A 134,685-nucleotide genomic window follows, 5' to 3' on the forward strand; every position below is an offset into this window, starting at 1 on the left:
TTTCTAATAAGCAGTTACGGTACCTTGAAGAAGTACAACCAGGCAGGCTAAGGAGCGACAAGTATTCTGCACTGACTTCAATAACAATGATAAAAGCTCAATGCACTAGTTACGGGTATGAGACACCGGATTCAACTCTTCATTATCGATATGCTTCGTCCAGACAAGCAAACTAATCGAGGTCCAAACCCGTTATTTCCTATGAAGCGAGACAGGCACACACTGCACCAACCAACGAAGCTTGCCGCTAGGCAGCATCGCCAACACTATTATACGTTCGTCTAAGAATTTGAAAATATTCAGTCCTCATGGCAGTCCACAAATTCTTGTTCACATCCATCGCATGGTAGTTGTCCTTATAACCGCAGTCATCGAACTGACTGTCCAGAAAGCTAGAGAGACACGCGGGGTTTTCAGTCCTACACATGTTGCCAACCCAATAAAGCATTCCAATGTATAAGCGCTTGGATATATTAAGAGTCTCAATGTCCAGGATATGAGGTCGAAGTCTAGTCGATGGTGGATAGGCTAACATGACTTGGGTGTTCTTCGCATCCGGCGACCTACAAGTAAAAAGGATGTTGAGGCACTGATGAGGCGATTGGAGTACGAGCTTGACTTTCCAGCGCTCTTAACCTTACCGTCGCTGAACAAACTGCCAACGCTAAGCCGGTGAAGTGTTTCGCACACATCCACCCGTAGGGACAGGCGCACGCCCCAATCGGGGAACCCATGAGCCCGCCAAAAATCTCGCAAAGTCTCGTTCACGGACTCGCCTGGTAGGCAACACGTCTCTTCCCGGACACCATAGCGGATTGTCCATCCAAGCTGTCTCTCGCGTGGCCTGTAGGCTGTGTCTGAATATGACAGTAAGGCGACGACCGCCTCGTTCTGCCTTTCTTCAGCCCCTTGTGAAGGGATGAGTGGTTGAAATTGCACCCAGTCGACGTCTGGCCTTTCAAATACCCATGCATGCTCTTCGTTGTTCAGAAGCCAACTATAGCCATCTTTGTTGTCAGGAGAGTTATTCAATCCTTCGATGTGTTAGCTGCTGCAGATTATGCCAGAGCGCAGTGAAAGTCATCCAAGTGGTACTACGAAGATCTCATAAGCAAACAGAGTAGCTCATCCCATGTCCGTACACATCGACTGTTGATGCTCGGAGATGGCCACATATCATCAAATAAGTCCAATATGAGCTGATTGACCCGCACCATGTCATCAGGGCGATAGTGACGCAATTCCAGTAGAAAAAGTGGAAGGTCTCTTTCCAATTATAAACCACTGGCGGTGCCATTTCAACCTCGCTAGCGTTTGCCTCGTGACGTAGAAGAGCAGAGATGGAGTTAAACCATAGCCGTAAGGGCAGTGTATGTGGAAGAAGAGCCAGATTCAGTTCGATGGCATAATTTATAGGCATTGCTGGTGTCACGAGCAGGTCACAACAGTTGGCTGTGACTGGTGTTGGGGGTATCTGATGCAAGCAAGTGCGGGGAGCGATTTCGCCCCAACATCCCAACCTGGAATGTTTAGATTGACACACGTTCGTTTCGGTTGGGAAGTCTGTGAAGCAGTTCTTATACTTCAACAATTCCAGTAAGCACGGTTCAGGAAGTATGTAATGCCTAATTGTTGATACTCGTTACTAACCAGCACCACGAGATACCCGCGTCTGGGTCATGGAGCCCCTGGTCGTGAGTGAGTACTTCGAAACAGCGATAATCGATAAACCTCCACTGAAAAGGGGCTGTTTGAAGGCAAATCATTCTTCGAGCAGTCCAAATCCGCAAAGATACGCTCTCCGAAACATGCGACCGCCAACTTTTCTGACTTCAGGCAGACAGGTTTATTATCGAGACATTCCGGTCGAACTAGAGTTCGTTTCAGCGATTGGTGGCTTCTAGAGTTTAGCAGCAAGTATCTATTGCCAAGCTAACACTTTTCGAACACTTCCGGTTTCTTTTCGCTGTGGTCTGAAGACAACACTGGTTCGACAGCGTTTAACTAAAAGTTAGGTGGCCAAAAGGCTATTTACTCCAGTCTTATTACCTTGGCATCACAAGATTTCATCGCAACAACTAATGACAACAGCCCGCCCCGGCTTGACTAATAAATGTATTCCTTATCGCCCTTCCTACGAACATCCACTTCTTAGGTTCGATCGCCGTTCTTGTGCAGTCATAATGCCCAGAAAGAAACCCGTCAAGCCCAAGGCAACAACAAGGACCTCCTTCAAGTATCCGTGTCTCCATAAAGATGTATCGAAAGCTGTGTCTGACGATCTTTCCTCAACGTGGTTCAACAACAAGGGCACCAAGGAAAGCTCCATCAATGAGTACTTGACCAAGGTGAAGGGCAGATTCGAAAGCATCAATCCGAATTGTTCCAACACCGCCTGGACGAGCAAGACGGTAGCAATCGTGATCAGGGGGTATCGCAAGAATGGTTATGACGCTGTTGTATTCAACCAGCGCTGCATATCCTGCAAGGAGCTCGGCGTCTTTACTCTTGATAAGCAATCCTACGTTGAACGAATCGCATACCGGCTTAAGAGGTGGGCAGGCGTAGAGACGGATCAGCCGGTCTACGCTGGAAAAGACGGTCCCCCACACCAGGTCGATCTCTGTGAGGGTTGCAAACGGGGTTACTGTCAGAAGGGAAACCGTTTCGAGTTTGGAACTTGATTCGTGCAGGTTGAGAATGGAAAGTTCTGTGAGGTCAGATGGTATTGCAGAAGTACTAGAGGCTAATCCGGCCAAGCGTAGAGTGGGAAGGACGTATTCACCGCATCTCGCTGTGATGTACTGTTCGTGTTAAGACAAACCGCGGCGTATCAGTCAAAAAAGTATAAGTGCCTGTGGTTTGGTCCATTGTGATTGGTGACTCCCGCCCGAATTGAAAGGCGACCATGCTGCCAGGGTCAAAGGTTCGCTTCGAGTCTCCTCGACAGCCTTGAAGCGTATGATGTTGCAGCTCTCGCTCTCCAAGTGATTTAAGATTTGGATTGAAATATTGAGGCGTGCGAAGCGACTCCCGCAAAGGGAACAATCGAAAATTTTGGTATCGACATTCCAGGATTTCGATGTGGCCTCAAAACTGGCCAACATAGACCGCTCCACGTTTTGTCAACACGTCATTCGGACCACTGCGCTTGACCGCTTCGTAGACTTTTATCCGGTCTAGGGGCGCTTTCGAACGTGCACCTCTTTCAGGATGATGAAAACGCCGGCTGCAATCACGAATGAACCGAGACAGAAACGACAAGATGCGTTCTTACCCCAATCTGACACAAATGGCCGAGATGGCTCCATAGACGGGGAAGCCCCAGAGTTGAGGCTATTATACTATTTGATTGGCACAAGTGCTGGGCCGTGGTTCTGTCGCCACAGAAGTGGTTTTTGATGACGTTTCCAATACCGAACCCTTTTCAAACCGATGATTAACCTCTCTTCTGGATTCCAGACGTCAATGTCTTGTTCCTAGCCATTCTCCATGCCATCAAAGTGTGCAAGTCTTTGCATCGCCCGCTCAGATATCGGCCTAAGGACATGTTTCACCAAGAGAATGAGGATCGCCATGTCTGAAAACACGGCGTCTAGTATGGATTTCAGAAACGCGACGCAGTCATCATCATGCTGCAGTCGTCTTGTTGCTCATCTATTGGGAAGGATTACACATTGTATTGGAGGCGGGTCCCATTGATACACAGGCGGAAATAGCAGCTGTAGTGAATCGTGTCGCAAAAGTAAACAAGCTCTGAAAACTATTCACTTGCAATGACTATCTTTATCGACATGAAACCACTGTTTGGCAATAAAACCTCCTGCTCAAGGAAGCTGCGACATCTTGTTGGTTCTTTGACCGACAGCGACAGATCCCGCATAGGCTGGGACGGTTTCGTTGAACTTTGAACATCTAGACTCTGGTTCATTGACGGCTTGTCTGAAGCTTAGCAGGCGACTTCTCTGCGAGTCGCGGCGGCGACGACGACGACGACGTTGGTACCGGCTCACGCTCTCTCTTCGGCCACGGAATCTGTGGCAACCCAAGCATCGGAGGAGCAGTGTTCAGATAAGGATACTTACTGGATTGACAGTGAACAGTAAAAGTGAGAAGCAGCCCCACCTCAATACAGAAACCAGCATACCGCACATCCAGCGAAGCAAACCTCGTCCCTGCTAAAAATCTTGGGTGTCACTAAGAAAAATCGTGTCACGAATGGGAGGAAAAATACACTATTCGATGGCAAAAAGCGCTAGGACGTCTTGGCGGCGGCTCTACTGCCACTCTTGTAACTCGGAAGTGCTCTCGATAACAAGACGTCCGGTTCACCCGCAGGTGAGGCACCATCAATCAAGTATTTGTGGTATGCACTGCTGGGGTGTCTACTATCCAACGTAAGTCTGAAAAGTGTGCCATGTGCGAATAGATATGGCGATTCTCCCTGCATTGACTTGGCATGCTGTTTGCGCGCACATTTTCAGCCAAAACCATCCCTGAAACCTTCGTACAGCACCCTCCTCCCGGAGAGCACAGTTTCCATATTAAACCCGCAGCATCGCGCTAAGGATAGCTTACCTATGTCCGCTCGGTACTTCAATCTCGCATCAACCTTGTGGTTCCCTTGAACGTTTTTTTCTCGGTGTTAAACTGAGTTCGAGGTGCTGCATCACACCCCTTTGATCATGAAGCTTTAGTATTGGAGGTGATGTTGAAGACGGTAAAGGCTAGGACTAGGGCTGTCTCAATCGCCTCTTAACCATTGGGCGAGAAGGAAAGAACACAAAAGAACAGGAGTTTGACGGTCAAGGTTATACATATGTGTCTGATTGAGATACATGTCTATCCATTTCAAATTCTTGCGTTTACCATCGAAAAACTAACACCAGACCACGCAATCTAGTTGCAATGGCTCTCACTCCCCGAATGAATCCTTATGTGCGGCTGCTCTTCCGCTTATACGAGGCCCTTATTCTACTTTCGATTCTGCGGCCAGTGAACGGGTCACATCGTATCACACAGCTCAGCAACTACACCATTCAGGACGCCAGGAGGCGATTTCTCCGAAATTTGTGCTTCCTTTGCGACTACAAAAAAGGCGGCAGTAGCACCACTGCCATAGCTGTTGAGGAGCGTGAAGACTGCTACATCTTCTGGGTTTCCTCAAATGAGGGGCATGAGACCGGTGTCACTCGTCACCTCAGTGATGTCCTTGCTCATGTACAGCGTTTTGCCAGGCACGCTGAGGATCGCATCACATTCGAAGGGACCTTGATGATCATGTGCACTGCGTTTGCTAAGTTGCGGCTCAGGCAGCTGATCAGAATTTTGCGCAATGCGGCTAAAAAGTGCCGAGTGTTTTTGGAAGGCGTTCAAGAGGAGCATTGTGGGTTCGAACCTCCAACTCTCATGCTAAGTTCCCGTAGACCACCTAACACGATCAGACAACGGCGTTATAGACTGGCTTCGAAGCTTCGAGAACGAAACTTCCTCTGAGTTGTCTTTATGTCAGGCAGCATATCACGCCCGAAATGACGAAGAACTACGCCAGATCGAGCAACTTGGCCAGGAATCTGAAGACGACGCCGATGTGAGGCAGACTGCCCCTGCCTTCCGCGCAGTCAAACATACAATCGGTCGTTTGGCAGCTTATTCCCGCGCTGTGTCTCAGCTTCTCGACGACGGAAGCCGTTTACGAAAACTTCTAATGGAAAATTGCGTCGTGGACAGTATCCAATGCCCAGCCAGCGCCCCGGTCCCAGAAGCTGATTCACATACGTCTTTGAGCGGTGTACTCAAACGCTTGCTCCCTGATCGAGACATTAGATATGAGCAGTATCTTGATGTTCTCACGCGCCTAGACAGTCAAGTTCGTATCGAGTCTAAGCTCCACGACAAGTTTGAACAAGGCGGCCTGAAGCCTACCGTACATGCCGAGGTTCAGTTGCTGCAGCACTTCTACAGCGGAGGACGCCAGTACGTTGCTAAGGACAGATACATCGCGTGTAGCAAACCTGCATGCATCTGCTGCGAGCTGTACTTTCGGCATCATCCCGCAAAAGTCTGCCTGCTCGACTCTCACCGAAAAGCGTACCCGAATTGGGGAGTCTCAAGCCTTCTAGGAGGTGCGGAGAACCCAGGTTGGACTATGCAACGCAACATAATCAATAGTGTAATAAGAGACCTGAAGACCATGGTCCTTGACCAGATTGCGGAGTTACAGATTTTGAGCCAAGATCACCATGATACACTGACCCAGGTAACGGAATCCCAGATCAGCATAGATGATGATTCAGATCCGGAATTAGAGACATTTAGAGTCATCGAAAAGGTCGACTTGGCTGGCAATCGTAAGCAAATGCCCTACGCTATCCAGGCAAAGCCATTTGTTGATTGGACTATGGCTGACCACAATAATCATAGGTCTGAGCTCAGACAATTTTGTTGGCCTACGAAGTCAGTCAATGGGTTTAGAAGACACCTCGGACGGTGAGGTGGAAACAGGAGATGGAGTTTCGCTGTTGTGAGGCTTCAAACGATTGGATTTGCTATGTAAACGAATGTATATAGTTGTTATTATCCATCGTTTGTTTTTATTGTTCTTGATCCGCCCATTCCGACTTTTTTGACTACGGAGAATACGAGAAGTACTATCTCAAATTCAAAAAGACAGTGAAAAGATTGTCAGTCTCTTTTTGTCCTTTTCTTTCTTTTTCTTTTCTTTTTCTTGGTTTTCTTGTCTTGTAAAAATTGTATCCCGTGCTAATCTTCTTCGAACGTGCCGGTTGAGGTTATACATTCTTGTGAAGGATATTCCGCATCTGCACACGAACCGAGGTTGTCTGAAATGCGTCCCGTAATGCTTTCTCATGTCCCTTTGGCATGCTGATCTAGTGGGACATACAGGACACAAAACGGGCTTATAGTGGGTTCTAAGATGTTTTCTGTTTACAAGTTCAGTACACCTTAGTTATCCCATGATAGACTATACGCAGTTCAACTTACCTCTGGTGGCTCCAGGTCGAAAATTTCCTTGTGCAACCAGGCCACGTACAATTTTGGATTCCATTTTGACATTTTTCGGCGTCACGTGGAGGTAATTCCTCTTCTTCAAAAGTTATTCGAATGTTTTCACCGGCTTCATTTCGTCCTAAAAGAAGAAGCACAAGTGGTGCGTCTGGGCTTCTCATTCCAACGAAAGAGTGTTCTGCCGTGCCTCTGACGTTACCCCCTCCTGGCTCGTTCACACCTGGCCCAACGGGCGGGTTCTGGGTGAGTCCCGAGTGCTCACTCTAAAGAGTATCCGAAGCATCGGTAAACCCAGAGCTTTCCCATAGAACAGAAAAACTGTCCATGGCTAGTCTCGTCGTTCCATCTGCAAACATGTCTGTATTGGAGCTCATAGGCGAGGCGGTTTTGGAAAAGACTGTAGGTGCGTGTTTTCCGCTGACTGTCTGACTTAAAACCTGTAGCTAAGACGTTTTCTCCTTTCTACCGAGTGCGTGCGGGTCATGCGGTACTATAAAGGATCAACCAGAGTCTTTTGCGGTAAAGGTTTCCTACAGTTTTGGTCCATCACCTGAAGAATCTCGCAATGTGAATCTCTTCGATTCCTCTATCCTACGCATAGGCTCTTTAACGCCGAGATGACGTGGCTTAGCTCTTCTATTGGTTATTCCTTTAAACTCTAAGTCCCGAGTGGAAGGTTGGAAGTTGAGTTCAGTAGCGGGGTCATTGTTTATTTAAGGTTTTTTGAGGTTGTTAAACGTTAATATCAGGCGGGAGGCCGTTCTTCAACATATGCGGGCGTGATGCCAATCGGGCCAGTATCCATCCCAAAACGATTGAAAACTGCCCATCCTACTCTGAAGACCACATCTAGCCCTCCACGATAGAAGAGTTAAAATCTGAAGCAATTACGCGCAATTGAAGCACGACCATGTTATTAACCGTCAAAGAACTCAAAACTATAAAGTTCTGGGAATTAAGAGAAGCTTTGTATCATTCCATACCGGCACAAAGTGTGCCCTCAGCTCATTATACCCCCAACCTTTGCATAAGAGCAGGGCCATAAATAAGCTCCCGAACCAACCAACTCTAGCCCCAACCGTTACCCAGAGTAAACAATCTTTGTTTGCAGCACACTGAATGGTGTGACAGGACAGACGATGAAGCCTTAAGTTATCTCTGTACGGATCTTAGGCAGGAGGCCATCATCGCATGATATATTAGGTTTGACATCAGACAAAGGCAAGCAGTTCAGCAAGAGAGTGATTACATATCAGACTTGAAGTGATTGCCTTTGAGGTCAGAGACCAGTACCGCAGTTATCCAACAATTGTTATCTCCCGATAATTCTCACTCCACTTTAGACTTCCTATAAACCTGACTCAATCTGGCCGAACGAGGAGCTTGCTATTGCCGCCACATAGAGATTACCTCTGTTTCGTCACCCCATTCAAGCATGCATACACACTTCGCACTCAGTTTTAACTGGAACCACAAACAACTCGTTATTTATCTCGCAAACTTTTAGGTCTCACATTATATACCTCTTTGAATCTTCTCACCACTCACAAATGGTGTGTTACGATGCCAACAACGAAACGTCCTGTCTTTTAATCCAACTGCAGCTCAAGAACCTGGACAGGAGGAAAAGAGCCAGCAAGGGAAAAAATAGGCAAGACGAAATTTCCGACGAAGGCCTTACTGCTGAGACTTACGAGTCTGAGCTAAAATCCCGTGTCCTCGTTGTCTCGGACACATGCATGTGTAAAAGCATGGCAAAGGCCAAGGAGCTCGACGGGTGTCTTATTTCCACTCTCGTAAATCAGGAGAAGCAGGCTGCACAAGACAGAGAAGTCGCCCTTCGTCTCAGCCGTGGAGGACAGGTCGATGAGGATTCCTCTACTGAAGCCGCTCAGGAAAAGGCATCTGCAGATGCAGATGAAGAGTTATTGAGCACATTCAAATCCTTCTATGTATCTACAGATGGCTATGATGATTCCTCAGACCAGACCGAGTCATCGACATGGCCGGCATCCACAGGGCAAATAACGGAAACGGCCAAAGCAGTAAAGAGAGACAAGAGGAAATGTAGCAGTTGCTTTAGTAATTATGTTTCCACCGAAGTGGCACGCTGTCCCTGCAGCCACGAGTATTGTCGACACTGCCTACAAACTTTCTTTGAAACGTCACTCACAGATGAGTTTCTGTTCCCTCCAAGGTGCTGTGGAAAGCGCATTCCTGCCAACGATAACCAGCAGTTTCTCCCCTCAAAGTTGATTGAGGAATTCCAAGCTAAAGCGCTTGAACTCTCGACGCCCAACCGGACGTACTGTCATAAGCCAACGTGCTCGACATTCATACCGAAAGATTTCATTAAAGCCGATATCGCGTTTTGTCAACGATGTATGAACAGTACCTGTGTCATGTGCAAGGGCGCCGAGCATAAGGACCAAGACTGTGCCCAGGACATCTTGACTCAGGACCTACTCCAGATTGCCGCGGCAAACGGCTGGCAGCGATGCTTCTCTTGCCGAAGAATCGTAGAGCTAGAGCACGGATGCAATCACATAAGTAAGTCACATCACCCAGCATCTCTTGGTACACAAGGTAAGCTTACATTACTACATAGCCTGCCGGTGCAGAGCGCAGTTCTGCTACTTATGTGGCGACCGATGGAAGACTTGCGCCTGCCCGCAGTGGAACGAGAAGCGACTCTACGCTTGCGCTAATTCCACTATGAATCGAGATGCCAACACTCCTGTTATGAATCACGAGGGGAGGGTTCGAAGGGCAGGAAGAGAGGCGCACAGGCTGATCATCGACAGCCAGAACACGCACGATATACCGAGAAGCCACGGTGGCCCCTCGCACTGTAGAGAGTGCCACGACACGATGCCTCTATACATTAACGAATGCCCTAGATGCCATATTCGGTCTTGTCAGCGTCGTCAGTTCAATCAACTTTGAGCTACTCCGGTGGTTTTTGGTGTATCTGTGCTTTGAACATTTGATAGTCATATCGACGAAAGGCCAGTCGGATGCGCATGTTCCAAGAAGATGTACATGACACGCAACGCAATGCTTCGGATCAGTAGTTAGACAAGCTGTAGTGCAGTAAACACAAAGACGTACGCTGTTGTTGTGGGCTTCGGAACTAAATCAGAATATGCTTACGTCACCTGTGGGCCTCAAAGCAAAGTTTCGGTAATAATACCGCGTGGCTTATAACACATATAAAGCTATTGTGATAGCATAGGAAGCAGATACAATCAGTTGAGTCGCCGAACTCGACATCCTCATCGACAGGTGTTCTTTCATCTGATACGTCGGTTCATTGGCGCAGACTTGGACGGGGTGAAACCTAACTATTGCCAACCAACGTCGGACTTGCCTTTCTGGTGGTAGTACATAACAAGATCATAAGTAAGCGAGCCTAGTTTTCTAAGCAGTACTTTAACTTGTTCCCGGTCCAGCAGCTCTTCGTGTCAGCAAAGACCTTCAGGACAATGTCCCGCAAACCCCTATCGCTGTCTAGTGTGGAGGTATATGCTTCGTCAATAGCATCAAGGAAGTCATCGGTATCCCAGGATCGTTGAGCAGTCGTCTCGAACTTGGTGCGAGCGAGACTCTTGAGATCATCAATGGCATACTTCTCGGCAATTGTATATACTTTGGCGTGAAGGAGAATGTCAGAGATATCTCCCGCATTTGAGTGCTCTTCGGTTGTTTGACAAAGATCATCGTGACTAGGGAGAAAGCTAGGAACAAGAGCCAGCTGGTAGAAATATCACAGGGCAGGTCCTGAAATATACTGTCAGGTTGAATATCGTCGAGCGCTACGGCGGTTTCTTAGATCCTGATGCAGTTGCGCATAGTCGCTGCTGCAATGTAACTCTAGCTTCGTGGCGGGGCGGATGGTATGCTGGCAAACATTCGAGTTATAAACACTTGGCTAGTATCCTAGTGGGTGTGAATCAGTGACGTTGCGCGGCGAAGGCCGCGTCTTGTGCGGGGCCACATGCGAGGCCGCAAAAAAAAAAACCAGGCGATGAGGAACCAGTGCGTCCTGCCCAGATGAGCTGTGGCAGATCAGCTGGCTCGAGGAGACGAGCCCGCAGTGCAGCTTGGCCTGCGACGTCACCCTTCTAGCCGCTGTCCAAAACAATTGATCATCTAAGTTGCCTTGGATAGGGACACGGACGAGCACAGCGATAAGCTGTATTTTTTTTAGGGTGGGGTCATCACCAAAGTGGGTACATGCCGGAACACGTGCGGGGGAGCAAAGTCAAAGGAGCGGTTTGTTGGCAGGTCTCCGTCCGAAGCAGTTGGTCCGCCTCGAAAACTGGGGTATTGCCGTGGGCTTCAACGATGGAAACCATGCAACCAACATCACCCGGCCCTTGAAAAAGAGGAGATTCGCAGGGCAACCGTCGATATCTTCCATCTCGTTAAAGACATCTTCAGTACCGCGGACGCGCGCATGTAACGGTCGCTCCGCTCCACGCCGGGAGACACGGGCTCAGGCTCAGAGCATCTACTCAAGCTTCTGGGAATGCTAGGCGAATTGAGGGGCGCAAAAGTAGTCTGGGCCACGGAAGTCAGATTCAAAAGCACAAAGTAGGTATAACTATTGAAAAACCAAGTGAATATCGCCTTGTACGACTTAGTACCGTCAAACCCTGCGCAGGTTACGTGGGTGTTACTCCCTATGGTCACGTGAGTCAACACGCTCGGACCAGGGGCAGGTATTGAGATGGATCTTGAGGATGTCACGTCCATCATTATTACTGAGCAGACAGAATCGTATCAACTACATTCTCAGCTTGAAGATACGGGGAGCCTTTGCCACTTGGTCCGAAACGTCTCTTCGCGACCAGGGTTAGCCAAATGCGGCGAGACCTGCACGCGTGGCTATGCAGCCCCGATGAGCGGTACGATGACTCCGTGCAAATGCGTTGTCTTGCGGGCACCTGTCGTTCACGTTCCTAGAATGGATTTGTCCAGGTTTTCCCGCCGGCACCAAGGTGCTCTGGACCCACGGCCCTGCGGGTATTGGCAAACACATTTTCTGCGCAAACATCATTGAGCATGTCACGAATACAATACAAACGCCCGTCGCCCGCGTCCTCTTCCTCTCGTCAGACTGACAGGCGTGAGGGTCCCTTCTTGGCTGTGCGGTCATGGACCTCCTACGTCGTGACGCATCATCACCAATAGCCTTGTGTACCCCCCATACCAACATGTTTTGTCTCAACTCCCTTGGTCGACTGATCATTGGGGTAAGTCGAAACGTACTGTTACGGGACATTATTTGTTTGATCCAGATGATGATTCTGTTGCCTTGATGTTGGTTTTCTCCCTCGCAGTTTTCCAACATCGGTTTTGCAAATGCGGAGGCAGAGTCTGCGGCCAAGTTATAAAGCAACTAGGCATCCTTCACCGGAGACCCGTGAGTGCTGGCGATAATGAGTAAGACCAACATGTCACACTAACAAAATTGTACGAGTCCAACATCTGGGTCACTCAAACTGAATCCCTCCTTACTCCGGTTGATGCCTGGGTAGAGACGCCCTTCAACCATTTGCATGAGGTTGCAGGAGCATCTTTGACGATAGCCTGAGTAGAGTACACCAGACGAGCGAAAACTTTGCACCCACTCCTCAACTGCGGCTAGCTCATAGCCAAGGTAGGGTTCTTGTGGTGTCGGATCCAGGAGCTTGTAGTTGCACATATTCTTGGTAAGGCTGCCAAGAAGAAAGGCAGAACAGTCAAAACCGCACCCCGCTGATCCTCTACACAACGACGCCAACAGGTTGCCAAGCACCTTGCACACAGCGTTGATCGCGTCCTGTCGGCGCCAGTCAATGGCTTCTGCTGAAGTTAGCAACGGAAGTTGTGGCAAAGAAGTCGCTTACCAATGAGACTTGGCGGGATGGGCAACTCGAGCGTTGGGACAGGGCCCTTGCTCTTTTGCACGGCTGTCTTGGTGACGGCCTTGAACACAGTGTCCTGCCGGAGAATGACAGAGATCGAGAGCCAAAGCACCAGCTCACGGTTGCACTCAGATGGAAGCTGTTTCTCCAGGGCTTCGACCCACATGTTTGAGAAGAACGCAATTGCGTCGTGACACTCGTAGTAGTCGATCATGACTGCAATCTTTGCTAGAGTCTCGAGATCTATGCGGCGGGGAATGTCTTTTGTTTTTGCGTGAATGATCTGCATCAAAAGAAGAAGAGCATCGACGTCCCAGTCCGACGCATCCAATTGGTAACGGCCATCTGGTCCGAGGGTTATAGCCTCCCTCCAAGGGCTATTGAACTGAGTATTGAAGTAGCGCGACGCCAGGGAAAGGTGCCGGGAGGAGAGAAGGAATGTAATCTCCGGTACCAATTCGACGTCGTCCTGGAGTGGTGTTGTATGTTTCGAGTGCCCGTCTGCGGAGGCATCAAATCCTGGGGGTACTGGCATCGTCGTTTGCTCCGAAGCGCCGACTAAAGGGGGTCCATTTGCAAGGGCCTCCGAATCCGTGACGGGTTCCGTGACGGTGGAGATGCCAGCGTCTAGACTTTGGTTTCTCTCCTGTGTCGCCATTTTCTTCATTTTTTCGTCTTCTTTTTCTCTTTCTCTTTCTTCTTCATCTTTTTCCTTGCTTTCTTTTCTATTTTCTTGAACTTTTTTTCGTCTTCCAGCCATCTCTCGTTCTTCTTTGAAGTAGAAATAGCGGCCCAAAAATTTTCATCTCCTTCGGGCTCTTGCTCGGCAGGGACGGAAAACACGGGCTGGTTACAAGTCGGCCAAGGAACCCCTATTCTATGATGGCATTAGAGATCAAAACCCCGTCTCTTCAGGTCATGGGGCAAAAGTCAAAACCGCATATTCAGTCTGTGTATGCTGTTTCTCACAGACTCATCCCAATCAGCGAACGGCGCGTTTGGGTTCCGTAAAGTGAGCACAACGTCGCCATCTGAATCAAGCTTGTGGAAAGTCTCGTCGGGCATGGTGCTGTATTGCGCAAAGGCTTGTTGTTTGATTGCTTCGTCGATAGTTGGGCCTGTCAATGTCGAGTCTTCTCCTATTTATCTGCGGCGCAGCCTGCATGTTCCCAGTGGCGGGGTTGTTGGTCTCCCGCAGTCGTGGTGGCGGCTCAGCACTTTCCCCTGATCCCTTGTGTTCTTTGTGGGATAGGTCTGACCTGCTGGTAGTGAAGGGCTGCGTACAGTACCTACTAGGTCAGAAGTCTTTGCACATCAATAAGGATAAGCCAATGAAAAGCTACAGTGGGGTGGTGAGCCACAGGACCTCTGGTGGTGCACTGTGAAGTGACCCCAAGCTAACGGGTTCCCTCTGTGCCGTTGATTGGGTTAGGTATTCTTATTGCTGTGCAAACACTTCTGACCTAGTACTGTACGTAGACGGGGAGCAAACGCAGCTGAGTACAGCATGCGTCGCAATCTTCTCGCTTGTGGTACTTGGCCGCAGGATGGCACAGGTGCGATGGAACAGCAAAAGAAAGGTGGCGCCAACAAGCTCGGACCAACCACTGTGAGCAACTGAACTTGGACAAGCGGCAAAAACGGTGGAACCTGCTCATGAAGTACATGATGGTAGGGATGTGTCCATGCAGTGGTGCCTGAAAGACCTCTCTGATAGCCACCGATGGTGGAGCAGTGAAGGCCGTACATGCCGAGTTGCGACCAGACCAACGGCAGCCTGTGCTCGGCTGAGGGCGACATCTTGTTGGTAGTGGATGCGCTTGTAGCCTGCAGCAGCCGTGCAGCCGCGACGGGCTCCATTCCCCAAGTGTTTCCCTAGGCGCTAAGCTTACTGGGCCGAAGGAGCTGCTTCGCAAGCTTGACTCATAAGCTTCGTCTGGGTCAGGGAGGTTCCCAAACGGTTTATCGAATCAGAGGGGAGTATCGCCAGGTTCGGCTCCAGACCAGACAGATACACCATGATTATTGCGGAGGTTCGAAGTCGTGTGGCCAGGTAAGAGACCGCTGCAAGCACGGCGGCATCGTTTCATGTCTCGTCCGAACCTGTAAGCAGGCCGGGAAGTGGTCGACTTTGGGCCCGACGTCCTGGAACGACGCTGTCGGTTGTGTCACGTACTCGCGACAGCGTGACGCCTCTGCGGGACATCACGTCGGCCTTCAGGCAAATAGAGACGCTGATAGTGTTATCCGCCACCAATCCATTCGAGACCGCGCAGTTGGCAATGGTCCTTGACAGATAGCGAGCTTACGACTGCCCCAAGCGGCTCGCGTTCCCCGTCGATGCTGCCCTTCCACCGCCTTTGCTCAGGCGGTCTGCTTCAGCGACATCCAATTCAAAACACCGGAGCCCAATCTATTGAGGTGTCACCATCGGCAGCGAAACTTCAAGCGACTTTGAGACGTGGGCTGCCGTTATAGGCCACTTATGAAAATTGCAGTTTCATGCGATTCCACTCCTCACACGCTGTCACCGTAACAGTCGCTGCGACAGCACCCGCTTATCCTTTATTTCTGGCGGCTTCAGCAGCGCTAACATCATCCACCACTATCTTTCGCATCAACGAAGGCTCCTCATCAGGCGCAATCTCAACTGCTTCACCATCAGGTAGGCCTTCCTCTCTCTAGCCGACTTCGTTGATTTCCTTGATCTTGGCTTCCACTGTGGCCCGGAGATCTCGCGAGAAGTTCTTGATTTGGTCACGACTCTCTCTGTCATGGCGTCAGAAAAAGCAGCACATAGAAGTTGCATTCTTACCTCAAAAGCGCCTGGTTTTTCGTTAGGCGGGCCACATCAGAAGTGTCTGAGAGCCTGTTCTTTGCAAATAATCTACTCATATCCTCCTTCCCTGCGGCTTCTCTGGCATCATCTGTCATGCACCAGTCTGCTACAGCGACGACCACGTCCAGTAAATAGAGGATCACAGTAATCGCTTCGACTGTGCATCCATGCTTCTGGTTTGACGGCAGACTACTCTTAGCTTCATCGAGGCGTACGCGGATATAGTTACTGAGGTTGACTTTCGTAGCGTCTGAGTCCATGGTATGGTCCGTGTAATGAATACAACCAACCGCTTGGAAAGCTTCGGTGTTGCGTCACGAAATGGCGGGGGTGGACAGACGGGCGATAGAAGACCAACATCTATTTATACCACCAATCTAGCAATTGCATTTCTCGTTGCTTGCACCAAGAATCAGCTTTCAGGTGATGCGGCCAAGAGCAAGCACCCAGACCGACCAACACTCTTGGAGACGGAACTCTCCGCTATTGGCCAAAGAACGAGCCTTCCCAGTCGCACTCCCCGCACCGGTGGAGGTCGATCTTGGGCTATGCATGATAGGCACAAATGGAGCTGGCCGTCACAAAAGCAAGGTTCTCAATTGGAAGGTGGGTTGCTGCCTGTTCAGTGGGTAATGAGATTCGCCTACCTTCCTAGCGCCTTGGCTACATGAGTCACTGAGGCCACTTGGTCAGGTAAGGAAGTTGAGACGACCTCCCGCAACTTCAAGGGTTCTTCAAAACACATTGCTTCTTGTCTCGGTCGACCTGACGTGAGACCCCAACAGGATGCAACAATGAGCAATTGTTTTATCTCATGACACTGACTCACGAACCCTGTCTGCCCTGCTTCGTATGTGATGACTGTTAGCATGCATATGCAAGAGTGCGATAACAGCGTTCAAGGCTACAAACCCCGCGCACTTCGATTCGCCCTGCGAGGCGCCACGCGGCGATCTGCAGGCCTTTCGACCGCCTACTCCAGGAAGAAAAGCCGCTGAAGGGAACAAAAAAAGCAACCCTTCACCGGCTTAACTTGTCACAGCAACCCACAACAATGGAGCCTGCTAGTTTCGCCGTGGCGTCCCCGGGCTCGCTGGCCTCTTCAGCTCCTGTCTAGAGGCCGTTGACAATTTGCAATCGTAACGTTCAGCCCGGGCTGATGCAAAAAAATTCCATATAATAAGTCAAGATACCTGAGAATAAGTAAATCTCATCAGCAGAGATCTGCCGCCGTCCATATACCTTTGGTGTCCTACGCTGAGAGTAGTTCTTCAACCCGTGCTACCGATTCGTCCAATAAGCAACAAGGCCTCCGGGGATAATTCGGCCAAGTGGGGCTGCTGGCAGCTTCCGCATCTCCCCGTCCCGGTGCGGCACATAGAATGGCTTATAGGAGCCCGGAGGTCCGGGCTTGGCTGGAGGCTCATGGGGCCAGATCGTGCTCTCATTATCGCAACATTCGGCGCACAGTCAGTAGTATAGGCGACGGCACAGTCTTACGCTCCGATCTGAACGAATGGCACCGCGGTATATCAGGCACACTGGCGATACCACGGTTGAGGGCGGCCCAGGTACGACCTGAGAACGCAGCTCACCCGCTTCCTTTTGGTTACGACCATGGGGCTACGGCCCACCGGAAACCCGCACACAAACCCAGGTCCAGCTTCCCGTTACTGCGACTCGTCTCCGATTCACAGCCGACCATGTCTTGCAGATCAGAAGCGCAGAGTTACAGCTAAACCGGCACGGCTGCTCGCACTCTGTCCACTAACCTAACCCATGTCCGCTGTATGATGTTTGATTGCGGTGCGCTGTGTCTTTGAAATCGGTCTGACCACTTGTTCTATGCTCAAAGCTTATCTGCTGACACTATATGGACCCGATACAACGTCAGCAGGATACGATATCTTCCTTGCTCAATACGAAGGACTTAACTCACTGAGCGACAATGGTGATGACGAAGATATCCGTCAATACACCTAGACAACCCTTTTTTCCACCAAGGATGATGATGTGGCGGAGGACATTGACAACGACGGAGCGTTCTATGTAAGTACTGCTTTCTTCGGCAAAAGCAACTTCAATGGTAAGACTATGACATCGTATCTTGTTGACCGGTCGATCTATCACTAATTTTAAGGTGTACCCGGGGACGGAGTAAGAGATGACAACAGATACCCTGTATGTTTACAGAGGGCTATCAAGAGGACGATCACGATAATACAAACAAGCTGTATGACAAAGACCACGGTTCCAATTATGGTTCCGATCACGTGGCCATCGAAAGGGAGCTTGATGTGAGCGTATGGCAAGAATAGCATAGGTCCAGGCTTCGCTTCGGAAACGCACTTTGAAAGGATATGAGGCGGTGGTACAGACTGCCACTATTGTAACTATCCACTTTCCATACACTGAGCTGATGCCAATGGTGGACGGCCATATGCGAGCTAGCAGCCCATGCACTAACGTGCAGCTCACATCGATACGCCAAGGCCGTGAGGGCCGAATTGGGATACTGTAAATTCACTGACTAGAACTTCCAACCCAATGAAGAACTCAGAAAAGAACAATTTTGGAGTAAAACTGGATACTAAAGTGGAGATCCTCATTCTTGGCAAGAATCAGGTCCATTCGCATCTGGTGGGATAGATAGATACACTCGATGAAAGCAGGCAAAATTACATCGTATAGCTCGCGGTCGAGATCAGGAAACGAAAACATGACTCGATTTGATGTCGGCGATGGCAGAACCCATCGTGTGCCTGACTCAGTTAGCCGTCATGACAAATGTCCGGGAGGAAGCCCCGGCTGGGATGTCCTTGCGGGCCGAAGCCGCTCGCTGACGGGCGAACGGGGCAGACGCCCCGCCGCCGAATTGGTGGGGTCCGCGAAGCAGGAGCCCGCGTTCTCCTCCCCTCACCTGCTGATCGTGCTGCATGATGGATAAATGTCGCGCCAACACTCGAGAGCTACGTTGGGACAGTCTCCAGTTCTGGATTTCGAACCAACAGCGAGAAACTTGAGTGACGTCAGGGGTGATGGGGCCTGGCAGGGATGTTGACTCCCTGAGAGCCTTGCCCGTGAAGCTCCAATTCTGGCTGTGGACAAGTATGTTAAGGGGTGTGGACGAACTTATTGGTGCAAGAACGGGCTGCAACGGAAATAGAGCCATTTCGGCCTCCCCATGTTCACAATGGGGCACTCTGCGATGGGCGAGTCAGAAACGGCTTTGAAGTCATGTAGAGATAACTGGAGCGGCGAGCTGGCGAACTTCATTCCAGCCGAGGCAAATGGCAAAGACGAAAGAATCCAATACATCTAGTACAGTACTCACTCACTCACTGAGTTTATTACGCCCTGGCTAAGCCATAAAGGGCTCTAACGTCTATGTATCTTACATGCTTCCCTTGTTGAGTTTTTACCCTAGTCTCAAAATAAGCCCCGTGTATGAAATCCACTTCCGTCTGCGTCATCTTTGATTACGCCTTCCGATGATTGCACTTTCTCGTGAGGTTAGTAGCAGGCCATCTTGGAGCACTTCCTCCAAGTGTTCAGGTCCCTATCTTCGGCGGCTGAAGCGAGCCCTGCTGTCGGTGGCACGAGGGTGCGTATGGGGTTAGTCGGTGGTTAATGTTAGTGATGTGATGTTGTGCTGTTCCTGTCCTATGTTTGCTTGACCTGCATATCGAGTCGTCCTGTTGCCATGGCAAACTTCACTGTTTCTCTTACGACATCCATGCATGGTGACCAGTCGTCAGGGTCTGATGCGGCCTTCCCGCCTAAGTATAATGACAGGTTACCTCTGTGCGTATCAGTCCGTTGGATCATCGGTGCGCGTTGTGCTGTCCATTGGGTGCAACGGAAGAGAAAATGCTCGACCGTCTCTATTGCTTGTCCGCATGCACATTGATCCGAGGCGGCCGCCCTGATCTGGTGCAGGTACCAGTTGAGCCTTGCCATCCCCGTCCGCAGCTGGGCCAGTATGCTGGCCTGCTTCCATGAAAATGAATCGTACAGTTGCCGTGTGTGTTTTCCTGGCAGAGCCGAGTCGACTCTCTTTGAGAACTTTCCCACCCACTCTGGTATTCCGGGGTTCGTCTCCTGTACCCTCTGTAACGCGTTCCTAAGCGTGGTTGAGAAAGCCCTGGCTGGCTTCTTCCTAGGTGTTTTCCCTTGTTGGGTGCTCTCCTTTGCCGCTGCCTTGGCCTCCTTGACGAGCTTCGACTTTACCCCAGCCGGGAGCCAGAATAGTGACACTCTGTTGCCTCTGTTTTGTAGGACACTGATAGCCTCGTAGATACGACGGATCTCTTGCTGGTCTGATTGCTGTCGGGGTCTGCTTACTGCTAGCACGGCGGCTTTGCTGCTGGCAAACAAGTATATGACGAGGTGACGGATCCTCTCCGAGAGGGACTCTAACGCCGTCGCCATCGCCTGAAGCTCTGCCGTGAACGGGTTCTGCTCCGTCCTGAGACCGACTGTGCATGACTCCGTTGTCGTAAAGCCGCCTCCCGTGTGTGACCTAGGGAGATGCAGTGCTCTCCCGAAGCCCACGACTCCATTTCTTGCCGAACTAGCCGTCGCGACCCTTGCGGCCCAGCCTGTCTTAGTCGCTGCGCTTGCCTTGTCTCCATCGTCTTCAACCACCGTCTGCACTCGGTTTTCCCATGGTGACAGCGAAAACGCGTTGATGGTCTCCAGTCTGTCCAGGGGCAAGTCACGGTAGGCCGCAGCCATCGTCTGGAAAGGCGAGATGTGCCTCTTGAAGGTATTGACTCTGATATGTCGCAGCGGATGATTGTTCGGTAATGTCCGGAGACGCACCCAGAATTTGATCGCTTTCCTTTCGAATCGTTCCTGGGCTGACTGTATGCTTGCTTCTGCTTCGGCAACCGCTGTAGCCACCGAGTTACAGGTTCCCACAATTGCTTGAGCCCCGATCCTCTGCACCCTGTTGATGACCTTCATCTGGGCTGCGTTACACGTGTGTTTCCAGACGGTCGATGCGTAGTCCATCGTGGGTGCCACCGCCGCCACGAAGAGCTGTCTCGCCGTTGACGGTGGCAAGCCCTTGAGTCGTCTGAGCTCCAGCACGGCTTCGAGGCCCTTCGATGCCGCTTCTGCCACGTGTTGCTTGAAGCGGAGCTTGGTGTCCATGATCACGCCTAGAATCTTTACCTGGTCTTTGGGCCGGACGATATCCCCTTTGACACTGAAAGGGGACCAGTCCTCCGGCTGACGCCAGTTCCGTGTGAAGTGTATGATGGCTGTCTTGTCTGTCTCGAAGGTCGCTCCGCTTCGTCGTTCCCAGTCGAGGGCTCGGTCAATGATGGCCTGGACCCCCTGTCGGTTCGCCTCTCGTGACGGTCCGGTGACCCATGCCGTATAGTCGTCTACGAATGCTAGTGCACCTCCATTTTCGTTGATTTGGTGCTGGACCAAGTCGGCGTTGAAGAAAAGGAATAGGACAGGCGACAGCGGTGAGCCCTGAGGTAGCCCAGCTTGAGGCAGGGAGCGGACCTCCGAGTCCTGGCCGTTGACCTGGATGCTTGCTGTCCGGTGCGAACAGAACGCATCCACCCACGCCACCAGCTTTTCCGGGATCCCTCTCGCCTTGAGTCTCTGAAGCAGTCTCTCCTTATACACTCCGTTGTACGCGCCTTTGACGTCGAAGCTGACCAGACTGAGGATTTTCCTCCTCCTCCATGCTCTGTAGATGTAGTCCTGAAGCAGGACCAGCGCCTGCTCTGCCGATCGCTGCTTCCGAGCCCCGAAGTGACTCGTGGGCAGGAGCCCGTATGTTTCGACAGCGTGCGATATCCTCTCGGCTATCACCGATTCCAGCACTTTCCCCAGAGTCGACAACAGCGAGATCGGTCGCCAGGCCTTCGCAATGGTGTAGTCGTTCTTGTTCGGTTTCTTCAGCGGGATGATCTTCGCATGTCTCCATTGCCTAGGCAGTTCTCCCTCGTTCATCGAGGCTCGGAACAGAGTGAGAACCCGATGCTTCACTGCGGGCCACGTCTGCTTCCACACGGCTACTGGCAACCCGTCCTCTCCGGGCGCCTTCCACGATTTCGCTGCAAACAGCTGTCTCTCCACCTCTTCTAACGTAATCTCGGGGAAGGGCACGGGCGGCCGTTGTGGACGCAGCCCCTCGTCGTCGATCCTATCCGGAGGCGGAGGGAAGAACGCAGTCAACAGTCCCTCCGCCTGTTCCCCGGTCTCTTCCGTCTTAGAACCGTCTGCTCTGGTAAGCTGGGGGATCTTGTCGAATGAGGCACCTTTGTCGGCGCATAGATACTTGGCTGCCTTCCAGATGTTCGTATCGTCGGCCAGGAACTCATGCCAGTGGTGCTTCTTCTGTTGTCGGATTGCGTCGTGGTACTGCTTCGCCGCTGCCCGTGCCCGCTCCTCAAGATCCGGCGGACAGCGGCCGGCCCGTCTCTCTGCCCTCGCTCGGTTCCTCCAGAATGTGTGGATCCGGCGCAGCTGAGTGAGGTCGTCCGTCCACCACCTCTTTGCATACCTAGACGGTTTAGCCGTGGGCGTCAACGCCTCTACTGCTTCCACTACTGCCGACATGAGCCTGTCCGTCTGCTGCTGCACGGTACCTCCCGAAGGAACACGTTGTAGTGTGGTTTCAATCCTGGCATTGATCGCCTTCCATGGAGCGTTCTTGAACAGAAGTCGGGCCTTGCTGTCAGTGTTCGGCGTCACAGTTTCATTCCGCTGTCTCAATCGCTCGATGGTCTGAGCCATGGTCTGTCTCGTGCACCGCGCATCGTATCATCATCCGCGCCAACTCCTCCGACGCGATGGACAGATCAATGGTCGTTGCTGCGTCGTTCTTCTGCCACGTCTTCGTCCCTCTTGGCAGAAGGCTACTGAGGGCGAAGTCACTCATCAAGTCGATGATCGGGTCTGCCTCTCCCTGCCTGCTCGCCGAGATATCGTCCCCTCCCCATAGTTGGTCGTGTCGGTTGAAGTCTCCCACGAAGACCACATCCACCACTTCGCCCGCGTTACTCCTGACGCCCGTGATTGCTTGCCGTAACATGGAACATGTGCGACGAAGCATCTCGGGCTCCCGTACCGGAACGTACACCGACACAACAAGCACTCGACGACCCGAGAGTCGAAGAATGGCTCCGGTCATGTCGGGTGACGGTATCGGCACTTGCTCTGCCTCAACATCCCTGTTCACCCACAGCATACTTCTGATCCCCCACCGTCCTTCCTCTCTCCACGCCGTTGGGACCATCCTCGTCCACCTGCTGTGCCGCATCGGCACCGTCAAGATCTTGCCTTCTCTCTTCCACACCCATGGTTCCTGCACTGCTATGACCATGAAGTCTCGCAGTTGCTCATCGTTCATCAGGCTTTTGTGCACTGCATCCTGTTTCCTTACGTTCAGTTGAAGGATCTGAAGGTTTCTACTCATGGAGAGATGGGTAGAGCTTCGGACACTTCTTGCTGAAGGATTCGTGCGGTCCACCGCAGGGAACACACTTCAGTACTGTTTCGCGGCACTCCTTGTGGTGATGGCCCTCCTGGGCGCACCGCCCACATACTAGGCTGTTCTCGCATTTCTCTGCCTTATGCCGGACGATCTGCTGGCATTTGAAGTACTGATGTGTCCGAGACTGGGGCTTGAACACTCCCGTATTTCCAGACTCTCCACCGGCGTGGAAATAGCCCTCTGAGATGAGCCTTCTGGCGTCACTAGCCTTGGTCAAGTAGACCGCCATCGATCCGTACTGTTTCGGGGTTTCTTGGTGGCTTAGCCATACGATTTTGGCGACGGTGGTGTCGTTTTCCTTGCTGAACTCCTCTGCCGCTTCACTTCTGTACTTTCCTTTCTCCTCCCACACCGCCGATCATCGCACAAAGTCTACCTTGATCGGATACAGGTCGTCGTCCCGGACGCGCATGCCCGGGGCAATCTTCGTCTCCGCGATTTGCTTGACCATTTGGTGTTCCGCGTCGTCTCGGCAGACGATTCTGATGAGATCCTCGTTTCTTGGGTTCACGGTGACGGCCTGACACCGCCATCCCGTATGCCCGTCCGCTCGCATCTCCATTTCCACTGCCGCCCTGATCGCGCCCGCGTTGGGCTTGTTGTCATCTTCTGCTTCAACTCGTGAGGTATCGATCGTGCAGTACAGAGTGTCAGCCACGTTGGTCGGGTTCACGCCGGACGTACGGGTCCGTGCATCGCTGGTTTGGTTGGTTGAGGGGATTCGGGTGACGGCGGCGTAGGACGGACTGGGGCCGCTTTGCGCCGAAGCCTGAGTCGCAAAAGCCTCGATCTTTTCGCGTGTCTTCGTGTTATCGTCTTCCACTTGCTGCTTTAACGCCTGCAGGTCGTCGCGGACCGTCTGCAACTCGTCTTTGATTGACCCGAGTTCCTCGTTCGCCGTCCGAAGTTCGCCCGTGACGTGTCGAAGTTCGGCCTGGATATCCTTGTTTCGCAGTTCCGATTTCTTCCATGCGTTGAAAACCACCTGGAGGGATGCGTGAAGCTCCTTCATCTGCTTTCCCATGTCCAGCAGCAGGGTTCTGTCGTGGTCCTCGGTCGCCTTGGTCCTTCCTCTCGCGGCTGACGCGCCCCTGGTGGTAGTCCTCCGCACCCCGTTTCCTCCGAGATCGCTCGGCTCTGCGCTTCCATTGTCGGCAATCTCTTTGTTTCCTTCGTTCAGTCGGACTTTGGTCGTCGGTTTGCGTATCCGTCGCGGTGGCCGCTCCGTTCCGCTGGCCTCCCCCGAGTCGGACGCGACGTTGATTGTGTCCGACTCCGCCTGCATGTTTCACGACGGGACGCGCCGAAAGTGGGTCCACTAGTGCCGCGCCACGCGTCTCGATACCACCCCTTTCGCAAAACACCCAACTGACTCTCAACAGCAACAACAAAAGATGATGATAAGCTGAAAATGCCTCCGTCTGTTGGTATACAGTCACACTCGACTTCATGCACAGTGCGCGTGTACATGCATAATCGAGAGGGTGGTGCCGGGGATGTTTGTCCGTGTGTTTCCTGTCAGAAAGCTTTACTTTCCCACTTGCAGCGAAGGTGTTGAGGCTCCAGTACGACTTGCCCCGGCCGGCATACATGCCATCCAACCAACCCAGACCCGAAGCTTATTAATTCGCGTTTCCGAACATTATTCAGGGCTGACTAAGTATCGTTTGTTCAGAGGCGTCCGGCGAACTTGATGTCCAAGCGTAAATGCTGTGTTCAAGTTACGCCTTACTAACACGACTTCACTAAAAAACCATATATAGGAGAGCATATACGAACGATGTAATTTCTGTAGATTGGATTATGTATTATGCATAGACGGCCGCGATAATCAAAAAACTATTGACCGCTGTACGCTATTGTAAAGTCTGTGTTACGGCCCAACCAGTTGGGGTGCTGGCCGGCGTAACTATATAGTGCAGAACAGGGGATGATGATGCAGGCGCATCATTACCGAAGCTTTTGCTTTGTGGTGCAGTTGTTCGCCCTGACATGCTCGTAACAACTACCCTCTACTACCCTTTAGCGGCCTGGTTAGGTCGTAGGGACTTTAATACTATTATTAACGCTTTAATTACACGAAATCCCTGCTTACTTGCTCTTGTAGGGAGGCAAAGGAAGTAGGTTATCTAGTCTACTGTTAAGCAGCCTTGGCGAGGAGGTAGCAGTGGCCTACTCTCTACCTTCCTAGTGTGCTTAATCTTAAAGGACCTGTGGGATATTTTGAGCGGTACTTTAAAGGACTAATCACTAACCTAAAAGGCTTTAAAGCCTTCTTCTGCAAGATCTGCCTATGCTACTAGGGGACGGGCTCCGGCATGGGCCCTAGATAGCTAACGTAACCGCTAAAGGGACTAGATGGGAAACAATGAATTTGGGGAATTAGCGGGAACTAGTGATAGATAGAACGCATAGTAGCCATCAGGCAGGATTTGGAGGACGGAAGGAAGGGTGATGCACTGTAGAGTATGCAGCCCTAGCCTGCGGCCCTCCACGCCACATAACCCTTGGGAGGTCTGCCGCAAGGGCCCCACCCTTTCCGCCATGGCGTTAAATACAACATCAATAACATCAACAACAACAACAACAACAACAACAACAACAACAACAACAACAACAACAACAACAACAACAACGACATATTTACGTAATCCACTCTTACACGTGTATTTCTAAAATCTTTAGAGCTGGTAGAAACCTGATATGCTACAGTGTATAAAATTAAAGAATAGCCATGGATGTTACTGGCTGTCTGGGATGCTTCGGCGTCTCAGTCACTGCGTAATGGGATCAGCGATACAATATTGGTCTAGAAGGTGGCGGGATAATTGTAGCCAATGGCAACGCCGTCGTGAGCCCATGACCGAGCTTGGTAAAACTAGTGGCAACATCAGCGACAGAACTCAGATACAGAAAATACGGGGTACCTGCTAGAACTAAACTAGAGCAAGACCGAATGGACTCGATGGAAGCCTAAAGACGCCGTATCAGGATGTTGTGTGCGCTTTGGTCAATGGAACCATCGCGCCAGCTGGGGGAAAGCTCTCGAATCTGAAGGGCCTTGTCGTTTCTTCCATTTGAGTGTCGTTATCGTGCCCAGTTGGTAGGGTAATAGCTCGATCCAAAGCGTAGGGCAGCCCGCGGTGACGGCCCCGGACCATCATGAGACAGATGACCATCTTGCTGAAGACGGAATAATGTCCGGACATGGACGTGTTACCAAGTGGACCGCCGAGTGATAGACCAACGTTGCCGCTAGACTGTTCGTTAATTCAACGCTGCAGAGTCTCCTAACGGATGAGCTCTGTGTGCGGGTAGACGAACTAGGCTGAAATGACTTCAAATAGAACAGGAAACACGGAAAAAGACTGTTGAAAAAGTTAGCTCATAAGGCACCGTGTTATGGCATACCATACGAACACGGGATATTCGTAGGGCGACACTCACCGGTTCACTCAAATCTGTAATGCGCCGCGCTTCGGCGATGCAAACAAGAAAGGTTCCGAGGAAGATATACCAGAGATCGAAGCTAAGCTGGTTCCGCATATGATCCATGACGTACGACACGCCATTATTCTCGTCGAGGCCGGTAGCATCAGGCGCCCAGATGCCTAATGCTCGCTCCTCATACGTGTTGGAGGCGCGGACGCTGATGGCAATCGGGAAGACAGCGATGTACATCATCGTTAGTAGGCTAAACTGAACTGCAGGATTAACCTCTGCAAGATTCAGCGTAGAGGTGCCGGTGTGACGAGCAGATGCGGCCTGGAACAGTGCCGAGAGGATACGGGGGCCCATAGGAAGGTCTGTAACAGCTGGATTATCCAGGTCCAGTACGATAATGAGTAGAACGTCGACAAAGTTCAGTATGAACACAGTACCGAACAGAAGCCAGGTGGGGCGGCTAGGGAAGAGGAGCGTATAACATCTCCGCGGGTGGTCAAGAAGGAACTGCAGCGTCTCCTTCGTCTGGGACTGTTTTGGTACCAGCTGCGACGTGGTCCAGATGCAAAGTCGCAGGAAGACCGGATAGCAAGTATTTCCGGCAAAGGCCATAAAGGTCATGACCAGCATTGGCCAAGCGGCGTCCCTGAACGTCGCCATGGAATCTGGCGTGAGGGTGAAGCCGAGGTTGTTGGCCATGGTCTGCGCAGTGTAAACAGCCCTATATACATCTCTAGTCAGTTGTACGGTTCACGTCGCGGCACCCAGGGCAAGTGGCTTACGGTTACTGCCACGAGCCATGATCCGCAGGGATGAGATAACACATACCACCAAGTCTTTCCGACGCCGGACTCAGCCAGCCAATCGCTGTATATAGACGGTGCATTATGGACCCACGGCAGCAGGAATATGACACCAAACAGATGAAGCCCGATAAAATAACCTGCAGGTCAAAGTATAAGCGATGCTGCAATGATATGTTTCGTAAAATCTCGTGCTAGCAGGTGACGCTACCAATGACAAACTTGAATAGCAGCTTCAGAGCGCGATATTCGACGCCGCCGAGAATCTCGCGATCATCCTCAGTCATGTTGCTGAACCTGGAGTTTCGACCAACCGTGGCTTGGCGGGAGAGCTTAGGAAATTGAGGGGCGCGAGGCTGAGATTCAGGGCGGGATTGAGCGCGATCGCCAGAATGATTGTTGACCGTAGGTCGAGTGGTACTCAACACGAACATAGAAGTGGCCGCCTTCTCGATAGATTTGGCCGCCTTGAGGACAGAACCCTCGGAACGGCTTGTGTTTACACGTTGAGCCGGTTTGATGGTATCTGGATCAGGATAAGGACCGTCAGCACCGCCGCGGGACACTGCACCCGGACCCACCCAGATATAACACGATTTTGTGGGTTGGGTTCCTGGAAATATGGCCGCGGGGAGGGGGTTGGCCACCTTCGTCAGGGTCGTCATCAAGGCCACAGCCACTGGCGATTTTGCAGACCACAATGGGTTGTCCTGGAAGGGCTGTCATTAATAACAAGGCCACCGAAGCGATACAGTAAGACTGGTGAATCGGACAGTGATGTTCACTAACCATTGTCAGACTCCTGCGGCGACGGGATGCGCAGTGTAGTCTTGTCCTCCAAACGCAAGCGCTGTTCCTTGGGGTCTTCGTTGTCAAACGTGATCGTAGGCGGTCTCGCTGATCTGTTAACCCTGTGGGCGACTGTAGATTGGTTGGAGTGCAAGGCGGGGGTGCTTTTTGTTTCCGTGTCATCGTCCCTACCTGCGTTCCTGGCGTTCACGTCACCCAGAGACCGATCCACGGCGCCTTCGACATCATCGCGGGCACGGTGCGCGGCCCGCTTCAGGCCTGGGGAAACAACCCGATTCAGTTGCTGATAAAAGGGCAGAGATATGTACAGGATTTGGGAGCGACGCACCGACTTCCTTTAAGTACCGGCGGAACCAGTATATTCTTATGGGGACGACCATGGCGTTGATGAACATGAGGTTCGTGATGATGGGAATCACGTAGAGGAAAACCTGTTGGTACGTCTCAAGATCTTTGACGTCGACACTGTACCAGCCGCCGGCCTTAGCTCGGGAAGATCCGGTGTCCTAAGCAAGGTGAAGACACTCACGTGTTCAGACCGGACTCAGTCGAGCCGCTGCAACCGAAGAAGATGGCATCCACAGCAGTCAAATTGCCATAGGGATACAGGATGGGAAAAGCAAGAAGACTGCAGAAGATAATCCAGGCATCTATAACCCTCCATGCGTCAGTCGACATCCATGTGCGGCACGTCTGCCAACCTCAAGGAGTTGGAAGTAGCAGGCCGACAACTCACAGTGAAGCTGGATAAAACTCAATTGTGGCAGCCGCATGCCAGCGAACGGGGAGGCACATCTTGTGAGTGGGACGAAGCGTCGAGTCATCGGAGCAGAGGCAACGAAGAAGACAACCAAAGTCCAAGCGAAACGGCTTACTGTTCCTGTTTTGGCCTTTGAGAGGAAACACAGTACCGGCGGACGAAGTCACAATCGGTGAAGATGATACTAGTGAACCCTTTTGTACGTGGGATTAGGGCCGCATCGAATTACGTGAGCTAAGAAAAGCCCTGCGTCAACGGCTTCAGGAAAGGAACGCTCAACATTGAGTTGGAATGCGTGGCTGAGCGAGTTGCCAGGCCTTGTCGGAACGTCTGGGCGTCGTCTGTTCAATGCGGTTATCTACGTATACAATGCGAACAGTGCGTTCCATCCCGCCACCACACCAAGTACCTTCAATTTCCTGCCTCAAACTTGAGGAATTTCTGAGGCAAGCAGCGCACACTCTTTTGGATATTGGCAGCAGAAGGCCTTGGGGTTCGACAACTAAGGCAAGGTAAGTAAGGTCTTGGCCCCATTCGCCAAGATGGAGGTCTTGCCGGTGCCAAGCGTGAAAGGAGGAAAAACTCGGAAGCGAGAGAAGAAGATGACGAGGAAATCAAGAAAAGAGGCTGGGTTTGCCCCATGTCCGAATAAAAACACTACCCACAAAGCGCTCAGCGCCTGGGAGGGAGTTGTGGGGCGAGGAGAGCTTGACACAGTGCAAAGCTGGCCGAGCCAACAAACGTACGCGTCCTACTACTCGTGCTACGCACCCCCTACCACTTGATTTCGGAAACCTCCACCCGCGCTAGCGGGTTGTTACGACCCAACAAACATAACGTAACCAGGGCCGCCCCAGGGGCGCCTAGCGGTTACAGGCAAGGTTATATGCAGGGCAACACGGGAACACGTCAATCCCCTCTCGGAACGGAAGAACTAGGGAAGGTCACGTGAAGATAAGAAGGACCGACATACGATAAGCGGTCCATGAACCAGGACCGACATCTCAAGGATCGGTCCTCGTCAGGACCGACTTTGAGACATCGGTCCCAACATGACACACATTGGATATAAGGACATTCATTCCACTTAGATAGAAACCTTCCATAGCTCTTCAGCAATCAACTTCGTGATTCACTCTACCATAAGTGACTCTTAGATTATCCTTCTGTTGTGAAGCTATACGAGCTACCTACGCCTTGACCGACTGATTGATCACCAGACGACCACGACCTAGCCAGATTACCTACGAGACCTGACTTACTGTTACCGAGTATCGACCTCAGCTATCTATTAGCAGAAAACACCACTGTCGGATATCTGACCGTAACAGATATCACCTCTTAACCTAGTACACTAAATCTAGTTTTCTACACGACTAGGTTATTAGAACGTCCTAAAACGGATGGATAATAAACGAAAGAGGCCTAGATTAGTTTTAGCGCTTTGGTCAGCATATAAAACCACGTTTGAGAGGCCTATATTGCCTCTTTGTCGTCAATGGGCACGAAAAGAAATTGGTCGCCTCCATCCATTCGCACAGAAGAGAGGCTCCCTGCGTAGAACCTAGCAGAAAATCTATGCTTGCCTTCGCCATACGTCGGCGGAGATGCCGCGGGGTGGCTTTATGGCCACGCTTATAGAAGTAGAAGTGTACTGGCGTTTTGCGTCTTCCGCAACTGCAGTGAAGCAGTGCGTCTTGGTGGGCAAATCTCTCGTGGTACGCTGCAAAGTCTCCATGATGCGATCTTGCCGCATACAGCCTTCCCAGCAGATGCCAAGGAAGGCGTTACGTGGAAGGGTTGGCGCCGAGACCTTAGCGATCTTGGCCATGTTCGAGTTAAGTCGCGTGACCAACCATTCAAATGGTATAAGAACGAGCACTGGCCAACTGGGGGTGACGGGCAGTTTGTGGTTACGTAATTCAACCGCAGGGTGTCGTAGCGGAGTACCTAGAATTATTGCCTGGACGAAGATTCAATCCGAAATACAGCCAATCACTAGAATTTCTCCCACTTCTCAGGGTGCAGGAGTCTAGGCAGCACATACGTTGTTTAGATTAGGCATCGGCCATGCCCATGTTGATCAGGGTAGAATAATCGTAACGAGGCGCACCGCGAGACTGAACACCGGCTGTGAGTCAGTCGCTATCGCCTGAGCGTGCCACTCAGCCCTGTTTTGACTCCTCGCTGCCCTGCTTTACTAGGTAGCCATCTTCTCCCTTGATCTTTGTTCTCGTTGTTTAAAAACACGCTAGCCTGGCAGGGATACAGCCCGCCACACCAAAATCTGCTTTCGTCGCGGTGTTGCAGTATTTTTGCCCGCAAAAATCATCCCCTCATCTCTCTTTCTACCTAGTTACTCCGAGCGTTCCTGACTTCGTACCAACATAATTCTCCCTCACTCAAACAACAAGTTCATCCCATTGACTAGCTTTAGTAGAGCTGTAACAACATATCTGCCTTTAGCACACAAACTCAGCAAAGCCAGACAGACTGGTTTCGCACTTTGAGAGCAAAATCTCTCCGCATTATTGTCTAGAATCCTGCCCTTGCAGCGCATGGGCCTTCAACAGTATAGTACAAGGATTTGTTTTTTTCAGAATGAACACGAGATCCCCAGCAGTTATTGCCATGGTCGGCTTTCCAAGATACGCATCTGTCCCTGAAGCGCCAGGTGGTCATACACATTGTTTACAGCCCTGCCATAAACATAAAAGGTCCTCTATGTCCAATGGCTGGCGTGCCCTATTTGGCAAGAACGGCGGGAATGATATCGGTTCCTTCCGCCTTTCTAGCTGGATTGATAGCCTTAAAGGCGACCGAGACAGCTACAGGAACATGGACTTGGAGCAGAGCCAGATTGAAACACTTGCCGTAAAGTATGGTACGTGTCGAGAAGTCATAGGACGTGGTGCATTTGGGTGGTAAGATTATCACACAAGACTGTCAAGGCCGGTAGAGAAAAGTTATTCGCGGTCAAGACGTCTATCCGCCGGTCTGAGGAATTGCAAGAAAGGTATCACAAGCATGCGACAACAGAATTCCTTGTCTCTTCTTCCTTCTAGCACCAGAACATTGTCTCTGTTCTGGACCTGATGTGGGACGAAAAGGGAGACTACTGCGAAGTCATAGAATTCTGCGCAGGTGGAAACTTGTTCTCGCTCATCAAATCCACCGGAAAGCTCATGCCCGGTGAGGCCGACTGTTTCTTCCAACAATTGATGCGCGGCGTCAAGTACCTACCCGAAATAGGGGTCGCGCACCGGGACATCAAACCAGAAAACATACTTCTGACCATCGACGGTGTAATAGAGATAACGGATTTCGGTTCCTGCGACTGTTTCAGGATGGCATGGGAATATGATGCCCGGATGATCTCTGGCGTACGTGGCTCTGAGCCTTATATCGCTCCTGAGGAGTACACCGAGACAGAATTCGACGTCCGAGCCGTTGACATGTGGGCTTGTGGCGTCGTCTTTGTGGTCATGCGTACCGGCCGCTACTTCTGGGAAATGGCAAGCAAGGCCGAGGATGAGCTGTATGCTTGCTATTTGGAAGATCGCCGGCTTGAAAGCGGCTTTGCCCCTATCGAGGCTTTTCATAAGGTTGGCAATTCCTCATTGCGGATAGATCTTGTCGGTTTAGTAATAACTTTGAACTACTAGGTACAATGCAGGAACGCAACTTATTGCATTCTAGACCCCCTTCCCAAGCGACGCATTACTGCGTCACAGGTTCTTAAATCCGAATGGATGCGGGAAGTAGCGCTTTGCAGCAATGGCATAGAATCATAGTTAGCATTTAAAGGGCATTTTCTATGGAGTAGGTAATCAATCTTCACACCATTGGAATGCTGGAAGCAGTACGATGCCTACGAGATAAAGCAGCCGAAGCCGATACTAATGGAAAAAAAGATCTGGCCAAAAGGATCTGTTTTTAAATATACAGGGTATCCGTAGATATGGCGATGTGAAGCAACGAAGACTCGTAATATTGGTCTACTTATGTTATTGCTCAATGAAGGGAAAGAAAAAAGAGGTTGTCGCCACGGCCGTTGGAGGCCGTTATACGACCTCCTGGGCGCACGAGTCATCCGGCTGGCAGCCGGATAACCAGTGTTCCGACATCTACCAACAAAAGAGATTGACGATTAAAGGCAAGCCTACTCTCTCAAGCCGAAACAAGCGGGCACGAATCCGGCAGGTTGAACAGAAGGCCTCTGATGTCCTTGATGAGGCCAGTCTAAGCGCCTCTCAGAACAGCACACAGCAGCTCGGGGATCCCTATCTCTCCGAGAAGGATCGGCAACCCGGCTCCAAGCGGTCACACACAACAACACCTTCTAAGAACTCGATGGTATGCCTCGGCGATGGGGACACTGATGTTACGGCCCACCCAGTTGGGGTACTGGCCGGTGTAACTATATAATGCAAAACAGGGGATAATGATGCAGGTGCATCATTACCGAAGCTTTTGCTTTGTGCCAGAGTTGGTCGCCCTGACCTGCTCGTGAGAACTGCTAGTAGCAGTATGAATGAAGACGAGCCTGAACGGTAACGTGGGTGACGAAGGGGATAATACTGTTGTTGTTATTATCCTTATTCTGCGTGAAGAGGGGAGGAAGCTATCTAGGGGCTGGCAGCTGAGGTGAGATAGATAAGGTACAGGTCCTCCCTTGCGGCTGTGGTTAATCCGGGCCCGATTGGCCCGATCAGCCGGGCCGCGCTGGATAACGGATATTCAGTGATATTCATTAACATCCTATTCCGACACGAAGAAGGGAACATCGTTATAATTACTGATATTGTGCCTCTGGGACTTCTGGCCGAAGACGAGTCTATTGATTTACCGAAAGCGAGATGCGAGTCTATCACAATGGATAATAGGGGGTTGGTGAGGCTGTATTTAGTCCCTTGTATTGATTGAAGTAGTTGACTGTTCTGACGCCGAGTCAAACCATGACAACCGCAAACCAAGCAAGGCCTAAAACAGCACCCATAACGATAACAACCGGAGGGCTCACGCTAAAAGAGTAGCCAAAAACGAAGCTCGACGCCGTCACAACAACCCACCATGGCTCCTGAGCAAGACTCGTGCCTTGCTGGAAGCTTTCGTCAATGTATCCAATCTGCCATAGGCGGTAGACTGCAGTGTAGATGAGTCCGACAGCACCAGCATTAACGCCCCTAAGAAGGGACTTCACCCATCTTAGGCCACGGATAGCATTCCATATGCCCATCGTGCCATGTATCGTAATAAGACCCGGGGCAAAGATGCCAATGAATCCGAGTGCTGCCCCGGCTGCCGATTTGTAACCGCTGTTGATCGCAGTCAGGGAGCCGAGGTACACGGCGAAGTTGAAATTAGGGCCTGGGAAGCTCTGCTGGATGGCGAGACCAATAAGAAAGTCCCTTGGGCTTACCCAACGTTCGGCGACGACGTATTCGCGAAGCAGGGGGATAACAACAGGTCCTCCGCCGAATATAATAGTTCCTGCAAGGTACATGTTTGCAAAGAAACTGAAAAGGAGCGACTTGGCAGGCAACACGCCACGGAGAACCATAACGACAACAAAAGAGAGGAGAAAACTCCCGATTATGCCGAGGCCAAAAGTCCACGAGAAATCGAGAGTACGTTCATCTGGGACCATGCGTGGTCCTGGCTCAGGGCATGGACCCTCGTTCTCAGCCACTGGGAGGGTTTCCGTATCGTTTCCCCGGCTCGGCCGGGTCTTCGCTCTATTTCGCTCTTTAGCAGGAGTTGAAGTACCAGTGGCAGTGGCAGTGTCAGTGTTCTGGGGCATAGACTGCGCCCGTGAAAGCTGGATAGATTCCATCTCCTCTGTCGGGGGCCGTCTCCTGGAGTTCTTTATAGCGGTCAATACGGCTTTGATGGGGCCGTGAAGCCAACGATAGTCATGGATGATGGTAATAACGCCGGCCAGGAACATTAGAAGAGGAAAGTACCATAGTGCATTGTAGAGGATACCAGCTGCACCGCTAAGCAAGACGAGTACATGGGTTGTTTTGTCGTTGATGGCCTTTTCTGATAATTGAACAGCGGCGACCGCAATGATGCCGACAGTCGAGGCGTTCAGACCGGAAAGTAGGGCATACACAGGGCCGGGGAGAGTATCCCCAATGTTCGAGACGCCAATGGAGAGGCTATACATTCCGAGGGCACCGGGGAGACTGAGGGGATGCGTTAGCCCTGCTGATACGATGTTTTGACGGGACATGGTTACTAACCTCCAGATTAAAAAGCCTAGGAACGCAGGGAGGAAGCCGTCATGGATGAGGTTAATGCAATAATGCAGCTTGGTGCTACCAGGACCAGAAAAGGCCTGACATACACTGAAAAGCTCTTGATACTGTGTAATTGTAAGCGATGTTGCATTTCAACGCCATTCGCCGAACACATGTGCTCACTACTTGCTCGTCGATCCATAGCAACTTCAGGACGAATTTGTCGTGAAACTAAAGGTGGTGAGGGGGGCATTGTCAGCGGTTGTCCTGTACAAGAATGAAGTTCACCTCACAATGGAAAGGAACCAGAAGTACGATGACCTAACTCACTATTTTGAAATGCACTGGAGGCCCTCCGAATGAGGTGAACCCAAGATGATAATTAGTTCTGACGGTGTTCCATAACTTGCTCCCAAGGTCAACAGGTTGCCAGTCTCTCAAGTGTCGAATAATCATGCTGGCAGCGGTGTGGGACCACAGTCGGCGCTTTTTTCAATGACAGTGGAATACGATGACACGAGAACTAACATCAAGGGTTCTTTGGGCAGTCGCGTCTTTGCGCGTATTTGTAGGAAATGAAAGAGACAATATTCGCTTGACTAGCTTATTCACCCATCCATGGTACCTGCTCCGCATGGCGCAGCTACTCCAATCATTTCTCTCCTACCATGCACGTGGGATTAGCTATGCATCGACGCTCCCAATATCGATTTGTCGTAAGCCAATCAATGTGAGGTAATGACATTGAGCTGAACAGAAGACTCACGCAGTAAGAAGCTTAGTTATCCGTTTTAGGATTCTTTAGTAATCTATCCTTTCCAACTGCGCATCACGACCTCGATGGACTTAGAGTGAAGTATGGGGGAGTTCTGGCAATAAGTCCTTGTGAACAGGTTATCCAGTGGCTGCGTTTCTCATAATCAACTGATGGAACGGGATTCTACAAGTCCCAGCGCAGCCACACAGACTCAAGGGCCTCATTGTTCACCATTACAATCAAGTCTTCGCAGATAACAAAATGATAGTATCAATCTGCTAGTTGCAGGATACAAAGGGGTATTGTCGATATTTTCCTACCGCCGGGGATGTCGTCGTGTTGCTAAACTTATGTGTCTCGCTCGGCGCCCCTAGTTACCAATCACTGACCTAGCTGCCTCTATCTGAATTGCTGAATAGAACTGACTATGATTGCTAGGCAAGACCTCTATAAAACCGTCACTAGCTGTTAGTCGCCTTGAGAGCCTCGGCCAGGCGCTAAAGCGCCGAGGGAACCCTTCTTTTCCTAGTTTGCCGTCAAATTTTCACGAACGTCATCGACAGCGATCGTTGCAATATTTTGCGGCACAATTTTGACATTTCCTGGCGCCCTATTCAATCCCCTTCTCGAAAATGAGATTTTGGTGACGAAAATAAGTTCGTGAAAAAGGCGTCTAGTGAGGGTTCGGGTTGCCGGAATGCAAGCAACTATCATGCCCACACACAGCTCAACGTGTGACCAGAGTGCAAGGCCAAAGAAGTCATCTAGGAGTTCCATGAGCCAAGCTTCATACATGAGCATAAACATTTGTACTTACATGTCGGGTTCCATGATTTGTTAAAGACCGACACGCTTCTCAAACGCACAGCGCTGACGATTGTGATACTGACGTTTGTTAGGCTCTTCGAGAAGGTTGAAGGGAACTTAGACCTGTACTCACAAGATTCCTACGCCAAACATCGAAATGATCCCCGCCTTTTGTCTCTTATGCAAATTAAGCTTGTAAATTTGCGTGGCTGGGAGAAACAGCATCCATACGTCGATCGCGATATTCAGGGAAGCGTGCCAAAGCGTCGTGGCCGATAGGTCGGTACAATATCCAGGATACTTTCCATTCCATCCGTACCACAGGTAACTGAGAGGCTTGCACTGATTGAAATTCACAATGATGAACGTGATGCATACGGCTATGTTGAAGATGTGTGTGCCCCAGAGAACCTGCCGGAATACCTCCGTGGTCGAGCCGAAAATTCGAAGGTAGAAGAACAGGATTGAAGCTTTGATGACTGCGAGAGTCACGAAATACATAATCTCAAAGGCGAAGAAGCCCTGCAATTCGGTATCAGCAGTAATCAGTGAACAAATATTCACTATACAAACGGAAGCGGATGTGACGCTTTCTTACCTTGATGATGGCAGTGATTTGATCCCCGGTGAGCATCCAGATGTCTTTCCCAAATTCTTCCAGTTTCATTGCAATCATCGCAACTAAAAACGCAATCATCAGACCCTTTCCAAATAATCGTTAGCTGTCTAATCACAACTAAAAGGAAACCTCAACGTACATATGCAAACACAATGGTCCAATCATCCCAGCCCCATGTCGAGAGCCCCATCAATTTCGTCGCCAACCGGGATGCAAAGAATACTGTGACAAGGCCGAAGAGGAATAATGGAACCCAGAAGATTGCAGCGCTTCCATCATGATATTCGAATCCGCAGTCTTGCCAGGTTTGGTTCTTCGTAACTATCCAGGCTTCATTAGTCTAGATCATCCTTCAGAGTAGTTGAAGTGTAACCTACGCAAAGCTTGTTGTACACTACATTGTACTCGGACGCAATGGATCACGGCCATATTGTAGTTCATGTCTCCGCACAGACATGTCGAATTCGAGAACTCACAGGGCGTGTAGTCAAGTGGTTCGAAGAGACATGGTAACTAGACAATGATCGTTAAAATCGGGCCGTGTGACTCAGTACCAGCAGAAGAAGGATCAGGTGAGCTCACAGCGCAGTCTGGGACGTTATCGTAGAGGCCCAACACGAGTGATAAACAGGATAAAAACGAAATGGTCCACAGATGGAGCTTCATTGCAGATGAGTTCGCTAGGGTATCAATGTTTGATGATCAAAACATGACGGAAAGAGCATTACATACGAGGGTGAGATCCGGGGAAAGGTAAAAAAAAATATGGGCAGACTGATGCACGCTTCGGATCAGCCGTCGCAAACGAGGCGGCTTCGTGTAAGCCACGGAAGTAAATGGAGAAATGGCTTGCCGGGTGCAGAAGACCCGGCCCAGACCACTTAGGCTTTCATGACTGGGTTCGCGCCACCACCTATGACAGATAGAGCCTCGGCAACTTTAAAGAGCCCATCGTCCCTTGTTCTATTATCAAAGAACCCGCGAGGTTCCTTTGTGCCTTCCGTTAGGAAAGGTTCTCTCTGCCCGCGAGAAAAACTGCCCCTTGGACCCCCCCGGTCCCGCGCCCGCTCATTAGTCGAGTGCCTCTGCCCTCTGATTGGCTGCGGGAAGGCGATCCTGGCGTTTTGATTCGTAGTTCAAAAATCCATATCTATTGGATCCATCGTCATGGTTCTATGGGTCCTTCACCATCTATTCTTAGGATTGTGTAACGCGTGCTACCTCTTGCCCTGATACCACCCGGTCGACGGCCTTTGCCAGCTGGTCGCGTCGCTGGGTCTTGTCTAGCCAATTTCAATTCCAATTCAAACCCCCCCACCTGCGAGTCGTTCTTCCTTAGTCCCTACTCCCCATCCGTCCCGATCTGTCCGCCCCTCTCCGCCGACGCCGGAAGTTAGTTAACGATGCCGCCTCCGCCGTCTCCGCCCGAGCCCGAGCCCGGGTCCGTTCCCGAACCCCGGCCTGCCGCCCCTTCGAGTGTTTTGTGCGATAGTGAGTCCGTTACCTGGGCCCGGCGTTATCGTCTTCCTCTTGCTGCCGCATTCGACCTACTGATTCATATCCGTAACAGGGGGTGCCCTCCTGGACCGCCTCGGCGTCGGGGCGTCGTTCCGTAATCACAGGGTCGTGGCCGTGTTGTCCTGCTCTCCCGTCAAGCGTGACCTTGTCCCTCGAAGGAAAGGTAGAGCGTTACCCGTCACCTACAGCCATCGCACGATCGCTGTCCTGGTTCAGTCCACCGGCTTTAAGCGTCGTCCTTGTTGCGATCGATACGCGCGTGGTAACGGGCCCTGGGTGCAATGCGTCGTTACTCACACCTCTGAGGGCATCCAGCCGACCAGAGGCGCGTGTGCGAATTGCGTCTGGAATAACCAGGGTTCTCTCTGCAGCTTGCGTGCGTGTTTCTTGATACGCCTTGTCTACCTGTCCGTCGCTCCGGCTCTCATGCTGACTTGCTTAGACCGCGCGTTTGCCGGCCGAACCGCTGTAGAGATGGGTTCCCTGGACCACCCCCCGGTCACGACGTTTTCAGACTGTTTCCCTGCTTACGAGAGGTGGCAGTCGGAGGTCAGCGTCCTTGGGAAACCGGCCGTCGTCGCCCGTACCTCCGCCTTTAGCAGGATGACTGCTGCTGAGTTGTGTGCCACGTATGAACAGATTGCCAAGCAGTCGGAGTTCCTCCTCGCCAGCATCACCAACCTGTCCGAGGAACATCGGGTTTTGGGCCAGAAAATGTCCGAGATTACTCTGCTGCTCTCTCTCACGCGCACGTACGACGTACGGAGGCAGCAGCAGCAGTTGCCGCAGCCGCCTCCCCAACCGGGCGCTGGCGCTGCGCTCGGAAGCCCTGTCCTCGCCGTTCTCACAACGGGGGACGCCCTGCGTGATGGGGAAAGGCGGCAGTTGGACGCGTGAGTGGCCTGCTTACGTCTTGTATGCCCTGTTCTCGCGCGTTGTCTACCTCCTCGGCCGCGCGTTCGTGCGGCGCCACGGAGTTGCCACCGTGTCTCTCGTCGAAGAATGCGAGCGTCGCCTCCGCGAGCCTCTCGAGCCTTCCGATCCCCCTGACCAGCTCCTCCGGCATGCGTGCCTCCAGGAAGTGCTCGACGTTCAGGGGCTGGATGAGATCGATGTCGTCGAAGCGACGGACACGCGAGAGCTGCACGTAGAGGCTTACAGTGTCGCACCTCTCGACATCCTTACCTGACCTGCCCATGCCCCTACCGTACAGGCCAAGGAGAGTCTTGCCCAGCGTCCGTCCCTGGGTTTTGTAGTCCGTCAGCGCGAAGCCCGGTGTGCACGGCAGGCCCCTCCGCACTAGCCCCAGCTTGAACTTGGGCCGCGCGAGCTCGGAGCATAGCGTTCTGGCGTGCTTGTCGGGGACCCTGACGTTGACCGACGGTAGTAGTACGGTGTCCGGCGGGAAGTGCGGGAACGTCAGGCCTCGGGTCTCATTGTTCTGCAAGAGGATCCCGCTCGGCGGCCCGAGGAAGATGGACACCTTCTCGTTCGCGACGATCTCTTCCAACCCTGGTGGGTGGACGACCCCTGTCGCCGTGTATTCAGCCCCGTTCACCACCTTGAGGCCTATGTACTTGTTCTCGTTAACGACCACCGGCATGCCTTTGATGTAGGGGAATATGCCGGCTGCCGCCAGCCCGTTTTCGTCCCCCAGCAGCATCGCTGCCATCCTCTCCGCGGCCATGGGCACCCGTGACTCCCACTTATGCTTGGCCAGGTATAGCGACACCCGCCGGCCTGTCTCTGCGCCGTACGTGATCGCAGCGTGCAGTGTCAGGTCCCACCTGTGCCGGTTTAGCGGGATGATGGCGCACCTGCCTTCGGAGAAGTCGAGCCTTGCGTTGGGTTTGTATTTTGCCTCGAGCTAGGCAGCGTCTTCCCTCGTCTGCCTGCCGTCGCGGAGTCGCTCTAGAAACCCAAGCAGGTATAGGTCGTCCTAGGCGCGCTTCTGTTCCCTCAGGATGACGACGTTCGTGAACCTCTACCAGAGCTTCTTGGCCTCCGCCTCCCTCCAGCGCCTCTCGGCGGCACTGCCGCTTGGCGGTGGTCTTGTGCCGTCCGGGCCGGTCGCGATGCGCTCTATGTCGGCAAGCAGGCTCTTCTGCAGTACCGGCGTGAACTGGAGGAAGTTGCTTGTGAATATGACGACCGGTAGGCCCCTGAACGCCTCCTCCAGGAACCCTCTCAGCATCGGGAGCTTTTGGTTGACCTCGTAGAGCGTCAACAGGCCTAGCATGCTCACCTTGTCGACAACAAAGGCACTCCGCCTCCGCCATCGCTCCTTGGCCTTCTCAATGTTGCCCGCTGCGATAAGGTTGACCATCGCGCCCTCGGCGTTACGGAACGTGAGCCCCACAGCCGAGTGTAGGGTGGTTCCCTCGATCCCAGCGGCGGCCGTCCTGGACATTGCGGTGATGACGAGTTGATTGGAGACGTCCTTCGCGGCGAAGACCTGCTTCACCGAGTCGATGAGCCACGATTTCCCCGTTCCGCCTCCGCCCCCAATGTACTGCAGGTGCTGCCTCTCTTCGCCGTCTACACGCGCATCGAGCGCCTCGCACACCAGCGTCAGTGCCATGTGCTGCATGCGGTTTAACGTCCTTGCCGCGCTGACGGCCGCTGCCGCGCGTGTGAACGTGGCGCCGGGCGCGATGTCTATCCACGTCTGGGCGGGCAGTGGCACCGCCACCGCGGTTATCGTGGGTAGTGCTGAGAACCCTTGGTCGGCCCCGTCGTCACCGAAACCCGTTTCGGCCCCGGTATGTCTGCGGTCGGTCTCGGGCTCGTCCCCCTCGATAGCGAGCATCCTCTCCCGATGCAGCCGATCCTGCGCTGCTTTGACGGCTTTCAGGGTACGCTTGACGATCGTCGTCTGTGTTTGTCCCGTTCCATCGTGGTGCGCGCTCCCGCCATCCATGACTCTGGCTTAGAAGTCACTGTTATTTAGTGTGCTAAGCAGCGCCCCGAGTCCTGGAGACCCTCTTGTGACTCCGGCCTCGTCGTGGAGGCTAGCGACGACGTTATGGAAGGTATGCCGCAGGTCACTTTCGCCTGGGTTCCACGAGGCCCCGGGGTCCGGTGCTTCCTCGGCCCCGTCAAACTCTACGCCTTCGTCCCCCTCGCTCCGGCTGGCCCATAGCTTGGCGTCTTTCTTGGCGTCTTCGGCGCTCTTGTGAAGCAGCTGGATGTTGTCGACAAACGCGCTCACGCGCTCGGGTAGGTCTTCCTTCAAGTTCGCCCACAGCTCTGGCGGCAGCTGGTCTGATATATGCGTGAACCGCTCCCAGGGGATGAACAGCGCCAGAAGCAACACGGCCGACCTGGTTGGTGTCATCTACTGTGTTTCAGTCGGACTATGGTGTACGGGTATGGTCCACATTACCTTTTATAGAATCCTTCTACAGTCTCTTCCACCGCGTCGTCCAGGTGGCCGGTGATGACTGGTACTGCTTGGTCCCGTGCTTGGAGGATCTTCTGAATCCACCATTGGCGGTCTTCTAGTGCATCATCGAATGAGACGTAATGTGCGTTGCCTGCTTTGCTCCTATGCCCAACCCTCTGGACGCGAATTGTACAGAGGTATTCATAGAAACAAAGGTCCTTCAGCAGCGGGCCCCGGTGCGAGGGCATAAAGCCTAACGCCATGAATTCCAAAACCCACGGTCTCCGGTCCTGCGCGGAGCTGCACCTCCGGCCCCGCGGCCTGCCGGAGTCCGCCCCATCCCCGGAAGACCGCCCAGTAAAGCGAGTTCAGGTGGACGTTGACCCAGTTCTCCTCGCTGCAATAGCTGTTGCGGTAGCCGAGCAGGCTGCTGCATACCTCCACGGCCGACAGCTCACGGCTTGTGAAGATCTGGTTCGCCGTGCGCGCGAGGAACTGCCGCGCCCTATTGTTCCGCTGTGCTGTCGTCTCGTCTGTATCCTCTTCGGCTGCCGCGGCGCCACGCTCGCCCTCCCGCCCCGCCGTGCCTTCTAGCACCATCTTAACCGTTGCCATCCTCTTAAATAATGGCGTCTCAAACTTTGTTGCGTAGGTCGTCGCGTAGAACATCATCGACAGCCCTGCCGAGTTGGTGGGGAGGAACGTGGCGTCGGTGTTATGGCGCATGGCCAGCTGACCGTCGAGTAATCTGATGCCGTCACGGTTTCCTCGACCGATTCACAGTTCTGTCGTTCTGCCCCCCATTAAGTAGAGCTCACTGATTTCGTAGACTTGCTTAGAGAGAACACTGACTTGAACATTTGGTAGCCTCACTCCAACCATTGCTGATAGAGATTACACTCGGTGGCTAACACCTCTAGACTACTGCACCTTGCTAATCATTCTCCTAGCTAGGTCCCACAATGCTTGAATCTCCCACAAATGATGTTGCCGGCAGCGCAGAGCGATAGGACACATCCGCCTAACGCGCCATCTTCGCCGTGCCAGACTACGCTAGGATTCACACCAGATAAGCCTTACAACTCCACACCTCAGAAGAGCAGAAAGGACAAGACCACCGACATCAACTGGCTTACTACTTCCACCGTCTTTAACAAGCCGTTGAATTCCCTGACGACAAGATGTAAAAACCAGGTGTCTACCTGATCCACGAGTACAATCCACGGTTCTCGATGGTATTAATCGAGAGAGAGTCGGAAGCCGACATTTTATCTCTGTTTGGAACGGAGGAAATGACGTCCGAGGACGAGTTTGACGATGATTCCTCGACTTCCAGTATCCCAGGGACATCAGGTTCGTGTCTAATGGCCCCGCTGAGGATGGCGACGTCCAAGCCAGAGCCCGTCTCCACCGGCTTTTCTGCAACAGTGAGAACGCTTGAAGCCATCATGCGGACGTCGCCTGCCTACAACCATGAGCAGTTTTGTCGGACGCTCGACCCCAAGTACCTACAGGTATATGGCTTGACTGTCTTCTTCAACTCACATCGGACTGGTGATTCACCTCCTTTGTGATCCCAGACGCCGAGTATCTTAGATCTAACAGTTCTCCGTGCCATCAACAATTGCAAGTCGTTGCATTGCCTGCTCAGCCAGTGGTTCAGGACTTGCTCTACCAAGAGGATGAGGGTCGCTGCATCTCGGAGTCCGGCGTCCAGCACGGATCTTGGAGACGCGACATAGTCATCATTGCGCCGAACTATCTTGTTTTCTACAGGTCTGCTAGGAAAGACTAGGACTCTATTGAAGGCGGTTCGCATTGCTGATGTACAGACAGATATAGTTGATGTGGCGGATCAAGATATCAAATCATACGAGCTCTAAAACGGTTCGTTTCTATTTACATTAACCCACCTAGAACCACCATTTGATAACAACCGCTCCTGCTCAGGGGAGGTTGATCATGTTAAGGAGTTCATTACCGGGTATCCGTGCTACCTGTCTCGGAAACTTTTTCTCTAACAGACGTAGTGCAAGGAGATTCAGATGAACGGCTCTGGTACATCCGAGACTGCCCTTCACGGGAAAATCCCACTCATTACCACGATGCACTTGGTTTTATCCAGCTTGCGGACTTGCTGAGTGGAGTCCACAGTTGTCTTAACGCTAAACCGTACAAAACACTGTAGATCGTCCTCTGGATCTCAAGCTAGCGACTCATCGCTGTCGTTCGACTCCAGGAGCCGAACCTCCTGAAACTTTCGAAGTAAGACCTCCGCCTGTGCTGCACAAGGATTTGTCACTGCCAAGTCCAAATCCACGATCAGGAAAGCCAGCACTTGGTGAGGGACTTTACGGTGCTTGGCCCGAAGTTCAAGGTCTCTTTTGATTCCCCTGGCCTGCGAAACGTCCAAGACACCCTTTTCTAGAGCCATGGACAACAGGCTCAGCGCTATGTCCTTGGCTAAGAAAAATCCTGTGTACAATGTTTGGTAGCAGGCCATACAAAGGCGGAAATGGAATCGCCATTCCGACGCTTTTCCAGGAATCTTTGCCTCGGCTAGCATCGCATTTGCGAGGTAAAGCAGTCCTGAGTGCCAAAGGAAGCAGTATGCAGACTGCGGATAGCTTTGCCGGTAAAGGAGCACGAGTCTCTTCAACTGGTTCACGGATGATTTGTAGACGGCATCCGGGGTGGAGTCTTTGGAACTGAAGGCGGGAAGTCGCTGTCTAGTAGCGCCGTGTTGCGGAAGAAGAGGCCTAAACAGGTCCATGATGACCAAGTGATAATATATACTAGACACCGCTGTAGCTCCTGAATTTTATTGATCACTTGTGACTTACTGCAAAATCATAGCGTGGTGTGTACACTCATCACCTTGAGCCATTTTGAGCGGCAAGCCATCTGCCCATTCCAAAAGCAGTTGGTAGGTCTCCGCGGCGAAGGGCAGAGTTATGGCATTGGCGCACGGGGCCTGTTCTGTTTGGTACATGACTTGGATCAAGCTGTGGGCTATCGAGGAGAGGCGACAGTGCTCACGAAACAAATTGTCGTCGTGTGTTTGTCTTTCGTGTTCTTCCAACGTGTTCACATCTTCTGCAGCATGTATGCTATTGTCTGGCGGGGGTAAACGGGGTGGGTGCTGGACCAGGCGCTGATGGACGTGCATTGAGAAAAAGCTTTGTCAGATCCATTAGCTTGCACACATCAACGTTACGGACAATGCATAAGTTTGAAATTCAGATCACCGGGATTGAATTAATGTCAGAAAACGACTCTGGACGGACGAATCCTGCTTTGTGGAAAGGGAGGTAGGAAAGGGTTAGGACGGTAATGGGGATGGTCTGTGAGGGGAAATGGAACGGAGCAGCTGGATTCATGAATCCAATGATGACGTACGTAAGATTGTTGAATAGCGCCCACGCAATTCGGGCTCTTGCTCGCTGATATTCGGCGTTGTCGTTAGAATCGCTCTTTGATATTATCTGAGAAGGGTCAATGTCGAAAAGCTCGAGCCTTATGGACATCCCTAAGAGATCGCTAAGTAACTCCACATAATCTGCCCCTGCCCCATGGGAGGTTGCGGTTATTAATAAGTAATACAGGGCAGCCACAGTACAGACATGACCTGTGGCTTGAGCTTCTTCAGTGCTCTTCCACAATGCTTTTGCTTTATTATAAAAGGTATAGCTCAAAACTGTGGCCTCCGGTTCAAAGGCAGCATATGCCTGCTAGTTCAGCATAAGACTACGCATACAATTGAATTATAAACTTATCAATTGTGAAAACACTTACAGAAGCCCAGGCCAATAGCGCATGGATGAGAATTCGAGAACAAAACTCATTTTTACCAAGCAGCCCGTTCAATAATAAGTTAACGTCAATCAGGGGCATCATCGGGTGATCGGTCTCGAGGTAGAGCTGTAGGACCGCGATGAAAAATTCGCTGGTGATAGGCACATCCGTCCATTGAGTTATGTCGACACCGAGCAGTCTATTGTCATACAGTGTGGACGGTCTGAGGGGCTCAACCAGACTTTCTGCGTCTGGGCTTCTCTCTCGACGTTCGTGGCCATATGGTGTAAGGTAGGAACTACCATCGGACGAGCCTGCAGTACTAAATAGATTTTCAAAGTTAGTGAGGATCTAATGATGCGCCGCCGCCAACAATAGCTTTAGGTACAATCGGGAGTTTCCTAGTACATTTCCAAGCCCGTTTCAGGGCTAGCAGAGACGTAACAGCTCCATCTGTGCTGCTTGACAATAGAAAAGCTTACACAATCTGCCCAGCTCCGTCCCATCGAAGTTTTCTTGGGAGCAGCAGGAACTCCAGGTCAATCCTGAGTGGCCGAACCGGCGCCCAGGTAGGGTAAGCAAGAGGATGCCTTGTCATCAGCTCGAATTCCAAAGAAGACTGCTTAGGTGGCAGAATTGCCCTGTTGAGCGCAGCTTGCGACAACCCTACGTTGTACTTCCGCAAAGCTGAGCCCACCTCGGCCGGTTTGTTACCACTTCTTAGAAGCTTGAGTGCCTCTAGGGCCTCGTCATCTGGCACATGCTTCAAGATTTCAAGCAAATCTCCGGCGTCAGCATTGTTTAGAGCTTCTTCCTTGTCCACAAGTTGGGTTCCGGGGGGGATGGCCTTCAGAATGGAGTCGGTAATCACTCTGTATTCACACTTACGACCACGGCGCAAGCATTGTGAGCATTCTGGTTTACCGTCGCACTGTTTAAAGTTGATTGTCAGTACTACTGGCTTGTATACGAGGCACCAATACTTAGCATGGCCAAGTGGGGCATGGTCGGCTGCATTTTGGTTTCTGAAGAGGAAGGAAACCCCGCCGTTTACTTACGGCATTCTTCTTCTCCCGGCAGAAGTTGCATGCTTTCAAAGTATTGGGTCGTTGTCTTTTGCGTCCCTTCCTGTTACTTGCATGATTTTCCATGATCTCTAAATCGTGACGGGGCCCTTGGGCGGGTTGCGGAAGAAGCGGACGAAGCCGCTGACCGTCCAGCGGCATATGAAGACGATAATCGAGTTCTACGCCGATGCGTGCCGGGTGTAAGGTCTGTTTTTGACGATCGAGAACCTCTCAGTCGTAATGTGATAATGACAAAAAGATTCTGAGACTTCAAAGATTTGTTTGCCACCTTGTTGGTCATTTCAAAGGGATGGATGACAAAGGACGAAATGAACCCCGGCCGCTCTTATGACACACTAGGAGTTGGCCTATACCGTCTTTGACCGTGTGGCAAAGCTGCCCACACCAGCCGGCAAAATTCCGACGAGAAGCCGATTAGACTCCGGAGGCCGAGTCACTACACAAGCTGATAGTGACGCACGGTCCAGCAGGCTTCTCCACGCTGTACATAACATGCAATCTGTCGGGTACTAAGATGACAAGCCCGGGTAGGGGGTCAATGTGATTATCAACTTCATAAACCCTTTTATTTACAATCAGGCGCTCAGCTCGTCCAACCTTTATCCAAGCGTCTCCTTTTACTGGCTCCATGCGCTGGGTATCCCATATGTTTTTGGTTATCGTGGGTTAGTCAGTCCTTCTGACTGGGGAACTGTCACAATTACGGAGCCGCCGGAAGTAGCTGGAAGCGATCGCGGGATATATATTGGTTGAATGGACGGGTTAAGTCCTCATTCTGCTGTTGAGTTTACCAGCACCTTAGTAAGTCTGGATTGCCTATGTACTTTCTGTAAATCAAAATATCTAAGAAGAGGTGCTCCTCATCAGCCGAAGTCTGCCACCACGTGTATACTGATGGTTTACGCTGAGATCTATACTTCGACCCTTTCGCGACGCGTCCAGTTGCGAAACTTGGACGCGGATCAGGACATAATCACAGTCATGCGCGATACGAAGGTTGACGGGACCGACCAACCACCATGATGGCGTGTGCAACCCGACGATGAAAGCCCGGCGAGGCCTAGAAAGCGGAAGACTCTTTAGTGATGTGATCGAAAGGCGGAATGATCTGGTCAGAAACGCGGTCGGGTGGTATTTAATAAAGTCATGATTTTATGAGAGATGAAGCTCTAAAGTACTTCAGTGAATTGTAAGACGATGTCCTCATTGTTTAACGGACAGAGCAGATAAAAGGCTCGGTCCAGCTGCCACGAGTCTCGACTCCCCCGGGCAGTCACTTACACAACTCCTACCTCCCACCTTGGAAGGGGGAGTGCAACATGATAAGCTTGGTGCCGCATACTAGCCGGTTTCCATGATTGCGATCCGGATAAGAACCTGACGGCTACTCAATGCGAGGAACAGTAGAAGTGAACTCTGATTGGAAATAGGGGTGATTTGCATTCCCATTCGTGCTCCTCTTCTGTGTGCCCAAAGGTTTGGGAACAAATACTATCGGAAAGGAACAACCTTAAATGGAAGGTTGTTTGACATAATTGGCTTACGGCTTCGATCAGCCTGGAGTTGACGTCCATTACCTCACCGGTCAGCCGGTAACTGACGGCCGCATCAGTCAATGTTTCTTTGTCTGGGTATCCTGGGACTAAACCACCAAACAACATCAATGAATGGAGACTCGGAATTTTCACGCATTAGGTAGTATCAGCGAATCGCAGTGGGCTACTGGAAAGCTATCGAACCCTGCGACTGAGACAAACTTGATAACCATAAAGCCTGTTACGGCCCAACCAGTTGGGGTGCTGGCCGGCGTAACTATATAGTGCAGAACAGGGGATGATGATGCAGGCGCATCATTACCGAAGCTTTTGCTTTGTGGTGCAGTTGGTTGCCCTGACCTGCTCGTAACAAAGCCGTAAGACGGCACTTCTGACCAAAGATCGGTAATCCGATGCGACCTTCCGCTCTTGTACATGCCCAGGATTTTGCGTAAGTTTCAAGCCCATGCAAAGGTGGAGGCAGCATTAATACTATTCAGACATAGATAGCCTGTTCCAAACGGATATCAAGTTACCCAACTGGACTCCGGTGTCGCCTCTGACCCTCAGATCTCCGGACGAAGGTAGCACAAAGCTAATTGGCACGTATTTCAACACATCTTCACTATGGTCTAGTCCCTCAAACCACCGTTTCGCCACCTCTGGTATCCTATTCCCGTTGCCTGACGCCATAGCCATGAGGCCTTGCAATAGAAATCCTGCCAAGGGGAAGTCATGCATTCTTTCCCATATTAGTCGACATGCTCGCGCGAATGGTTCATGGCTTTTTGGGTGATGTAGAAGCCCAGCCAGCGTGACAACAGCGGTGAATAATGGCAAAAAGACCATGCTGGAGCAGTCTTTCGAGGGTACGGCTTGCTTGAGTTCTTCGATACTGCTGACGCTCCGCCCGCAATATTTTATCAGGATATCAGCTACATAGCCGTCTTGCGGGAGACGGATGCCCGGCTCAAGAGGACGAAAGATACTGAGGATGACCTGATACTCGTAGGCTCTTTCTTCACAATCAGTCGTCTGAGATCCCAAAATTGTGATATTGCTGACCTGTAGATTGGATTTCCTCACCTTAGAAATGAAGCTGAGCAATTGAACGGCTCTGCTTCTTTTGTTTCCAGGCTGATGCCTTCCCTCCACGTCTGCACTTCCCCCAAAGAGCAATCCGTTTGCAGACATCCGACTCGTTCCCCAACTCATTGATACCCAATTCTTTATTGTATTCCATTATCTTGTTGAAAATAATCGACAAATCACATGCGGAATTCAGTATCGTATTGGCTTGTGTTATGATACGCGGAAACCCTGGTGAGTTACGAGAATCTGGTATGACAAAAGACCGAGCTATCGAGGGCATCGGGAAAAGCGATGGCCGCAGGTATGTGAAGGCAAAAATGCTGTACATTGTCAGTCCGATCAAAGCATCTCGCCACAATTGGGATCTCCGTCGCTACCAACCTCTCGAAACAGTACATCCCCCACAAACCCTTCGAATAGATCTGCTGCTCTCGTCGACATTCTTTGGAGTCTTTGTGAGCTGGAGCCTCCAGTCGTTGGACCATGTCGCAAGCTGTAAAAAGGTACATCCGTGTAGATCGATCCATCCCCAACGCCGCCGCCGTTAGATGCAGGATGAACAGAGCTTCTGCTGTAGCCAACGACTCTCGCCCACGCTCCAGGTCCAGCTGGCGCCTGGCTTCATCAAAGAAGACGAGTCGCATGTCGCGTCCGCTCGCGCGTCCGAAGGCATTTGCTAGTCCTGAGGTATGCTTCAATCAGCAGTTAGCTATAATGGGTTTCGAGACTGAAGCAGCCAAATGCTTCGGCAGGATCGACGAGGAACCCCGGTACGTACGCTTCGTAACGCACAAATGGCGTTGACTAATAACGGGGAACAGTATCTTGCCGTTTCGAGTGAAGATTGACGCATATCCTCGAGGAAGCTTTTCTGGTCGACAAACGCGAGGAGAGCCGGCTCATCCCACTGAAAGAACCCGGTAATCAGCTCCGACACAATGCTGTCGTTGGCCAGATCGGTCCAAGGTTTTGCAGGGACCTTCAGAAGGCCTGCAGAGCGGTCTGCACCATCGGGATTGGTTAACATGACGTCGCGTGGAGTTGTGTCGAAATTCACTCCCTTCAAGAACGAGTCGCCCCTGCGCACAAAGTCAAGTACTTGGATCGCATCGCCAGATATTCGGAATCTCTTAGAAATCTCGACGGCTTCCCCTTCAGGTCGGAGGTGTAAGGAGTGCAGGAATTCGTGGAGGTCTGTGTTTTCGCGTTCGAGTTCCTCTTTACGTTTACGGATGGATGAGACTCGTGAAGTGTCAGGTTCTGTATCCCATTCGCATTCAATATCTTGGGACGAACAACGTCCACAGTTTGGCCGTCTTCCAGAACACTAGTAAGAGATTTGAATTTGTCAGTTTTGTGACGTTTTCAGCGCATATCAAGTAACTTCTCCATGCTCAAATTGATGATTTAGGTAGAGCAAAGTCACCGGTCGAGATCACAATTTCCTAACCTGATGACACTGCCCAAAGAGGTCCGCCCCAATATATCTTCCACATCGACTATAGAGGAGGCATCCCGTCTAAGGGAGATACATGACTACTGAAAAGTGCTAGGTGCTAACGAATATTGATGGATAACTACAGTCATACCTTTACTTTTCGCCTCCGGCATTGCAGACAGGCAGACAAAACCTGGTGACGACCTGATTTCACAGACCGATCGGTGGACACAATTGATCCCCGGCTTGAACTCGCCTGACTTGTGCCGGAGCCAACAGTTGCAGGCAAAATACGTCGAAAGCTGGTTGTCGAGGCAACATTTGGGTGGTCCCCAACGACAGGCTGACCGTCAGCAGCCGAGCGCTTGTCTCCAAAACTTGAAATCATAGTGGGACTCGATGATCAGAGCCAGGAGAGGCAAGAGGCACAAAGACGTTCCTTCAGGGCTTTCGAGCGGCGCAGGACGAGGTTGATGATGACTTGGGGTTAAGCCTCAGAATATTGTTTAGTTTGATGGAATGGAAGGATTCGGGCATGATTTTTCGCCTGAAAGTTACGTAGGATCCAGTAGGGTCTTGTACGATCCTGGAACGGTCTAGATCAGGTATGTCTCAACAGGGTGGATACAATATGAGGGATCCAAGATGGCTCGACCGCAAGTACTGCCAAGAGACATGCATATGCATGCACACTCAAGGCTAACAGATTGGTCGTCTCCTACCCTCTAGGCAGGTACTACTTCGCGCTACCCGTTCTTTGAACGAGTAAACCATATAGCGTCTCCGTCAATAGTGAGTTGTGCAAATGTTTTAATTCCGTTTTTGTGCATCTTAACTATCACCGCCACGCCAGTCAAGTCAGAGAGAAGAGTTTTGCCTGAGGTGTAATTCGGTCGGGTGCAAGAGCTGGGGATGCGTCACTTGGAGGTCTTTGGTCTTTACGCTCAAATTGGTTGGCGCGTCTTGCAATCTCCTCCCTTCCTTCTGGGTGGCCAATTGCCTACCCATTCCATCAAAGTGTCAATGGACCTCATTCTTGTCAAAAGTGGGATAGAGCCAACCAGGTCTAATGACTGCATTGTGCATTGAGCTATCCAATAGTTTAGAAGTACCTTTAATGCATATAGATTCTGGCCATGCCAGAGGTACCGGCGATCTCCGTCAATACACGACGTCACGTTATAATCCAAGCAGCTCTTTCGCGTTTTGCGCCGCTGTGGCTGAGTGAGGCTATCATCAAATATGTCGCCTAAGGCCTTCCGTGGCTTTAATGCCTTCCTTCTGTCGCGATGGAAGCAACCCTTTTACCTGTAGCCCGCTGCGCTCGCGAACGTCATTGACCTCCCGCCAATGGTCTCAATTACTGATGTAGCCGGACTGCAAGCAGTTGCCGCTATTGCTACTGGGTTTGAAAGATTGCCCCTGTGGCTTGCTCCAACACTGCAACATAATTGTTCACAACAACCACTTCAAACAGGAATTTCTAAGCAATTGACTGGTGGTTTCATCGATGAATATGGCGGCAGTATGGATATTATGATCTAGTCTGGTCATTTATATTAAAGCTGCCCACCTTGCGCTTATATAGGTCAATTGGTATAGGAACCGGCAGGCCCTTCTGGACGTCGGGGCCGAAGACTTTCCAGCCCGGCTGTTTTGCAGCAGTATCTCCGGCCAGCCAGCGCCAGGCCCAGATAACCTGCTCGTCCTTAGTTGCCTAGAAGATTGTAGTAAGGAAAAGCACAAGGGCATTATCTTTCCAGCTAAATTAGTTGGCCTGTGCAGAGAGAACTGATCAGTATAGAGATGTCCTTAGAAAGGCGTTTGCAATACCATATCTCCCCATCAGAAGTAGGGATACAACGGGTCTTCCCACATGAGATCCCCCGGCCTTTGACCTCCTCAGCAACTAGTTTCTCGTCTATCCAGCAAGTGCCGGAATCTCTAAACTGCAGCTTCCGGAGGGCCCGGAAGAGCCGGACAGAGGAAACGAGGTTATCTAGAGAGATATGGTAGCTCGCTACCGGAACCAGGGTAATCAGTGTCGCTACAACCCGTTTCGTTGGCGTTAAGAGGACCTGCTTCGCTACTTCATTGTCCGGCGTCGGCCGGGCCTGTGGGGCCGGTAAGGCCAGCTCGTACAACGGCAATCCCGTCTCTGAACCGACCGACGTGCGCCTCGTCCTCTTGAGCCACTGTATCGTCTCCGTGAGTCTCAAGTGCAGGGGCTACTACGCCGGCGATACCACGTCATGCCAGAGGGATATGGCACCTCGGTATACCAGACACACCGGCGATACCACGCCCAACAACGGCCCAGGTATGAGCTGGGAGCGTGTCCGATATACCGGATTCCCCCCCGCGCCAATCCGTAACAGCTGAAAAACCATTGCAGTATGTTCCGATTACGTACGGCATGCGCTTCGAAAGGCCCCCAATACGTCCGTACACTCACGAGTCTCTAGTTAATCAGCAACGTCCCTTAAGTATTCTTACTCCATCACAGCCATCACCTGATGCAATGGATTTTGGTACCCTTCCACCTCAGCAGTGTTTCTGATCACAAGAGGAATTATGGATCATTCCCCAAAAGATGTACTTCCATTATACGATGGTCGATTGTTGGAAATGGTCAATTTACGATTATATACTCATGGAATTGATTCCGTCCTGGTTGCCAGTTTTCAGTTTTGGGCAAGGAAGAATGGGGTGAGATTTGACTTCACAAACACCTGGATGCCCGACTGCCCGATTCTCCGAAAGCAACTACGATTCCTAGACAGCAACCACGAGCCTCAAGACCAGCTACATGACATGGCGCATGACTAACCGCAAGACGAGCTGGACAGGCCCCCAAATGAGCATCAAGGAATCTTTTGAAAGGTCACAAGGACAGGGAGCAAAACGACTACCAACATGTATCAAGTGTCATAGAAAAGGCCATAGAAGAGGTACAAAATTTTGTCCCTCGAAACGTAGCAGCAGCCCTTACTGAACTGGGACATTGCTGACCAATTGGAGATCCGTAAGTGTACGAATATGTCAACCTATTGGAGGCCGCTTCGAAAGCGACTGGACCCAAACTGGACTGCGTCATTACCAAGGGACTCATTCTCGACGACTTTGTTTCCGGCTTTTGTGGAAACTGTACCATCGCGAGATAGAGACCAGTACAGTGGCTTGATGCGCAGCCCTAACAGGGAACTTTCGCACCTGTGTTGAGAAAGCTCACTTTCGCGTATCTGCCCGCAAAGCGTAAGCCATAATACCGCCTTTCTTTTGTACTACGCTTGAAGCCGCAAGAAAAGGGATTCAAAACGCACAAGCCAGTGATGCACATTTGGGACTAGTGGCGGGGATTTACCTGATTCCAGAACGATTAGGCCCCACAAGTCACATACTTAACTCACATGTTTTGCAACCAGCGATTCTCGTGCTTTTGGGTATGATCCTATTGAAAACGGCAAGAAGCACTTGGCAGTCCTGAGCGGTCGAAAGCTTAATCGGCTCACCTTGACAAATGCGGAAATACATGGTTCCTTTACTAGAAGCTTCAACAAAGAACACCAAATAAAAGTTTTAAGATCATCACATCTCGGAGTTTTATTAGGCATTGCCGTAAAATCCATTCTTTTCCTGATGCTTGAAATTAGCCGTTCCCTGGCATTCAACCATTCCCCCTTTAATCACATCCAAGACCTAGCCTCATAAATCCGACCAGCACTAGAGCCATTCAACGAACCAATTTTATTCACGGTAAATTTTCATTGCGGTATTTATCGTTCACTAAACACATCGTTAAGACGGCATTGGTCCCAGTGCTATCATATCTGGTCGCTGTGCAATATGGGAATCAACAGCAGAGACTTCTTAGTAATCCATCAATGTCTTTGCACACATACAGTATCGGCTATTAACAATCTATTTAGATTGGGGAGTGGATTCTGTTCGCTCTTTGCTTCGTCATCATATCTGCTCGATTGACAGTACGCACGTGGAAGAGGATATGGTCTTTTTGGCTATCCGAGATATTTCTTCTAGCCTCTCTCTTGTTCTTTCTTATCCTTGTCGTCGGTGATACCTATACATTGTCAATAGGTAAAAGCGCGTTCGTCGAGGAATACTACGATGAAGGCTTTGCAAAGGTAGTTATGCGCCTGTTATGTCTGTTACCTTAGTCTATACACTAATCCATTAAGTAGTGGAAATTCGCCAGTTCAGTCGTCTTTGATCTAGGCTTTTACTTCCCACGGTTCAGTCTACTAGCCTTTTACAACGAGATCTTCTCTGAATCCGAAAAGAGATTGCGATTGTGTCTCTACCTAGTTACGGCCTACGCCACTTGTGCGTTTATTACAACCGTGTTCATGGACATGTTCTGGTGTGGCACTCATATATCTAAGAATTGGTTTGTTATTCTCATGAGCTTCCTTGATATTTTTACGCAACTGTGGTTTTCGGATTGTTTCTAACTTCTTTTTAGGTCGGATGCTGATACCACTTGTACATTGGTTAATAGTCCGGAGCCCATGTACGTTGCCTGGTCAATTGGCATCATCTCCGAACTATTTGGTAAGTGTCGAAAATCAGTACTGACATGTAATATTGACGTGGTATTCAAGTCTTCGCACTCCCGTTCCCAATTCTTAAATTAAAAGCTTTGCAAGCAAAACATAGAAGGGCTTTGCTTTGCATCTTCCTCCTTGGGATAGCCACCGTTCTTACTAGCATTGTTAGGTTTATTCTGACTGTGAGATCCATTTGGGACTATTCTACCTGTAAATATGACTTCTTTTCACGGCTTTTATTTTGAGGTAAAATTAATTCATAGTAGATCTCGTTGGGTCAACAGAAATCGCCACCCAGATCACTGTCATTGCGCTACCAGCATTACGCCCATTGCTTGGTTTCTTTTCGCACGGCTGGAGTAGATGCTCTCGATCCTGGTTACAATCCCGCAACAAGCGACCGGTCCATGACATACAACAACAAAATCAACAAGCATTTGACACGGTTGGGTGCGTCAAAGTCAGCGGAGAGGCTGTAATATCTGCCGATAAGCCCCCGGATGATTGCAACACGAGGACAGAGTTGGTGTGAGGATTGAATTTGTAACGAGAAATAAGCTTAGGGCTGCAAAGTATGATAAATCTTCAAGCGACGCCTTCAGATAGCACTACGGGGATCACGAAGAGCCTCGAAGAACAAAAAGTTACAGAATCTAGTAGTATTATCTGCAGGTGAAGGGAGGCAAATGGTGATCCAACAGCAGCTTGGTGACTTTGCCAGACCCGGGCTGTAGTCAAGGCTGCCGATGTGATGTAGAAGAAAGTCATAGAAAGGGCGGAATATGGGCGACCACAGCATTTGTGCAGACAAGAACATAACAGCGGACGGATGACTCCTCGGCCACGGAAGAACTATGGTACAAGTTACGTGAAGATAAGATAAGTTGATCACTTGAAAGACCCACTGATCGATCAACCGAACCGAAAGACTGATCAGCACCCAATAGACTTAGAAGGTCGTGAAGGGACATTGGGAATAAGGACTTGTATACATGATGGACTTGGGCGAACCCAAGGACAGACTCTCATAGCCCTTCAGCAATCAACTTCGTGGTTCACTCTCTAATAAGTGACTCTTAGATCATCCTTCTGTTGTGAAGCTACGCAAGCTACCTACGCCTTGAAGTGCCTGACTGATCATCAGACACCAACAGACCAGCAAGATTGTTATTGAATATCGACCTCAGCTACCTGTTAGCAGAAAACACCACTGTCTGATATCTGACCGTAACACACCAGATGGGTGATGTTGATATAAGTGACTAGATGAGGTTATATTATTAACACTGCTTCCCTATTTGCTGAGGAGGCCGCTAGTTACTTGCTTGGAATTTCCTGCTTGAAGTGGTGATTGTGAATAGCCTTATGTTGCAGAGCTGGGGCAAGCCTAACTGGCAAAAGGCCACAAACCAGTACTAATGGCGGCAACTGCTTCTAACCCAGCCAATTTATCAGTTTGGACCATTAGCAGGAGGTCGCCGACGTTCGCGAGCGCAGAGGGCTTCAGATAAAAGGGATACCTCTATTCCTTAGGAACATCATCGTAAGGGATTAAGAAAGGCCTGCTCACTTTGCTCCTATTGCGGTAGTAGGGAGGTAGTAAAGTCACGGCAGGCCTTAGGCGACATATCTGGGAATAACCTCACACAGCGGCGTAAGACGCGAAAGGGCTGCTTTAACTATGACGTGCCACTGTTAAACATTGCTGGTACCTCTGGTACAACCAGAATTTATACACAATGAAGGTACTTACCTCTAAACCATTGGATAGGCCCATGCGGCCATTAGTCCTGATTGTATCTACACCACCCTGGGCAAAAATGAGGTCCATTGGCACTCGATGGGATTATAACAGCATCAACGACGATATCAACAGAAAAACAACAATAAAGACGTTAACAGTGAGGGGCAACGATTGCCAATTGCCTACGGGCTGCCGCGTTAGCAGCAGGAAGGCGGTGAAACTACGCTTGGGCACAGGGATAACAACGGTACGTGGCCGTGGCTGACTTCAACTTCGCGCTATTTCCGCTGATTATCCAATCAAAATATACAATCCCAGATAACTTTGGGCCTTGATCACTCTGCACAAGCCTCTGCCTCCGGTCTGCATCTCCCCAATTCCTACATCCTTCGCCAGCTTGTCGACGATAACCAATAGGTACCCGATCCCCTCCGGCTGGTAAGTGGTAGATTCGTCATGTAAAGGCAGTTATTGAGTCTCGTCAAAAACATGGGGATTTGTTGCATGCTTCCTACTTTCTCATGCTGGGGAAAAAGGAGAATGGTGTTTATTGGAGAAATGAATCATCTGTAGTGGAGAGTGAAAAAGGACTTGAAAACAAACCACGTGATATTTAATTGAAACTTGCTCCGGCCAGAAGCGATCTGGCCCAACCATTCGCTACTCGAGCGTACACTCGATCAGCGTTGCAACGCCTGCCTATTCATGACGGTATGCTTTGCCTGGACGATCAAGAAGCTCACGTTGGCAACGCCTATTCTCTTAACTTCCATCAAGACATCAAGAGCGATAGACCCAAGCGTCTTCCGCGGATCGACAATAAAAATCTCTCCAGCAGTCCTGTTGCTGGCCTTTCGAGACACGTCGGAACGGCCTAGCAGAAATATTGTATCCCTCTTCTCTCCGGCTTGAAGAGCCAGATACTCGGCAACGATTGCCGATGAAGTGATATCCTTCGTGACGGTACATACAACCTTGTTGAAGGTGATGCGCCTGGCGACGGAACTATGGATGTCGGACGTGATCCGTAGGAACTGCATATTGGCCTCGTCATCGTTATCGGCGGCATCGACGATGTTGACCTCGAGGTTCTCGTTCTGTGCGAGCTGGATTCCGAGTTTCACGGCGTAGATGTCGTCGGCGGCGCCCGTGTAGAGGACGCGAATCAGCTTCTTGCCTCGTCTTTCTGCCGAGAAGAACCTGAAAGCGGAAAGATCTTGAATGTCGGAAACGTTGATGCCAGATCTCTGCCTGGTGGGGTGCTTTGGCTTCTTGGTTCCTGTGCCTGAGCTGTTGATTTTTCCGAGGAGTGTGGAATCGATGTATGTAGCTACCGCCGAGATGTGCTTTGCCTTGTCAAAGACGCTGGCCATGAGGTTGGAGAAGTCGCCGGTGCCAATAGGATCTACTCTCCTTGTGGTTGCGCTGCAGAAAGAAGGGAGCTCAGAGATGGTGCCAGTCTCGCTCCATGGAACGACGATGAGGTCGCTGTTCAGCTTGGTCGCCTGTGTGGCTAATGTATCGGCGAAGGAGTCTTCAGGTACAACGGTAATTTGACCCGAGACGACAACGTCTCTTGTTGTGTTAATGGCTGATGTACTAAAAGCCTTGATGATGGGATCCTGGCCAGCATGTCCTTCGATTTCCGAGACCTTCATGGCTGAAGAGTTGCGCTCGCTAAGCCCGACCAGACGTAGGCCGTGGATTCGAAGAAGTTCCTGCGGAGGTAATTCGTCTTCCGGGATTTGCACAGCATGCTCGACGAGACCTTTTTCTCCACCGTGATAAGTCTTTTCGGGAGACAAGCTGTGGGATAATGCAGCATCCTGGCCGCTGGTGAAAAGGGATATGGTTGATAAAAGACTAGAAAGACCATCCGTGCGAAGATACACCAGCAGTTTAATAGCAGGCTCTCTCTGATCGTCATCTTTCTTGCTATCGGCGCCGTCCTTCTGAGTTGGGGTGCCGTCCCAATTGATCTTGCCCCTCCTCCACAGCTCCAGCTTCTGCTGATAAGACGGAGGATAAAGCCACATGACAAGAGGTGTGGTAATAAAAGTCGTGACAAGCGCCATAACCACAAAAATGGTGAACATCCTTGTGCTGATAATCTTGGCTTGCAGGCCGATGTTTAAAACGATAAGCTCAACATGACCCTTGCAGGACATAAGAGTGCCGATGGTGAGGGATTCACGCCAGACCATGCCGTTCATTCGTGCACCAACAGTACCTCCGAGTAACTTGGAAAAGAACGCCAAGAAAATAACGGCGACAACATATACCCAGACTTTTCCAGTATCAAGCAAGTCCAAGCTGGTGTTGATGCCGGACCAGGCAAAAAACAGAGGTACGAAGAGGGTCGAAACTAGGTCTTCTATCTTCTCTGTCAGCTTGACGGCAAAACCGCCATCGTGGGGGCACATGAGGCCGATCATGAAGGCTCCAAAGATGGCATGAACACCAATAATCTTTGTGAAAGATGCAGATGCCAGGACCATGATTAAAGTCAAGCAGACTATCCCTTGCGAGGGACCATGCTCCAGACTCTTTGTCCGACGAAGCACCCACATGAAAATAGGCCTAAAAACAAAGGCAACCAACAAACTGTATCCAATAGAGACAAGTAAGATCCACATTGTTGTCACCCCGGCGCCAGAATTGACGAGAGTGACACACAGCGCAAGCAAGATCCAGCCGACAACGTCATTGGTGACTCCAGAAGTCAGCACGATGACTCCAACGGCGGTGTTGAGTAACTTCAGGGAGGTCAATATTCGGCAAAGTACGGAGAAAGCTGTGATTGCGAATGCTATACCGATGAAGAGCGCAAATAATCCAAAGGATATGGGTGTGACACCCGGGTCATCGCTGAATTCATTGTACAATCCGTAGGCTAAGGCAACACCGACGCCGAAGGGTATGGCCACATCTAGGGTTGCAACGCAAATTGCAATTCTCCAGTTTCTCAGGAGGTATGAAAGGTCGATTTCGAGGCCGACAAGGAAGAGGAAGAGAACAAGACCGATTTGGGCTACTAGTCGGAAAGGTGCCATGGACTCTTTGGGGAAGATGACTGCAGTAAATCCGGGAATGCGGCCGAAGACAGAAGGTCCGAGAAGGATTCCCTGAGTTTTCCATGTCAGATCTGTTTTGAAATTCATGTCTTGGGCGGCGCTGATGACGTGATGGTAAAAGGTTAAGAGAGTTCATTGCGACTCACGGTGACAACTTCTGCTATAACTCTGGGTTGTCGAATCAGGCTAAGAGACCAGTTCAGTATTCTACCTAAGGCGATCACGATGACAGCCTGAATGATGAACATGACGATTGGGTCCGCGGGGTTGTAGACGGAAGGGTTCAGACCCTCGAAAATGCCACCTTGCGAGGGGGCTCTGCTGCCCGTTAGAGTGGGCGTCGCAACCGTGGACGCTGTAATCAGCATGGTTGATGCTGTTGCAACTTCCATGGTTGCAAAAACGAAGAGGTTGCGCGTTGAAGAAAATTAAGTTGCTGTTTTCGCAATCTCAACGGCTTCTTTAGGCTTTGAATGACAGCTGAAATTGATCAGCGGAGAAAAGAAGTAAAAAATCAAGCAATGACGGATCAGAGGCAGTCAGTGTAGTGGGCTGAGGAGCTATAAGACAACCTCTGTTCAACTCTCTGAATATGATCTGCCTTTGGTCTATCGTCCTCTTAGCCGCAGAGTAGTGGCGTCGCTGTCATAGACAGAATCCGGACTTTTCCTCCCTCCGCTGACTCGAGTGGGTCCATCTGGTGGCTGGCACCGCCATCCCGGAACGGACACTACGGCTTGACGACTGAGTAGCGGCTTGTACCTTCAAGAATTGACTACAGTGTGCGCCGTCTTCGCGTTGGCGCTAGATGTCTTGGGAGGGAGGGAAGGAGGGAGGTAGTATTAAAGGAGGGATCCAAAAGCTTAGCGTCCGACAAGAAGAGGTGCCTTAGATTTCAAGGCACTACACCCGTCATGCAATGACAGCAGGCGCCTAGTTTTTCCGGGTTCGTAATCTATGCATAGCAACTGGCACAGGGAGATATGATGACTGGGTCGTGAAACTCTTCCCGGTCGGCCGCCTGTTTGAAGAATACCGCGCGATTCCGGGGAGAACGAGGGTTAATAATTGTTTCTTGATGGCTTTGGTCAAGCTCCTGGACCACAACAGCGCAGCTTGGACTTGTCATGGACCTCTTTCATGGAGCGCCCTAAACATAACAACCCCGATGGCGCTTACACTAGAGGCTTTACTAGGCCACTTGCGTCAGGTCCAGAGTCCGCCAATAATCACAAACAGAGTGACGCCAGGAGTAAGCTGGCTGTCCGGCGACGATCAGACTCTTGAAACAGCTGCACCTGCTGTTTGTGGGAGACTGCCTTGCCCTTCGCAATTTGCCATTCCGCTATATGAACTTGTCCCAGGGCCAGTCCGTGTCTCCCGACTGATAGTCCGCCGGTAACCCTTCAATGCTTCGCTCTTTGTTACAATCCAAAATTAACCCACGCCGGGGCTTCTTCAACAATCTGGTCGATTCGCTAAATCACAGTACCCACTTTCCGACCACCCAAAAACAAGGGTATCACAACACAGCCACCTATTTTAATTCACTATCGAAGCGGCCCAGATGCAACTATAATACAGCTTTCTGCTTCAATAGGGTAATCAGATGTGACGGATCCGTCCGTATTAATATCAACTTCGGCAGACTCAAGCTGGAATTGCCGTATATCGCTGATATTGGCGAACTTAGTGTTAGAGTCGATTTGAACAGCCTTCCTCTTCCTTGCTGTAGTGTTGCTGACTTTGGCCTGGAGAAGTTGTATTTAGTGCTGGCAGTAGCCAGCTGATAAGGCTTCTCTTGAAAGCATTTTTGACTTTTCTGAATAGTTGGCGTTGGGTGGCGATACTTTGATCTAGCTTTCTGAGTCCAGTCCTCTGATCTCAAACGACCCTGTAGACAGGACCAGTTTGTTCAGTGCCAGAGACAATGAATCCCAAGGGAATTGACCTCCCAGGGCGTTGGGTGGCGATACTTTGATCTAGCTAACTGAATAAGTCTAGTTGACTATAAGTTCCTTGACCTTCTTAGGCGTAGACCGTGCAACAGCAGATGAAGCGGATGCCCATTCCTTTATATCTTGGGTATCCTGGATACCCTGGGTGTCTTGGGTAGCCTTGTTGAGTGGTGTTGACGGTGTCGTTGCATTGGGCAGGAATAGGGAGCTTAAAAGAGGCTTAGACACAGCAATAGGCCACAACCCAGTGTATTTCCAGCCACTCTTAATGTTCTTTGCTGTTAGCCCAGCTGGGCGTGACCGCTGATAAGAATAAAGGAGTTTCTTCTGCCTTTTATAGTTGAATCGTTCCACTGGCTGAGATTGTGAAGCTCTTTGCGATAGGCTGACTTTACTGGGCTAAAGACTGACTGATCAAGTGGCTGCAGGACATGGGAGGTGTGTGGCGGTAAGAATAACAGATAGACGTTATGAGTATAGCACTGCCACATAAATTCGTCGTCGTATGGCTCCCATGCCCATACAGAATAAGCAGCCTGGCCTGATCAAGCTGGCTGGGGACAGTCTGGGGCAGGAAGACCTTTTGCAGCCACTGAACAGTGGCCTTTTCAGTCAATGTTAGCAATCCAACATGGATTGTATGGAGGACAACGATAGAGTTGAAAGATGCAAAGCATGACAACAGACTGGTTGAGATCGATCCGACTGGGCCATTGTTCTACGCCGTGAGGTTTCAACTGATGAACGTAGTCATTTTTCTCATCAGAGAAAAGGGATACGACGTGAATGAAGCCAGCAGTTTGGGATATCAGCTTGAGGTTCTGCTTCTGCTTGTTTGAACTGCGCTTTGAATATTGTAGCTATGCTTCTCGAAAACGGGGCCGATTCCAATGTCAGCAACAAAGATAGATGGGGGCCAATACTTTTGGCATCACATACAGGTCATATCGAGGTGGTTAAGTTACTTCTCGAGAAAGGAGCCGAGGCCACAGATTCATCGCCAGTCTTGGCTGCATAGCAATCCTTCGGGCCTTGCTTGCCGTCAAGTACATACGAAGTACCCTAACCCCTCGACAGCTTACAATCCCCGTCACTCTGCGGTATGGACATTGCTACGCCGTGTTCAGGTATTAGGCTACCTTAGCAGCCCGCCGGGAGGACTATCAGCATGCAATAATTGTGAAGTGGATTCGATTGTGAAAAGGAAGGTTTGTTTTCATGATCTTGCATCTGAATGCCAAATGTTTTTTTTCTGAACCAAATAAAACAATTATCCATCGTTACGCATTAGCCCGTAAAATATTCCTATGCCCGTCCTATGTAGTGGATAAACTCTTGACTTTGAACGCCTTGCTTTGGAAACCAAACCGCGCCACACCCCCCCGTCTTCCGCCAGTAACTCATTTTCCCGTTTGGTAAGCCCAAGTATTTAAGCTTCTATATACGGATTCTCCTATAAATGCATGCGTCCTCTATCGCGGGACATACTGAGAACTCGTATTACCGCAGCATCACCTGTAGGCGGCTCTTTTCCGACCCACTGGGTACGCCGGCGCCGCCATGTCACCCAGCTCATATTGGTCCTTCTGTTCCCTGTCTACTGCAGCACCCTTGTTTAGCACGTATTTAGTCGTCTGGCAGCGTAGCCAGCTGCTTATAGCCGGATGGTTGCACTTGGCGTGGTCCATGAGAGCGTTCTTGGCATCCATGACTTGACTCAACACTTCGGAGTATTCGCCGTGAAGCTCGCAGTTACGGGCTTCGGCAATATTCATCGCTGCTTCGAGGTCTGTAGTCTGTTGCTTTTTTTTTTGCCAGTTACGAGCCGAGGCCTGCCTGTAACGCTCGCGGTCGTGTGATGGAGCTTCCTGAACAGGAGACTTGCTCTGGGCCTTGTAGTCTGTCGAGGTTTTGTGATTCTTTTTATTGTCGTTCCTAGTGCCAGCGGTGATTGAGGAGTCCTGTTCGTTGACCTCAAGCTTTCGTTTCTTCGGGGGTAGAAGAGTCGAGTACAGGCTTTCACCTGCGCTGGCGATGCTTGAGCCATTGCTGCGGTGCGATTGTCCCCATAACGAAGAACGAGATATCAGAGGCGAGCCATTATTTTCGGGGGAATGCATCGGGGACGGCTGTAAGTGACTAGCTTGTGCTTGGCTTGAGATATCAGGTGCTGGGAATTGAGGATACGGCCAAGCGCTGTGATTTGTGGACGAAGAGACGGTATAGCTTGCCAGTACAGGGCCAGAAAGCCCTGGCTCCCACCAGTTGACGTTGCCGACGTCGTCCATAGGATAGGTTTGGCCGGAGTAGTGAGTGTTAGGATGTATCAGCGGAGTTTTATATTCCATGAACGGGCCAAACGGCATTGTCGGCGTATAATCCGTGGTATCATACTCATTCACACCATGCGGGAGAGCCATGTGGCTGAGCATGAACGCCTCGAGGTATGACATCAATCCGTCTGCCTCTACTTTCGTGCCGTCGGATATCGGATTCTGGTTCTCGATAGCGCTCTGGATGTAACTGGTTTCTGACCCGTGTAAGTCCGTCGAGTTTGAGTAGTCTAGGATTGGAGGAGAGCAAAGAGGTGTCTGAGTAAGGGTCGAGAATGGGTCCTCCTTGATATGTGGGGTTCGGCTTAAAGCGTCCGACCCTTGGCCGGTAGTTGGGGATGCCGGGTGGTGCGTTTCAAGTTTCTCGTATATCCTCTCAAACGTTTCGCCGCTCCACAAACGCAGAAGCACATTGTGGGCTTGTCCCGGTGCCGCGAGGGCCCCAAGGACGGCGTCACGTTGACGCTGAAAACTCCTTATCTCTTCGAGTTCGGCCTGCAGACTGCGCTTTGTCTGATGAGATCGGATTTGGTATTCGCATTGCGCTCCCCGAGACCTGCATCGCGAACACGGTTTTTCACCATCGCACTACATACTGTTAGATATTGCTCGAGGGATGAAACGGACTGGAGTACTGTCAAACTCGCTCGTTAACTTACTTTGGCCTTCTTCTCTCGACATACTTCACAAGCCTCGCGTGTGCAGACCCTTGAATTTCGACGGCTTACAGTCTTAGGCAATGGTGTCAATGGGAGCCTGCTTGCCATGGTCTAGAAGGGTGTTGTCAGGATAGTGTCGAAGGGTAGCGCTCCCACTTAGTGCATACTTCGGGTACGTATTCGTCGGGAAGACGTAGTTGTGTTGAAAGAAAGCTTCGTCTGAATGATCTCAGACGGTATCGCATGCGAATTGCTCTTATCCGAAGGTTCAATCGCTCTGGCTGGCGCGATCAATATATAGCCTCGACGGTTTGGCTTTCTGGGTCGATTGATGATGTTAGCCAATCTAGGGCTTTGTTTCGTGTGTAATAACAGTAAAATCAGCCAAAAGCCCGCGAGCTAAATCTCTCCAAATATGGAACGATGTTTTATTCCCAGGAAGTGGACCAGTTTTACAAGTTACAAGCACCAACAGGGACTGATATATAGTTGAGACTGGCTTGTCTGACTTTTCCCGCAGCAACAACTCGAACCAGATGTACGGCCGAAGGCACAGGTTGCGACAAGTGTATATGGGGCAATGCGACACAACGTGGTCAGACTGAACGAGGCATGACGTCTCAGTTGAGCAAGCGCCCCAATGAATTAAAGAGGGCCCAACTGTCCCCTGGACATTTGCAGGAAGCACACCCTGGTAGCCTTAATCAGTTTTGGTATCTATGGTCGACGATGGGGTTCAAAGGCCGAGCTCTTGATGGACTGCAAACTCGCCTTCTCCTGTCAGTCTTCGGAGCTGTTCCTATGGTCATCAGCGAATGGTATGGTCACTTTCCAACTCCGGGAGGGAAAATGGTCTGTGCCATATGACCGCATAATGTGGCTGAAGGGAATTCCCGGCTCAAAGCTTTGTTAGAGGAGACGATTGTCAGAGGGGAGTCAAGAGCCCAATAGGAGAGCTTCGCAGTAGCCCGGAGTTTAGTCCACGTTCCGTTGATTGCGGTGTCTGTGGCGACGTCTTCAGAAAGAAGCTGTCCATCGAGGATCTAGATCCTCGTACCAGCCAAGGGCTGCCGAAGCAAGGTCCTGAATGGATCAGTGCAGCGAGTCATTAAATTGGCGATGGGCTTTCTCTTCCATCCACAGCGAGGTGGTGACAGATCGTTTCTGCCCCGGTATCATGAGGTCTCACCAATACATGTACCAAAGGGGCAAGCTCCGAAGCGGGGCAGAAATGATGTCTGTGCCAGGTAGCCGGAGCTGCTCCGTGGCTGTCGATTCGTCAGACACATGCGAACTGACTTCCGAGTTGTCCTTGCACATTGATGGGCGGGAGCCTCCAAGCTGCCAGGAGAAAAAGATAAGCAGCTGCTGAACCCCCAAAGATCCCTTGACTTTCCCAGTCTAGTAGCGGGGTAATGCCACACCTTTGACAAAGAACCATGATAAAATGGATTGTGGGAAGCACATGCGTAATGATGTCAAGACGGAGTTGCGCTATTCAACGCGATCTGCTTATAAAACCTGTCGTTACTACGGATCTGTTTCTTTCTCGTGCTTTGAGAACTGCGGCACCTGAAGCGATCTTGGTATAGAACCGCAGTAGTTAGATGAACCGAGTGTGTGCAACCGAATGAAAGCTGGTGGAGCACCAAATCTAAGCTGAAAACGCCATTGTTGACTAGGATAACCACCAAAATTTTGTTTACATGAAGTAAAGACTCTCGGGGAACCTCCTAGATAATTTGGCTGTGGTTGAACGTTCATTTTTCTTCTAGGGTCTATCACATCTCACCTAGCTCTTTTGGTAGCAGCCTATTGTCTTGAACGGCGCAGGGTGCAGTTGGGTGTCAATTCACCGACCCTAATTTCCAAAGAGTTTCTCCCATCCAAGAAGATTAGGCCTCTTGGAGGTGTTAATGATAATTGTGGCCCTAACTGCGGCAGGCCGTTCCGTCAGGACTGAGACTGTTGGTGTGTTGAACTAGAGTAGGGCCCGCGTATGTGCAATAGTGTCAACTGGTCTGATCTCATGGTGTTGTTTTGCTCGGCTACGCAATTCAGAGGATAAGGATTTCTTGTATTTCTCTATTAGTGTGACGGTTTGGCCGTGCGAAGGTGCGCTAGCCAACGCATAAGTATGAAACAGCTGCGAGCTATAGCGTTTACCAACCGGGAAGATGGCCACGTGCCAATGAGCCTTGCCGTAAGCAACTGGGACCCTGTTGGAGAGACTTGCACTGCTCTTTGGTTATCTTCAAGCCAAACCAGCATATTGGAGCTGTATGTGCAGATATCCTTTCGGACGCAACCGGCGTGGCACATTGTACAATGTCAGCACCCGTAGCACCCTGGGTACCAGCCTTCACTGCATTTTGGACCCCAACAGAGCCGTTGTAAGCATACTTTGTTAGTTTGTGGGAATAGCAGTCGCTAAGTCACAGTTTTTCCTCTCGGTTTCGGCACACTTGAACATGGCACCGCGCTGTTTTGCATGTGCACCCTGTTTCTCCCAATGGACGACCCACATTAACGGCGCCATACAAACCCTTCGATGTCGACTCGTCGCTCCTCCTACATTTCTTGCAATGCTGCCACCACTCAGCAGGGCAGGCCTTGATTGCACATGGTCCGGCAAGCCATTCAAAAAATAACGCTGTGAAGACGGATGGGCGGAGACAACTATTCACAACATGGATTACGGTGGTGAGGAGACGATTACGGATTTTAGGAATATGGTGATCGATCGATGCAGTGAGGAAATTCCTCAATATCTAGTCATGTACTAGTCGATGTGTGAAGCCATACAAAGGCTGTACTCATTTCTGGAGGAACATAATGCTGTTATCTAGGTTGTGTGGTGTGTTGTTAATAATATTGGTCTACTCTGCCTCGTCATAACTCCCCTGGGCGTGATATGTTGTCGGGAGATCAGCAATGCTCTTGATCGTGTCAGGGTGCCTCTTGCCGATTGTCCATTGTGGAATGAGCGAGAAAGCGGCCACATGTGATGCATCCATCGGTAGTGCAGCAGTTACGGGTGGCAAGTCATATCACTATATTACTCGGACCACTATGATCAATATGTGTTTTACTTTAGCCAAAATTTCCTGTCGCGCCTGTGAGGGGCATGCCCTGCTCATCCGGTGAAGAGGAGTACTAATCAGATGCCCTTGGACAAGACAAAATAAAGCCAAGGATGGTAGTATGTCTCATCGTCCACCGGATCCAAAATGGTTGGGAGATATCTTGTACGCCATTCTTCCTGGGCAGCATCATTGAAACATTTCGGGTTGAGCCTTACCCGCTTCGCCTTGCAATATTCCCAGTACGCGGGAAGCCACCCCGCCTGGCCCCAATCAATGATAGCTGCCACTTTCGGATTCGGCCCTAGCGACAAGATGATGTTGGGTGGGACGAGGTCATCGTGTGTAAACACGATTGGCGCTTCGCCATCAATCTCGATTCCGCAAGCATCGTGGAACTGCTGAACGGCGTTTGAACCTTCGAACGGTCCTCTGAGATTTGGACGGCATGCCAGGAATATCTCGTTCAGTGGCTGCTTGCCAAGACTACCTGAAGAATAGGGCACCCTATTAGAATTGCTTGCAAAGTAGACTCGAGATAATCCACTCACCAACAAATCGATCATGGCTGTCTTGCTCTAATGCTCGCAACTCCTTTACCATTCCTTTAAGTTCTTCACAAATCACACGCTTCTCGTCTTCATTCATATCGCACCATCTTTCTTGTAAAGTCACGCCCTCTATTAAGGACATGTAAATAAACCTCTGCCCATCATCCTCGGTCCAGCCAAAGATCTCGGGCACGGGGACTAAACCTTGCAGCCGCTCGTGCACCATCATCTGAGTCTGAGCCTCGACAATTGTAACATTGCCACCGTACTTGACAAGCAACCCGAGCGATGGGAATGTGACGGGTGGTGGGCGATCAAAGCTTGTAGCACGGATATTGCCCGGCTCCTCGTTGCGGGCTCTGACCTCAGCTGGGGCAGGAAGCGTAGGCGCGCGTCTCTCTTTGAAGAAGCTCGACTCGGAAAAGATTTTCGTCTGACCAGGGACAGAGGATCCATCGAAGCTGATGATTTGAGTCGAAGTATCTGCGGTCGACATCGTATGTAGGTGGTGGCACAAGTGATCAAGGATATCCGCGAGTGGGTTGGAAATGTGTTGTTGGTGAGGTGAGCTTGTGTTCCTGAACACAATTTTGTGGGGTCCTCTACCCCGTCTTATACTTAGGTGCACTGGGATGAATATTGTCAGTGCGTCACGAACGAAGACACGCGCTTTCTATTGGTTAAGGCTAGCAAGCTGACTCCTGAATTGCCCACGAGCTTTCATCGCCAGTACACTTGGCAGTGGCTAGCGAAACCCAGCATCAAGTTGTGGGCCCGTTTGTGTCAGTAAGCGCCGTCGTTAAGGGGCACACTGACCAAGTAATAAGAGTTGGCAGTAGCAAGCCATCAAGAAAGATATCAATTAGTGACGGATAATGGCCTCTCCCCAACTAGGATGTTCACCCCCGTCGTATGTTATGTAGCCGCCGACCGCTGGAAAACAACTATAAGCCCTGCAGCCTTGAGGCTCAGTTATTGGATCGGTGATCTGGCGCGCGCTTTGAGTTGTCTTCGGCAATCCCGAGCATTGGCTTTGGAAGCATCCCAGAGGGCGAAATGCATGCGTATAAAAGTAACGAAAGGGTCGAGAATCAGCCATCGAGATTCGATTTCTCTACAGAAACAAATACTGTGATCTTTAATAGGTTTTACTATTGATCGTGATGCCTTCTTCTTTTTCCAGTACCTCCAAGACTGGCGGCGCTCCGCCGCCTCCTCCGCCTCCACCGGTTGCCAAGAAGGCTCCCACCCCACCTCCAGCCCCAAAGCCGCCAGCTGTGGCCTTGAAAGGTCCTCCTGGAGCCTTTTTGGTCGAACTGCTGGTGTACAACGGTGCGCCCTTCAAAGATCACTGGGCATATTTTGTATGCTCGCACGGAAATCATGACATCGGCGTTTTGATTCACGCGACTGGCGACGTAAGAAACGGCTTTGAATTCGAAATCAAGCGTAGCCATGACTTCGACGCGACCGGAAACTATCCTACGATAAGGATTCCGCTGCAATGGGTAAATGCACAGCATTTTGATGAGAAGGCGATGCTCAACCATGGGAAGCATAAAATCGATACCGTGCCTGTCTGTGGTTTTGAAGCCAGTGTACACAAAGCGAAGGCTCCTGGAAAGACTTTGAATTCGATTGAGGACATGGTAAGAGTTTTGCTTGATTTCTCCACATAATCACGGCGCTTTAAATTAGGGAGTGTCTTGTAACTGCTTTTATCACAGACCACTTGAAGTTGTTTCATTGCAACTACATCTCTCTATCCTGTCCCAGGCACAATTACTAACAGGCTTTCTAGACTACAACAGGCAAAAAAATCACCCAAAAGAACTGCCAGTCATGGCTTGTAGAGTCAGCGGACTTCCTTGTTCAAGATCACATATTCAATCCCGAGGTTGCTGTTTACCTTCACGCGATCCAACAATAACGATCTTCGAGGCAATTTGGCTGCCCCAGCACGTTTCATTGGTTACAGCAATAGTCAGACTATCCCGTCAAGTGCGAATGCACCTCATTCTTGACAAGCCCAAGAATATCCATTTTAGTATCCAGATTTACTCCGAAACCGTTGTTTTATGGGCTCTTTAGTGGATTGAGAGTGCTAGGCAATGAATTCAATTGGTTTACACCGCCCTTGGCAGGAATGAGTCCATTCGCACTTGATGGGCTTGATCATACACGACCATGACTGGGTATTTCTATGGGCCTGTTTAATCGCTGTATGACATAAGGACTGTGCTACTTCATCTATTGTACGGATACTCATTGTGCGAATCTTCTGGTTGTGCATTATCTTCGGCATAAGAAACGCTATCAACTACTTTACAATCCTCCGATACCTTGAAATAGCAGACCTCGAGAGCTACCTGCACAGCTAACACCTAGTCGTCAAAAGACCAGAGGCGGTTCTACCAGTTCGTGAACTGTCCCCATTCCCAATATTTTGGCCTGTGAACTCAGCCCTAACCTCTGCCCTTGTATTGCAAAGAGGGCGTCGTTGATATCTTCACGTCCCGTGAAAAGTAGTCAAACGTAGAGCTAGCTATTCCACCCAGAGTCGGGATTTTTCCCGAGCAGCATCGTCTCGCTGAAAAAGTGGAACTCCGGATGGCGATACTGCTAAACTAATCACGACTTTCAATGGCTTTTGGTCGTCAAGAAACTCAACAGATAGGGAATCCGCTTGAGCAAATGGATGCTTCTCTAACTCCGCAAAAGTCTCAGGGAGACCCTGCCAGATCTTAGCAGTGTTTCCCTGACCATTCCACGGCACAGACTCCGATACCGCGATCAGTACCCTCAGATGGTATTCCTAATGATTAACAATTCGTAGAAGACTTCTAAGATAGGTCGGGACAACCAACCCCGCTACAAAGCAAAAGCTTCGGTAGTGAGAACCCTGTCTCATTATCTCCTGTTTTGCATTATGTAGTAACACCGGCGAGCATCCTAACTGTTTGGGTCGCAACAGTAACAGAATAAAGTGATAGCGCGGTATGGTATGCAATGAGCACAACTGGATTCTAGAGATATCTTGTTCATTCGATTGCGCATGTTTGGAGCTTTGACCTGCGTTTCGTTATCCGGTCACGGAGATATGCGCTTTTGAGTGTGGCGGTGCGAATGATGTAACTTCTGCAGATTATCTTATGTACCAAGTACAGACGGACACGACAACCAGAACTAGGACCGCTGTACGCCAATGTAAAGTCTGCTCTTGTTTCATCGGTCGTGTGCCACAGTTCCAAAAGGAACCTGTGCAGCCATAGCCATTCACCCGGCGATCGGCCTTTTTAGGGCACCGGCAAACTGCTCGGTCAAGCCAGAAGCGCACCAAAAGATTATTCTCTATCGTCTTTATGACCGCAGTCTTCCAGAATTCCTCCTGACTTTTCTTAAGTGTTCTTATCTATAACTAGTGTGATTAACCCTCAAAAGTTTATCTCAATAACCGGATCTTCTAATCGTCCATTTCCAGTGCTTCCTAACTAGAGTCGTAATGTCGCGAGGCAAGGAGCGCGCTATTCAAAACACGCCAGTGTTGGATGGCATCAATCAAGGCGTTCAAAGTACACGATTTGCAGTTATGACTATCGATGCAGACCGAATAAAAACGCGGTATTGTGTCGCAGCAGCCGCCTCTTCGTAGATTACACTTGCTGGTTTTGTCACTCTACCTAATACCTTTACATCGCTGCAGGCCTGTGACAACACACTGCATCAGAGTAGTAGTGGTCAGCCTTTTCAGGAAACAGTCAGCCATATCCAGCTATTACCACTGGCTGGGGCTCTCTGTTTCATTGGTTTATCAGGCATCTGCTTCTTATGGGCCAAGTTTCGAGTCAACTATATCTGGCTTCTAAGACATTTATTCATGTAAGTATATTTACCCTCACTACATCTACCTACTTATAGATTGCATTAGGCCAGTTCTGTCAACGTCACTTATAGGGCTGCTATCTACCTTCGTGAATATCCTCACAACACAGGATGGTCACATGTCTGTGACTGCCAAAATCACTAATGGTGTCATCTCAGGCATATGTGTGGCCATGCTGTGTCTGTGCATCTTATATAACTGGCTATTAAACAAAATTGCCAGCCGCTATGACCAGAACCGAAACAATGCGGCATGGAGTTGATCCATAGCCACTAACAATGTCTTGTCTTAAGTTCAATGCTTGCAGTAGCTTGGTTAAAATGCTAGATATTGCTGGTCCTGTGCTGCATTGGTCAATTTCATATTGTTATTTTTAAATCCCAACGAGACTTGAATTGTGGCGTTTTGCCTTCAAGAAACCAGAGCAAGCGTGGTACCGATTTGGGGACTTGCGAAAGTAGTCCATCCACCAAGGGCGCTGGGCCCAGAAAACGGACTTGGTAGCCTAACCATATAAATGAGAGCTTCCTGCTAAGAAATCATTCCATTAAACAAATCTTGAAACCCAAAAAAAAGCGAAAACATGTGCGTCAAACATTTGATGACACTCCTTTTGGTGCTTACATTTACCTGTGCATTAATGCTAGGTATAATGGCACTGTCGAGCGAACAGAGGGTAAAGTCGGGTATAGTGACTCTTGACGTAGGCGCCCCGATTGTGCTAGCCAGTAATGGTTAAAATCTAACCCATTCAGTTCAACCTTTCTACGCTTTCTAACCATCACGTCCTTGGAAAGCGCGCACAAAGCCTCAGGGGTCGCAGCCTGTCCTGTCAATTCTTCTTTTTCCAGCATGACGATCAACGAAAACAATCTGCTGTCTCCCTCTTTAGGTCACTGGCCCTTCAACTAGCCAACAAGATCGAGCCGTTCCGCGACTATCTGGTGGCCCTAGCTGCCGGTAGCTATAGCCTCGAGCACAATACCCAGGACCTAATCTGGAACAAACTGTTCACCGACGAGCTTCCAAGACTTTTACCCGACCGGGACAACCCCATGTACTGGATCATCGATGGCCTGGATATTTGTGGATCTGGTGAAGCGTTTCTTTCAGGTTTAGCTAACCCATCCCTATCTTCTATTCCCATCCGGGTTGTCGTCACCAGCCGTGTCACGCCAACCCTATCTCGCGTATGCAATCAGCTGGGTGCAGAGATACCACGTTGTTGCGACATTTTAATTTGCACTGGTTTCGTGGCCGATAATCCAATTGCGTTCAATCTCAGTCCTTGTCTTCATAATCGATGGCTTGACCGCTTCTGCAGGGCTAATTGGGCGTGCTGTCGTTTACCTACATTTCAAGTGGCATGTGCAGATCGGGAAGTAGCCAAACCCAGTTTCCTCGGGTCCCCCCGAGGAACGATTGGCTAATCGCATGCGTGCTCGAGAAACCTGCCAGGAGGTGTATTGGTAAGGTGGCGCTGCAGCTCTTCAGCGGAGTACGCGACAAATGGTGCAATCTTACTCGTCTTCTGATCGTTGATTTACATGCATTTGGCAGACTGCGGATGAAGCGAGGCTCTGCGCGCAGTATCTGCACAAAACGTTCAACGTGGACCAGGTTCGTCCAATGGTTTGACCTCGGGCTGTTGCATAGCTCTCACCGGCTGCGGGTAGCTTGCGTTCATGCATGGATTCAGGTCTACCGCCGTTTCGCGAACCACCCAAGGCAGTGTGGAAGCTGGCCGCATTGGGTAGCCTTGTCAAGCCTCCTGCCGACAGCCCCGCGTTCCGTTCTGTTGGGTCCAAGGCGAGCGCGGGAGATGAGGAGTAGCTAGTCCCTCCACCACCCTTGTCGCGGGGTAACGCGGACATGGCTGCATCGTTTTCCGTTGCGCACCCCAGCACCATTTTCTTGCGTTATCACAAGATACCCTCCTCACAAAGTGCAAGTTTTTCCCCCACAGAAGCCATATCCGAGCCAGATAGCAATATATGTGATGATGTATAAAGTCATGGACAAGATGCAATCCGCGTTGCTCCTCGAAGGAGATGGATCTGCCATTCTAAATTTTGTATTCTGTCCCTGGATCACGGCAACAGCAAGTTAAAATGGCGACTTGCGGACCCCACCATGTGAGATATTCTCTTCTGATCATGGGGAAAAGGGACCGTTGATATGTTAACGAGGGTCAATAGGGACATCAGCTCCAGCAATGCACTCGCCCGGTCTGTGGGACGAATTGCGCCCCGTTAGCATCCGGGTCATGTAACACTCAGCGCTTCGATAATATTGATAAAAGGCTGGCCGAAATAGCCGAAAGAGCCGAGAAGCTCTTCACCATGATGCATGCGCAGGCATGCATCACCAGTCAATTCGACGAAAAGTAGGTAGCTCCGCTTCAGTCTTTACTTGTGTGTGAATGTTTGCTATATACTGAGCAATCTTACGACAGATTCAAGAAGGTCGACGAAACAGTCAACACCATTCAGAAGGCTATAAACGCAGTCAGCGCCACTCTAACAGATGACCATAACACCTTAGCAGCGATCCATGGCATGGTCGGTGAAACTCAGGGTACTTTAGCTGTAGTCAACAACACTGTAAACCAAACACAAGCTGTGGTAGCAACAATCCCCGAAACAGCTACCAACAACACTCAGAACGACTTGGAAGCAGTCAACAACACTGTCAACAACATTCGTGTTGCGCTAGCGGCAGTTAGCGATACCGTCACTGTCACCAAAGCTGCTGTGATGGCAAACAGCGACGAAGTCATTCATGTTCGGGACGACTTAGTAGCTGTCACTCGCACGATCAATGATACTCAAGATATCGTGACAGCGGTCAACACCACAACCGGTCAATCAAAACCCGCCGTGACACTGATGAACGATTTGGCTAACCTGACAAAAGCTGACACGAAATTAGTCGTCAACACAGTCAACGGCATTCAGGATGACGTCGCAGCAATTCGCCACACGGTCAATCATACCGAAGGTGCCGTCGCAATAGCAAACAATACGGCCAACCAGATAAAAGCTGTCGTGACAGTGGTGAACACTACAACCAATCAGACACAAGCTGCATTGGCAACAGTCACTCGTACTGTCGAAAACATTAAGGATATTGTGACTGAAACGAGGAACACGGTTAATCAAACGCAACAAGCATTAGCAAGCGTGAACACAACGGTCGCCGGTACCAATAATACATTAACAGTAATTAAAGAAACTGCCAATAGGACGGCCCAGACCTTGACGGGCTTCAACAAGTTATTAGCCAGCAACCAGACTTCCCTAGCGAATATTGACCAAGCGGTTGCCCAAAGCAATGAAAAGGCATCGCGAAACCAGACCGAGATCAGTGATACTCACAGGGCTATCCAAGAGCTTCAGCAGGAAGTTCGGGCAGGGTAACTAGAAGGGCTCTTATACCGTCAACGTTATGATTCAACTGACATCTCACAGCCACTTCAACAACGCAGCACGCCTAGCCAATCGTTTTGCAAGTTGCTGTACGACTGCAATACAAAGTTTTCACGGTATCAACGATCAACATATTGAAGGATTTCCGAAATCACATGCTGCGTTTCATAAGTTATCAGGTAAGGACTAATCTAGAAAGAAGACAGTCAGCTAAGTAGAATCGCAGAGAACCAACTGAGCGGGATATTGAAAAGCATAGGACTACCTTTGAGTGGATCATATATAAGCAAGAAAACTCGCTTGAAGACGTTTCTAGGACTAAGGGTGTGACTTGAGGCTTAGATTGGTTTTGATTATTGTTGGAAAGCTTAATCATGTTCAGTCCATGGTTTTTGTTGAAGACTACTTTCGTGAGGCAAATAAATGATCCCTTTCTGTTGATGATATGAAAAGACTCTTTGAACTCACATGGGCAAGATGTGAATTCATCGTGAAGCAGATGATAAACGCCTTATCAGCAAATCCTCTGGAATGTAAACATGGACCTATTCGCCAATTTGTTTACATCTGGCAGCTGATATCGCATGCCGAAACCGATGGCCTGTAGAGTTTCGTGTATCCCCCTTGTTTCACTCTCGTTATGTTGAAGGCGTGCAGGGTGATCGGGACTCTAGCGGTGCGGGGCGGTGCGTACACAACACAACAACCTCCAAAGCAACACAGGATCCTTCACTTAAAGTCTGGCTAGGTCAGACCTGATCAAGGGTGTAAATCCTGATCAGGACGTCAGTAGGCTATTACACGAGGCGACTGCTCCCAGAAGTCCTGTGTTATCAATATCGGGCTCCAAATCGTGGGAAAGGGTCTGTGGAGTTCGGTGGAAGATGCGTGTTACGACCCAAATCCGGTTGGTGACTAGTGCAGCCTGAGGTGAACCCCTGAAGCAACCAGCAGGGCAGCCAGAAGATTCAAGTATGCAGGCCTGCGGCACGGGCCGGGTTCGGATCGGAAGAACTAAGGAAGGTCACGTGATGGATCAGATGGGTCACTGGTGATCCAATATGATCCCCCAGCCAGGATCACTAACGAAAAAACTTCTACAACAGCGAGAACGAAATTTTTGAAATCAGAGCAAATAACAGCGCCACAACACGATCTAACTGGTCAATTGGATAGCCTTTTGCTCGTCGTGAAGCCCATAGCGACGCAGGCATCATGGCAACCCCATGGCCCAAGGATCAGCCCTGGCCAACGCCATACCGAGAGCACGCCGCAGAACTAAGCACATACCTCCAGACAGCACTGAAGTCGATCGACACAGCAAATGGTCAACCTATCCAGCCTCAAGGAGTCAGGGCCGCGTTTATCGGGGCTCTAGCACTCATCGTCAAGATACAGAACATCCCCGACATCGGCCACGTTCACCAGGCAATTGAAAATTTGCGGATGGAGACAAAGGCAGCCAATGAAAACACCACCCGAACCACGAGCAGCATCAGAATCGCGATCCAGCAAAACACAGCCGAAATCAAGGAGAACACTAATACTAACAAGGACACTAACACAGCCGCCAAGGAGGCACTGAAAGCCAGCGAGCTGACTGTCAAGATGGTGAGGGATATCAAAGCACTGGGACCGATGAATCAGGGGAGCGCCGCACAGTCGTATGCCAGTGTAGCCGCCAGAGGAGGACTCATAGCAAGCATGCATAACCCACAAAACCAAAGACCATCCCAAGTTCAAACCCTACGTGAGGTCATCGTAAACATTAGAGATCCTACCACCATTGCCAGCATCAGAGCCATGAACCCCCGTAACCTTAAGGCGCACGTAGACCGCGCCATTGAACAGAGCAGCAACGAGCACATCCGCAAACTAAAGACCGTGTCCGCAAATCAACTGAAAAGCGGTGACCTAAGTATCAAAACAGCCACTACCACAGACATGGAGACCCTACGACAGTTTGCGGAGGACTGGAAACACCGAATAGGCAACGGTGCCACGGTGCGGATCCCAACCTACGGAATCCTAGCACACGGCATACGAACCAGCTCAATGGACATGGAACTCTTTACGGAACTCCGAGACGAACTATTGCAGGATAACAAAGCCTTCATCCCCACCGCAGAGATTAAGTACATCGGATGGTTAACTAGATCCTCCACCACAAAGTCTGCCTCGTCCGTTATCGTCGAGTTCGCCAAGGCGGAGGACGCCAACAAACTCATCGATGAAGGACTCATCTGGCAAGGCGAGGTTTTCCAATGCGAACGATACGACAGACAGTGCCGTCTGAGACAATGCTTCAGATGCCACGCATACGGCCACATAGGAACCCAGTGCAAGGCAACGACAACATGCGGCTACTGCGCGCAAGAACATGCAACCCGAGAGTGCCCCTCAAAAAGCGACACGGCCACACCCCGGAAGTGCGCGGCGTGCCACGGCGAACACGAAGCGTGGCACGGCCGGTGCCCAACTAGGATGCGGGAACTGGCCAAAATCAAAGCGGCATACAAACAACGACCAAGGTACCACCCGGAAGCCACAGCAGCCCCAACCGCCACAGGAACGACCCCAACAACCCGGACGACATCGAGGCCAGTACTGGAACCGAGCCAGAGCCAGAGCACACGCCAGGAGCGTAGCAGATCACCCATAAAGAAGAAGATACAGAAACGTCAGCAGCCCACCGGGAGCCAAACACAAGACGAGAACACGATCATTGTTGCGGCAGAGAACTCCCGGCCAAGACGAGCGATAGTGCCCTCCCGCCGAGCGATGGAAGCCATAGACGCGAACATACAGACGACAAACGATAGCCACCTTATGGAAATTGTCGACGACAGCGAATGACCACACAAAGCACACTCACGATACTACAGTACAACGTAAGAAAGTCGAGAGATGTGGTGATGGCCACGCTCCTCCGCGACCCCAGGATCGACAACTACGATATCCTCGCCATCCAGGAGCCATGGATAAATCCCTACAACGCTACAACGCATCACCCAGCGAAGGACCGCTTCCACCTCTGCTACCCTCCGAACAGGGAAGAAGGCCCAGCAAGGGTCTGTTTCTTTGTGAACAAGAAGCTAGACCACTCGAAGTGGCAATTCAAGGAACACAGCAAAGATCTCTGTACCCTCACTCTGGGATTAAATGCAGGTCGGAACACCGAAATCGCCATCCACAACATATACAACCCGCAAAACCAAGACAACGACAGGATGAGATCCTTACAGCGACTACGAAAAGCGCTAGAAGCCAACCGCCACATCGAACAAATCGTGGTGGGGGATTTCAACCTCCACCATGAGCTATGGGGAGGAAGCGAGATCCGGACGCCAGATGCCGAAGCGAGAGACTTGATAGAACTCATGGACGATTTCGACCTCATCAATCAACTACCAGTGGGCACGATTACATACATGGAAGGGGACGGCCGCTCAACAATAGACCTCTGCCTTTTCACGGTTGGGCTGGTCGACAGGCTCATCAAATGCGGAGTAGACGACAACGCAAACCACGACTCAGACCACCTTCCCATCGCGACATCGCTAGACCTAACAATCGCACAACTACAACAAGAAGAAAAGAGAAACCGGAAGGCTATGGACGAAACCGTCTTTATGAAAGCTGTCAAACGGACTCTTCCCCCGCTAAGGAGGCCGAGGACGAAAGCGGCCCTAGACAGATACTTCCAGGAGATAACCGAAGCCCTCACCACAGCCATTGACGAAGGGGTACCAACGAAAACCGGCTCCCCTAAGTCAAGAGCAGGCTGGAACGAGGAATGCGCGGAAATCCTTGCTGAAACTAAACGACTACGTCGACGATATAACGAGGAACACACTGAACGAACCTGGGAGGCGTACCTCACAGCACGAAATAGGAAAGGCCGGATTATTAGATGAATACAACCAACTGTTTGAAAAGTTTCGACGTTGTGGAACGAAAAAGCGGAAAATGGAGTGACAGGCGACGAGGGACTGACGGTCCATTAATAACGGATCCAGCATTGGCACTCGTTGGTCGCAACAACCAACAATGGTACTAGCAGGCGATGCGGCCGAGAGCAAACGCCCAGACAAGCAAACATTGTCCACTGGCGGCAAACGGGAAGCTGTCTTGGAGGCGGGACAGTCCCCTATTGGCCAACGAGCGAGTCTTCCCAGTCGCACGAGATGCACTAGCGGAGTTCGATCGTGGCCGCGCGTGTTTGCACAAACGGGTCTGGCCGTGCAAAAGCATTGTTTTCAGTCGTAAAGTAGTACACAACCCGCTCAGTGGGTTGGAAACTCGCCAGCCTTTCTAGCTCCTTGGCTGCACGGGAGGCCACCGAGGCCACTCAGTCAAGGAAGTTGCGACGACCTCTCGCAACTTCAAGTGCCCTCAAAAATACATGGCTCCTTGTCTCGGTTGACCTGGCGTGAGACGCCAACACGACCCAACAGAGAGCATTTGATTGTCTCTTGACACTGCCCCACAAGCCCTGTCTAGCCCCGCCTCGCAAGTGATGACTGTCAGCATGCATATGCAGGAGTTCGATAACTCAACCACCCTGCTTCCCACGCAACCCCGCATACCACGCAGCCCAACAACGCGTCACCATAAAACCTACTCCTCTTTTCTAACTATCACAACATCTTCTATTCTACCCCAAACAACGCCATTTTTTGAGGATATCTTTTTTACTATAAGATGAAGCAGTATAGTGAACATGAGCTGCAGCGGGCACTTTGGGATATTGCTGACGGGCTTAGTATCCGCGGGGCAGGTCGCAAATGGGGCATCCCAGAGGCGACTGTACGACAACGTCTCCATGGTACCCAGTCTAGAAATACTGCCTTTGGTAGACTGCAGCGGTTATCTCAGAACCAGGAAGGTCTACTTGCTGAGTGGATATCTAAGCAGGCTGCCCTAGGCTCTGCGTTTTGCCATCAGCAAGTCAAAGGGCTGGCTGAGCGCATGCTGGGCGATGGGCAGCGACCACTTGGGAGGAAGTGGATGCAGCGATTTCTTCGCAGAAACCCATCTATCAGAACCCAGCGATGCAGGGCAATTGACGCTAGGCGAATTAATGGGGCAACTGCTGACATTATCCAGGAATGGTTTCATCGCCTTGATCTGCCAGCAATCCTGCCCATCAAGCCAGCTAATAGATGGAACATGGATGAGACTGGTATCCTCGAGGGCAAAGGAAGCAATGGGCTAGTACTAGGATCGTCAGAGACCAAGTATATCCAGAAAAAACAGCCTGGATCGCGGGCATGGGTATCTCTGATCGAGTGCGTCTCTGCCAGAGGACGCGCACTTCCGCCTCTTGTTATGTATAAGGGCAAGTCAGTCCAGCAACAGTGGTTTCCTCTAGATCTTCAACCCTATGCTAGCTGGAAATTCACAGCAACAGAGAACGGCTGGACAACTGATCAGAATGCCCTAGAATGGCTAGAAAAGGTCTTTATCCCTCAGACTGTCCCAGAGGACCCTTCAGATACTAGACTACTAGTTCTAGACGCCCATCATAGCCATACAACAACAGACTTTCTGTGGCGATGCTTCCGGAACCACATACACCTCCTGTTTCTGCCGCCGCACACATCACACGTCCTCCAGCCTCTAGATCAGTCAGTATTCCGACCTCTTAAGGCAGCCTATAGGAAGTATCTAGGGTACCTAGATATACAAAGCGATTCAACTGTAACAGGCAAGAGGAACTTTATAGACTGTTATAGAAGGGCACGTCTAGACGCCTTGACTATCCAGGTTATTAAAAGCGGCTGGAAACACACTGGGTTATGGCCAGTTGATGTAGCGCAACCTCTATCTAGCCCTTTCGTGTCTAAGGCATCAGCCAGCCAGCCAGCCAGACAGCTAGACGGCCAGACAGCTGGGCAGTCAGGAAGTCAGCAGTGGGATGGAGCTGTATCTATAGTCCCATGGTCAACCCCGCGTAAGTCTGCTGATCTTCAGCGTCAGCTGCACCTATTCAACCAGCTTACGCAAGATACCCGAGAAATCTACACCCAACGCCACCTATTTAGAAAGGTCCAAAAAGGCTGGGACCAACAGGCCTATAGACTGACAGTCCTAGAGCGTCAGGCCCAGGCATTCCAGGCCCAGACGGATAGTCAGCAACAAGGCAGGAGAAAAAGGGTCCAGACGGACCCTAACACGACGTTCGCTAATATCGAGGATATCCGACGGGCGCAAATTGCTGCTGGCGAAGCAGAGAGTAGCACAAGTGAATCCAGTGGATCTGAATTATCTAGTGAAGCAGAAAGTTGCATCTGGGTAGGTGGTAGGGATGAGGAATAATGGATGTTGTTGATGGGTATGGTGATATTGATGGGGGTTTGGGGCTGCGTGGTATGCGGGGTTGCGTGGGAAGCAGGGTGGTTGAGTTAACGACGACCAAGGCAACTGTGGCTGCAAACCCCGCCACCTCGAACCGCCTTGCGAGGCGCCACGCCGCTGCCTACGAACAGCGCTTCCGGCCGCCTAATAAAGGAAGAAAGCCCGCCGAATGCAACAAGATAAGCGACGTTTCGCCGACTCAGCTCGTCACAGCAGCGTCTCCCTCCGGATGATCCTCGGATGAATGAACTCATCCAAGAGTTTTACTCATCCAACGACCTCACCAAGCACTTCAAACGTAAGCACTTGTCTAAGATGAAGGACGATGACAAGACAGAGTGTAAGAGCCATTGCCATGGTTGAAGGGGGGGGGGGGTTGTTAATAAATAGTTCGATGAGAGGTGTTCACATCTCAGTGCAACAACGCTTTTCAATTTCTGTTTTACGGTCTGTGCCATTTCCTGATTCCAGTGACTTTCTCTCCTCGACCCCGACCCAAAAAATTGGGCGCTCTAAAGTTCGTTTGTTTCCCGAAATTGCCAGCGCCGTATTCAAGACTGGGAATCCTGCCTCGTGGGAGAAGGCTGGGTACAACGAACAAAATACTCTGCAATCTGCTAGGTGCCCGATTAGCAGTAATAAAGAAGGAGCAAAAGCAATCCGATGATCATCTTTGCTCGTCTGTGTTGTTGATGCAAGAACTGGCATCAACCCACATCACGTGTCTCGAGGGGTGAAGGACAATTTCCAAGCTTAACACGCGAGGTTCGGCGCTCTCTCTCACTGGGCTTTGTCAATCGTTCTCTCATCGGCTGTCCCATCCTCAGAGGAACTTCCATTGAGGTATCGTCCAAAGACGCGATCTTCGATGTCGGTTTCCTTCCAGGACTTGCCCAAGCGTTTGCTATCCTGTCTGCGGAAGTACACCCGCTTACCGAACTTCCAGGCCTCGACTCCAGCGAAAAACAGTCCAGCGGCGATGAAGACGATTGCCCATTCCCAAGAAATCGGGGTGTGCTTGAACACGGAGGTGTTCAAGACAGGGATATAGATCAAAGGGAATAGGGTGACAAAGCCGAACATGATAGCCCAGAAGAGGAACTGGTTCCTCCATACGTCAACCACCCACTGCGTGAGGTAACGTTTAGACCCAGGTTGCATACGGAAGAACGACCGTCTGGTATCGATCATCTCCCATGCAAGGAACAGGGCGAACCATGTCAGACAAGCAAAGGTGGTAGCTCTCGCACGGAAGACCAGGTCGCACGACGGGGAATACGTCTCGTTACACTTTTCGCCAAGTTCACCATTGCCGAACCCGTAGATCACGAGTGTGAAACTAGCCAGACAGAGCAGAGTGATCCAAAGTCCATAGAACACCATGTCCGTAAGAAACTCCTTGGTGAAAATACCGGCTTTGAGCGAGCGTGGGGGCCGCTGGAGAATGCCCGGGACTGCACGCTCGAATCCCAGACCCATGTCGGGGAGACCAGACGTCGCCATGATAATCCAGACAACCTGAACAGGGGCAAGGGGGAAAACCGAAAGTCCAGTCCTATCCTTGAAAGCGAGACCCACGAGGAGAGTACCAGCTTGCGCGACGTTTTCGGCCAGAACGTGAAGAACGAATTTTTGAATGTTGTCAAAGATGCGGCGTCCTTCTTCGATCGCGGCCAGGATGGATGCGAAGTTATCGTCAGAAAGCACAATGTCAGAAGCATCCTACAAGAAGTCAGCAATGTTCTGTGGAGCGTAGTATCAACGTGGAAGGTATCTACCTTGGCAACATCGGAACCAGCAACACCCATTGCGATACCAACATCAGCACGGCGAAGCGAGGGAGAATCATTGACACCATCACCAGTCTGTGAGAGTAAAGGTTAGTCACACCTGAGAACAATATAGTATGTCTAAGGATGGGGGCTTACCATTGCACAGAAACGTCCGCGACGGTGAAGAGCCTCGATCATGCGGACCTTGGTGCTAGGGGCACATCTTGCGATAACCAGGGGTAACACAGGGAGGTCGTCAACAGCATCGTCACTGAGGGCGTCAAACTGCGTCGCAGTCATGACCATCGAATCGGCCATGTCTCTCGCGACGAGATGCATTTTGGAAGGCAGGATTCCGACTTCAACGGCGATGGCCTTGGCGGTTTCAGGATGGTCACCGGTCAACATGTGGACCTCAATGCCAGCTTCGTGGCACTGTCTGACAGCGGTGGCAGATTCGGGACGAGGCGGATCGTAAAGTCCAACGAGGCCGCGGAATACCAGATCGCACTCGATGGCAGACCTGTCGACTCCGGTCTCGGCATCAACCTTTACCTCGCCAGGCATCGGCTTGCTGGCAAGAGCGAGCACACGGAGACCTAAACTGGCTAGAGCCTGCATGTTCTGGAGGATCTCGTCGCGGAAATCTTTGATATCAACCAGGCTGCCAGAACTATCAGGGGTGTAAGTAGTGCAGCTTTCAATCACCCGTTCGACAGCGCCTTTGGTGAACGCGTGGTAGGTACCGTCTTTGTTCCTCATGACGACCGACATGCGCTTGACGTCCGAGTCAAACGGTAGCTCGGCAACGTCCCTCCACTCAGAACTTTCATCACCAGTCAGGGCGATGCGGTCCCAGCCAAATCGACTAGCCATAACTTGAATGGCAGTCTCAGTAGGGTCGCCACGGACTTCCCAAGCACCCTCCTTGTTCTTGTTGACGGTAGCAAGGTTGGCAAGGCAGGCGACGTTCAAGAATTCCGCGAGGCCAAAGCCGGTATCAGGACCGGAAGCATGTTCGTTGGGTTTGATAATAGAACCACAAGCTTCTCCAGCCTTCTTGAGGTCGATAGCGCAAGGCGAAGAGGTGTGAAAGCGAACATCTCCAGCAGTGGGATCGAATGCGGACGTAGAGTTCTCGACGGTAAAGGTACCCTTCGATGGCATCCAGGCGCCCCTCGCGACCATCTTTCCCTGAGTGAGAGTGCCAGTCTTATCGGAGCAAATGTCGGTAACGGCACCCAAAGCTTCGAGAGACTTCAAGTTACGAACGACAACATTTCTCTTCACCATCCGCTTAGTACCCGCAGCCATAGTAATCGTCAAGACAACTACCAAGCTGGCCGGGATCATGGACAGACCGGTAGCTACAGCGTAGATAATAACATCCTGAGTGGCGCGGAACTCGTTGGCTCCCAGCACGATGATGGCGCATATGACGGCAATGAAGAACAGCAAGACAGCAAGCTTGGACAGCTTCCTCTGGAGAGGAGTTCCAACGTTCAGTCCCAGGAAACGGCCGACCGCATCGCTGACGGTCAATAGGTAAGCCTCGAGATAACGATGGGGCTTGGCGCGCGCATTGGGGTCCTCCCGGGTCTTCTTAGGTTCGCGGATCTTGGTTTCCTTCTGTCGGAGTTGAGCAGCGATAGCACCAATCTCAGTGTACGAACCGGTAGAGAACACAATTCCCTTGGCACGACCCTTGGTAACGTTGGAAGAGCTGTAGGCGACGTTCAGACGATCGCCGGGGCCAGTTGACACCTCAAAGGTAGCATCTTCCTTCTTGCGAACAGGAAGAGATTCACCCGTCAAAAGAGCTTCATCTGTCTCAAAGTTGACTGCGCCAAAGACGCTGTGAGTAGCTCGTCAGCAGGCTTATCCATATACTTAGGCATGCACATATGAACTTACCGAACATCGGCTGGAATGGTATCGCCCGTCTTGAGCTCAACTAGGTCTCCGGGAACCAAGTCGGAAGAAGCCACCGTTTGCAACTGTCCGTCACGAATGACACGGGCAGTGGGAGAACTCAGTGACCGAAGAGAATCCATAGTCTTCTCAGCTGAATATTCCTGGAAAAAACCGACGACAATATTAAGGAGGATGACCCCGGCAACAACACCGCCTTCGATCCAAGACTTGATGCCGAAACTGACAGCCATGGCCAAGATAAGAACCAGAGTCATGGCATTGGCAACCTGCGCGATGAAAATGCGTAGAGGAGACACCTTCTGGGCCTCCCCGACATCGTTCTTACCGTACTCCGCGAGTCGTCTACCTGCTTCGTCGCTTGAAAGGCCATTGGTCTGGTCTGCTTTCAATTCATCGACAACTTCAGCCAAAGTAAGACAGTGAGCAGGCTGCGTCATTGGGCGGTTGGACTGCCCGCTGACGTGCTCCGCAGGCTGCGTGACTTTTTCAGACCCCATGATGAATAGAGAAGAAAGCTTGATAAGAAGCCTCGGCGTTGTGAGTTGCAAGCAACGAGTTCCAATTTCGGTAGCGTTAAATGTTGATGCTTCGTTTTTTTTTCTTTTCTTTTCTTTTTTAGTCGGTTAAATGGTCTTGATGCTGGTGTTCTCTATCTGGGGGTAGTGGTGAGCTGTCGCATGTAGGCGGAAGCACAGACGACAACGCGGAGCAGGTCCTGAACAGTAGCGAATTCCATGGAGTTCGAGTGCAATTCAATCGGTGAAGGTGGGCCTCTTGCGGCGCGTAAGCGGAGAGGAAAGTGAAGTTCGTAAGGGAACTCCAGTAAGAAAAAGCTTCGAGAAGAGTAAAGGCCGTTGAGAGCCAAAGGAATGAGTACACGAATCAATTGCTCGACAAGTTGGTGAGTGTGGTGAAAAAAAAGGGGAAAAAAGAAGGGCAAAATAATCGTGAGTTCAGCATGGGGCTGGCCAGCTCTTGTATGCGTTGAGCTCCGCCAAGGCCGCCAAGATTTGACGGCAATCGCTCCTTCCAATTGAGTTCCTTCCTTCACCCACCCTGCCGTAATTACGTAGTGCGTGACCCAGATGTTGAGCGTACCCAGGGTAAATGGCAGAACTTTGGACGTTGAAAAAAACAAACCCAACGTATCACAGCTAAAGGAAAAGTCTCTATTGTACGTCCCTGTAAAAACCAAGCACCGTCACTCAGAGCCTCATTCCATTAGGACTTTTCAAACTCCGGCGATGTTTTCCTTCCCCCTCTGCCTGCTCTGCTCACTGAGTCTAGGTCCTTGCTCGAGCGCACGTGATTTTATGCCAAGACTCCGCCAAGTATCCGCCAGTGGAGGAAACGAGGACCTAGATAGACTATCTCCCTTGGCAATACCCCACTGCAGGCGGATTCCTTGCTTGGCGTTCTGGGCATCTCCATGTAAATCAAAATGTGCTTTCCCTTTTCCAGTAATCTGACTAAGGGAGATTCACTCAAGTCAAAAGCCTTTTTTCCCTTCAATGTCCAAGACATCGAGTACGTACCGGTGTGTGGAAGGTATCGATGGTGAGTATTCCGGCAAAACGAGGAACCGCGGCGGAAACGAATGAACGAGTACACATTATGGCACACAGTCTTGGCACCGGAACAGATGCACACGAAGTCAACGACTGGATAGGCCATAGGTGGCAAATTACGGCTCTACCATGGTACCCACAAGAGATTAATAAAAACAAAAAAACAGAGGCTGATTGATATAAACATAATAGGCAGGTGTCGCTTTTGGCCGCAGCATGTCCGACCATTCTCCACCTTTCCCCATCCACTCAGGTAGTAGCACGCTTCCCCTCCAGTGCCGTCTCCCTCAATTCCTCCTCACCCTAGTTTTTCACCATCTCATCCTCCTTATCGACTTGTCGTAGTTTCAGTACATATCACTCTAACCTTGCTGCCTTTTACTCTGCTGTCACATATCCTCTCGTGTCCTGACATGTCGGATATTCCTTCCTCTGTGTTTACTCGGTGTCACTGACCCTGGAGTTCCAGCATCTTGGATTCTTACCGGACTTGGGTCGATTGCAGAGCAAAGGATGCTGCTCGCAGGATTCAGAAGAAGTACTCCAACCTGTCCGTTCTAGTTTCTCTGAATTCATCTGCTCAATCCGCACTGTCTCCAGCTTCCCCGCCGATTTCCCAACCGGTTTTTTGAGTTCAGCCAAGAACATACATACCGTCTCCTGATGCACCCCGGTCTCGGTGTATCCAATGCAGGAGGCAACGGATATGCGCATTTCATCGTTACCGGAAATCAATCCATCACTCGCCGTGGCAATTGCCCTCTCGCACAGTTGAAGACCCCTGCGTGAAGTGACTTGATTCTTTTAAGTTACGAGACGCTGGCTATACTGACTCGAAGGGGAAAGGGGCAGAAGATGACCTCTTACGTAAGGCAGGACACGGTGCCCGAGACCGGGGGTCGCGCTCCGTAGGCCCGTCTTCCAACCCGCCTCTTACAACTTCGCGGAGTAGGGAAGCGCCACACTCAGTTCTCCTTGATTGGTTCATTCCTACTCGGTTATTGGGCCACTCTTGTAACAGCAGCTATGCCCGATAGCGGGGTCTGGATAGATGCCAAGTGATTCTACGTTGCAGAGAAGTAATTAGTGCGAGGGTGTGTGTCTCTCTTTCTCTGTCTTTCTCTTCGGCTCCCGCTCTGCGACGGCCGGTGCAATGGGCAGCATCGCGCGCCCTGCGGCAGAAATTGGGAACGACCGACAGCTTGACGGTCGACTAGCCGACCACCGGTGCAAGAGCTGCGTCGCTTTCCCGCAAGCGGGTATTGTGGAGTCCTGGGCGGAGCGGAGGAAAGAAACCTCCCGGCCGCCACGGCCAAGGCTTCATCCTGCTGATTTTTCCTCCTCTTCCACTACACCATCATGTCCAAATTTCAGAGACCCATCCCCGGCCCTTGTCTTCAATGGTCTCGCCGAGCTTCTCGGCAATGCTGCAGTGCGGCATCCGCCCTGGCGGACCAATAGGCGAACGGCAAGGTCGTACCAGCGTCCGCCGAGAGTCATGTCTAACGCTGCCAAATGAGTATCTCATCCTCTGCTCTCCTAGCTCTGATTCCTTCCTTGGCGGGAGATATGCGTGCCGTGCCCTACCTTGGTGGAATCCCCTGACAGCATCACCCAGCCAAACCAGCAAGCCGCTCACGCGAGCTGCCTCGCGTTCGCCCCCGCTCTTCTCAAGATGTAGCCGAATCTAGTCTTGATACCGCAGACGGCCGATCCCGGCTCGCCACATGCTGATAGACAGACAAGACTTCCCGGTGCAACCACAGGATCAACCTGACCCACGAGCCCGGCTGCTTTCACGTATATATCCCCCTCTCGAATTCGCTTATCAGATTGTAGTTTACCTTCCCTCTCCCCTCTCCCTTCTCAGCGTGGCAGCGATCTTGTTGCGGGCTTGTACATCCAACTCTTTCTCAAACTCTCTATCTCCAAATCCCCTTTCCTGCTTCACCGACGTCGTGTTTGCTTCGGCTCAAGAAACCAGCCCACGATGGAGAAGTCAGAATACGGAACCGCCGACAAGGCCGTTCAGGAGAACTCCTCCATGGAGCAGATCCAGCAGCAACCCTCCGTTACCTCAGGGGAGTCTGTCCACGAGAAGAAGCCGTAGTGGTACCCTGTCCTCGAGCCCGGTTCGGCCATACAGATCGTCATCGCTGCCGCCATCGCGGTTGCTATCGGTTTGGGTGTGAAGACCGCCCACCCGGATATTCCTGATGCGGCGACGACTATCCTCATAATCCCCGGTGACCTCTGGCTGCGATCCCTCAAGGCTATCGGTATGTTGATCCCGTCCAACTTTCACCAGAGATCATGCTTCGGTATATATGCACCACTCAAAGTGCTCGAAACTAACCACACGTTCAGTCTTGACCCTCATCGTCACGGCCATGATTCTCGCCGTCCCGGAGCTCAAAGAAATATCTAACAGCGGCGCCAAGCTCGCCAAATGGACCATTGGCTACTATGTTGGCACCACCATCGTGGCCATTGTTGATTCCATCATCATGACATCCCAAGTCTGGAAGGATTTGCTTTCTGTCCTGGGATCTCCGCTTGAAGAGGTCGGCTAGCGCTTGAAGATAGACCTCCTGCGCCTCAGGCCGGCCTCCGTCATTTGGGAGAAGGTTGTAACTGGCTCAGCAAAACGCTCTTCCGTCACTTTTTCCAACCATACGACAGCGATGACAGCTTCAAGCCCTCGATGGTGGGGGTAATGTGATGGCCGTGGATAAACATGGGTCGTTGAGCTGCGGATGTCATGGTGGAGGCCTCAGCAAGTAGGTAATGGTAGGCTGTTGCGAGAAAAATTTGGTGGAGCTCAGAAGAAAAACGCAACCAAACCACAGGGATCCGAAGCGAGACGGTAAATATGGAGGAGGAAGCAGAAAATGGAGACACCATGTATGGGCTTCAAGGAGTCAAAGACATGAGCTCAGAAGTGTACATGTAGTCAGCTTTAGTGTCCCTTTCTGCTTTGCTACCGAGCGTAATAAATCGTGTGGATTTAGCCGATCATTCACAATAATTAATTGCAACTAGTACGAGCAGGAAGTAGACGGGAAAGGTCTGAGTGGCAGTGATAGTAAACCGATAGGCACACGGTCAAGGGCATTACCAGGGCCTCGTCCAGCTCAACTTCGGCTGCCGAATTTACGATACCGCAGCACTGGCAGGACAGAGATCACGGCCCGCCCGCGCCTTCTCTGTGACTTAATCAGGGGTCATTTCAACTCTTGAGGTGTGGGTAACTTGCTATCCGTCCAGGCGCTGCCCGCGTCCTGGTAAAGCTCAAGCAGCGGCGCGGCGCGCACCCTGCGTGAAAGAATCAGCCATCGCATTTATATCGTGGGCACGGGTCACTTGCTATCCATCATGCTAACCAGTAGGATCAAGGCATTTTTCCGAGACCCTGGAATGTGTCAGCTCGTGCGAGGCTTCCTCCTCGTCCGCGTTGGCATCGCCGAAAATGTCGCTGGGCAAATTAACGGCGCGGTCAAGGGCGTAGGGAAGGCCGCGATGGCGGCCGCGGATCATCATGGCGCAAATGACGAGCTTCGCAAAAATTCCGTAGTGCCCGACCATGGAGACCATACCGGAGGGGCCGCCGAGGGAGAGGCCGACGTTGCCGCTGGGAGGGTGGCCAGCTGGGCATTCTGTGATGGCGGTGCTCATGATTAAGTAAGTGCTTACTAAGCAGAGGTGACTTCGAAGAGGACAGGGAAGACAGCAAAGGACTGTGCAGCATGTCAGTAACTTTAGATATCGGGCTGTCGTTTTAGGAACGACTCACAGGAACCTCTGGATCCATTATGCGTTTGGCTTCTGCGATGCAGACCAAAAAGGTGCCGAAGAAGATGTACCAAAGATCGAAGCTGAGCTGGTTCCGCACGTGACCCATGATGTAGCTCACGCCGTCCTTCTCGTTTAGGTTCTCCTCGTGCGCCCAGACACCCAGAGCGCCATCCTGGTAGATGTTGGAGGCACGGATACTGATGGCAATTGGGAAGACTGCAATGTACATCATGGTAAGGAGGCTGAATTGAACGGCGGGGTTGACGGCGGCAAGGTTCAGATGCCAAAGAGGATCCATGTCGGGCGGCTAGGAAAGAGCAAGGTGTAGCAACGCCGGGGATGCTCAAGCAGGTAACGTAAGGCTTCCTTAGCCTGCGACGTCTCGGACGCTAGCCTGTATGCAATCCAGATGACGAGGCGGAGGAACACCGGATAGCACGTATTCCCTGCAAAGGCCAAGAAGGTCATGACCAGCATAGGCCAGGTAGCGTCCCTGAAGGTGGCCATCGAGTCGGGGGTCAGGGTGAAGCCAAGATTGTTCACCATTGTTTGGGCCGAGTAGAATGCCCTGGAGTAACGTCAGTTTATCATGCCATGCATGACATGAGGTGCGGTAAGTCCATACCACCAGGTCTTGCCGATACCAGACTCCTCGAGCCAGTCGGTGTACTTTGAGGGTGCCTGAAGAATCCAGGGCAAAAGGCAGAGAACGCCGATGAGGTGAAGCGCAATGAGGTACCCTGACATGGTGATCAGCAAGAGAACAGAAGGTTGCCGCGACTTGCACCAATGTCGGGCACCAAGGGTCTATACTGACCAAAAACAAAGTACAAGAGCATCTTCAGCGCCCGGTATTCGACGCCTCCCAGAACGTCGAGATCACTCTCGGACAAGTCACTGAAGTTCGAGATGCGGAGCTCGGGCACCTTGTCCTGAGGCCGGCGCTGGCGAGATGAGCTCCGATTGCGATCCTGGCTGCGACTGCGACGTCTGGGGTCACTGCCGAGGACGAAGGCGGAGGACGCAGCCCTCTCGATGGACCTGGCGGCCTGAAGGACGGGGCCATGGGCAAAGGCGCTGATTTTGGCACTGTCGGCGCGCTGAACAGGTGAGATCGCATCCGAGTCGACGTCTGGCCGGACGGCGTTGTCCCACGTGATGGTAGGCGACCTGACGGTCCTCGAAGCATCCGCTTCAGGTGCAGAAGCGTTCTCGTCGCTTACGTGCTTGCCGTCTTGTTCTGAGCCGTCGTTTTCGTGTGTCGGGGACTTTTCATCAGTACTAGTTGCCGTCGCTTCAGCAGAAGCTGCTCTCCTGGCCAAGGCATCGACTGCGAGAAACATCAGCTACAGCCTGCTGCTAAAAACGACCTCGTGAGAAAAGGGCGTAGACGCACCGGCTTGCTTGAGCCGGCGGTTAAACCAAAATAGCCGGATGGGAACGACCATCGCATTGATGAATAGCAAGTTGGTGATGACAGGGATGACATAGATGTAGACCTGCTGGTACGTCGGGATGTTCTTGACATCGATTCTTTTTTCATCACATATGTTAGCTTTACAAGAGATCCAGGGGCACGGCGATGAGGAGAGGTGTCGTTTACGTATTGAGACCCGACTCCGTGGAAGCACTGGCGCCAAAAAAGAAGGCATCGATGGCAGCAAGGTTGCCGTAAGGCATCATGACTGGCAGGGCGAAGACGGCGCAGAAGATGACCCACGCGTAGTGAATACTGATGAAATTGAGGTGTGGCATCCATGATGCTCGAGTACGGATGCCCATTTTGAAAGGGTTGGGTCGACAGAAGAGCGACAGTAGGCACTGGACAGGACACTGGAGGCTGCGAGCAGGCAGAAAGATGAAAGACGAGAGGGCGTCAAGTGAGGGCTCTAAGATAGGCCGAACCGAGTTTTTATTATCGCATAGAAATGGTTCCTGCGCATCTGGTCAGGGCCAATCACGTCAAATGGTGAAGGATTTTGCAAAAGCAAATTGGCAGTGGGACATCCATCTGTGACTGTTCATGCTGGGCGCGCATATTCAGGGTGGAGGCGTGAGCAGGGCGCGACGCGGCTATTTGCGAGATACTCCAAGACATTCTCCAGGCACTCAGCTTGCTGTGTACTGTGACGCCCGCTCTCCGCACCTGGCAGGGTCTTTGGCGCTGCGGCAATTTTGCCATTCGCGGCTCCTTTGTTAGAAAATCGATGTCGACTCGATGCAATATGTCTGGGGTTAATTATTTACAGAGTGATTGTTGTGCTCGACTGAGGGGTTCTTTTTCGACCGAAGCGGGGGTATGTATGTCTTGTATCTACCCGTTTTCACCCTCACCGGTTGTTGCATATTGCAACAATGCGAATAGGCCAGTTTCAACTGCCTTTTATCCGGACACACTTGTCGATCTAACACTCTTCCAGACAAGACCCTCGAGCGCCCGCAGCCGACAGTCAACGACAGGGCACGGAATTAGGAAGCGAGGGAGGCCTCTCGCTCTTTGTCCATGACTCATGCCGTCCAAAAGCACACTAAACTATCGGTCAACCACGGAAACCATCCACGTGCGCAGACGATCACAAGGAACCTGTGTTGGTTGCCTTGCATGGGATCACCGTCCGTCGTCTCATTCCTCTCTCGTCAATGATGGAAGTGTCTGCCCCTCGAAAACAGATCAACGATCATGATCTCGTTCTTACTTCCCACGCCTTCGCCATTCGACCTCGCCATCACGGGGATCGGAGGCTGGCTCTTGCTATCCGGCGCCGTCTCCTCTCTCTTCAAAAACCGGTACCACCTCTCGTACGCCAGTGAGTCTGTACTCCACGCCGCCGCCCCTGCGACGATGCAGGCAAGAAGAACAAGACGCCGCCCGGCGTCGTCTCATTGACATGATCTTTTCAAGCCCTCTCCTTCCTCGCCGGAAGCTTCCTCGCGTCCCTCACCGACTCGGTACAGCCTGTGCACTTTGTTGAAGATGGCAGCATCGACGCAGTCACCACCTTCACGCTGGACTTGAGCCGGGTTGTCCTTGGCATCCAGCTGCTCTTCGCAGGCGTTGGGCTGCCGAGCCGCTACCTTCGCACAGAGTGGAAGTCTCTCGCCCTCTTGCTCGGCCCCGGACTTGTCGTCATGTGGATGTCGACCACCCTCGTCATCTGGCTCCTCGTAGGGGGCGATGGCATCTCCTTCGCCCACGCGGCGGCCGTAGCCGCCTGCGTCGCCCCCACCGACCCGATCCTCTCGTCGGCCATCCTCGAGGGCCACTTCGCTGAGCAGAACACCCCCAAGGCCCTGCGCGACCTCATCATCGCCGAGTCGGGCGCAAATGACGGTCTCGGCTATCTATTCGTGTTTGGCGCCCTCGCCCTCGTCAAGCACGCCACCGTCGGAGGCGGCGCACAGGGTATCGGCCAGACGCTAATCTCCTACCTGGGCTACACATGCCTGTGGGTGGTCGGGGCCAGCGTCGCTTTCGGCTGGGTCGCCGGTCACCTGGCTCGCGTCGTCCTTCGCTGGGCAGACAAGCGTGGGTTCATCGACCGGGAGAGCCTGCTCGCTTACTCGGTAGCCCTCGCGCTCTTCCTCCTCGGGACGTGCGGAATGCTCGGAATCGACGACGTGCTTGCCTGCTTCGTGGCAGGGAACGCCCTCACGTGGGACGACTGGTTCCGTCTCGAGACCTTGGATGACAAGTTCCAGCACGCGGTGGACGCGATGCTGAACCTTGTCATCTTCATGTGGCTCGGCGCCCGGTGTCCATGGTCGACGTTCTGGGACGGCGAGTTCATCGACCTTTGGCGCCTTGTGCTCATCGGTCTGGGAGTGCTGCTGTTCCGCAGGCTGCCGGTTATCATGGCATCGTACCGCGGGATCAACCAGATCGAGGGCGCATCACAGGGCCTCTTCGTGGGCTACTTTGGCCCCATTGGCGTGTCGGCCGTGTTCTATCTCTGCATCGGCCTGGATTACCTCGGCAACCTGAGGACGCAGTACAAGAACGCCCCGGCGTCCATCGAGCGGCTGCAGCAGCTGATGCTCACCATCGTGTGGTTCCTGGTTGCTTCCAGCGTGGTAAGTATACCCTTCTGTGCTAGGGCGCGGGTCTGCAGCTGACTTGAGGTGCTTACGCGCAGATTGTCCACGGCTTCAGTGTGCCCGCGGCCATGTTCGGGCTTCAAATGAGAGACATGTTGTCGTTGCCACTGCAGAGCGCCTCGCCAACAGGACGGATTGCTCTGCCCTGAGAGGAGACGTCATTACTGGCAGGCTCTTCTCTCCTCGGGCTAACGTGTGTGGAAGGTTTTTCAACAGGAGAGCCGGGGATATAACAGTCCGTTGAAGAAAATCAATACTACCAAATTGATCAGTCATCGATCAACCAGTCTCCCCACGCCAAATGGATCAGAATTTGCCTCGAATCCAGCACATACAACCATACCCCCTGGAAAATACGGGATTTCGTCCGCTTTCCCAGAGTCAAGCCGGTGAGGGCTGGATTAGTAGTTTGGTCGGTGACGATCAGCGAATATGTGGTATTACATGTATTTTTGCTCTCAAGATCACCTACATGTTTTGCTTTGGTTAGCGACAACGTCACATCTCGGGTTCCCCAGGAAGACCTGTGCGGGTTGCACGTAATGTGTTCCCCTCGGAGACCAGATGTATGAAGTAAAGTGGTTCTGTAAGGCGGCATTGGGGCTGCTGGATATGTGACTGCCATCCCCAGTTCCTCCTGTGAAGTCAGCGTACCCACTTTTCGGTCACTCAAAAACGTCTCATCCTTCACACCAACCGCCTACTCTGACTTTTAAAACATTTCTGTCGGAAAGTAGGAGGCAAAGAACCAATTGCCCGCCAAAGGTATCCTGTCTCTGACGACACATACATTTGGGCCTCAGGCTGCAAAGCGCACAAGGAAACAAGATTTTGAGCGACAGCCAATGCCAAGACACTTCCTAACCGCCTTCGTGGTAGGATTAGCGCCGAGAGCTTAGCGGCCTGAACAGTCCGCCCAAGATCTAATTCAGCCCAAGATCTAATTCAGTGACAGCAACTGGCACAAGAAACCCAGATGCTATTCCTTCAACTGCGAGATGTCCCTGGTGCGGGGAAGTAGCCAATAGGGTCCTGGGTCCTATCAGGCTGAAGTCCCTTCTAATTGAGGGCCTGTAGTGACCACTAGAGCCCCCAGCTTTAAGGCCTATAATGGCCCTCAGGGGCCTCCTATAATTCATGAATCAGATGTAGTCCGGAATAAAGGTGGAGTGAAAATGGAGACAGGGTCATCTCGCAGTCGAGGGTATAGCCGATCAAGCTCAAAGAGTCATTCAGTTACCGAGCATGACACATGACCGATCATCGGCCTAAGGACTGTGTGCACAGGCATCCAACCGCTGGTGTCGCCAAGATGTAATATGGCGTGCCACTAAAATTGCCCGGGAGAAACCTCACTCCGAGTTACCTCCATGGCCCACCACTAGAACTCTCGCAACTTACCAGATGCATAAGTCTAAGCAGTGCACCCCGCGAGACCCAACACATTTGTAAGTCCCCGTCGCCTTGCATAACCATCTTATCCCTTCACTCTTCGTACTCTCCGTTGTCGTTGCTGAGAAGCACTCCAGTAAAGGTACAGGTCGCTCCACCTACTTTCCTGTCGTGGAGGGTTGCATCGTTCTTTCCTGCAACAGTACCGCCTCATGGTTAATTATCCCTAATTACTCGGTGCGTTCTCGACCTTGTGTAAACATGCTTTTTCCACCACTCCAAGAAAATCCTCATCCCGCTGACTAGCTTTCATACAGCAAACCTCATATGTGCTACAAGCCTCAGTTGAAATTGATAGACTGGTTTCTCCCTTTGAGAGCAAAATTTCTTCGCGCCATTGCCAAAGACCTAGCCCTTGTGGTGCATGAGAGATGAGATGAGCGTGAAGGCCTTCGAGAGCACGGTGCAAAACGGATCCGAGACCACGCAGCACTCATCATTATGACCGATTCTCCAAGATACATATCAGTCCCCGCAGCGCCAGGTGGCCATGCACATTGCCTACAGCCATGTTACAGACAGAAAAGGTCCCTTGCACTGAACGGTTGGCGTGCCTTGTTGGGTCAGAACGGCGGGGGCCACACCCTTCCCATCCGTGTTCCCAGCTGGATAAGGAGCCTCAAAAGCGAGCGAGACATTTCCAAAAACGGGAACTCGAAACAGGGCCAGGTCGGACTACTTGCCGAAAAGTACGGTAGATGTCGAGAACTCATAGGCCGTGGCACCTATGGGGTAGTGAGACTATCACATAAAACTGCCGAGGCCGGTGAAGAAGACTTATTCGCGGTCAAGACGTTTATCCGTCGGCCCGAGGAGTCGCAAGAAAGATATCGCGAGCGTGCCACAGCAGAGTTTGTTGTCTCTTCTTCCCTCCGGCACCGGAATATCGTCTCTGTTCTGGACCTGATGAGGGACGAAGAGGGAAACTACAGCGAAGTCATGGAATTTTGTGCAGGCGGGGACTTGTTCTCACTTATAAAATCTGCCGGCAAGCTCATGCCAGGCGAGGCTGACTGCTTCTTCAAACAACTGATGCGCGGCGTCGAGTTCCTTCACGAAATGGGAGTTGCGCACCGGGACATTAAACCAGAGAACATACTTCTGACCATCGACGGTGTTATAAAGATAACGGACTTTGGTTCCTGCGACTGTTTCAGGATGGCATGGGAATCCGATGTTCGAATGGTCTCTGGCATACGCGGATCTGAGCCTTATGTCGCGCCTGAGGAGTACACAGAGACGGAATTCGATGCCCGAGCCATTGATGTGTGGGCCTGTGGCGTCGTCTTTGTGGTCATGCGTACCGGCCGCTACTTCTGGGGAAAAGCAAGCAAGGTCGAGGATAAACTTTATGCTCGCTATTTGGAAGATCGCCGGATTGAAAGTGGTTACGCCCCTATTGAGGCTTTTCACAGGGTTAGTACCCCTCTTCTACGAACAGACCTAGGCCGGTGTATTAATACCTTTGGACCACCAGATACAGTGCAAGAACGCGATATACTGCATTCTAGACCCCCTTCCAAAACGACGCATTACTGCGTCACAGTTTCTTAGGTCTAAATGGATGCGGGAAGTAGCGCTTTGCAGCAAGAGCTTAAGCATTTGAGGGGCAGCTTCTATGGATTATTGTGACGGGTAGGGCCACGGGCTTTTTCGAAGTGTGTGTGATGTCACAGGATTTGACTCGTCAGGTTCATACGATTCGTCCTATCTGTGTTAACCAAGACCTGGTTGTGTCCAATTCGCGAGATCAGAAAATATGCCTCTATTGCGCTTATTTATACACTAGCAAACTTAGCTACAATCCACTGAAGCCATGCAATGTGGAGCTTCCTATCATCATCATCAGTCATCTTCATGTTGGTCAATGAGTACACTTTTTTATTGCACAAGCTGATGACTGCTGAGCTGCATGCATTCTGTGACAGCAACCTGCGGTGGCGGCCCCGGATCATCACTAGACAGATAACCGCCTTGCTAAAATAGAACAATGTCCGGTCATGGACTTGTTACCAAAAGGGCCATCGAGTGTCGGCTTGTCTTTTCGGGGCAGTATTCGATCGTTTGAGCGGGAAAGGTGTCGACGGAGCGAAGTCGAAGAGTCGATCGTATATTTTCAATTTGGGCCAGGGAGTGCCGCTTGCACCGGGAATGGAATTTCATCCGTCTCCTTCGGGAGCTAAATGGAACTTCTGCTCCCTGCCCCTTTGCCAATGGGTAAGCCGGATTGAAGGCGTTAGGCTGGCTTCCCGCGAGGCTGGGCCGGAGTGACTGAGTCTCGGTATTGCGGCGGCGTTTAGCCCTTGATGGAGAGGTTGGCTCTGGAGGTTGCCCAGAGCCCCGATCGGGGCCGGCCGGTGAGGCCGGCAGCGGTCCGATGCCCGCCGGAGGCTGTGAGGCCATCGCGGAAGGGCTCCGGAGCAAAGACGTGAAGAGTTTTCGGCCGTAGGGGTTCTGGTAGTTCAGCACCTGATTCACTAACAGCAGATGCCAAGAAAAATTAGGCGAGAGGGAAGTGAAAAAGCGTTTTTGTTGGTGTGAGTGTTGTATTTTCGCCTCTTTGGGGGCGGCGGCGGCGGCGGCGTCGGGTATCTGCTGTCACCGGCATGGGCAACGCTTGAGCCGTGGCTGCTATACGGTTGATCGCGTGAAGAGGGAGATGTCAAAGCCGTGTGGTTTATCGGGGAGGAGGGGTTGACCGGTCGCAGGAAGCTAGCTCGTCCAGGGCTTGGGAGCTGAAGCAGCTTGAAGTAAGGAAATGACCAGCCACTGTAGTCTGCAACTGGAGGAGAGTCGTTGGTTGGTAAAGTAGGGGTAGGATTGTCTATCTGCCAGTGGTAAAGATTCATGACGTCGGCGGCGGCGTCGGCGGCTGCTGCTGTATAGGGTTGATCGTTGTACTGAGCATCGGGATCAAACATCCAAGTGTTGCGGTCAATGAATTCACCGTATGGCATTATATATGTGCTGTCGTCCATGGTACCGTACTCGCTCATGCTTTCCGGCGGGGCCATGTTGTTGTTGAACATGGATGCATTGAAATGCGGTGACGGTCCATCCGACTCTTCCTTCGTATCAGCCGGAGCCGCATGCTGGTTGATAGGGCCTCGAACGTGACTGGCTTCCGACCCGTGCGAGTAGGAGTAATCCAAGTTTGACGGGGAGCAGAGAGGTGTCTGAGTCGGGGTCCAAGATGCGTACTCCGCCTTGATGGACCGAGACTGACTCCGGCAAGTCCAACAACTTGTCGTTGGTACCGTGGCGCGATGGCGGTGAAGTTGACGCGTCGAGATGGGATGCAGGATAGCGCGTCAATCTGTCTGAGGGGGGAGGGGGGTCGCTATGGTTAGCCAGTGATAGGTCCATCTCTGCGTGTGCCTCTCTGTCTAGCATTCTTTCCGGCTTCGCTATTTCCGCGGAGCGGAGCCTGATCGACCGTCTTCGTGTGAGGTGAAGAAATCTATATCACGTCTAATCGTGTCGAGTAAAGCAGTCTGGGCCGAGGCGTCGAGTTTAGGGACGGCCGATTTTCTGGTGTCTTACTGTCAGTCTCAAGTGCCCAGAGGGAGTTGGGGCTAGGTCACATTACAAAAGCTCGATGAGAGAGGAGATGTCGTCCAGGGGCATGGTTGGTAGGTGCGTGTCGACACTGGGCTCCCCTGAGGCCAGGGGTGTCTGGTCCGACTGGGCGGAGGCCATTCGCACCAACAAGTCGGCGTTCTTGATGAACTTAACGAGGTCTTCGAGATCCGTTTCGATGTTGGCGATGCGCATGCGGCCGATAATTTTGACGGACTCCACCTCGGGGCGCATCGGCAGCAGGCGGATGAAATCTTCAAAGAGGGTGACGCGGCGCTGCAGTTCCTTGTGCTTGGATTTGAGGGCGGCAAAGCGAGTAACGTCTGGGCCGCCATCGTACTCACACATTGCACGGCCCATACTGGCGCACATGGAGCACACAGGACGCTGGCCATCGCACTTTGATTTCCTCCGACGACATAAGGTGCAAACAATCTTTGTATTGAGACGGCGTCTAGGAGCACTCGAGGAGATTCCGGTAGCGGATTGCGGGGTCGACCCCTGTTCTGGTGAGGCGCTGCTGGCTGCTGACGGGCCTGCGGGTAGGATCTCTCGCTGAGATTTCATCGTGACTTTGAACGAAGGGAGAACAAGGGCAGGCCTGGCGGGCGACTGGGATCGCAAAGGACTGACCGGCGATAAGAGTCGCAGGTGTGTAGTAGCCGGGATAGCGTGATCAGCGCGGTCGCCGAAAGTAGTCGGAATGGGTGTGCGGATGGACGAATTGAGAGACGGAGCCGGAGTCAGTGCCGGATCGGGCTGCAACCACAAGAGCAACAGATCCACCCGCTTCGTTTGGATTGTCTCGATTGTCTACGACGGAGCGCGTCATACTACCGACCTATCGGCCGTGAGGATTTCTTTTGTCTTCTTCTAGGGGTTGTCTCCCTGAGTGGATCTCCGAGTTTCGAGTCTTCTGCTTAGGAAATTGTCCCATCGTGTCGGTTTGGTCGAAGACGTTGAAAGCTGCCGCATATGGTTGTTGCGGATGGAATTGCTTTGGAGAGAGGCCTGTCAAGTAAGGGTGTGACGAAATGGGCCAAAAGGCCGCGGCAGCGGTGGCTGCTGCTCTTTCTTTTGTCAAACTCCTGCGCTCAGGTGCAGCTGTCGCTGGGTGCTGGTGTTGGCGATAACGCTGGGCTTGGGGGCCTCGGATTGTTCCGGTGGCGTCGGCATGTTTACACAGCGGGCCTTCCGGCGATTATGAGAAAACCAGATCCAAACAACAAAACCCGAAGGAGGGGAAAAGAAACAAAACAGATGCCTCTAGCGATGCAAGAACAAAGAGAAAAAAGAAAACAACGATCAAGGCTTGAAGTTAAGCTTTGTAGAGTTATCCAAGTCCCATGGACTCTCGTCTGGCCGTGGTGGCCAGGCCAGGCCTACAGGATCTCACTCGTCAAGTCGACTTGAAATCTTCTGCTGCAGGGCTCTCTGTGGTGCCAGGAGCCCATTTTGACAACGGTGAGAAATGCTTATTGGCGGCAGTGAACAGGGGCAATGGCCTTCCAGTAGCATGCACCATAGGCACCACTGGAACTACCATAAGCAGAAGCGATTGGCACAACGGAATCCCTTAGGATACTCGGCGCTCGTCATGTTGACATCAAGATTCCAACCATGACAAGAACCTCATCAACTAAGCTTCGGCAAATTTGATTGTTACGAAGCATATGTACTGACGTCCCCAACCTGAGATAGCTTGCTTCTAGAGTCCCGTTAGTCAACTCTGATGTCTTAAGAGATAACTTATCAAAATTTTAAGCCTTCTGGGTCTGCCAGCGCTCGACCTCCATCCGCAAGAGCAACAACATATTCCTCTGCCACAAACTACCAGTTCGCAACCAGCATGCCCTTTGTCTCTACCGGCGGCTCCACGGCCAGGGCCTACAATATTGTGTACACAGCTCTAATCGGCATCATCCTCGTCATTGTCTTACCATTCGCTATTCTCATCCTGGCCAAAAGCAAGTACGGTAGAGATCCGGCACGAAGATTTGTCCCTTGGCTCAAGGTCGCGTCCATCTTGTTTGCCATGTGAGTCGCAGGCAATCGGAAATCATTCCTTAGATAATCGACTGCGCAATGCTGACAGGAACGGCCGAGACAGAACGCTATGCTTGCTATTCGTGCAAGGTGTGCTAAACACGTACGAGATTCACTCTGATATCTCGCATTGGCACATCGTTCGTGCCTCCTATCACATCGGATATCTCGCCGAATTCTTTCGTACTCTCTCGGCGACTGCCGTCATGGTCATGCTACTTACACTAGGGCCAGGCGTGCACTACGCAATGGAGGGCGTGACCAACACTTTCGACAAGATCCTACGATACACAGCAAACATTCTGGCCATCGCCGTTTTCGCTCTAGCGCTTGCTTACTATGGCCTTTCAGTCGACTTCGAGCTTAACTACACAAACCATATCGGGTATGTCACCCGACCCAGAGAGGGTATTAACCGCATCCACGCCATTGACCAGCTCATGGGCACGACTGCAATCGTCCTTTGGGTTGTATCGCTCGTGATTACTGGTCTGTCAATCTACACTTTCATCGAGAGAAAAATGTCGCCTCTTAAGAATGTAAGCCCGTCCTCCCAGACTTTGGCTCCGTAACTAAAATTGTTCCAGGCATCATCTCTCTACCTTATTGCCAGCATATTAAACCTACTTAGTTCGACATGGGGTTTCGCCTATGCTGTCGGATGGTTGTTGGAGTGGAAATGGCGTCGTGACCAAGCTCAACATGTCTTGATATTATCCATCATTCTTGGGTGGTGGAGTCGCGGCATCTTGCTCATTATCAGCTACTTCATAGCTGTGAAGAGCGGACCAGCAGGCGGTATTTGGTCCAATACACACCATTGTAACATAGTGTAGACTGTAGATGTAAAGTTGGCGGCACAGTACGTAGAACTTAAGGTTAAAAATGCTCCTTGAGAATCGTTTCGTCTCTTCAAGTGTTCAGTTGTGTTGCACACAAACAGAGTTTATAACGTCCTGGCTAGGCCATGAAGGGCTCTTGTATCTATCTTATATGCTCCTCGGGTTGGGTTTCTAACCTGATCTCAGACAAACCCACAAGCAAGATCCAATTTCGTATGTGTCATCTTTGATTACTCCTTCCGAGGCTTGCGGTTTCTCGTGGTGGTTAGTAGCTGGTCGTCTTGGAGCCAATTCCTCCAAGTACTTAGATTCCTATTATCGGCGGCTGAACCCAGTCCTGCTGTCGGTGGCACGAAGGTGCGTGTGGGGTTAGTCGATGGTTAGATTGAATGTGTGATGAATGCTTCGCTCTCGTAGCGTGCTTGAAGTGTTTAGGACAGTATCTCGATGAAAGACATGCGTTGAATAGTCTGCAAAGGCTTGGAAGAAGGATATCTAGCGTCTTGTGCAAGACACCATTGGTGACACCGTCCTCTCCCGGCGCCTTGTTCGGGGCGGCTCTTCCTACTGCTCTCTCGATCTCTGCTGCAGTAATGTCCGGGCAGTCGATTGACGGAGGGTACTTGTAGCCTTCTAGGTCTGCGAGGTCGGCTTGTTGCGGGGGCGGGAAGAAGGATTGGCGAAGAATCTTTGCCTTTTCCTCTAGCTGGTGGGCGAGGTTGCCACCTAGTGTTCTTACGGATGATGTGCAGGCGGAAGATGGGTTGTGCCTATTCTTGGCCTACTTGACTAGGTTCTATAGGCTAGATTGTGTTGATGATGCCTCTACCCTCTGCTGGTGTTGTTGTTGTTGTTGTTGTTGTTGTTGTTGTTGTTGTATTTTACGCCATGGCGGCAAGGGCGCAACCGCCCAAATTCTCGCTCTGCGATGGCACGCACGGTCACGTCAGTAATGTTGGCTTTTGTGATCTCCACCGATGAATTGAGGTAGTTGAAGATGTCTCGAAGATCTTGATCGTTAACGATCGAGAAGGATTGGCTATAATTGACAATCCAGTTGACAAGTTTCTGCTGGAATACAGTTTTGTCAAAACATTTGATCAAGGTATTGATCAAATCTTGTTCCTTCGGCTCCTTCGGGTTCAACTGCAGGATTGTTGCAATGGACTGATGTGCTTTCTCAGATGCCTTGGCAGGCTTTTGCCTCTTGCCTGTTGGATCCATAATGCCATTGTGGTCCGCGTACAGGTGACCCTCAGCATTCTGCAACCCTTTGATGGCATAGCTCTTTGGCCTCGGCCGCTTTTGCTTGATGCAAAGGCAAACACCCATCGGCGTTCCCCTTTCTGGGCATGCTGGATATCGTAGCCGAACTGATATACCCATTGACGCACTTGGCCGTCTCTCTCCGTCAAGGTCCAGCCTTTGTAGAGCTGAAAGAGTCGTTGATTGTCTTCTTCTGTACGTTCTGGAACGGGTGTGGTTGACTTGGTAGGATGGAGGGCGGCCATTTCGATTTGGGGAAATAAGGGCGTGAGTAGTAGTAACCCCCTAGAATAGACTTGTTTGAACTTGGTGTACGGGTAAAACGGGGTGGAAAATTGTTGCTATTGCGTTGTCGTTGGCGATAGAAAGTACTTGGGGTATGTGCTATTTCACAAGGAAATCCAGGTTTTTTCAACTCCCACCTAAATCTTCAATTCTTTCCACAATTTCCACATATGGAACATATGGATGGGGTTCCGTGGCGTGAATATGGAAAGGCTGAAGCCTACGTGGAATGGAATGGAATGGACATGGATCCATATTATGGATCCATGTGTGGATTTTGTGGTATGGATTTGAACCCTGGGACTAGACAGCCAACTCAACCCTCAAACGGACCAGATGGGAAGCAATGAATCTGGGGAACCAGTGGGAACCAGGGACAGATAGAACGCACAGTAGCCAGCAGGCAGGATTTGGAGGACGGAAGGAAGGGCGATATATGTAGTACGTAGTCCTAGCCTACGGCTCTCCACGCCACATACCCCTCGGGAGGTCTGCGACAAGGGTTCCACCCTTGCCGCTATGGCGTTAAATACAACAACAACAACAACAACAACAAATTGCTCTACTCTTGACCCTTCACCCTGACAATGGCGTCCCTGCTCTGACCAAATTACCCCGATTTTGCTGCTGCAAGTTGGTTCTCTTCTTAAGGTCAGAGTGCAGCCTCTTCGATGTTCATGATATTTTTTTTGTTCAATACCCGTGCTCCTTAAGCCAGCCTACAAGCTCTGCTTCCGCCTTTGCCCTAAGCTCGGCTCTCTTCACCTCGTCCAGTTCCTCGAGAACTGACGCGCTGCCTAGCCAGTATGGACACAAGAACCTCTGCAAGCGCATAAGGTCACGGATCTGGTTGACGCCGTCGATCTGGCTTGGAGCAAGAGCGACACTCTCCTGTAAAACCGAATTCCACGTTTTAGCAAGCTCCCGCTCCTAAAGAGATTCTTTATCTAGGTCTGTAGGTGGCATAGTGAAGTCGCCTGAGAGAATTGTCTGGTTGATCGCGGTGTCGTTGTCACTAATATTTCCACCGGCGTAGCTAAAAGATATAGAGATGAACTCTTTAAAGGTGTGAGAAACGGAGGCGAAGTTAAAGTCAAGAACTACTATGACTTTCTTAGCCTTTTTATTAAAGAGTATATTATAAATAGCTATTAGGGATTAATTTGATGTTAACTAGACTTAGGATTAGAATATATACTCAAGTCTCTATATGTTAGACACTTTTTGTGTATATTAATAATACTAAGCATTTTCTCTAGGTTACCGCTAGCGAGAAACTTTTCGATCCTAGCAGTAATACTATTGCTTTTTTAGCCTTAGATAACTAAGCTTCCAGTAGCTTATTTGAAGCAGGAGCATAGCTTTTCTATTCTCTACTCCGCATATAAGCCAGTGGGTCTTACATCTTATATAGATAACGACTCTCCACTTGTAATGGCGCTATTCAGGTCAAACTTGAGTCTGCTGCCAAACTTAGTGACGCTTTGTGGGAGATCTGCTGCTTGTATGGCCCTAAGAACGGCAGCCATCTGCTCTAAGACATGCTTCTAACTTTCTATGTCAAGAGAGGAGAATTCCGGACCAAGATCAACGCCGCTCCGGAACTCTGACATGATCCAACTAAACCCCTCCTCGTTTACTTGGTCAGTAGTTGTAGTAGGCGCCTAGGCATAAACATCCAGTATTAGTAGATTAAGCCCGCTTTTTTCCATGGACTTATAAACAAGGTGCTATAAAGCGACGTTATTCTCTACGCGGTTAGTATTATTCACATCGTGGGCCACAAGGTTGCTAAGTTTGATGACTAGCGTAAAGACGCCTTTAGGCGGAGCTTTGCATATGCTAGGTTAAGTACTCAGAAATGATGATATAAAGGCTGGAATTACTAGCTTTACTTTGAAGAGGAAGTTGTTAAAGGGATATACATACTCTTCGTCATAAGCCAAAGTCAAGATGATAGAGGCCTACCGGTAAGTTAGAAAAGTTACCCAGTTAGTAAAAAAGAAGTTAATGTATGGCAGTACTGATCACCAACCTGAAGCCCGTGGCCGTAGAGGAGTTGCTGAACCACAGAGAGCCGACGTTCAAAGCCGGCGTGGTTTATATTAATAACTATCATAAAGCTATAGACTTAACAGTAACACTGGAAAATGTGATAAGAAAGTAAAGAGTCATAGATTGGGGAAGGGCAAGCAGAGTTGATACATAGGAAGCTGGTCTTGTAGAGTTTAACTAGGGATGATTTAGAGTTATATATGTCATTTAAGTCCTAATTTAGCCGCTAATTTAGATGACCCTTAGCATTTAATCAATAGCCCTTGTCATAGTGCAGAGTATGGCTAACATGAACTAGTAGTATTACAAAGGATCTTCTAGAACTAAATGTATCTCTAATATGCATATGTAAAGAGAAATGACTGTCCTAAAAGCAGGTCACAAGGCTCCTAATCAGGAAGGAGGTTACATGACAGAGAGATAAACCCTTACATAAATCCTCCTTACCTAACAGATAAGGAATATAGAAGAACATTCTTGAATCAAGTCTCGAGGTCAGGGCCACAAAGGCTGAAAATTGACGATAGTGACTTAGTGGATCCCCATACCCTTGTAATCGACGGTGTCAATGGGCTCTTCATTCAGATCAGGATTTGTCAACTTACGCCAGCGGGTGTACTCCTGTTAGTGTGTATTGGTAAAACTGAATCTCTTGAGCGAAATCTGTTCTGGAAAAACTTAGGGTTACTTACTAGATAGTGCATGGCGTGTACATTCATGTCGCAGGTCATCTTGTCGCTGTGGCCAGTGATATGCCAGGCGAGCATTATCCGAAGGTTCGCGAGGCAGTGGAGCTTGTGGTAGGTGCTCTGCGTGAAACTAAACCCGTTTGACTGACCACCTTTGATGAAATTTGGCTTGCCTGCGGGCTAGTTGGCCGTCTAGAAGTCGCCATGTTTTATTAAAGACTGCTAGTACTCGTTTATGTACTTGTTGCTATGTGAAGCGGTCTCCTTAACCTTTTACAAGGTGATCTTAGGCTTGCCAAGGACGCGATGAGCGATGTTGATTTATTCGACGGCTCCTAGCGCCAGGCTGTTGTGGTCTAAAAGACTATCGTAGATGTCATTACGGCGCTGGTTGACAGTCTTTGGGTAAGTCATGGCGCCACTACGAGTGTAAGCTTCCTCACGGATGTCTTTAGCGTTGTTACCACGTTGGTCAAGCGTCTTTGGGTAAGTCATGGCGCTACCACGAGTGTAAGCTTCCTCACGAAAATGTTCAGCATCATTACGCTTCTTAACAAAAAATTGAGCAACTGTGACACGCGGAGCCGGAATTCTCATCCCGAAAGCTTGTGTCAAGTCGACAAGTGGGAGGTCTTGGGCCTCACGCTTAATATTGACACTGTATATTGATCTGTATGTTAGAGTAGGCTTTCTTGGTCGGGATATGAAATGGAACGAGTGTAGTACACAAGACTCACCGCATGATTGTGTCATTGCGGAAGGCCCGCTGGGGAAAGTGCTGGAATCGGTGATAGCCGAGAGGATATTGCACGCTGTTGAAACATACTGGCTCCTGCCCACGAGTCACTTCAGGGCTCAGAAGCAGCGATCAGCAGAGCAGGCGCTGGTTCTGCTTCAGGACTACATCTACAGAGCATGGAGGAGGAGGAAAATCCTCAGTCTAGTCAGTTTCGACGTCAAAGGCGCGTACAACGGAGTATATAGAGAAAGACTATTTCAGAGGCTCAGGGCAAATGGAATCCCGGAAAAGCTGGTGGCGTGGGTGGATGCGTTCTGTTCGCAACGGACTGCAAGCATTCAGGTCAACGGCCAGGACTCGGAGGTTCGCTCTCTGCCCCAAGCGGGCCTACCTCAGGGTTCCTAACGAAAACTCTCAGGCGCAGCGCTTGCGCCTGGGAAATAATGACACTACGCTACGCATTCCGTCTCCGCAGGATTCAGACAACGGTACGTCGAGTAACTACGCTCAGCCCGCAAGCTTCGCTGTATTGCGTTGATGACGCTGCTGCTGATATTGACCATTCCAGGACAATGCATCGTCGCCATCGAAACCGCCAGCGGCCCTAACGTTGACGATAACCCTGACGAAGGTAGGCAGCTAGGTGATTCCCAGTAGGAAAGGTCTTAGTCAGTACCTGCGCCACCTGTATTGGACTCGGGCACGATGTCGTGAAGCGGTGCTGAAGCTCTTTCTTTGATTTAGATGCCATTAAGTCGATCCAACGTACGAACACGAGTCGTAATGAGGGCTCTGTTCTCCACGCTGTCAAGTCTATCGAGAAGGCTGTCACGACCATGTTTGTGTTGGGTGCTGTTCGGCCCATAGTCCTCAATCGTTCCCGCGATCACTCACAATCTCGACCTTGGTCTCAGCCTTGCGGCCCTGAATCGCCTAGGCTTTCTCGCCAAATCGCTGTCGATCGCAAATCCAGGTTCACCAAGACGACTCAGAACGATCGCGACATTCTCGGCGGCATCGAATACCGCGCTTTGAAGCTGTTACTCTGGTTTGTCATTGGTATGTCGCTCACTACAACTTCCCTCTCGCCTAATTTTTCTTGGCATCCGCTGTTAGTGAATCAGGTGATGAACCGCTAGAATCCTTAACAGCCGAAAACTCTTCACCTCTCTGCTCCGGAGCCCTTCCGCGATGGCCTCACAGCCTCCGGCGGGCATCGGACCGCTGCCGGCCTCACCGGCCGGCCCCGATCGGGGCCCTGGGCCACCTCCAGAGCCAATCTCTCCATCAAGGGCTAAACGCCGCCGCAATACCGAGACTCAGCCACTCCGGCCCAGCCTCGCGGGAAGCCAGCCTAACACCTTCAATCCAGCTCCCCCAACGGCAAAGGGGCCTCCGACCTTAACTTCAGCCACTGGTAGGACCGCCACTGGGTCTGTCTTGTCCGCCCTGGACGAGGAGGCCAGGCACTATGAGGCCCGCAAGGACGTCTTCTTAACCATCGCGCAATCTGTTGATAATGTCGTCTCCAGCTTTGAGGGCCCCAGGAAGCAGATCGCGAAAGAGGCTACGGCCTATGTAATCCAAGCCCTAAAGAAGTTCATCAACAGGGAAAATGCTCCGACACTGAGCCGGAGCTGGGCCGCCGTCACGGCCTCGGCACCAGCTGCAGCTCCGGACCCCCACCGGGCTCCGACCCACCCGCAGGCCAGACCCCAGACAAAATCCCAGGCCCAACCCCAGCCCCGACCTCAACCGAAAGAGGACCTCCGGGTCTTCGCCCGCATCCCGGAGGAGGGCCTGTCAGCTGCCCGAAAGAACGCTCCTTTTGCCCTGCGACAGACAGTTTGCCGGACCTTTGACCTCCAACTGGCAGATATCCCTCACATCTACCACATTGCGACCGGATACTCACTGAGGCCATCAAACAAGCAGATTCAGCAAGGCCTCCTGGCGGAAGAGCGAAAACTAGCGGCCTGTCTAGGAGCTTACAAGATAGAGACCCCGATAAAGTGGTTTACCTACGTCGTCCCGCGCTGCCCAGCCAAGCTGTGGAGCGTTGATGGGGACGCCCTGGACCCAGCCACCTTGATCGAAGACGAGGTCTTTGCCCAGACAAGACAGAAGCCCACCCGGGCCCGGCAATCCCGCCTTGGGCCGGACCCCATCACAAACAAAGTCTCTTGGGTGATCTCGTTCCTCAAAGAGACACAACCCTTCAGACTCTTTAACCAAAGTAGCAGGTCCCAGCTTATTCAGAAGAGGAAGACGCTTATCAGACACGACCCTGGCTGCCAGGGCTACCACTCAAACAGCTACTGCAACCGACATCCACTCTGCAACAACTGCGGCAGACCTTCAGACTCGCACGAGACTGGGCCCTGCACAGCCAAACCTCAGTGTGCGAACTGCTGCGGCCCATCCCAGGCCAGCCACAAGGATTGTCCAGCAAGGCCTATGACGATGAACGGCATCCCTGCTCTCCCAGACCGGAAGGAGCGGGCCCGGATCCGCAAGGTTGGACAGAAGGCATACGACGCCCTCTACGAGGTCAGTCTGAGTGCCTCTCGGAAGAACACCCAACAGCCTGGGGAACTCCCCCCCCTGGCCAGGATCAACCGCTCGGCTCCAAGCGACCACGCACAAGGACACCTTCAGAGAGCTCGATTGTGTGCCTCGGGGACGGGGACACTGATAGCAGCAGCATGAGTGAAGACGAACCTGAGGACGCAGAGGGCACTGCCCAGACCAACCGCGCTATCCTACCCCTCTTAAACAGGAGCCAGAGGGTAGCCCAGAAACCGGATTACAACGTTGCTAATGCCTACACCCACCTGGAGCTCGACCTGGAGACGTAAGCCGAAGCAGGGCTCTCCACGGGTGTTGCGCGTAGCCCAGTGCAACGTAGGGAAGCAGTCGCCAGCACATACAGCTTTCCTGGAGCTCTGCTGGGCTGAGCGGATCGACATTGTACTGGTCCAGGAACCCTGGATAGGCTATGTTGACAAAATGCAAATCAACACACACCCAGGTTTCGATTCCTACGTCCCAGTGGACTTTTGGAAGGACAGGGAAACCAGACCTAGGGTCATGACCTACGTACGGAAAGGGATGAAGTGGAAGGCCCAGCAGCAGAGGCCCGTACAGACAAGGGACATCTTATGGATCACAGTTGATAACGCAATAACTGTGGTTAACGTATACAGGCAACCAGGAGATCCTCACAATCACACAACCACAACCCTCCTAGGATACAGGCCGCCAGAAAAAGTCCTTGTAGCAGGAGACCTTAACGCTCATCACTACTCCTGGGAGCCCGGATCGAGGAACAGGAATAGGGGGGACGACATAGCAGACTGGGCAGATAGCCACGGCTTGTCTTTCATAGGCGAGACAGGGACTGCAACCCATGCCCAAGGTCATGTACTCGACCTTACCTTCTCGAACATCCCCCTGGCACACGCAGTGATCAGCCCACACCTGCACCCAGGGGCCGATCATCAAGCAATTGTCTCAACAATCCCGCTTCACAAGCAACGACAACAACAGACAGATCAACCACGGTCACTATCAGTCCCAGACTCGGCCCTACCCCGGTTCAGAGACCTGATCAGAGCAGGAGCCTCGGTCTTACCCACTCTCCAGGACGAACCTACCCCTGCCGAGTTGGACACCCAAGCTGGGAGAATAGCCGACCTTCTCTCCACGGCTGTCCAGGCTGTAGGGAAGAAACGAGGAAAGCATGGGAAGGGGGCCCCTTGGTGGACAGAGGAGTGCGCAGTAGCCCACCGATCGTACCGCGAGGCCTGCTGCCGGCAAGCCCAAGAGCTAGAGCAGACCCTACGCCTTCTTACCCCACGCCTTGCTATCCTCGAAGAGCAGAAGGTCTTCTTGAGGACAGTCAGGAAAGCGAAACGGGCCTACTGGGCTGATAAGATCGAAGGAGTTTCCTCGGACCAAGATCTCTACAAGATTATGGGCTGGCGAAAGGCTAGCCTAGGGGTCAAATCACCCCCTTTGATAGTGGAGGGTCAGACGATCGACGACACTCAGGGTAAGGCCCAGGCACTCCGAAGAGCCCTCCTAGAGAGGTTCAGTGCACAGGATGACTTGCCAGGAGACCCGTTCGACGTCCCTACGGTCTCTCGACGACGGATACCTTGGCATGATGCCATCAGTAGAGAAGAGCTGAGAGAGGCTACTCTGACAAAGACCACGACCCCTGGCATCGACGGGATCACAACACGGCTGCTTCAGGCCTGCTGGGACCTTGTATCTGAGCCTGTCAGACAACTGTTCCAAGCCTGCATACAGACGGGCTACTTCCCCCAGCCTTTCCGCAGAGCGGAGGTCGCTATGATCCAGAAAGCGGGGAAAACAGACTTCTCAAAAGCCGGATCCTGGCGGCCAATAGCCCTACTATCTTGTCTTGGGAAAGGGCTCGAGAGGCTGATAGCCAGAAGAATGTCCTACCTTACTATCTTAGAAGGGGTGACCAGCCCACAACAAATAGGGGCTCTACTTGGCAGGTCAGCGGTCGACCTAACCACCTGCCTTGCTCACGACATCGAGATGGCCCTTGACAAAGGGCTCACAGCGACATTGGTAACGATGGACGTCCAAGGTGCCTTTGATTCTGTCCTTCGGAACCGTCTGATTGTCCGGCTACGACAACAAGGCTGGCCTCACAGCCTGACCAGGCTGATATTCCACTTTGCTTCGAACCGAACTGCCAGAGTCAGGCTGGAGGACGCAACAACAGAGGACTTCCCGCTGGCTTGCGGGCTGCCCCAGGGCTCCCCGCTGTCCCCTATTCTCTTCCTTCTTTACATCGCAGACATCTTAGCAGAAGATCCGAGGCTCCGGTTCGGGTACGCAGACGACATCGGCCTTCTGGCCATGGGCCCCTCCCTTGAGAGTAATGCTGCGATCCTCGGCCAGGAGATCACACGCATCCTCGACTGGGGAGCTGAGAACAAGGTCGCTTTCGACCACAACAAGTCCGAAGCTATCCACTTCACAAGAAAACACAAGCAACAAAGAGACCTGCCAGGGATCAAGGCGGGAGAACTGGAAATTCAAGCATCCATTGTGCCTATCCGCTGGTTAGGGGTTTGGTTCGACAAGAGGCTCTCCTTCCGACACCATGTTGAAACGAAGCTGGCTGCGGCAAAGAAGGCGGCCCAACATCTTAGACACCTGACAAACACAAAAGGCGGGCTCCCGGCCGCTGCTGTACGTAAGGCTGTGATCTCCTGCGTCCTGCCAATCGCCCTCTACGGGGCCGAGACCTGGTATGGAGGCATGACCAAGCCAGCCTCTGGCAGAACCACCGATACCGGCCGCAACCTTATCCCCCAGACAGGCTCAGTCAGTACAGGCCAGAAGAGCCTTGCGCGTAAGGTTGAAAGCGTCATCACGAAAGCGGCAAGGGCTATCCTGCCGGCCTGGAAAACAACTCCGACACGCAGCCTCCTTAGGGACGCTGGACTACCACCAAGCAAGGTGGCTCTGGAAGCAGTCCGCCTCCGCTTCGCAGCACGTCTAAAGAAGGTTGACCTACAACACCCTCTTGTCGCGAGGCTCTCCCAACGAGGGCGACAGCAGACGAGGCTCCAACGGACTGCAGACCTTGCACCGAAATGCCCGAGACCCGCACTCATCCAACCGCAGTACCTCCCAGGCTCACAGGACCTGATAGTCCTGCAGAGTAAGAAAGAGGCAGCCAAAGCCTTCCAGGCCTGGCTAAAGACCGTACCAGACAGCCACATGGTTGTCTTTTCAGATGGCTCCAAAGCGACGAACGGAGCCACAGGATATGGGTTCGTTATCTACCGCAGCAACAGGCGCGTGGCCCAGGGCTGCGGCCGACTCGGTCTAGCAGAGGTGTTCGACGCCGAGGCTGAAGGGGCGAGGATAGGACTCCGGCGGGCCCTCTTAACCTCCCAAGGCCAGCCGATACACATCTGCATCGACAACACCAGTGTCATCCAAGGAATACGGGGCGAGGCACCAGACTCCTCGCAAGCAGCGGTGCTCGAGATCCAAGCTGCTGCTAGGATATACAACATCCACACCCACTGGGCGCCAGGGCACCAGGGGATTAAGGGCAACGAAGAGGCGGACCGGCTAGCCAGGGAGGGCACAGCGCTGCCGGTCCCTCTAGGCCAACTGGCTACGCTCTCCGGGATCAAACGGCTTGGTAGAGAGAGATTGCGAAACCAGTACAGACAGTGGTGGGGTAAAGAGGCGACAGAACGGTACACCCAGCTTGGACTGAGGCTACACTTCTCCTGCCCTCCCGAACTCGCCCTACCACGGAGCACCCTCCACCACCTTTTAGCGGCCCGGTCGGGTCATGGGGACTTTGAACACTATCACCGACGCTTTAACCACACCGAGGCCTTGTTAACCTGCTCCTGCGGGGAGGCAAAGGAGGTAGATCATCTGGTCTACTGCTCAGCGACCCTGGCGAGGAGGCAGCAGTGGCCCACCCTCTACCCAACTGGTCCGCTCGACCCCATAGGACCTATGGGATCCCTGGAACGATACTTCAAGGGACTAATGACTGACCCAAAAGGCTTTGAGGCCTTCCTGCGCGTGACACACTTTTTCCGGAAGATCTGTCCACGCTACTAGGGAACGGGCTCCGGCACGGGACCTGGACAGCCAACTTAAGCCCTGAAGGGAAATAGACGGGAAGCAATGAAACTGGGGAACCAGCGGGAACCAGGGACAGATAGAACGCATAGTAGCCATCAGGCAGGATTTGGAGGACGAAAGGGAGGGCGATGTATGAAGTACGTAGTCCTAGCCCACGGCTCTCCACGCCACATACCCTTCGGGAGGTCTGCGACAAGGGTTCCACCCTTGCCGCCATGGCGTTAAATACAACAACAACAACAACAACAACAACAACATGTCGCTCACTAACGAGAGTTCTTCAAAGGCCAACACTGCAGCATCGCTCATGCCTTGACATGCAGGCTATTTTATCGGACTTCACTTGTTGAGCGTCATATGCTTGCTGCCGTGGATTCATAATGCACCAGCCAAATACGCCGACTGGCTAGTTGATCCCGATGTCGGAAAGACTTGGTGGTACGTGACGTTGTTCTTGCGGTCGCCCTCGTGTGCAACTGATGTTCAGCAGTGGCACGACGTGAACCTTATCACTGATTTGGGATATATCTAGGGCCGTGTATACTGCGCAAACCATGGCCAACAATCTTGGCTTTACCCTTACACCAGATTCAATGGCAACCTTCAAGGACGCTACTTGGCCAATGCTGGTCATGACCTTTATGGCTTTTGCCGGTAATACGTGTTATCCGGTCTTCCTACGACTCTGCATCTGGATTACGTCGAGTATGGTACCGAAACAGTCCCAAGCAAAGGAAACACTGCAATTCCTCCTTGACCACCCGCGGAGATGCTACACGCTCCTCTTTCCTAGCTATCCAACCTGGATTCTGTTTAGTATCGTATTTATACTGAATTTTGTTGGTACTCTACTTATTATTGTGCTAGATCTTACTAACCTGGCTGTTACGGATCTTATTATAGGACCCTGTATCCTGTCGGCATTGTTCCAAGCCGCATCCGCTCGTCATATAGGTACCTCTACGTTGGATCTTGCAGAGGTTCATCCTGCGGTCCAGTTCAGCCTACTCACAATGATGTATATAGCGGTGTTCCTGATTGCCATTAGTGTCTGTGCTTCTAACACGTACGAGGAGCGGGCATTGGGCATCTGGGCGCCTGATGCTACCAGTCTAGATGAGAACGACGGCGTGTCATACGTCACGGACCACATGCGGAATCAGCTCAGCTTTGATCTCTGGTATATCTTTCTTGGAACCTTTCTTGTCTGCATTGCCGAAGCGCGGCGTATTACAGATCTCAGTGAACCGGTGAGTTTATGCTTAGAACACCTGTCTTGTATGGTGCCTCTTTACCAGGGTTGTATGCGAACTAACGGCGTTTTCAGTCTTTTTCCGTATTTCCTGTGTTGTTCGAAGTCACATCAGCTTAGTTCGTACAACCGTACTCACGGGGCTCAACAGTTTGAGGGCCTTTGCAGAATTAAACTGACAAGCAGTCCAGCGGCAATGTTGGGCTATCACTCGGTGGCCCTCTTGGCAACACGTCCATGTCCGGACATTACTCTGTTTTCAGCAAGGTGGTTATCTGTCTAATGATGATCCGGGGCCGCCACCGCGGGCTTCCCTACGCCTTGGACCGTGCCATTACTCTGCCCACGAGAGACGATGATGACACCCAAAATGAAAAGATGACAAGACCCTTTCGATTCGATAGTCCACCCCCAGTTAGGGCGATGGTAGCCCTGGCTAAGGCACATACAGCTTCCTGACATCGTCCGTAAGCTTCTCTTTCCGAGTCCATTCCCGCCTTGCTCGAATACACATCTAGCAAGTACCCCATGTTCCCCGTATCAAATCTGTCGCTGATTTAGCTACAAGTATAGGCCTCATGACGGCTTTGCGACTGTCTAGCAAGTATCCCGCCACCCCCTGGACTAGCGCTGTATCGCTGATCCCGCTGCGTAGTGACTGCGAAGCCGCAGTAGTCCACCCGGCCGGATATCCGCAGGTGTTACCTTGGCTTAGGTTTCGAAATCATATCATACTTGATATTTGCCGGCTTCGTAGATCTTTTTCTTTCGTCGTCGTCGTCGTCGTCGTCGTTGTTGTTGTTGTTGTTGTTGTTGTTGTTGTACTTAACGCCATGGCGGCAAGGGTGGGACCCATGCCGCAGACCTCCCGAGGGGTATGTAGCGTGGAGGGCCGCAAACTAGGGCTACATACTCTACAGTACATTACCGTTCTTTTCGTCCTCCCAATTCTACCTGGCGGCTACTATGCATTCTATCTGTCCCTGGTTCCCGCTGGTTCCCCAGATTCATTGCTTCCTGACTAGTCCCTTGAATGGTTAAGTTGGCTGTCTAGGTCCCGTGCCGGAGCCCGACTCCTAGTAGCGTTGGCAGGTCTTCCAGAAGAAATCTGTCACACGGAAAAAGGCCTCAAAACCTTTTAGGTCAGTCATTAGTCCCTTGAAGTAACGCGCAAGGGATCCAATAGATCCTATGGGGTCAAGCGCGCCAGGAGGGTGGAGGGTAGGCTACTGTTGCCTCCTCGCTAAGGTTGCTCGACAGTAGATATATGATCTACTTCCTTTGCCTCCCCGCAAGAGCAGGTTAGCAGGGCATCAGTGCGGTTGAAGCGTTGATGATAATGTTCAAAGTCCCCGTGACCCGATCGGGCCGCTAAGAGGTGATGGAGGGTAGTGCGTGGTAAGGTTAGTTCAGGAGGGCAGGAGAAGTGTACCCTAAGCCTAAGCTGGGCGTAGCGTTCTGTTGCCTTCTTGTCCTACTAACCGTCTGTACTGGCTTTGTAATCGCTCTCTACCAAGCCGTCTGATCCCTGACAAGGTCGCCAGTTGGCCTAGAGGGACTGACAACGCTGTGCCCTCCTTGGCTAGCCGGTCCGCCTCTTCGTTGCCTTTTATCCCCTGGTGCCCTGGCGCCTAGTGGGTGTAGATGTCGTATATCCTAGCAGCCGCTTGAATCTCGATCATCGCTGCTTGCGAGGAGTCCGGAGCCTCACCTTGTATCCCTTGGATGACACTGGTGTTGTTGATGCAGATGTGTATGGGCTGGCCTTGCGAGGTTAGGAGAGCTCGCTGGAGACCTGCTCTCGCCCCTTCAGCCTCAGCATCAAACACCTCTGTAGACTGAGTCGGCCGCAGCCCTGGGCCCCGCGCCTGTTGCTGCAGTAGATGACAAATCTGTATCCTGTCGCTCTGTTCGTCGCTCTGGAGCCATCTGAAAAGACAACCATGTGGCTGTCTGGTACAGTTCTAAGCCAGGCCTGGAACGCTTTGGCTGCTTCTTTCTTAGTCTGCAGGACTATCAGGTCTTGTGAGCCTGGGAGGTACTGCGATTGGATGAGTGCTGGTCTCGGGCATTTTGGTGCAAGGTCTTCAGTCCGTTGGAGCTTCGTCTGCTGCCGCCCTCGTTGGGAGAGCCTCGGGACAAGAGGGTGTTGTAGATCAACCTTTTTTAGGCGTGCTGCGAAGCGTAGGCGGATTCCTTCCAGAGCCAGCTTGCTTGGTGGTAGTCCAGCATCCCTAAGGAGGCTGCGTGTCGGAGTTGTCTTCCAGGCCGGTAGGATCGCCCTTGCCGCTGTCGTGATGACGCTTCCAACCTTACGCGCAAGGCTCTTCTGGCCTGTACTGACTGAGCCTGTCTGGGGGGAAAGATTGCGGCCGGTATTGGTGGCTCTGCCAGGGGCTGGCTTGGTCATGCCCCCATACCAGATCTCGGCCCCGTAGAGGGCGATTGGCAGGACGCAGGAAATCACAGCCTTACGCACAGCGGCGGCCGGGAGCCCGCCTTTTGTGTTTGTCAGGTGTTTAAGATGTTGAGCCGCCTTCTTCGCCGCAGCCAGCTTCGTGTCGACATGATGTCGGAAGGAGAGCTTCTTATCGAACCAAACCCCTAACCAGCGGATAGGCACATTGGATGCTTCTATTTCCAGCTCTCCCGCCTTGATCCCTGGCAGGTCTCTTGATTGCTTGTGTTTTCTTGTGAAGTGGATAGCTTCGGACTTGTTGTGGTCGAAAGAGACCTTGTTCTCAGCTCCCCAGTCGAGGATACAGTGGATGTTGCTGACTAATGAGAGACCCGTGAGTGTACGGACCCGTGAACCTATTGGGAGCCCTGGATAAAGATGAAATCAGGCCACGTTGGCAGTACCGTATATACTCGGTCAAGTCGCCTTCCACTTTTTCTTGCGGTAACGCAAAGTGGTAAGGTGGCTGCTGAATAAGGGATAGTGTACTGGCAGAATCAAGGATCAGTCAGCATCCGAGTCAGGGGGTCCAAGGGATCAGAAACGTCAATTATACCTAGAGGTCCCAGGGCCAAGTAGGCCGCTGGACGTCTTCGGCTGTAGATATGTACTCTGTATTGTCCCCAGCAGCATGTACGTCAAGGATTTCTGGGTCTAAAAGCATCTCTTGTTTGACGTACTTATCGCAATCAAAGGTATCCCATCCATCCCATAGAATAGTCTCAATTGGCGTATCCTTCACCTTGATCTTAGCTATATCGCTGCCATCTGGGTGGCCAGATATCCCACATTGGATAAAGGATTGCTGGACCATCTGGGCAGCCTTGTCAGCAGCCAGCCGGCTGGCTGCTGCTGCCACTGTATGGGTAACCATAATACGCTTCATTGACGTCGTCCAGACAAGTGGCTGGCCAGCTGCCTGGGCCAGCTGCTCTGCGTTATAGACGTAGTTGTCTGTTGCTTCAGAAAGCCACTGCTTAAAGGGCTTATTAACGGCAGTATCAAGAGGTTGAAGAAGGGAGGTTGTGCCGGGCGGTATAAGGCTGGGCGTGATGTGGTTAGTGCGAAGTCGAGATAGGATAGATGGGGTCTTGTGGAAGGTGGCAACGTCCATAACCAACAGATACTCTTGCCCAGCTGTCAAAGGGAGGAACTCTTCAGTTATCCACCTATCAAGCAGATACTCGTTGTTATAGGCAGTATCGTTGAATTCGACAGTAATCTGGCTGCTATACTTACTGCCTTCGTTGCCCTCGATCTGACCGCCTTGACTGCTGGGCTTGCCGTGAAAGATAAGCTTAGGCAGGATACGTTGGATACCATCAGCAAAGATATAGAGGATAAGGGCGGCCTGGCGCTTGCTCCAGCCGCTGCGATCGGTCTTGCCAGCAACGGTACGGGCGCCCTTGTCAGCCCACGTTGACCCATCGAGATACTCGAAGGGTATAGGGGTCTCGACAAAGTTGATAATGCGATGGGTTGGAAATCGAAGGCCAGTTGATAGGTCAAGAGGCAGCTGGGCCAGTGCCGGCTGACTAACTCGCCGGTTAAAGTGAAGGAACTGGGTAACAATAACAAGATAGTCAGCAGGCAGCTTTGAGGCCTGCTTTGTGAGCCGACGATGGGAAATATTCCAGCGGCTGCGGAAACCGCTAAACCAACCAACAGAGAAGCGGAAGGTAGATAGGCCAGGGTATCTGCTGGCAAAAAGGGCTCTTGCCGTACGTCTGAACCAACCAGTAGTAACAACCCTAGATTCGTCACGTTGCTGGCGAAATTGGGTATAGAGGTCAGTCTCTAGATCGGGCCAGCTGGGCTGGCTGCTGTTGCTGCTGGCAGCTGGGTTGTTGACGATAGTATCTCGTCGCTGGTACCAGCCTCGAATTGTTGTGCGAGGGATCTTGAAATAACTGGCTGCCTCGTCAAAGGTTGGGCGGCGTAGGCCGTTGGCAGGGTCAAGAGGGGTATCGCCAGTGCGTTGACGGGTAACAGGCCAAGGCTCAATTGGGTATCGGTGGTGCTCAAGGTACATCAGTACAGCAACTTGCTTGCGTTGGCGATAGGATCGCTGCGATCTCTGGGCTGCTGTTGCTGCAGCGTAACTTCGCTTAGTAATTGGGGTAGCCGTCTTGCCGCGAGGCTTCTTTTGCGGCGGCGTAACTGGCAAGGTATTGCGATCGATATCGCCCAGCGGCTGGCGGTTGGGCATCGTCAAAGTAGGTAAGTTGCGATAGTTGAAGTGGGTGTATCCTAGAGGTTGTGGTGGCTGTGGAGGTTGGAGGCAACAACGATGATGCTGGCTGGCGCTGGCTGACCGCCTTCGAAAATAGGCCTAGTTGGCTGCCGGGCTGCTAGCTAATTTGGGCTAGCGCAAGAAAAAGTGGAAGGCGACTTGACCGAGTATATACGGTATCACGTTCGTTACCTCCTTAGGTCAATTTACACAAATATTGCCTCGCTGGCTTGACAACTTACCTGGTCATGTGGGGCGCCGCAATTCATTGTGGACGTGTTCGCGTTCCGGGCAGCTATCCCATGCGAGTGCGAGTGGACTACAGTACATACACCCCAATAATAGCACCCACAATTTCCCCTCATGCTAAGAGTACATCGTCAGTACGTTATCTCGCCTCTTCCTTTTTCCTTCGCTTGCTGCCCACCACCTCAATTACAAATCTACGAGATGTTGAACCATCACCGGCTTCGCGACGGCCTCAAGTGACTCTGATGAGAGTGTGCACTCTTGTATAAACGTCGCGGTACTTCCCCAAGACCTTAGTGAAGCCTGTACTACCAATCTTCTTCTACGTGCGTTGCTTGTAATAATACCTCTCAAGGTAGAGTGGCGTTGGGTGCAGTCTCAGGCAATGCAAGGCGGAGGAAACAGACGAGGTCACGCTGTCTGCAGTGTAATGTTGTTCTGTGTAACTCCCGAGTTTGTTAGTACAGACAGATATTACCAGCAGAATCTCTAGTATCAGCTTGTACTCCGTAACTGTTTGATTTGATTGGGTCAAAGTTCCTTGGCAAAGGCTGTGAGTGTTCAATTCTCCGCTTGTAAAGTAAAACCGAAGCACTGCAGTCCACTCGCACTTGATGGGATAGATCTCCTGCAGGCCCAGCAGATCACTCTAAGCGCTACAACCACGCTTATCCCATTCATTATGCCACTGCTGACCATACTGAAGATCTGTCACTGTCTGCAAGATCCACTGCCGGCTCATCCTGCGATTCTCACAGCTGAGACCGAAAGACAACCTTTGGCGCTGGTGCAATTACGCGCTACTAAGAGCTTTATGGCTTTTGGGAGTAGGCATCCCAGCAAGCACTCAGAAATTTTCATGCAATAGCACATCGCCTGTCCGTCGGACCCACAACCAGCTCTAACAGAAGCCATTTTTGGCCCGTCCTCTTAGCCACACATCAAGGATCTTGCTTGCTGAGTCACGTTCCCTGTTTCCAAGATCCAAGTCTGGCTCTTTTGGAAAGCCATTTCTCACTTTTTGATTCCGGCTTTGGGGATCGATCTTCCCAGCCACGCGACTAGGATCTCGCCTCGTTGCACAGAAATAGATGCCGAGACCTAAAGATCCAGTTCCAATGTCGCCACAACAATGAGGCAGGTGCCGGTTCTGGCTTTTGGTGGAGGTTCTCCCCAGCCATGCAACAGGGGTCCTCCTTGTCCCACTACCTCCCCTGTCTATACGCTTCCATCTGACTCTTGCCAGGAGCTGGTTCCGGCTGGTCTTCCCAGCCACGCGGCAAAGAGCTTTCTTGCTCTACCATGTGTTCTATCTGCACAATCCATGTTCAGCTCCTTGAGGAGCAGGTTCTGACCTTTTATGGAAAACGTTCTCAACCATCCAACAACGACTCTTACTGCTTCACTATATCCCTGGTTGCAGAACCCATTTCTAGATCCCAGTTGTTGTATTGGAAAGCCGTGACCCAAAAATCCACTTTCGACGCCGCTGCAATTCCATCTTGAGAGTCCATTATTTAGAATTCACTATCCCGGCCACACAGCGAGCATCTTGCTCCGCAGTGTTACCTGTCCGCTTAACCCTGTTCCGGCTCCTAGCCTTCGTTATCCTAGGTCGAGCTCCGGTATTCTGGTTCTGGGAAGAGTGGTTGGAAGTGGTCCCGGAAACCCCGTGTTAAAGAGCCGTAGCCTCGTGGGGCCAGACGGTAGCTTCGTCACACCGCTCTCCAGCCTACATTCTTTGGTACAAGTTACGGCAAAGTCTTCCGGAAGGATTTTGACCATCATAGTGCTCCGCACGGAACACCCGGAGGCTCCGGAATCATCATAACTAATTGAAGACATAGTAACATGTAGTAAAATGTTAGTTTTGGTGGTGTCGACAGGTAAAAATAAAATAAAAAATGGGGGAAATATTGTTACGTCAGGTATCTCTCTAATTGCGGGATAGAATTAGGCCGGAACCGGAATTATTATGGATCTTGAAAAATAGAATGAGTCTACTGTACACTTGATGGGATAGATGACGTCGTTTAAATGCGGGGGTGGTTCAAAAGGGGTGTTGGAGTTAGGGGGTAGATATGATGAATCAGTGTTGTGCGGGGTGACGGATAAGGGAGGTGGACAGATGAGGAATGTCTGACGTCATGCTGTGGAAGGCTGTTGGAACAGACAGCACTTGCATGGCCGCACGCGGCAGGTCAATGAGGGAATTGGGGATTACCGTTCGGGCTTTAGGCAAGGACGCTTAGGCCCATCCTCGCTGGCCTTGTACGAAGACGTGGCCAGAAACTGCACGCACACCGTTGGATCTCAGGAAGATCATCAACCACTTAGAGAATAAAGTCTTTGGTCAACCCCACGCGTAATCGCCCAACAATGGCTTTACTTTCTTTGGTTGCCGGAGAGTGGGTCGGTGGTTTACCGTAAAGTCGCGGTGTCTGTAGAGTTTGTAGAGTTTGTTGGAGTCGAAGCCATCATTGAATGTTAGAGAGCAGAGCAAATAGTTGTTGTCGCCTTGTCAGAGGCAGGTTCTACCAGGTACTTATTCCGCTGATCTTCAGTGTTTGTTGCTTACCCTTTTGCCTAGCCGAAACCTTCTCCAACTATTTACACAGTCCACACAGGAAGAGTAAGCAGGGCCTAATGATCCCCTTGCATGCCTGCGGTGGGCACGCGGGGACCCTCAGGCCACTTACCAAATCCGCCATCTACGCCATCCCCGGGTCGGGGGCCCTTGACATGCATGATCAGCCACCGGCTTCCGTTAGTGGAAGAGGGTATGCAGGATGTACAAAGAGCGACCGGCGCGTTATGCTATCTCTCGACGCTCTGCCAACTGTCGGCATGTGTTGCAAGGGTCCAAAGCACCGAGTAAGCCCTTTGGCCGCTTGAAGGATCGCTAGCTTACCTTGGTTGTCATGGCTGTGCCTGTCTTGTCTGCCAATCAACGACCCCTACTTGGTTTCCTAAAGCCGTAGCAGTGTCCGTCCGTACCCGTACGTGTACTCGGTAGCATGGCAACGATTGATCATAGCTCTGCTCAGCCAGCAGCTCCAGCTTAATTATGGAGCCACAACGACCACGCCAGTCCGCACTGATACATCATAGAGTAAGAAGTGGAAAGTGCATCCATTGTATGGAATTGAAAGCTCCGGGACCATGTGGCGGCCGTATTGTTGTCGTCATTCTGCGCCACCAGTTTTTCCTGCAGTGAGTCCGTATCCCCCGAATATCACGCCGTGGCACTGGGCCATATCCTACATACTCGTGCAATGCTCCCGAATATTGGGGAGTCGCGAGCATAGCACGAGTAAATTAGGTGCAGGTATTTGGACTCCTGTTTTAAGCCCACATGAACCAGCCAACAAACGCTAACGGTCGCGCGCCCCAGCAAAATTTCGACTAGGGCGATCTTGCCCTGTAAAGACGCTGACAAAGCATCCAACATCGAACATGCCCTCCGCAAAAACATCTCTCACCCTGCAGCCCCCTTGCCGCTAAAACGGCTAGTTCAGGCTCAACTGGTTTAACTTAAGCACCATTGTTACTGTATTCAAATTTATCAGTACTTATCACTTGGGAGGAATGACCAGGAAAGAAATTGTGATAATCCTATTTCTAAGATGCCAGTGTTTCTTTCTCGCAGTTGATGATATTTGCAACTTCAGAAAGAAACCCTGATGACCATATAACACGAAATCAAGAAACAAATGACAGGTGTGGCTTTGTTTGCCCTAGCCGACCCACTCAATAACAACACATGCACCCAGTAAGACATCAGTATTCCTCGCGGTGGATTTGGACCAAGACTTCACTACTGTCCAGTGGCAATGAGTAATTTATGCTGGTTGGATTCTAGTTCCATCCCCCTTATCCTCACTCAAGTCTAGCGTTTCCGCGGAGTGTGTCAGCTCATGTCTTACCCAATGGCCCCATTCTGGCTTTTCGGCTGATAAATGGTGTCATGGTTGGGTAATCAGGAGTAAAAGTCTTTCAGTTGTCTCGGCCCTAGTTCCGTCCCACAAGACTGGAACGTTGCGGGGCTTAACGTCAAGACGCCCGGCGCTTCCGGCTATTGACCTACGTGTTCCGCCAAAGATGGTCCAGGCTCGGTAATGGGCTGGGGCAGCTCTGTATCAGGCCAGCGAGGCAATTTTGCATATGTTGGCCTTAGGAGATGAAACGAATGTGATGCTGTCAATGTGGCGACGTGTTATCCCATCGGGTGCGGACTCACTTCATTTTGCCATTCTCCAGTATTTTTCCAAATATTGTTGTTTTTCAATTTTTCTATTGGATGAAGCTATCTCGGCAACGAACCTGACTGGCATTCTCCGCATCTTGGCAAAAATGGCGAGAGTCCGCATCCGATGGGATTTCTATCCAGCTTTGGCTTAGTAATGCATCAATAAGGATAAACCTTATATCTACCTGACATTTTGTTCATCGGTCATCCTCTCGTTAAGATAGCTTTCTTTGACGGTCGCTGTCTCTTGGCCTTGGTCCACTTGCCACTTACTAGTTAAGGTGAACACCGATTTAAATTCACTTTGCTAAGCATCTACGGAACCTACAAGATAGTATCTATGTACACTGAATGCCTTGGCAGAATGGTGTTCGACATCGTGTTATATTATATCTATGTAGTCAGTCCGTTCCTGATATAATTCTCAGTAACCTGTGCAACAATAGAGGCACCTGGCTAACTGTACCACCGTTTCCCAGACTTGTTGGGAAAAAAGCTCCTTAAAATTGATCCGTAGACTAGTTAGTATCGCGCTGTGGCCGCTTGTACGGAAGAAGACAAGGTCCAAGGCACTCCCTGGTGGCGCAAGCGAACGAAGAGCCCATGACCTTTAAGTTTCGTCGCCATTGTTCTGATCTGTTTTCGTCAATGCTCTGTTCTGCCCAGCGACTATCACAAAAGGAGGGCACTAAATGTATTCCTTTGCGATTTCATATAACTAACACTCTGTCATCTTCAAGTTTCTCTTTCATTCTTGGTGAATAAAAACAAGTTCTACCTGTAGATTCACAATGTCACCGGCAATGCATGTGTTTCTAAGCGGTCTGTTTCTGGTAGCCGCCGGCACCACAGCTGCGACGGCTAGCCCGAGTCTGAGAGCGATCTCACCAACTGTCCTCATCGCAAGGACTCCAGAGTGCTCAGTAGGCACATTTTCTACGATTTCCATGCTTCTTTCCCTATCGACGGAGGCCCACCACTACCCGATTGAGCCGACATTGCAATAACTAATAGCTCCTATTTGTTCGGTAGATGCCATGTCTTCTCAAGGCACTCCAAGCAGGAAGATGCGCGAATGGCCCAATAGCAGACTGCGTCTGCACGGATATGACCCTACAATCCTATGCATCGACATGCGTGCAGATGTCTTGCGACTTTAGCGAACAAATCGGTACGACCTGGCAGCTGCTTGATTCCTCTTGATTTTTCCACCCAACATCTACATGGCAAAGAGCTAACTTTTCTTGGGTCCACTGCACTAGTTGCTGCCCAGTTCTTGCATGAGCTGTGCCAAGGTTACCCGATCCCCGAAGAACGCCGCGAGTTCTGCAGAATGTTCTTCATCGTCCTCCCTATAATTACAGCCATAATCGTCTCTCTCAGATTTGTCGCAAGATGGATAGGCAACGTAAAGTTTTGGTGGGATGACTGGACAGCGTTGGTGGCTTTAGTGAGTTATTAGAAAGAACGTCCTGGCAGTGGACAGCATGATATCAAGACTGACATTTCGAGATCTTCCTACTACCTACTGTCGGCTGTAGCGTTGCTCGTAAGGGTTCTGAGATCACCTCAGTTTTTGAATAGAGCTTCTCATTAATCCGGTTGTGATCAAGATGTCGAGCTTGGTTTTGGCCTCCACTACTGGCACGTTGAGCCGGGGAACGCAAAGCCCATTCTTCAGGCGTGTATCTCCGTAATTACTGTTTGCAAAACAGTTACTGATTTTGCTGTAAAGCTTTTCTACGCAACGCAAATTTTTTATGTGATAAAGCAGTTCGTCTTTTCTGCTCTTGCTGGTCCAAGAGATAATTTAACTAACCGATTTCTAGGGTTGCGGCTAAAGCTTCCATCTGCGCTTTATACCTACGAATCTTTACGATTTCTTGGCACCGTGTGGCTGTAATAGGTCTCCTGGTGTCACTGGTCTTTCAACATTTCCTTTTCCTATTCCTAGTACTATTCCAATGCATGCCGATACAGATGATATGGGACCGGTCGGTTGCAGGCCGTTGTCTTAATATCACTGCCATTGGCTACGCAGGGGGTGCTCTTACCATCACATACGATATTATCCTTATTATCTTACCGATCCCGGAGCTCTGGAAGTTGAATCTTGAGAGACGGAAGAAGTTGGTCCCAATTTTGATGTTAGCCTTGGGATCTATGTAAGTACCAAAGCATAATGTGGGAAGATCTAATGTTCCTTAAAGCTTACTGGACACAGTGCATGCGTCGCAAGCATGATTCGTCTAAGATATTTGATTTCATTCGCCAATACTTTTGATGCGACCTGTAAGATTCATGATCCGCTGGCCCACTTCTGCAGTGCTAAACTTTTCGCCTAGGGGACAACGTCGAAGTTGTCATCTGGTCCACTCTCGAGATCAATCTGGCCATGGTTTGTGGCAGCCTTCCCACGTTACGGCCACTGATCAGAAAAACTGGCATCTTGATCAAATCATTCAGGTCTCGCAAAGTAATGAAGCAATTTGAAGAGCCCCAAGATCAGACAAGGTTGGCGGGGTCTGGCCAATTTCGTGGCTATGACCCTTCATTTTATTTGGCAGATGATCCGCGCACTCCGCAAGAACTGAAGGAATTTTTCTGCCGCTCTATTGCCGATAAACAAGACTGCATTTGAAGCTAGAGAAAATTTAAGATAGGAACCGCAAGGTCACATCTTTGTTGTTAAGCAATAACCCATCAAACAAATGCCAAAGCTTTCTGTCGCAGGATATGTGATGCTCAGGCAATCGTCGGCTTGTGCGATAAAAGAGTGTATTCATTGACCAACATCAAGACGATTGATGATGATGACGATGATGGGAAGCTCATAGTGAATTTGTCAGGCCAGCGAGCCATTGCTGAATACATTGACCTAAGTAGATACAAAACCCATGATGAGTAGATTGATTTTATCCTGATCGGTTTTAGCCGCCTCTAATACCCAGCTACATAGCTTCCCGGAACGCGAACGCGTTCACAATGAATTGCGGCGGTCCAGATGACCAGAAAAGCCTGAGTAAGAGGCTAGTGCGTCTTGTTTGCCGACGACGTTAATGCGGATAAGCAACCCGCAGTCCCTATTATTCGTGGTCTCACCCCCGGATACTTTAGCCTACATCTCGATGTGTCACTGATGTCCGGTTGAAAGCGGTCGACTAAATACCACATATTCCCAGTCCAATCTGAACACTGGTGTCATTATGCGAGCAACGTGGAAATAGCCATGGAGCATATTGTGTTGGTAATTATACCAGGTATCCGTATGTACGGCGAGGTGAAGCAACGAAGGCTCGTTATATTGGTCTACTTATGATATTGCTTGGTAAGGGGAACAAAAAGGGAGGTTATTGCCACGGCCGTCAGAGGCCGATATATAGCCTTCCGGGCACACGAGTCATCCGGCCGGCGGCCGGACAGCTAATGTTCGGACAGTTACAATGCCTTCGGGTGTGCAGCCCAGCTTATTCACAGTTTGGATCATTGCCAAAAGCTCGCCGGCATTCACGGTCCCAGAGGGGTTCAGATTAAAGGAATACAGTTATTCCATGGGAGGACCATCGTCGAAGGTCACGTGGGGTTAATTCGCCTTGCCACTATTGTAGCAATAAGGAGGGATTACGGCGTCGCCGGGTACTAGGGCCAATATCTGAGAATAGCCTCGTTAGGGTACGGAAGACTCGAAAAAGTTGCTTAGACTGTGATGTAACGTAAGTGTCGGGTCAGTCGTGCACTTTGCACTAATTTCCACTATCCGAACTTCAACTCAACATAACTCTATCAATAAACATGGCAAACCCTTCGCGAGAGTCTCAAATTAATCTGGCTGTCCAGGCCGTCCGAACGGATCCTGAATTGTCTCGCCGATGTGCCGCGAAGATCTTCGATGTTCCTCTATCAACCTTCCTTGATAGAATGAAGGAAAACGCGCCCGACAGGATACCCGCTCCGCCGGCGCTCGGTTGACGAAATTGGAAGAGGATGCGGTCATCAAATACGTCATCGATCTGGATTCACGAGGGTTTGCGCCTCGGCTCAGCGATGTGGAAGATATGGCGAATAATATCCTTGCGGCACGCGACGCACCACGCATTGGGATGCACTGGGCCTCGACCTTTGTCGCACGACAACCAGAAATAAAGACGCGTTTTTCTCGCGTATACGACTACCAGAGGGCCCTCTGCGAAGATCCTGAGACGGTTGCAGCTTGGTTTACGTTTTTCCATAACATGAAGACAAAGTACGGTATCCTCGACGAGGATCTGTACAACTTCGACGAGACCGGCTTTATGATGGGCCAGATCGCGCCCTCGATGGTTGTTACGCGCGCTGATCGCAGGGGTAAACGAAAGAAAGTCCAGCCTGGGAACCTAGAATGGGTTACTGTGATCCAGGGCGTGTGTGCAGACGGCTGGTGCGTCCCGCCGTTCATAGTAGTGAAGGGTAAAACCCACCTTGCGAATTGGTACACTGACAACACTTTACCACGCGACTGGGTGATTAAACCTACTACAAATGGATGGACCGATAACGCAACTGGCCTGGACTGGATTCACCATTTCGATAAACACACTGCTGCACGCACAAAGGGCCTTTATCGGATGTTGGTGATCGATGGGCACGAGAGCCACGTTTCGGCCGTTTTCCAGGCTTTCTGCAAAGAGAAGGACATCATCACAGTCGCTATGCCTCCTCACTCGTCGCATCTGCTCCAGCCACTTGATTTTGGGTATTTTGGTCCATTGAAGCGGGCATACGCTCTCCAACACCAATCATATCAGCAGTTGACCAGTTTGCGAAAGGTGCGATGGCGATAATGCACGAGAACGCCCTCCTCAAGGCTGAGAACCGCACCCTTCGAGAGGCAAACATCAGCCTCGCTAAACGTCTTAGGGCAAAGAAAACGAATCTGAGGCAAGGAGGCACACTTACTATTGGCGAGGCACAAGATCTTTTGGACCAAAAAGACGCCAATACACAATTAGAGGAGGAAACGCTTGCGGGTAGTAGTCGCGCGAGGAAGGCGCAACCGCGCGGAAAGCACTGTAGCATCTGCGGAAACATTGGTCACAATGCACGCACTTGTGAGATAGATAGAGAAGCATCTGGAGGTTTAGATTTCGATTAGTTTAAGTGAATTCAAGGCGTTGTGGGTGAGTAATTGATTGATTTATTGTGAAGGTCCTGAGAAGTGCACGACTGACCCGACACTTACGTTAGGCCAAAAAAGCATAAGGGTGAATGTTGCGTCACGCACTCAACCAAGTGCGGAGTAAATGTGGGTCTATTATGGGGCAGCCGAAAATGGGGTTTTGACAGATCTTCAGTATGGTCAGCAGTGGCATAATGAATGGGGATTAGTGTGGTTGTACTGCTTAGAGTGATCTTGTCAGACCTTGACATTGCATATCCGAGTCATGCATTCAACCTATGCTCGATTCCCTATTGCAATAAGGGATATAGGTATTATGGCTTTGAAACCTTGTTCTGTTTCTTGTTTTAAGTTAGACATGTGTCAACAACAACAACAACAACAACAACAACAACATCACCTCACTCGCTTAGTAGGAATAGACCAATATGCATGTTATTGCTGGCTGCCAAGCTGTCGCCTGACAGATCTGCTGGGCCTGCAGGAGATCTATATAAACGAGTAGTATCTATCCCTTGTAGGGCAATCCTGGCCCGACTATGCCGTTTGGCGAGTAATGAATGTATCGGGTCGGTTTTACTAAAGCGAGGGTATCCTAGGTTCTGTCAGGTTTTTTGGCACTTGATGGGATAGTTGTCTTTGCCTACTGTACGCTGCCGCCTACTACCATGAACGGGTCAGTCACACGGCCGATCGTACCGTGGCAAAGCCGATTGAATGGATGGCGTCGAAGAATGAAGGTCTCTGCTCGTCCACCGAAAACGGTCAGATCCCTGGGCAGCTGAAAAGGGTGCGGCCTGAGGTAAGGTCAGGTATTGGTCGAGCTGCAACCTGCAGGGGAACATCCGCGCATAACAGGTACGATATGAGGGACGCTGCGGAGTATACAGAATTCGGGAAAAGTCTGGCAAATCAGGGATGTTTTGACAGAGGCGTCGTCGGTACCTCAGCCCGTCAGTCTGTCAGCGCTCGGTGTAGGGGGGCGGAGCCTGCTTTGGGGTTTATCAGCTCCTGTATCCAGAACAAAGTACGGTCATGGACGCACATTGTGACTTTCTACATCTGCGGCGACAGAAGAACAGCAGATGCCACCGTCATGTGACAGTGGTTGTGAAGGGCCTGAGCAGTCGGTGTCCGGGATCCCTGAAATCGGCCGAACGGTGTATGGGTATGCGACCTGGAGCGGGGACACGAGGTAGGACGGCTTTGTATAAACTCCGCCGAATGATACTTTGCTGATGATGGAATACGATGACGCCACATGCTCGCTGCAGAAGCTCGGTTGTAAGCGAAAAGGTGGTTTGATGTGGACTTTGACAACGGCGTGCCAGGCGACAGCATCTTTCTCGGTGACAGAATTCTGAGAACTGGTTTGTCGGCCTGGCCCGTCGTTCCCAAAAATAGATGGGATAGTCGTGTTCTTTCCAGCGGTTTCACCGGAAAACTCTGTCTCGGCATCTGAGTATCTCTGCCATTCAACTTGTTCGGCTCCTGGTTTCCATTCCAAGCAGGAGACCTTATGCTTGGGCAGGCCCACAACGTCGCTATAAAGCCGGATGGGCCCGCTCTCGTGCACAGAGTCTTTGTGCGGAGTCCCTACCAACCTCGTCCCGCTGTAGTAGGACCTGATCTGAAGCACGGGGTCTACTTCAAGAGACGCAGCACGGAGACACTGGAAGCTGGCCAGGTTGCTCTCGACGGTTATGCGAAACGTGCATTCGGTGACGGACAGCTGTCCAGAGTCATAAGCAAGCGGTCTAGGCTCCAGTGTCGAAATCGTGATGTGCCCCAGCTTGCGCCCGAGGAAAGATCTCCAGAGATCTTGTTTTGCCGAAAGGACGTACTCGTCGGGAAAACACTTGGTCTCGATCGGGGGTTGGATTTCGATATATGGAAGACAAATGATAGGTTGAATGATCTCTGCAGATTTTGCAAAGTTTGACGTGGCATCTGCGGAAGGAAAGTACGTCACAGAAACCCTTAAAACGTACATAATAGACGCGTCGGGAGAAGGGATTGGGTTCCAGGTACTGAAGTTTGTTTTTTTGATCCTGAAGGATGGCGGCAGCGACTTGCATGTGTTCTCGGCTCGGTCGCTGGTCCGATCGACGCCGGGTGGGATGACGAACAAGAACGGAACGACATGAACCTTTCGATTATCTTCCACGGTACAGTCACCGTCAAGCTTAAAGCAGTGTCTGAGAAATAGGAACTAGCAAGTCATGTTAGCAGGTTAGATAATAAAACACGCCAGTCCTTTGAGCGGTTTCGGACTCAACTCTGTCGGCGCTGAACTCTTCTCGATGGCTCTGCTGTGGCGATATGCTCACGCTGTGGGCTAAAACCGACTCTAGGCCTGTATGTGGAATTAATTAGTACAAGCCTCGAATGTTCGATGTCATATCCCTGAATCTTAATGGTATTGTAAACATGAAAACAGATTTTACCCTGTAGTGAAGCCTCAAACCAGTTATCATGCAAGGGGAGCACCGTCGAGATACGGCAGATCCCCTTCAACTTGTCGCCCGGTCGCACAAAGCAGACACTTTGCGGGCCCGAATTGAACGGAGAGGCACCCTCAATGCCGAAATTGAGCTCCATGTGGACAGGACCTCGGTCCATGCGAGTGGTCCAAGACTGTGTATCTCCCATGGCAGGGTGTCGAAGAGATCAAGGGCGTTGAAGGTTTCATGAATGTGTTCCGCACGGCAGGATTTGTATTAGTAGGCTTACAGAATAATCTGAGGAAGTGAGCTAAATGCCCCCAAAGGTGACTGACCGCGAGCTCATCTCGCCTCGAGAAGGAACTCCCAACGAGGACGGGTACCGGAGGTGTGACGTGAAAGGAGTGTGTCACTGCTAAAAGCTCATTGGACCGGGCCCAAGGATGCGTGCAGTAGAGACAGCCCTTGGGTCGAATCCCAATCCTGATTGGACACCGGCTACTTTCCACGTAGACCCCTCCCGGCCAGCCACAAATGCAGACTAGCGGGCGTTGGCTGATTTTAGTGTGGTTGCGTGCTGAGCCAATCGCATCAGGGTGGGATGTCACTCCCTCGCGCAGGGACATCGAGGATACGGGACGACATCCCATCACTGAATTTTGCCTAGATGGGTACCTGAGTGGCAGCCAGAAAATCAGCTGCACATCCGAACGACCGCATGCTTCGTCCTCGGGGGAGCATTGGAAGGATTTGAGATTGACAAGGCTTCAGGGTATCATATACACAGCTTCTGTATTCGACAAGTTGCACAACCACAATCTCCAT

At 51.2% G+C, this 134,685-nt stretch overlaps 36 protein-coding genes and 1 non-coding gene across 37 annotated transcripts; 13 read left to right on the plus strand and 24 right to left on the minus strand.

The window, feature by feature from the left end:
* Positions 1-2,183: 2,183 nt before the first annotated feature.
* Positions 2,184-2,684, plus strand: ColSpa_11989 (uncharacterized protein; the record flags this gene model as incomplete). The annotated part of the gene is made up of 1 exon (XM_049278201.1): positions 2,184-2,684. One exon carries the CDS (start codon positions 2,184-2,186, stop codon positions 2,682-2,684), a length of 501 nt encoding a protein of 166 aa, XP_049134158.1.
* Positions 2,685-5,163: 2,479 nt separating this feature from the next.
* Positions 5,164-5,385, minus strand: ColSpa_11990 (uncharacterized protein; the record flags this gene model as incomplete). Its single annotated transcript, XM_049278202.1, has 1 exon — positions 5,164-5,385. One exon carries the CDS (start codon positions 5,383-5,385, stop codon positions 5,164-5,166), a length of 222 nt encoding a protein of 73 aa, XP_049134159.1.
* Positions 5,386-9,431: 4,046 nt separating this feature from the next.
* On the plus strand, positions 9,432-9,748 carry ColSpa_11991 (uncharacterized protein; the record flags this gene model as incomplete). The annotated part of the gene is made up of 2 exons (XM_049278203.1): positions 9,432-9,579; positions 9,651-9,748. The coding sequence occupies 2 exons, from the start codon at positions 9,432-9,434 to the stop codon at positions 9,746-9,748; spliced, it is 246 nt and encodes an 81-aa protein (XP_049134160.1).
* A 3,140-nt stretch (positions 9,749-12,888) lies between these two features.
* On the minus strand, positions 12,889-13,599 carry ColSpa_11992 (uncharacterized protein; the record flags this gene model as incomplete). The annotated part of the gene is made up of 1 exon (XM_049278204.1): positions 12,889-13,599. The coding sequence occupies one exon, from the start codon at positions 13,597-13,599 to the stop codon at positions 12,889-12,891; it is 711 nt and encodes a 236-aa protein (XP_049134161.1).
* A 2,023-nt stretch (positions 13,600-15,622) lies between these two features.
* On the minus strand, positions 15,623-16,040 carry ColSpa_11993 (uncharacterized protein; the record flags this gene model as incomplete). Its single annotated transcript, XM_049278205.1, has 2 exons — positions 15,623-15,710; positions 15,757-16,040. The coding sequence occupies 2 exons, from the start codon at positions 16,038-16,040 to the stop codon at positions 15,623-15,625; spliced, it is 372 nt and encodes a 123-aa protein (XP_049134162.1).
* An 8,093-nt stretch (positions 16,041-24,133) lies between these two features.
* On the minus strand, positions 24,134-24,587 carry ColSpa_11994 (uncharacterized protein; the record flags this gene model as incomplete). Its single annotated transcript, XM_049278206.1, has 2 exons — positions 24,134-24,161; positions 24,184-24,587. The coding sequence occupies 2 exons, from the start codon at positions 24,585-24,587 to the stop codon at positions 24,134-24,136; spliced, it is 432 nt and encodes a 143-aa protein (XP_049134163.1).
* A 1,702-nt stretch (positions 24,588-26,289) lies between these two features.
* On the minus strand, positions 26,290-27,445 carry ColSpa_11995 (low-affinity potassium transport protein; the record flags this gene model as incomplete). Its single annotated transcript, XM_049278207.1, has 2 exons — positions 26,290-26,562; positions 26,750-27,445. 2 exons carry the CDS (start codon positions 27,443-27,445, stop codon positions 26,290-26,292), a joined length of 969 nt encoding a protein of 322 aa, XP_049134164.1.
* A 298-nt stretch (positions 27,446-27,743) lies between these two features.
* On the minus strand, positions 27,744-28,214 carry ColSpa_11996 (uncharacterized protein; the record flags this gene model as incomplete). Its single annotated transcript, XM_049278208.1, has 1 exon — positions 27,744-28,214. One exon carries the CDS (start codon positions 28,212-28,214, stop codon positions 27,744-27,746), a length of 471 nt encoding a protein of 156 aa, XP_049134165.1.
* A 119-nt stretch (positions 28,215-28,333) lies between these two features.
* ColSpa_11997 (high-affinity potassium transport protein) lies at positions 28,334-29,037 on the minus strand (the record flags this gene model as incomplete). The annotated part of the gene is made up of 3 exons (XM_049278209.1): positions 28,334-28,617; positions 28,688-28,824; positions 28,889-29,037. 3 exons carry the CDS (start codon positions 29,035-29,037, stop codon positions 28,334-28,336), a joined length of 570 nt encoding a protein of 189 aa, XP_049134166.1.
* Positions 29,038-32,214: 3,177 nt separating this feature from the next.
* ColSpa_11998 (serine/threonine-protein kinase hal4) lies at positions 32,215-32,784 on the plus strand (the record flags this gene model as incomplete). The annotated part of the gene is made up of 1 exon (XM_049278210.1): positions 32,215-32,784. The coding sequence occupies one exon, from the start codon at positions 32,215-32,217 to the stop codon at positions 32,782-32,784; it is 570 nt and encodes a 189-aa protein (XP_049134167.1).
* Positions 32,785-33,136: 352 nt separating this feature from the next.
* On the plus strand, positions 33,137-33,547 carry ColSpa_11999 (uncharacterized protein; the record flags this gene model as incomplete). Its single annotated transcript, XM_049278211.1, has 1 exon — positions 33,137-33,547. One exon carries the CDS (start codon positions 33,137-33,139, stop codon positions 33,545-33,547), a length of 411 nt encoding a protein of 136 aa, XP_049134168.1.
* A 523-nt stretch (positions 33,548-34,070) lies between these two features.
* ColSpa_12000 (uncharacterized protein) lies at positions 34,071-35,357 on the minus strand (the record flags this gene model as incomplete). Its single annotated transcript, XM_049278212.1, has 1 exon — positions 34,071-35,357. The coding sequence occupies one exon, from the start codon at positions 35,355-35,357 to the stop codon at positions 34,071-34,073; it is 1,287 nt and encodes a 428-aa protein (XP_049134169.1).
* A 4,218-nt stretch (positions 35,358-39,575) lies between these two features.
* Positions 39,576-40,752, minus strand: ColSpa_12001 (uncharacterized protein; the record flags this gene model as incomplete). The annotated part of the gene is made up of 2 exons (XM_049278213.1): positions 39,576-39,926; positions 39,976-40,752. The coding sequence occupies 2 exons, from the start codon at positions 40,750-40,752 to the stop codon at positions 39,576-39,578; spliced, it is 1,128 nt and encodes a 375-aa protein (XP_049134170.1).
* A 297-nt stretch (positions 40,753-41,049) lies between these two features.
* On the minus strand, positions 41,050-41,985 carry ColSpa_12002 (ATP-dependent DNA helicase pfh1; the record flags this gene model as incomplete). The annotated part of the gene is made up of 1 exon (XM_049278214.1): positions 41,050-41,985. One exon carries the CDS (start codon positions 41,983-41,985, stop codon positions 41,050-41,052), a length of 936 nt encoding a protein of 311 aa, XP_049134171.1.
* Positions 41,986-41,994: 9 nt separating this feature from the next.
* ColSpa_12003 (uncharacterized protein) lies at positions 41,995-43,176 on the minus strand (the record flags this gene model as incomplete). Its single annotated transcript, XM_049278215.1, has 3 exons — positions 41,995-42,388; positions 42,451-42,626; positions 42,730-43,176. 3 exons carry the CDS (start codon positions 43,174-43,176, stop codon positions 41,995-41,997), a joined length of 1,017 nt encoding a protein of 338 aa, XP_049134172.1.
* A 472-nt stretch (positions 43,177-43,648) lies between these two features.
* Positions 43,649-43,897, minus strand: ColSpa_12004 (uncharacterized protein; the record flags this gene model as incomplete). The annotated part of the gene is made up of 1 exon (XM_049278216.1): positions 43,649-43,897. One exon carries the CDS (start codon positions 43,895-43,897, stop codon positions 43,649-43,651), a length of 249 nt encoding a protein of 82 aa, XP_049134173.1.
* A 2,826-nt stretch (positions 43,898-46,723) lies between these two features.
* Positions 46,724-47,150, minus strand: ColSpa_12005 (uncharacterized protein; the record flags this gene model as incomplete). The annotated part of the gene is given in 2 exon segments (XM_049278217.1): positions 46,724-47,117; positions 47,134-47,150. The coding sequence occupies 2 exon segments, from the start codon at positions 47,148-47,150 to the stop codon at positions 46,724-46,726; spliced, it is 411 nt and encodes a 136-aa protein (XP_049134174.1).
* An 11,240-nt stretch (positions 47,151-58,390) lies between these two features.
* ColSpa_12006 (K(+)/H(+) antiporter 1) lies at positions 58,391-61,152 on the minus strand (the record flags this gene model as incomplete). The annotated part of the gene is made up of 2 exons (XM_049278218.1): positions 58,391-60,835; positions 60,931-61,152. The coding sequence occupies 2 exons, from the start codon at positions 61,150-61,152 to the stop codon at positions 58,391-58,393; spliced, it is 2,667 nt and encodes an 888-aa protein (XP_049134175.1).
* Positions 61,153-64,253: 3,101 nt separating this feature from the next.
* ColSpa_12007 (uncharacterized protein) lies at positions 64,254-65,842 on the minus strand (the record flags this gene model as incomplete). Its single annotated transcript, XM_049278219.1, has 2 exons — positions 64,254-65,588; positions 65,804-65,842. The coding sequence occupies 2 exons, from the start codon at positions 65,840-65,842 to the stop codon at positions 64,254-64,256; spliced, it is 1,374 nt and encodes a 457-aa protein (XP_049134176.1).
* Positions 65,843-69,327: 3,485 nt separating this feature from the next.
* ColSpa_12008 (uncharacterized protein) lies at positions 69,328-69,864 on the minus strand (the record flags this gene model as incomplete). The annotated part of the gene is made up of 1 exon (XM_049278220.1): positions 69,328-69,864. One exon carries the CDS (start codon positions 69,862-69,864, stop codon positions 69,328-69,330), a length of 537 nt encoding a protein of 178 aa, XP_049134177.1.
* Positions 69,865-75,593: 5,729 nt separating this feature from the next.
* Positions 75,594-76,670, plus strand: ColSpa_12009 (uncharacterized protein; the record flags this gene model as incomplete). Its single annotated transcript, XM_049278221.1, has 2 exons — positions 75,594-75,637; positions 75,707-76,670. 2 exons carry the CDS (start codon positions 75,594-75,596, stop codon positions 76,668-76,670), a joined length of 1,008 nt encoding a protein of 335 aa, XP_049134178.1.
* Positions 76,671-77,894: 1,224 nt separating this feature from the next.
* ColSpa_12010 (nucleic-acid-binding protein from mobile element jockey) lies at positions 77,895-79,535 on the plus strand (the record flags this gene model as incomplete). The annotated part of the gene is made up of 1 exon (XM_049278222.1): positions 77,895-79,535. The coding sequence occupies one exon, from the start codon at positions 77,895-77,897 to the stop codon at positions 79,533-79,535; it is 1,641 nt and encodes a 546-aa protein (XP_049134179.1).
* Positions 79,536-83,819: 4,284 nt separating this feature from the next.
* On the minus strand, positions 83,820-87,183 carry ColSpa_12011 (sodium transport ATPase 5; the record flags this gene model as incomplete). Its single annotated transcript, XM_049278223.1, has 4 exons — positions 83,820-84,761; positions 84,818-84,904; positions 84,968-86,666; positions 86,726-87,183. 4 exons carry the CDS (start codon positions 87,181-87,183, stop codon positions 83,820-83,822), a joined length of 3,186 nt encoding a protein of 1,061 aa, XP_049134180.1.
* Positions 87,184-90,304: 3,121 nt separating this feature from the next.
* On the plus strand, positions 90,305-90,887 carry ColSpa_12012 (uncharacterized protein; the record flags this gene model as incomplete). The annotated part of the gene is made up of 3 exons (XM_049278224.1): positions 90,305-90,403; positions 90,425-90,593; positions 90,682-90,887. The coding sequence occupies 3 exons, from the start codon at positions 90,305-90,307 to the stop codon at positions 90,885-90,887; spliced, it is 474 nt and encodes a 157-aa protein (XP_049134181.1).
* An 805-nt stretch (positions 90,888-91,692) lies between these two features.
* Positions 91,693-92,338, minus strand: ColSpa_12013 (low-affinity potassium transport protein; the record flags this gene model as incomplete). The annotated part of the gene is made up of 3 exons (XM_049278225.1): positions 91,693-91,945; positions 92,008-92,051; positions 92,108-92,338. 3 exons carry the CDS (start codon positions 92,336-92,338, stop codon positions 91,693-91,695), a joined length of 528 nt encoding a protein of 175 aa, XP_049134182.1.
* A 47-nt stretch (positions 92,339-92,385) lies between these two features.
* ColSpa_12014 (high-affinity potassium transport protein) lies at positions 92,386-92,856 on the minus strand (the record flags this gene model as incomplete). Its single annotated transcript, XM_049278226.1, has 2 exons — positions 92,386-92,677; positions 92,735-92,856. The coding sequence occupies 2 exons, from the start codon at positions 92,854-92,856 to the stop codon at positions 92,386-92,388; spliced, it is 414 nt and encodes a 137-aa protein (XP_049134183.1).
* A 5-nt stretch (positions 92,857-92,861) lies between these two features.
* Positions 92,862-93,891, minus strand: ColSpa_12015 (high-affinity potassium transport protein; the record flags this gene model as incomplete). Its single annotated transcript, XM_049278227.1, has 3 exons — positions 92,862-93,439; positions 93,506-93,642; positions 93,713-93,891. The coding sequence occupies 3 exons, from the start codon at positions 93,889-93,891 to the stop codon at positions 92,862-92,864; spliced, it is 894 nt and encodes a 297-aa protein (XP_049134184.1).
* An 898-nt stretch (positions 93,892-94,789) lies between these two features.
* On the plus strand, positions 94,790-96,353 carry ColSpa_12016 (Na(+)/H(+) antiporter 2; the record flags this gene model as incomplete). The annotated part of the gene is made up of 3 exons (XM_049278228.1): positions 94,790-94,916; positions 95,012-96,180; positions 96,243-96,353. The coding sequence occupies 3 exons, from the start codon at positions 94,790-94,792 to the stop codon at positions 96,351-96,353; spliced, it is 1,407 nt and encodes a 468-aa protein (XP_049134185.1).
* A 183-nt stretch (positions 96,354-96,536) lies between these two features.
* On the plus strand, positions 96,537-96,648 carry ColSpa_rRNA_058. Its single transcript, XR_007414289.1, has one exon. It is a non-coding gene; the product is annotated as a 5S ribosomal RNA (ribosomal RNA).
* A 1,914-nt stretch (positions 96,649-98,562) lies between these two features.
* On the plus strand, positions 98,563-99,103 carry ColSpa_12017 (serine/threonine-protein kinase KIN28; the record flags this gene model as incomplete). The annotated part of the gene is made up of 2 exons (XM_049278229.1): positions 98,563-99,072; positions 99,098-99,103. The coding sequence occupies 2 exons, from the start codon at positions 98,563-98,565 to the stop codon at positions 99,101-99,103; spliced, it is 516 nt and encodes a 171-aa protein (XP_049134186.1).
* An 849-nt stretch (positions 99,104-99,952) lies between these two features.
* On the minus strand, positions 99,953-100,670 carry ColSpa_12018 (uncharacterized protein; the record flags this gene model as incomplete). Its single annotated transcript, XM_049278230.1, is given in 2 exon segments — positions 99,953-100,125; positions 100,139-100,670. The coding sequence occupies 2 exon segments, from the start codon at positions 100,668-100,670 to the stop codon at positions 99,953-99,955; spliced, it is 705 nt and encodes a 234-aa protein (XP_049134187.1).
* A 571-nt stretch (positions 100,671-101,241) lies between these two features.
* Positions 101,242-101,595, minus strand: ColSpa_12019 (uncharacterized protein; the record flags this gene model as incomplete). The annotated part of the gene is made up of 1 exon (XM_049278231.1): positions 101,242-101,595. The coding sequence occupies one exon, from the start codon at positions 101,593-101,595 to the stop codon at positions 101,242-101,244; it is 354 nt and encodes a 117-aa protein (XP_049134188.1).
* A 1,489-nt stretch (positions 101,596-103,084) lies between these two features.
* On the plus strand, positions 103,085-103,853 carry ColSpa_12020 (uncharacterized protein; the record flags this gene model as incomplete). The annotated part of the gene is made up of 2 exons (XM_049278232.1): positions 103,085-103,272; positions 103,331-103,853. 2 exons carry the CDS (start codon positions 103,085-103,087, stop codon positions 103,851-103,853), a joined length of 711 nt encoding a protein of 236 aa, XP_049134189.1.
* Positions 103,854-104,948: 1,095 nt separating this feature from the next.
* Positions 104,949-105,455, minus strand: ColSpa_12021 (uncharacterized protein; the record flags this gene model as incomplete). Its single annotated transcript, XM_049278233.1, has 1 exon — positions 104,949-105,455. The coding sequence occupies one exon, from the start codon at positions 105,453-105,455 to the stop codon at positions 104,949-104,951; it is 507 nt and encodes a 168-aa protein (XP_049134190.1).
* A 4,893-nt stretch (positions 105,456-110,348) lies between these two features.
* ColSpa_12022 (uncharacterized protein) lies at positions 110,349-111,220 on the plus strand (the record flags this gene model as incomplete). Its single annotated transcript, XM_049278234.1, has 2 exons — positions 110,349-111,169; positions 111,202-111,220. The coding sequence occupies 2 exons, from the start codon at positions 110,349-110,351 to the stop codon at positions 111,218-111,220; spliced, it is 840 nt and encodes a 279-aa protein (XP_049134191.1).
* A 5,613-nt stretch (positions 111,221-116,833) lies between these two features.
* Positions 116,834-117,531, plus strand: ColSpa_12023 (low-affinity potassium transport protein; the record flags this gene model as incomplete). Its single annotated transcript, XM_049278235.1, has 2 exons — positions 116,834-117,070; positions 117,259-117,531. The coding sequence occupies 2 exons, from the start codon at positions 116,834-116,836 to the stop codon at positions 117,529-117,531; spliced, it is 510 nt and encodes a 169-aa protein (XP_049134192.1).
* Positions 117,532-120,086: 2,555 nt separating this feature from the next.
* On the minus strand, positions 120,087-121,739 carry ColSpa_12024 (pogo transposable element with ZNF domain; the record flags this gene model as incomplete). Its single annotated transcript, XM_049278236.1, has 1 exon — positions 120,087-121,739. The coding sequence occupies one exon, from the start codon at positions 121,737-121,739 to the stop codon at positions 120,087-120,089; it is 1,653 nt and encodes a 550-aa protein (XP_049134193.1).
* Positions 121,740-134,685: the final 12,946 nt, after the last annotated feature.

Source organism: Colletotrichum spaethianum (assembly GCF_022836535.1).
Source record: "Colletotrichum spaethianum MAFF 239500 DNA, contig55, whole genome shotgun sequence".
Lineage (NCBI taxonomy): Eukaryota > Fungi > Ascomycota > Sordariomycetes > Glomerellales > Glomerellaceae > Colletotrichum > Colletotrichum spaethianum.